We start from the raw sequence: 144,179 nt of genomic DNA, 5'->3' as shown, positions 1-144,179 counted from the left end.
TTTTTTTCTTTTTTTTCTTAATTTATATCTAAAAATTCCTCTATGGAGTAGAAGGAGTTGTCATTCAGAAATTCTTTTAATTTCTTCTTAAATACTTGCTGGTTATCTGTCAGACTTTTGATACTATTTGGTAAGTGACCAAATACTTTAGTGCCAGTATAATTCACCCCTTTCTGTGCCAAAGTTAGATTTAATCTTGAATAGTGAAGGTCGTCCTTTCTCCTAGTATTGTAGTTATGCACACTGCTATTACTTTTGAATTGGGTTTGGTTGTTAATAACAAATTTCATAAGAGAGTATATATACTGAGAAGCTACTGTGAATATCCCTAGATCCTTAAATAAATGTCTGCAGGATGATCTTGGGTGGACTCCAGCTATTATTCTGATTACACGCTTTTGTGCAATAAATACTTTATTCCTCAGTGATGAATTACCCCAAAATATGATGCCATATGAAAGCAATGAGTGAAAATAGGCGTAGTAAGCTAATTTACTAAGATGTTTATCACCAAAATTTGCAATGACCCTTATAGCATAAGTAGCTGAACTCAAACGTTTCAGCAGATCATCAATGTGTTTCTTCCAATTTAATCTCTCATCAATGGACATACCTAAAAATTTGGAATATTCTACCTTAGCTATATGCTTCTGATTAAGGTCTATATTTATTAATGGCGTCATACCATTCACTGTATGGAACTGTATGTACTGTGTCTTATCAAAATTCAGTGAGAGTCCGTTTACAAGGAACCACTTAGTAATTTTCTGAAAGACAGTATTGACAATTTCATCAGTTAATTCTTGTTTCTCAGGTGTGATTACTATACTTGTATCATCAGCGAAGAGAACTAACTTTGCCTCTTCATGAATATAGAATGGCAAGTCATTAATATATAATAAGAACAACAAAGGACCCAAGACTGACCCTTGTGGAACCCCATTCTTGATAGTTCCCCAGTTTGAGGAATGTGCTGATCTTTGCATGTTACGAGAACTACTTATTTCAACTTTCTGCACTCTTCCAGTTAGGTACGAATTAAACCATTTGTGCACTGTCCCACTCATGCCACAATACTTGAGCTTGTCTAGCAGAATTTCATGATTTATACAATCAAAAGCCTTTGAGAGATCACAAAAAATCCCAATGGGTGGTGTTCGGTTATTCAGATCATTCAAAATTTGACTGGTGAAAGCATATATGGCATTTTCTGTTGAAAAACCCTTCTGGAAACCAAACTGACATTTTGTTAGTACTTCATTTTTACAGATATGTGAAGCTACTCTTGAATACATTACTTTCTCAAAAATTTTGGATAAAGCTGTTAGAAGGGAGATTGGACGGTAATTGTTGACATCAGATCTATCCCCCTTTTTATGCAAAGGTATAACAATAGCATATTTCAGTCTATCAGGGAAAATGCCCTGTTCCAGAGAGCAATTACACAGGTGGCTGAGAATCTTACTTATCTGTTGAGAACAAGCTTTTAGTATTTTGCTGGAAATGCCATCAATTCCATGTGAGTTTTTGCTTTTAAGCAAGTTTATTATTTTCCTAATTTCAGAGGGAGAAGTGGGTGAGATTTCAATTGTATCAAATTGCATAGGTATGGCCTCTTCCATTAACAGCCTAGCATCTTCTAATGAACACCTGGATCCTACTATATCCACAATATTTAGAAAATGATTATTAAAAATATTTCCAACTTCTGACTTTTTGTTCGTAAAGTTTTCATTCAATTTGATGGTAATACTGTCTTCCTCTGCTCTTGGTTGACCTGTTTCTCGTTTAATAATATTCCAAATTGTTTTAATTTTATTATCAGAGTTGCTGATTTCAGACATGATACACATACTCCTGGATTTTTAATAACTTTTCTTAATATAACACAGTAGTTTTTATAATGTTTGATAGTTTCTGGGTCACTACTCTTTCTTGCTGTCAGATACATTTCCCTTTTCCGGTTACAAGATATTTTTATACCCTTAGTAAGCCATGGTTTGTTACAAGGTTTCTTACGAGTATATTTAACTATTTTCTTGGGGAAGCAGTTTTCAAATGCATTTACAAAAATGTCATGAAATAAATTACATTTTAAATTGGCATCAGGTTCACGGTACACCTCATCCCAGTCTAACTGCTGTAGGCTTTCCCTGAAATTTGCAATTGTTAAATTGTTGACTGAACGTACTACTTTGAAGGACTGTTTAGTATTGCTGAATGGAGCTATGTCATATATTGTAACTAGCTGTGCACCATGATCAGAAAGACCATTCTCAACAGGCTGAGCATTTATCTGGTTAAACTTATCTTGGTCTATAAAGAAGTTATCTATCAGTGAGCTGCTATCCTTTACCACCCGAGTAGGAAAATCAATAACGGGTGTCAAATTGAAAGAACCGAGTAATACTTCAAGGTCATTTTTCCTATTACCCTCTTTCAGAGAATCTACATTGAAGTCCCCACAAATAATAATTTGCTTCACCCTGTCTAACAGATAGCACAACAAGGAGTCCAAATTTTTCAGAAATAGATGAAAATTTCCTGATGGGGACCTATATACAGTTACAATTATAAATGTGCCTTTATTTAATTTAAGCTCACAGGCACATGCTTCTATATGTTTCTCTACACAAAACTTTTTTGTTTCTATACTTTTTGCACAATGATAACTTTTGACATATATGGCAACTCCTCCTTTCTCCATATTTTCTCTCATTACATATGCAGAGAGCTTATAACCACTTACATTTGCCTTATCCATATCAGTAACAATGTGATGCTCAGACAGGCATAGTATATCTATTTCATTCTCAGCTTCTAAATCTTCCAAACAAACCAGAAGCTCATCTACTTTATTCTTTAAACTCCCAATATTTTGATGAAATATACTTACATTATTTTTAATTATACTTTTATGAGAACCTTTCCTTATTCTAACATTTGCAGTACTCTCCTGTCTGAGTTTCTCATTGTGCTTAGGCCTAGTTCCTATACCAGTGGTCACATGGTGTTCAGAGAGGCAGATTATGTCAATTGGGTTGGGTGACTTTAGTTCATCAATGCAATTACCTAGGACTGAGATACAACTTGGTGGAGATAAAATTTCTGGTGATTGGTGAAAATTTATAATTGATAGCTGTGATTGGTGATACAATGTGCTAGAATTGTGCTGTTGAATTTCTTTCCTAAACTGAAGATTTGTTTCAATCCTGACCTCTTGTAGAACTTGACATCTTTCTATCTTACCTATCCTAAAAAAGGTGCTGCTCCAACACCTGTAACCACTGGTATTTTACCATTCATGGCAGTGTCTCCCCCCCTTAAATTTCCTGCTATTACCCCAGCCAGTTTCCCCTTCCCTTTCCTGTTGAGATGTAGGCCGTGCCTGGTATAGTCCCACCTACTGAGATAATCAACAGGAACCACACCAATATGAGCCCCCGCACCCGACACAAGCAGCCGTTCCAACTCCAAATTAACTCTCCCAACAGAAGAGTTCAGATGAGGCCGGTCATGGCGTCTCAGGACAGATACAAATTCAACATTGGTGTGCCTCGATGCCGACGCAATCTTTACCAGGTCACACTCTATACTGTACCCAGGATCTCTGTCGATGCTGTTCCCTGGCCCTCCCACAATAACCACGGTGTCTTCCCTGGTAAATCCTTTACAGAGTGAACCTAAATCCTCTGTCACCTGATCCAGACTAGCACTTGGTTTGAAAAAATTTGTGACCTGGTATTCTGGTCCTAATTCCTCCTGCAGAAGTTGGCCTACACCTCTGGCATGAGAACTGCCTAACAACAAAACTTTCTTCCTTTTCGATGACTTTCCTACATTCTTTTTCAATTTCCTATTGAAAGTTTGTTGTGTCCTGTCTACACCTACCTCTGCTTGAGGCTCATCAGTTTCTAACTGAAGCAACAGGTCAAACTTATTTTTGACATTCACCACAAAACTGTCAGACTTAGTTCTAGGCCTGTTCCTTCTGCTACCTGTTGCCACTTCCCACCTCTCTTTGCCCTTCTCCCTCCTTAACCTGTCCAGATCTTCCCTAGCCTGATCTAGCTCAGCCTGAAGGGCAGCAATTTTCCCCTCCTGTTCCACTATCTTCCTATCTCTGCTGCAAATCCTACATAACCACTGATGAGCCTGATCCACTTTCCCAACACCCACGCCACTGCAGTCCCCCCAGTGAAAAAAACTACTGCATCCATCACACCAAACCCCGGAACTAACAATTCTACGGCAAGTCAGGCACTTCTCACTCATGGCAAAAATAATACTTTAGCTAGAATAAATCAATTAAATTACCGAAAATCAAAAAAGACGTTACAAGAATTAAGCCTATTCACAAATGTATATAAGCAAGTTTCTGATTTAAAATTCCGCTGGTTTCTGAGATTTGTATTAAAACAACGAAGGTATACGCTATTTATTATATATTTCACTCGATGGAATGAAAAAATGGCAATTAAACGAGATACTTTAACTTTGATTCTCCAAAAACGTTACGAGAATAGGCCTATAAACAAACGTATATAGGCAAGTTTCTGATATAAAGTTACGCTGTTTTTCTGAAATCTGTATTAAAACAATGAAGTTATACGCTATTTACGGTAGTTTACTTATTTGTTACCGAGAAACTAGTTAAATTACCTTGAAACAAGAAACAAACACGTTTACAAAATTTAAGCCTAAGCACGACTTCGCGAAGTTACGATCTTTTCGTGTTTTCTGAAAAAATACGCAAATAAAAGTCAAACCTTTAACGGCAAGACTAAACGATACACTAATGCACGTATTTAATTTGTTGTCAGCGTTAAACTAAATTATATTCCTGTCTAAATCACTTAACTTTCTGGAAATGGTTTCTGGCGTCACTTACTCGGCAGCCATCTTGGCTGTTGCTAGACAGGAAGACGTTCGAAGCAATTGATGGGCGTCTTAGGGAGCACGGAACATTCCAGCCTGACTCGCGACTGGGGAAGACCTAGAACGACGAGGACACCTGCAATGGACGAGGCAATTCTTCGTGCAGTTGACGATAACCCTAATGTCAACGTCAGAGAAATTGCTGCTGTACAAGGTAACGTTGACCACGTCACTGTATGGAGAGTGCTACGGGAGAACCAATTGTTTCCGTACCATGTACAGCGTGTGCAGGCACTATCAGCAGCTGATTGGCCTCCACAGGTACACTTCTGCGAATGGTTCATCCAACAATGTGTCAATCCTTATTTCAGTGCAAATGTTCTCTTTACGGATGAGGCTTCATTCCAACGTGATCAAATTGTAAATTTTCACAATCAACATGTGTGGGCTGACGAGAATCCGCACGCAATTGTGCAATCACGTCATCAACACAGATTTTCTGTGAACGTTTGGGCAGGCATTGTTGGTGATGTCTTGATTGGGCCCCATGTTCTTCCACCTACGCTCAATGGAGCACGTTATCATGATTTCATACGGGATACTCTACCTGTGCTGCTAGAACATGTGCCTTTATAAGTACAACACAACATGTGGTTCATGCACGATGGAGCTCCTGCACATTTCAGTCGAAGTGTTCGTATGCTTCTCAACAACAGATTCATTGACCGATGGATTGGTAGAGGCGGACCAATTCCATGACCTCCACGCTCTCCTGAACTCAACCCTCTTGACTTTCATTTATGGGAGCATTTGAAAGCTCTTGTCTATGCAACCCCGGTACCAAATGTAGAGACTCTTCATGCTCGTATTGTGGACGGCTGTGATACAATACCCCATTCTCCAGGGCTGCATCAGCGCATCAGGGATTCCATGCGAAGGAGGGTGGATGCATGTATCCTTGCTAACGGAGGACATTTTGAACATTTCCTGTAACAAAGTGTTTGAAGTCACGCTGGTACGTTCTGTTGCTGTGTGTTTCCATTCCATGATTAATGTGATTTGAAGAGAAGTAATAAAATGAGCTCTAAGATGGAAAGTAAGCATTTCCGGACACATGTCCACATAACATATTTTCTTTCTTTGTGTGTGAGGAATGTTTCCTGAAAGTTTGGCCGTGCCTTTTGTAACACCCTGTATAAGGAAATTTCCACTGCGCACGGACGAGATACTGATGTGCGGATAATCAATATATCACTAGTGATTAATATTGTATTCCCAATGTAAGTAGCATAGTGCACTTCAGTAATTATAGTTATGATTAACGCTATTGTGATTTCATTATTTGTTTAATCCATGATCCTAAAATTTCAACATTATATGTAAACTGTATTTTCAGTATTTATCTCATTTTAGCTCAGAAATAACGTGGCCCACAAACCTCCTTCTTACGGCGACGAAATTCTCAAAGCATATGTCCGATGCCACCTTATCATGGTTTAAATATATTCACTGATTTTTAAATATTTCCATCCATCTCAGTTCATTTCAACAAAAATTATAAAAAACCAAAATAATATAAATAATCATATTTACATATATACATATATTTTATTTAATTATTTACAGTGTCAAACAAGTCAGAAAGTATAACATCAAAAACGTAAAACATCTGAATATAATTCTCAATATCCTGATCATTCGTCAGGAGAGTGTCAGAATAGGTGTATACAACATAGTAAACTGGAACTGCCTATATTTACAGAATTAATACTCTGTCAGAAAAAAATATAGTTATGCACTTTTAATAAATTTATCACAAACAAAATACCTAATCTTGTGACCAAATGCTGTCAAAACTGAAATCTAACAGACTTTTTACTTAAGCTGGTCTAACGTTCCCTGTTAAGATTTCAGTTATAGAGTATAAGGAGCCACCTATCAAAAAATCTTCAAACTCTGTTCAAAGTGTGCTGCATCTGAAATGAGGTTTTTTATGGTTGTTGGCAATTTACTCAAAATGTGTGTTCCTGAATATTGGACCCCTTTCTGCACTAAAGTAAGGGATTTTAGGTCTCTATGTAGATTGTTCTTATTCCTAGAATTGATACTATATATTGAGCTATTGGTTGCAAATAGAGATATATTACTTGCAAGAAACTTCATTAAGGAATAAGTATACTGAGAAGTAGTAGTTGGAATTAAAAGTTCCTCGAACAGTTTTCTACACGATGTTCTTGAATTTACACCACGAATGAGTCTTATTACACGTTTTTGTGTGCTAAAAAGTTTTGTTCAGCTTCACGAGCTACCCCAGAATATGATTCTGTATAACATAATAGAATGAAAGTAAGCAAAGTATGCAAGTTTTTTATGTTTATATCTCCTACATATGACATCACTTTCACTGCAAATACAGACTTCTTTAGGTGCTTTAGCAATTCTGTGGTATATCCTAGACCCCTGAATTTTAGAGTTGTAATCCCAGAAATTTAACACTGTCAACCTCTTTCATCTGAGTGTCTTCATATGTCATACACATGCTGGAAGGAAATCGTCTTTTCAAAGTTTAACGACAGTTAATTGGCTTTAAACTATTTATTAATATCAGTGAAAATTTGATCTGTACGTGAGTTGCTACTTATTTTAATGTTTCTATCATCTGCAAACAAAACAATCTTAGAATCTGGCAATGTAATGCACGAGAGGTCATTAATGTACAAAATAAAAAGAAATGGTCTCAAGATGGAGCCTTGAGGAACACCACATGTAATTAATACCCAATCAGATAAATATTGACTGCCTACTGCACAGTTATTTTGCAATAAGACCCTTTGTTTCCTGTTAGTTGGATAAGACTCAAACCATTTCGCAGCACTCACTTTGGTACCATAATATTCTAATTTACTTAAGAGAATTTTGTGATTCACACAGTCAAAGGCTTTTGACAGGTCACAGAAAATTCTAGTAGCCTCTAATTTGTTATCTAATTAAATAAGTACATTCTCATTGTATGTATAAATAGCATTCTCTATATCAGAACCCATAAGAAACCCAAACTGTGAGTTGTACAATATATTGTTTGCTGTCACATGTATAAGGGATGCTTGAACACAACCTTTTCAAATACTTTTAAAAAAGCTGACAAAATTGACATTGGTCAGTAGTTTGATGGTGTCTCTTTTCCCCCTTGTTGTAAAGAGGCTTAAATTCAGCATATTTTAGCCGGTCTGGAAATGTTCTATTGATAAGAGATTGATTACACAAATAGCTTAAAACAGTACTTAACCTGCATGGCACTCTTTGATTTACTTTGTTCATATGTTATCAAACCACTAGAACACTTTGATTTTAAGGATTTATTGATGGATGCTACTTCTTTGGGAGATACGTGCAACATTTCTGTTTCACTGAAGCTGTTTGTAAACACTGGTCTCAGGTACTCTGCTGCACTGTTTACTGAACCTAATAACCCCAATCTGCCAGTAACAGAAACAAAGTCTGTCTCCGTCTTCAATATATCCCATATAGTTTTTATTTTGTTGCCTGATGTAATTATCTTTTCCTCATAATAAAGCTGCTTAGATTTCTCGATTACTTGCTTCAATATTTTTTCAGTATTCTTTGCAATGCATTACGATACTAACATTACAGCAGTCTTGTTTCTGTCCCACATGATCTCTTCATTCCTTGTGTAATCCTTGGTTTATTTTGAGATTTCTGTTTCATTTGAGTTATCTTTAGGGGAAAAAAATTTCAAAAGAAGAAGTAACTTTACTAATGAATGCTTTGTATTTTCCATTTGAGTCAGAACTACTGTAAACATCTATCCAGTTCATGTCTTTGAACAATCTCCAAAACTTCTCAATTTTTGATTGATTTATTAGACTCCTGTACTCAGATTTAATAGATTTTTTATCCTGACATGTTTCAACATTTAACATAAGATGCTGCATGTCATGATCAGATAGTTCATTTACTATTCGTTTCGTAATATGACTTGTTTTCCTAGATTTGTGTACAAAGATTTTATCAATAGCAGTCTCAGAGCATTTATGTACCATAGCTACAAATTTCACAGTAGGAATTAAATTGAATGATAGTGTGTGACATCACGAGTTAATGCATGATAACAATTAATGCAGTAAGCTACACTGCAGTACAGCCCACAGTATTGGAGCTGGAGGCTGTGAAGGAGACCACAAGTTGTGTCCGGCCTATGAGTCATATACACCTGCTGGTACTGCAGCATCAGAACGGCTCCATTGTCACTTCGAGCTACAGTACATTCATGCCACCTAAGAACCTAAATAAATGATATTAAATATTATTCAATTATTTTCAAAATCGGTACACTACCTTTTGTTATTCAGAAGAAGATTGTATAAAAATTTCAACATTGTAACTATCATAGTTTCAGAGATAAAAAATTGCTAAAAAAGTAAAAAACCGACACTTAGGGAACTAAATTCATTTAGGAAATATAATAGTTTATCTTTTGGTATAATTGAAAAACATAAACAGAACTCTCAGTGTTCAGAGTTAATTAATTGAGATTTTCATATTAAAACTTCAATTATTTTTCATTTTCGCAATATAAAAATCAGACAAAATTATTATTTGTGTGTAATATTGTTGTGGGAATAAATGTGAATAAATGAGAGTGTGTAAGTGGGACATTCTTCAGATTTAGATGTTACATTATATACCATATAAGTAACCTGCAAGAGTTACACAGGCCTGTTGTGGGAAAATGATCCTGTGGAATTTACCCACTTTGCTGATGACGTATATCTAGGTGTGATTGCTATTCTAATAGAGCAGCCAGAAAGGCAGCTGGAGAAAAATCTGTATCTAACGAATATTTTCAGAATTATCGCCTTTTCGTTTTCGTTATTAAACATTACTTTAATATTTGCATGTCAGATTGGCGCAAAAGCGTCTGTGTCTAAGGATTGGAGTAGGCAAATTTTGTCGTGAGTATGATCATGAGCGAGCATTCTGATTGGTAGCGAGTACGATCAGCTAATCAGAATTGAAACTATGTCTTGGACGCTGATATGGAGTACCTGGCAGTAGGTGGCAGCACAATGCGCCTAATATGAAAAACATATTTTTTGGAGATGTCCGGATACTTTTGATCACATAGTGCATACAGGCTTCCTTGTAAACATTAGAAGGAACATGATGCACACATGCCTACCTGCATAATTAGGTATTAGAGTCATGGTAGCGATGAAAATTGTACAACATACGTTCTCTGTCGTTGAAGTATAGTTGTAAATTTTATAGTTGCGACTGGTCTCCAAATGAGTCTAAATAGTAGACGTTGCTTGTATTTTTCTTAATATACACCACCCAATGAGTTCCTGGCCCCCAGAAACTTCTAAAGTCATAATTCCACATTCTCCAGATTTCCACATAGTCTTCGGTAATGTATTCGGCATAAACACGCCATGGAATCATAGAATGCTGAATTTTTTCCTAACAAACTCGAGCAGATCTGTATTGGTAAGCGGTCTTGTCCGGTAGGATAGCTAATGGGCTTTTTTTTATTTATGAAGAGATCTAGTTCTTTCTTGTATGGTTTCAAGTATAGTCCTTTTCCGATGGCTGTTGCTTCTATCATGTAGTTATGTCTTCTCGCTTTCTCTAGTTGCTCCCAGGAGTTCCGTACATTCTTGACTGTTCTGGCAATAGCTGCAGCACCACCAGCCAGAGAGCCCATCGCTGAGAGATCTGCGAAGGCTGGAATTTGGGAAGGGGAAAAGTCCATTTGATATCTTGAATATCGGCGGAAGTCGGGGTACTTTAATCGGTCCTTTATGCTTCAGGCCACTTCTAGCAGCATACATCGCCGTCAGGATACAGTTTTTCAAACAATCCTGCCCTGGCTTCTTGTTTCATCGTCTTCTTCTTCTTCTTCTTCTTCTTCTTCTTCTTCAGTGCACGACTAGCTGCGTTCATAACTTGCTTGAAATTCACACCCAAGCGCATGTTAATTTTACCACATATGGTTTCATCAACTGCAAAGGCTGCAGTGAGCTGCCTTAAGCCTTTCTTTCACATATTGCCATGGATTTATCAGCTGAAATTCGATCTGCAGCGTGACGTCCTCGGAGATCTTTATATTTTGCGTAGGTAATGGCTTGTTCCAAACACTCCTCGTCAAGCTGTTCAATCTCCTTATCAGCATGACCAAACGTTTTTAAAGCTTGAGATCAGATCAGCAGTAATTATACGTTGGAATGTGGAGTTCGACTGGAAGTTTGTCGAGAATATCACCACCTCCTATAATGCTTCTCGCAATAAAACTGGTTATGGTGAGACAAATGGACTATCTGGTCATGAATCATATGAAATGACCGATTCCCAATTTAAAGACTCAAAACCCGGAAATCCACTACCAAATAGCTGTATAAAAATCTATAAATGTTAACAGATATAAACACTTTACATAATTACTGTAATTATTATGGAATTCTTAAAAAGATATACAATGATACGCAGTTATTTGTACTTTGTTTTTGTAATGTATGCTCCAAGATACTTTTGCATGAATAGATATATAAACGATAGTGTTTTCTTTGGTACATGTTGTTAAAGGTAAATCTTTATCCTTGTTCTGTTCAAGTTTGGAGTATGAGTTATGTATGTGTTGAGTTAGTATGGTGATTGATGTTAATTGTATTGTGAAGTGAAATGACTAAAAATACAGCTACAGAACAACAGAAACTCCATCAGTGTTCATATTACTTAAGAAAATAAGCCGAGCATCCTCTAGACTAGTATATGAAGTTGCATATCAGAATCTAAGATTGTCATGGATTAAGGGCCTGCAACTACAGCAACAACAAATGCGCTGTGCAGCAGATGCGTACTATGAAAACTGTTTATTTTAAACACTACCGTTTGTACCTCTCTCTGTTGTGAGTCACTATCTCAGCTTTCCAAATGCTGTTAAACTGTGACCAGCCATTCAAAAATAATGAATTGACATTGGGTTACAAGAAGGTGGCGACTCTTAGAGTCTGCTATCACTCATGTAATTCTACTTTGCTGGTTGTGTTCTGTGGATTCCATTATATAGCAAATCGTCAATGTCAATCAAATGTTGAAATGTGTGTGAATTACATGTTCAAATGTGTGTGAATTACTAAAGGACCAAACTGCTGAGGTCTTCGGTCCCTAGACTTACACACTACTTAAACTAACTTATGCTAAGAACAACACACGCACCCACGCCTGAGGGAGGACTCGAACTTCCGGCGGGAGGGGCTGTGCAATCCGTGACATGGCGCCTCAAACCACGCGACCACTCCGCGCTGCCAGCGTCAATGCAGCTGTTTTGTCTTGCAGGACAACCAACCTGTTTAACTAGTGCTCTATTCCTTCGACATCTTATGACAAGCTCTACGAGAAACACATGCGGTTCTGAGCTCTTCTGGATTTCCTTGGCGTAAAAGCATCCTGAAATTTCAGTGCCATGACTATACTTTAAGATGTAAGTTCTGGAATTTTTCTCTTCATTTTAGAAACTGAATATGTCACTTGACCAGTTTGGGAGTTATGACTTCTCAAATGCTGTCTCATACCAAATCACCCACATTAAATTTCTGTTTACATGGATTGAACATTTTAATACGCTAGTACACTTTATCCATTATGACAAACATCGATTGGTCTCATTTTTATTGTGCTATCTTTGGTGCAATTATACTGTGTAATTATTTCTGGGAGGATATCTGTCCATTTGCATGAACTGTGAAGATTAAAATGCACCCCTGTTCGACCTTTTATTGTTCTGTTCAGAAGTTCCATGATACTCATCTTGAAGGGGGTGAATGTTGAGTAGTGATGTATTCCATACTGCCGCAACATGGTCTTGAAATACCTATTGTAATACTCTCCACCATGATCAGTTTGCAAGTTGTCAGGGCATCGCATCGTCCCTGTCAGCAACAAATGCTCAAACAGCTCCATGATGCATCTCCCTGTTTTTGTTTTAACACGTAATGCCCAGCAAAATTTGGAGTGTGTATCAATTACTATTAAAATATATTTGAATCCATTATTCTCATGTGAATATTCCCTCATATCTACAAGATCAGTCTGCATTCAATTATCCAAACCTTTAATCATGACATGCCAATGAGGTCAGGTTTTGCGTGCTGGTCTGTTTAGTTCTCAAGCTATTCGATTATACCTCTCTCTCTAAGCCCTGAAATTACTGAGACAACCTCATTCGAATGAGCGGTATTGCCTGCAATAGCTGATTCCATGAGCCATTGAAGTCGATCTGTTACCTCATTAGGATGCCGAATGTCAATACCATCACAATTGCTATACCGACTGTGTAATAGAAACGGTTTTATAATGCCTCTGTATTTCGCACTGCATTGGTTTGCTGCTTTCCTGAGTACACTGGTCAATGGTATTATTTCACCATACGTCTCCAGACCTTCAGGTGAAAATGTTACTGTTGTTGAGGGTTTTAGGAAAATGGGGTTCAGCAGATCTGGTGTTCTTTGAAATTCCCTATCGACTGTCTATATTGGTTTTTCTTTTAAACTTACAGGCTGCATGCCCAACATGTATTTCTTTCATCACTGGCACCAAATGTTTTGTCTATCCTAGCGGCACTGTAATTGTTGATGAACCCGGAAATAGCACTACCGTCCTCGTTTGCGCAAGTTCGCTGAGAGTTCATCGAGAGATTCTGTAGCTAGTCTAACGATTTATTTCAGTGTCTTCCCTTGAGCCACATGTCCTCACCTCAGCAGTCATAACTTCTGTCAAACAGCCTTCCATGCAGTGATGACCTTATGCTTAGCCGACATCGTGTTATATACTATGCGGAGTCCTTCACGGGCTGCACTTTATACACATTTCACTCAACCTTTAAGGATAAGTCGTGTACTTTCTTTTCAATTCATCAACCTTTACAGCAAAGTTGTGTACTTTCTTTCTGAGAATGCTCCAGATGTACATCTCTAGTTCCTTAACCCTAGCATTTAATTCGCTGATCAGGCTCAAAAGGGTCTGGGCATCTGTCTCTAGCTCCTTAACTTTACTTCTGAGAGACTGAAATATTCTATCTATGAACACCTGTCTCTCGGGCTGAATGCCTGACATACATGCGACCTTGTCCACAGTGCAATGAATAATAACATACTCATCACTTTTTTCGTAAATATACGTAAAGAAACTCTTGGAAGTTTCATCTGTACCTCTCGTCATTCAGTTTTCTTGATTTATTAATAACGAGAACCCCATACTGTTTGTGATTACAGCAATCGGTGCATATCTTTACAAAATCATTTCATCACTTTTTTCGTAAATATACGTAAAGAAACTCTTGGAAGTTTCATCTGTACCTCTCGTCATTCAGTTTTCTTGATTTATTAATAACGAGAACCCCATACTGTTTGTGATTACAGCAATCGGTGCATATCTTTACAAAATCATTGAATAACATTCAGATCCTACATGCACCTGGCAAATGTGTTTAAAATTCAAATTGTCTTATTTGAAAGTTACAAAGAGATTTGCATTATCCCTCAACTGTTTTGAGATTCTGGAATACGTCTGACTCAAATAAAATACAAAACCCATATCTTGACCAAAACAGAAATATAGTAGAATTTGATTCTGGTTATCCACAGCAACATTGTAAAATATGAACACTATGTTTGGGTTTACTTTTTAATGAGGATTTGACTGTTTTGACTGACTGTAGCATATGTTACACCATCTACAGCTTGCAGTTTCTTTTGCATTAGCTGGTACTTGGGTTGAAAAAGCGTTTTTGAAAAAAACATGTACATGCTCAAAGCGGACTCCATCTAGGTGTGTTAGTAGTGACATGAGGACATTTGTCTTGCCACAGTTGGATGGACCTACAATGATCGCACATATATTGTGGGTAGGAGTATCCCATTCTTCTTCTTCTTCCGGTCATCTTCTGCATCATCACAGGACCAAACTCGTACAACAAAGTTCGGATACTTCACCCACCCTGCAATGAAACCGATTACATCAGGTTTTGGGGTGCAATGGACTTTAATAGAGAAATGAACACTTGTAATAAAAATAATAATATATGTAGCCACTATAGGGCAATAATCTTACTGACTGAGCTACCATGGCTATGTTATAATGAGAGGGTCATGAAGTCAAAAATAACACACAGAATTTACAATGATGTATGTATTTTACCTACATTTCGACAATGATACATAGGCTGTATTACACGAACTACAGAAATCACTGGTTCATTTTTTACAGTATTTCCCGAATAACTGTTTCTTGTACATACTGAACTATGTGTGTATCTCTCTCAAACTGCGGTTTTCCTTTAGTTTCTTCTTTTGACATCGTATTGATTCACTGTCCTAAATCGTCTGTATGCACACTATACGTAAAGAGATAGTTCACAATATCTTTACACGTAGTTTGAACACATGGCAGCCCAATGTTCAGTCTTTCCAAGACACTGGATTGCACCATCCATAGGCCGAACAAGTTTGTCATGGTGGACTGCTGCAGCTAAATGGATCGACTCAAACAATGAGTGTCACACCGTCATACAGTGATTTATAGTTAGTGTCTGGCCAAATGTCAGGAGATGGAGGATACTCGGTGGTCATCTGTTGCTTGATGTTGGATTCTGCATGACACAGTTCGTCCCATTCCATCTCTGTAAATTGAACTTTAATATTCCATTATGCATCTTCAATCTCTAACACAACACGCCAGTCAGTGTCCACTGATGCTTCTGTGCCAATATTTAAGTGCTTTGACCGCTAGCTGTTAAATTAAAAGCTGAAGTGAAAAGCAGCAGAGCACTGGGTGATATCATGAGCGCCTCATCCACCATATCAACACTCCACCCTTTCAGCAACACTGGAATGGTCTGGGATGGTGCATATTTCGGAGACGAGTACTGACCTGTACCATGTGGTATAGGGCCTCCAGCACAGTTCTTCCGAGAGTCAGGGATTCGCTATATGTCTTCATTACACAAATCAATGAGTGAGATGGATAACAGCAGCTCGTTGTCCTGCTCCAACATGCTGGTTAGGTGCACTACAGGATCCCATGGCGCTGGTGCCACTGCTGGCCCCCACACGCCAGAGGTTGCTGCGGGTCTTGACGAGCCGATGGTGGCTGCTGCTGGTCCAGACACACTGGAGGTTTCTACCAGTCCAGACACGCAGAAAGCCGCTGAACAAAGGATAAGAAACAAGAAGCATCCACAGACAAAGACATGGAGCTGAACAAAGAAATGGAACTTGTCAGAGAACGACATACATTAATGAGTACCTATTTTTATGATTCTGCAACACACAGGCAGATGAGGATCATGGCTGCTGTTATGCTTCATGGTTATTTCACTGACTGACTGCGACTGAGAGCACATGACTGGATGTAGTGTTCCTACATTCCTGTTGGCTCCCACCAATTTTCATGTGAGTATTGTGGTTCTATTTGTTCCTGAGGGAAGTGATGAGGGAGGAAAAACCTCGTTTCAAATGCCCTCTGGGGCAGATTTATGAATGAGCTCAGTCGAGGCCCATACATCGAGGTGCGCATCTGTGGTTATTCTATATGGGGTAGTGTAATAGGACGAAGCTGTCTCCTGCACTGTGGATCAGCTCTGTACACGGGCCTCTCTCCTGACCTGCACGTGTAAGAATACGTGAAGTAGCTGGCGCAGCTGTAGCTCCCAGGATCTGTGCCCTGTGGTCGGTGTGAAGACGTGACTGGGAAGTTTTTAACAGTGTAATTATGTGTGGTGAGTTATTTTGACGTCGATTTATGACAGTATTCCTTATTCGATTGGAAAAATGCGATCTATTTATGCATTTAATTACTTCTTTTCGTTGCATTATACAACGTCTGTATCTTCCAAACCAGCAACGAGTGGTGAGCTTTTCCCACCAAATAAAGAGATCCAAGCCCTGCAAAATGAATTTTAAAAATCAGCACTATATTCTTATGCCCTCCGTATTGTAGTTAAATTTCCCGTTATGGAATCCTTCCAGTCTACCAGCTCAACGATTTTTTCCGCCAATTTTTCTCTGGGAAGGGGGGTGGTGGCATTGTGTACTAGCTCTGTCGATCCCTGTATGTCAAGGAGAGCACACACACGAAAATTTTTCAACAAGACAACACCTCCAATCTGCACCAGTGTAATTATGTAATTAGCGTATGTAGTTGCTGGGCAATGTAGTACTTGCACCTTCCAATCCAATAGTCCAGCAAAGACTGAACATTTCCTGCAAATTTCCAGGTGAGGGACGGGAGGGGGTGGGGGAAGGGAGGGGCTGGGATTTTCCCTCTTCCAATGGCGTAGCACCCAAAATAAAGAAAGTAAACTACCCTATGTCCTTCTTTTCCAGCAGCTCAGCACAGACCGAGTCCTTTTGCCACCAGTTTCCAAATGTGGAGGGGAGGGGTGTGGTGGAAAGGAGGTGTGAGGGGGAGTGTAGAGGTGAGATTTCCCAGAGGGGAGGGAGTAATTAATTGAACAATTAAATTAATTAGTCAATTAATTTGGAATCAAAAGTGTGCTTATATTGGTGAGGGGGAGGGTTGGGGATTTCCTAGAGGGGTAGGGGGAGAAGGGGAAGGGGGAGGGGAGAATCATCACTCAGAAGGATGGATTACCCCCGAGGGGCTCATAAATCCACTCCCAGGGGTCATAAATCTATTAGCATAACAATCGGTTTGCCCCTGCATGTATACTTGCCCCTGAATGTATGCAACTTGTACTAACGAAACGCCTTAGAACGAAATTTTTACCATTAGTTTTGTCCAGCTTCATTTCTTTGTAATGGTTCTTCTTCTACTTTGTTTAACAGCTGAGGTGACCTCCAGCTTGTCAGAACCTGTAGCAATCTCCAGCTTGTTGGGAACTATAGCAGCAGCTGGCACATGGGATCCTGTAGCACACCTGGTCGGTATGCTGGAGCAGAACAATGAGGCGCTGTTGTCTGTGCTACTCATCGTTGAAGACACCCAGCCTGTCCTCAACTTGCTCCTGCAGCATGGCGCAGGTCAGTACTGGACTCTCTGACGTGTGCACCATCCACCGAATCATGGAACATTCCAGTTATACTCAAAGGACAGAGTGTGGATGTGGTGGATGAGAAATACCAGTTCCTCCCTGTGCACTACTGCTATTCACCTCCACATATAATTTTACTGATAAAGGATCAACGCATTTCAATATAGGCATAGAAGCAACAGACAGTAAATGGTGTGTGTGGTCATGGAGATCGAAAATGAAACGAACAGTGTTAAAGTGCAGTTCACTGAGATCGAATGAGAAGAACTATGTCATATAATACCCTATATCAATGCTCGGATGACTATGGGGTACTACTCATCTCTGTCTATCCCAGACATTTGCTGTGCTGGTCTAACGCTCTCTGTTACATCAATGCATGACGACGAAGCCCTCAGTGTGAAATCTGGAGTCTGATCAATTTATTTACAGTATTCCACTGTGGGAACTAAGGACTGTGATATCTCTTGTGTTAGAGAGTTTGGAGCCGTGGCTACCGTGTATTTGAGTGTATATAATGATATTGTGTACATGTAGATGATCTAGAACAGTGCCTTAGTTCATATATCAATAAAGAGCCAAAGTCAACTCCAATAGTTATGGAGTCCATCCATGCTAAATTTACAGACGTGATACCAAAGTTTTGTGATGTTCCTATCGTTTCAGGGGAAATACATGCAGAATTCAGTGCATACAAGAAACAGTAAACCGGGAAATACTTTGAAAAATGAATCAATGTATTTTTTCCTTGATGTAATGTGTCCTAAGTACCACTCCTGAAGTGCAAATTTTATATACATAAAAGAATTACAAATAATCTCAAGCTTTGAGCTCAGCTGATAAGGTGATCTCACTATAATGGCTACATATATTATTCTTATCACAAATGTTTTTTCTATAAAAACCCCACACATGCCAATTCCTGATATAATCGCTTTCATAGCAGGACAGGTGGTGCATCCTTATCATCACAGGGATTTTTTGCAGGTGACTGGTTTCGTGACAGTGTAAAAGAAGACGAAGAAGAATGGGATACTGCATGGGGGCTTAATTAATGTGCAATAATTTTAGTAGCTGTGTGTCTGGTTACCAAGTCTTGTAACCGGTTGGCCCTGACTAGTATTAGTACGCAATCTGACTGCATAAAATAACAAAAAAGAATGAAAGGAAATTTCCGTTAACACAATTGATTAATTAAGTCCCCTGCAACTATAAAAGCTACGAAACAACAAAGAACAGTTACACTTGTGTAACTGTTCTGTGTGTGGAAGTGTGATTCAACGTACATGTATCTGGCACGGTTCTTCCTCAATACTACAAGATATTTTAAACACCATTTACAATGAACTAATTGAAAAACCAGAAATACTATAATTGCACATAGAAACAAGAATTACAAGTCTAATACATGAACACGAGCCAGATGCTTTGTTGACTGAACCTGTGACCAAGAGGCATTGTCATTAACGAAATGTGAAATAATTTTTTTTTGTTACCTCCATATATATTGACGAAAAATACAATGTGATCATTGCAACATCTTCCATCTATACATTACACCAACCGAACAGCATCTATTCTCTCGCAGAACAGAACAACAACTGCACACGACATCCTCTGAACTAGTACAGCTCTCGACATCCTCTCAACAAGCAATGCCCATGGCAACCTCTGAACTAATACTGCACCAGTGGAGGCGGCGGTATAATAATCTTTGGCGCAATCTCTGGCTCTGTGACTCAGTGTAGCCACCTTTCAATACTTCGTCCCGATAATACACGAGCAGGTATGTGTGTTCTTAAAGACACCATTTCAACCCAAGTGCCAACTATTACAGGAGACATTGCTAGGTGTCGATGGTGTGATGTACATAACATTCACTGAAAGCAGTGATATCCCCCCACCAGAAAAGCCAAACATCATGTTCATATTTGATGACGTTGCTGTAAAAAATTACGATCAAATTCGAAAATACGTATTTCTGTTTCGGTCGTCATAGGGGGTGATGTATTTTATCTGAGTCAAATATATGCTAGAATCTCAAAACAGTTGGTGAGGGATAATAGAAACCTCATTACAGCCTTCAAATAAGACAATTTGAATTTACAACATATTTACCAAACATATGTAGAAACTGATATGTCATGCACTGAATTTGTAAAGATATGTGAAGATTGCTGGAATCACAGAAACAGCGCAGGATTCTTGCTAACGATAAAACAAGAAAACTGAGTGATGGTAGGTACAGACAAAAATTTCAAGAGGTTCTATATATTTCCCTATAAAAAGATGTGAATACATCAGTATACATCACACCATGGGCAAGTGCACAATCATTTCGACCACTCGACTTGAGAGGATGGGTATAGATGCACAGAACAATCACTTGTACATGGATGGAAAAATTCATGCTCTCGATAATTAAGGTGGGAATGTATGCAAGGAGCTACTGATGTATTGTCAGACCCCATATGAGATCGAACATACATTAAATGATAAGGATAATGTAATTGAAAAGAAAGTAAAAGACTAAACCATAAAGGTCGATGCAATAGAAAAGGATGTATATAAGGTGTAATCTGCACGGAACTCTGCATAGTATACAATAACATGTTGATTAAGCATAAAGTCATTGAGGCATGGAAGGCTGTTCAAGAGATGTTACAGCTGCTGATGTTAGGAAATTTGGAGTGGGATCAAACACTAAGAGAAACCTTTAAGTCAATTAACTGAATCTCTTGGGCATCTCTCTGCAAAATTACTTGATGATGACTTCTATGCTATTACCAATTTCATTAACCATCACAACGATGCTGAGATAGGCAGAATATTCGTCATTATCAGCGTAAAACCATACTTGGTGTTCACATAAGTTTAACTGATAACACAATATGGAACAATGTTAGGAAATTTCAAAGAAGAACAGTTCTGCTTGACATTATTATATCAAATATCTTAAATTATTCACTGAAAGATCTGGAAATGTATGCTGACATCTTGCATTGGACTGGTCTATATAAGAAAGGAAATTGAGTACTAAAAAGCCAAAACTGTGAGAAATACAAAACCATTATAAAACGTATATTAGATGGAGAAAACAGCTGCAGTGTTGGTATTGACATTCAGCATAAAAGAGTGAACAATCGATTCCCACAATTTATATATTATGACGAACCTAATGAGCTAATAGATCAGCTGTGGTTGTCCATGTCATTTGCTGCCACTGGTAATACAGCTCATTCGAATGAGGCTGTTTCAGTCATTTCAAAGCTTAAAGAGAGAGGTGTCATTGAATAAATATGGAGACAGTAGTTTGAGAGCTACACAAGCCAGAACACAAAACTAACTCTCATAGACAAGTTATGATTAAAGGTTTGGATGACCGATGGTAGGCTTATTTTGTAGATATGAGGCATAATTCACATGTGAATAATGGTTTCAAGTATATTTCAATGGTAATTAATACACACTCTAAATTGGCCTGGGCATTACCAACAACAACAAAAATGGGGAGAGATGTTGCAGATGGTTTTGGGACACCCTGAAAACAGATGGCAGTGGAGAGCTACACAGTAGGTATTTCAAGAGGATGGTGGGGCGGTAGGGAACACATCACTGCACAACATTCACCCACCTGATGGCGAATATTGTGGAATGTCTGAACTGAACAATAAAACGTCAAACGGGGATGCATTTTAATCTTTGTGGTTCATACAGATGGATAGATATCCTCCCATAAATAACTTCACAGTATAATTGAACCAAACATTGCCCAATAAAAATGAGGCCAATTGATGTCCATGGCAGTGGTATAGTACAGTATACAACTGCATTAAATTGGACAACTGAGATATTTACAGTTTTCAAGGGGCAAAGAACGAATCCTAGAACTTATATCTTAAATAACAGCAGCTGTATTGAAATTTCTGGATGCCTATACACAGAGGAAATTCAGAAAAGCTCACAACCGGATGTATTTCTTGCGGAATGTGTCATTAGATGTTGAGGGAATAGAGCCTTAGTTAAATGGCTTGATTTTCCTGCAGCGCAAAACAGTTGGATTGACGATGATGGTTTGTAATAGGGTGGCATATGACGGTATGTAACAGAGAGCACAGCCGGCCGGTGTGGCCGTGTGGTTCTAGGCGCTTCAGTCTGGAACCGCGTTACCGCTTCAGTCGCGGGTTCGAATCCTGCCTCGGGCATGGATGTGTGTGATGTCCTTAGGTTAGTTAGGTTTAAGTAGTTCTAAGTTCTAGGGAACTGATGACCACAGATGTTAAGTCCCATAGTGCTCAGAGCCATTTGAACAGAGAGCACAGACTACAACCACAAAATCAGTATAACATGCGTGATAGGAGATGCATTTGAGGAGGTGGTGATATTCTCAAAAACTGCTGGTCGAATTACACATTTTCTGATATAACTCCTGCAGAACTGGAACAAGGCATAAAAAACAGTTAGCATGCAGTCTAACGAGATTAATATGCTTAACTAGGCGTGTTTGGAACATGACATTGCGTAAGTAACAAAGAAAGATCTCCTAGAATGTCATGCTGCAGATCGAATTTTAGCTGATAAAACCAAAGCAAGAAAAGCAAGAAGGGATATTGGTATAGGTCAACGCATTGCGGTATTGCAGTTGAAAAAACCATGTGTGATGAAATTAAGTTGTGTTTGGGGTTGAATTCTAAGAAAGTTATGAATGCAGCATGTCGCGCACTAAGGAAGAACAACAAAATGACGAAGAAGAAGAAGATATCAGCACAGTGTTTAAAAAACTGTATCCTGACAGCGATGTAAGCAGCTAAAAGTGCTCTGTAGCATAAAGGAGGGGCTAAAGACCCATTCTGCCAATACCCAAGACGTCAGGTGGAATTATCCCCTTCCTCATTCTAGCCCTCGCAGGTCTCTCAGTAGTGGGTTCTCTGGCTGGTGATGCTGCAGCTATTGCCAGGACAGTCAAGAACGCACAGAACTCCCAGGGGCAACTAGAGGAAGCAAGAAGACGTAAGTGCATAATTGAAGCAGCAGCCCTCGGGAAAGGACAATACCTTAAACCCTACAAGAAAGGGATACGTCTCTTCATAAATAACAAAGCCCCTTAGCCATCCTACCGAATAAAGCGCTTGCAAATACAGTTCCGCTCAAGTTCGTTAGGAAAAAAATTCAATATTCCAAGATTTCGTGGTACGTGTATGTGGGGTACATTGCAAAGACTATGTGGAAATCCAGAGAATGTGGAACTGCGAATTTAGATGTTGCTGGAGGACCTGAAAAAAAATTACAAGTAACAGCTACTATTTCGAATCATTTAGCGACCTGAAACCTCTGGAAGAATCACTGCGATATTTCAACAGCAGAAGACAAGTGTTCAACAATTTTCAACGCAACCAAGACTTAATACTTACCTGTGTGGTTATCTATATATCACATTCCTCTTGACTGTTACGAAGAAGAATATATAAAGAGATTCATTGAGCATCCACACGTCATTTGAGGTACAAATGCAATGTTATATACTCCGACTTTAGAAGAATGGGCGTCAGTGTCATGTACGAATTAGTTCCCACCGATTGATTTAAGCATGGGAGAGTGGAGTATTGCCCCAATTGATCTGGAGACATACAACAACTTCCCGAATATCACAGAGGCTAACAATAAATTGCATCTGAAAATTAATGGTAGAAAAGAAATTGTGAAAATAAAATCCAGTGCATACAATATTGATGATTTAACCCAAGTTTTAAAACAGTCTCGAAAAGGGATCTAACTACATGCAAACTTAAATCTGGGATAAGGATGGTGACTGCAAAGATTGATTTTAACTAGAAAGGTTCAGTAGGACGACTACAAGGACAGGTTTTGTAGAAGAATTCTAATATATTTTACAGATCTGATCATACAGTGGATATACTCTTCGTCAGTACGTTCCATGTCGATTGTAACATTGCAACGAACTCCTAATCTCACTGACAGTCTGATTCATATCGTTTATGGATACTTCCAGTCAGCTGGATTGGAAGATAAGATTGTTGAGACTCCTACCAACGCTATATGAGTATACCTTCCGGCGACGGTTCAGACATTTGACTATATAGAGTTGCGCTTAGTGGACCAGAATAATCAACTTATCGACTTTCGTGATGAAGAAATCATTGTGTGACTACATCTAAGACAGGAAGGGCATAAAGGATAAAACTAGCACACTCAACACAAGGCACAGCACTTCACAGCAGAATCGAAAGGTGTGCGAACTATAGTTTCTTAACTCAGTGGGTCTGTAACCCTGCTACAACGCCGCTCAGTATAGCGATTCCAGTAGAATATGATGAGCAAATTATATGTCAGGAATACTTCTCGCGTAAACCTTATACTTCAACCACATTTAACAAAAACAACGAAATTAGGATTGTCATCCAGCACCAAGACGCTTTAACCCTCTCACACAAGAGTTTCATGTATTTGTATGTGGTATTTAGGAAAAAGGATGGTTCTCTCACAGTGGGGCCATAGCTTAAGCAGAGTGCTTTAACATTCCTATTTAAAGAAGTATGATATGAAATTAAGGGGGTTGAGACTGATTGCATGCATAATGAAGACATAGCATCAACCCTTAAAACATATGTCTCTAACATCCTTAGCTTTTGGGGGTACAGAAAATGCAGGATGGTTCTCAATGAGCCAGTGGGTAGAGTAGTGGAAGTATACAAGAGATTTACTGCCTGCATACCCCTAAAACTGCTTATGGGGTACATTGAGGACATGTGGCGAATTGTTAGGAACGCTAAACAGGAGCTTATTATGATGTAGAGTGCGACAAATAACAACTCATACATTCAAGAATCCCAAGAGGAGAACGAGATCATCATCGACAAGATAATACGGAAAATGACTCACATGACTGTACTGGACAAAAAGCGTTTGAAGCTTTTAGAAGTTCTCAATGCTGGTGCATATCCGCCATTAACCTTCTGTTCGTTAAAACTTTTTGAATACCCATGTTACTGATGGCAACCAGACAAACATGGGCTATTAAAACTTCTGTTTAATCGTAGACAACCAGACTCATCATACTTGCATTTCAGACTGACAGAAGGGAAAATATAGCAAATGATTCCACTGTATTTGGAAATTACAAGTTAACTAATGTCAGAGTCTACTTGAATTTGGAATTCTGTCTGTATGACAATTTACTGCTGTAGTCAGATGAAAATGTATATAGTCTAGAATTTGACATACATGCACAATTCTGTGCTTCTTACTATGAAGGTGTTGAAGAGGAAGGATATCCACTCACCCCACGGAAATCCGAGGAGCTGCCACCAATAGTTGGAATAGACTGCTCAAAATAGAACGAGATAATTAAAATAGGACTGATAGAGGTACGAATTTGAATCTTCATCAAATTTCTCAGAACACACTGCACCATATGCTCTAGTTCTACATGACTATGTACATTCTGAGTACTTTTTGTACTGATTCCACCCTGGTCACACTTTGATAGTTACATAATATGCAACTTTGTCTACATAATACATCTGTTGTTTCCCTCAAACACAGGTGATATAATTTTAGACCTGTCTGCTATATGTCTCTGGAAGTGGACACAGTCACGTGCCACCTGCTCCCATAACCCAACACATGCAGCACAAAAGGCGAAATCCCAGGCCACCAATACATATATTCCGTTATTCCCCATCTTAATCTTCATCTCCTTAATAGTACTCATGTTGAGACCTAATGTCACATGTGTGTCTTTCACGCCCTTTATGCAGTGGGGGATAAGTTTTCCAGAAATAACAACAACAAAGAGATGTGGTTCAAATGGCTCTGTGCACTATGCGAGTTAACTTCTGAGGTCATCAGTCGCCTAGAACTTAGAACTAATTAAACCTAACTAACCTAAGGACATCACACACATCCATGCCCAAGGCAGGATTCGAACCTACGACCGTAGCGGTCATGCAGTTCTAGACTGAAGTGCCTAGAACCACATGGCCACACTGACCGGCTAAAGAGATGTGGTGACGAGATTCATTTTTTCAATTCTCACAGATATACAGATACAATTGAGTTCTTGAGATACAGTTTAATTCTTTGTTTCACAACAGTGATACTGTTTGGTTCTTGAGATACAATTTGATTGTTCAGATACAATTTGGTTCTTTTTCATGACACTAATACTATTTGATTCTTTAGATACAATTTGGTTCTTTTTCACAGTTTTTTTCTTCAATGCAGAGATACTTTTTATGTACACGCTATTACTAGTGCTAATAACTATGATTCTAAAAAACCCTCCCAGTCCACACAAGAGTAGCGCTAGTTGACCATTTATAATTTTTGGGGCACACAAGCATTAGCCAATCAGACTTGGATCACTAGTGGCAGGTGAAACTTAAAAACTACTCCATTTACATGACATGCAGGTGCTGTTTACAAGTGTACACATTTTAAAGAGCTATTTTCAAGAATGCATTCTGTTGACACACATCATGTGCATATATTTTACATAATTTTTGATGTATTTACATTTTCACTGCACATATGGTGTGCAGTGCCCACATGTGGGTGGCAACTCCCAATGTGCAATACGCATACATTTTGGATCTAAGACCCACAAACTCCACAACTGGCAACCCATTTCCCTTGTCTTTCATAAGGCCGATAAACTTCTTGTTCTGTAGAACAATACTGTAAGGATTATTGGACACATAGGAAGATATGTAGAATCATTGGCATGGCACCTGATTACTACATATGATCACAGCCCTTCATCCAACAGATGAAACTGTCCGCATCTTTATGAAGTAGCTTTGGATCAGTGAAATAAATTTTCACAATGGAATCGGTGTCTGTGGAGTTTCGACGCCGCTTAGCATTTTGATCCAGACACAAAGTTCACTTTTAAGTAAACGTCTGCTGACCTAACTAAAAACTAGTTATTGGCGTTCAATAAGAAACGAACATTGGAGTGACAATAACAGTGATGACAGCTGATAAGAGTGCAGCCAACAATAGTGATTTAACAATGCCCAAACCTTTGAAAGTTCCTGCTGAAAACTCAATACTCAAGGGATCAGGTAACTCCAGTTATCGCTCCCAGTGGGCCATGAGCATTGCGAATATCGTTTCAGATTGTTTTCAGTGATGGCTACAGATAAGCTTAACTGTGAAACTGGTGTACCAATGTATGGGTGTGAATAGTACCCCTTCATGTCCATGAAATACTATACTTGCTACTTTTCTAAGGCTGTAAAATGTAAACAGGCTTGTTTGCTTGTTTGTATGTAACATAATTTTCTGCACAGCCCATTTACCTTACACATAACTAATTGGCTGAATAAGTGCATAAGAGCTAGATTCAAATGGTTTTTAATTAACCTACATCATCATTCCTTGAAGGGTGCCTGTTAGTTGGCTCATTCACTTCCTCAGAATATATTTTACTTTCTTCGTGTTTTGAAATATTTATTTTAGTTCTACCTTTGGGACCTTGCACTGATCAGTTGTCATTTATATCGATTCGGGTACTTCAGCAAACTCTTTGATAAACCACTGCGTTGGTGGTGTCTTTGATAAGACGGATGGTCATCACCCATGGTGCTGGAAGGTTTCTTGGGGAATGTCAGTCCATTCTTCACAGAGTCCTGCACTGAGGAGAGTATCGATGTCAGTTGGTGAGGCCTGGCACAAAGACATCATTCCAAAACATCCCAAAGGTATTCTATAGGATTCAGGTCAGGACTCTGTGCAGGCCATTCCATTACAGGGACGTTATTGTCGTGTAACTACTCCGCCACAGGCTGTGCATTATGATCAGGTGCTCGATCGTGTTGAAAGATGCAATCGCCATCCCGGAATTGCTCTTCAACAGTGGGACGCAAGAAGGTGCTTAAAACATCAATATAGACCTGTACTGTGATAGTGCCAAGCAAAATAACAAGGGATGCAAGCCACCTCCATGCAAAACACAACCACTACTGCCTCCGAATTTTACTGTTGGTACTACACACACTGGCAGATTATGTTCACCGGGCATTCGCCATGCCCACACCCTGCCATCGGATCGCCACATTGTGTACCATGATTCGTCACTCCACACAACGTTTTTCCACTGTTGAATCGTCAAATGTTTATGCTTTTTACACCAAGCGAGGCATCGTTTGGCATTTACCAGTGTGATGTGTGGCATATGAGCAACCGCTCAACTGTGAAATCCAAGTACTCTCACCTCCCACCTAACGGCCATAGTACTTGCAGTGAATCCTGATTCAGTTTGGAATTCCTGTATGATGGTCTGGATAGATGTCTGCCTATTACACATTATGACCCTCTTCAACTGTCAGCAGTCTCTGTCAGTCAACAGACGAGGTCGGCCTGTACGTTTTGTGCTGTACGTATCCCTTCACGTTTTCACTTCACGTACGACCCAAGTGACACCCAATCACCTGACCACATTCGAAGTCCATGAGTTCCACAGAGCGCCCCATACTGTTCTCTCATGATGTCTAATGACTACTGAGGTCACTGATATGGATTACCTGGCTGTAGGTGGCAACACAATGCACCTAATATGAAAAACGTATGTTTTTGATCACATAGTGTATCTAACCCCGATAAAACGTTCTGGCGTCACCCCAACCTACTACAAAAGAAAAAAAATTAAATATAGACGAAATAACTTGTTAATGATTCGTGAGGAGGCGCAACACATCTCTATGTAACGTCTCAGAAGATAAAAGGTTCTTGAAAACACTGTATGAACAATTCAGAAAACAATCAGCACTCGCGTACCTGATCGAAATGGCAAGTAAACTTTCCAACAATATAATATTATAACAATCCCACAGATCTTTTTGAGTTAAGCTCATAAATAATTACAGAGATCAACAACATAGCACAAACATGAGTGCCATACAAATTACTACTAATGAAAATTATACAGGTCAGTCGTACTCTACCACGTAATATTGACACCACATAACTTGTTACCCAGATAATAACATCGTTGTAATTGATTTTAAATTATTTAGTTAATTAATCCTTCTTCACAATTACAGCAATTACGTATTCCAAAATGTGTAAAACGTTCTGCAGTTAATTAGTTTTGTAAAGCAGTTGTCGACTATGGCCAAAGATGTATTGATTACTAAGGAAACAAACAACAGTTATGTTCATCTTCTTACTAGTGATACCTCTACTAACAAAGTTTAAATATAGTATCTTGCACTAGATCAGAGTTCTTTCATAAGTAAATCTTTGGTTTGTAATTGTCAGTATTTTTTAACTCTAACTCCAGTGTTACCTTTCGACACATTACATAAATAGTAAACTTTGATGAAATACTTCTCTGCTTTCTGTTTAAAGACTTGTCATTCATTTATTTATATTATATCGCTGACTTGAGTGTGCTTGTACTTGTTATACATCAGATCATTAAAATTTCAACCTTTATTTATTTTTTTCTTTTCAAAGTTCGAAATTGGATTTCACTTTAGAGTAGTGGGTAAAATGATAATATGAGGACTTGGTCCTAATTTTAGCGAATCAGAGTTTATTTAAAATGAATCAGATCCTTATATCGGCAAATGTTGATGTGAATAAGTGACCACAAATCTAATTATTTAATCCCCACACTGAACAAGACAGATTTTTTTTAACAAAAGCACACTGTAAAACCTACATGCCACCATCACTTCTTAAGCTCATTTTAAAATCAGATTTTCAGAAGTCAACCACTTCAGTTGTTGGCTTCTCACATACCCACTACAAATCTAATTGAATGTCACTCGTTACTTATTACTAGCATATGGTAGCAGTTGGATTTTCTGTCTTCAAATGGGTTAGCCCATACAATGAGTATGGGCTAAATAGTCTGGTAATCACAATTCACTTTCGATCCATTTGTCCTTGTATGTGATCCTACAATCAAGAAAAACTCGAGAACAATGCTCCATTATTAAATAATTCCGCAGTATACAACTAGTTACTACCTTGTAGTAACACCGTCCTCCACAAATCTGCACAAATAGATGACACTCAACTTAGAACATGCTTATCCCAAAATCTTCAAACTATATGCAACATCCAAATCCTTTGGCATGTGCAACCAACTCTTACAGGCAACAAAACTGGACCTCATAATACACAATGGCGGACATTAAAACTTTCATTTACAGTCGTATTTACGGCACACAAGTAGCAGTCTTCAACCTAACACAGCATCAGCGTACCAGCGACGCTACACTAAGCCCCTCACTCAAAGATCACTTGACCACAGGTCAAGTACAAAACAAAAATACGAGGAGTTACATTCCAATAAAATTCATCAAACAGTTCCGCTGACTGTGTCCTAGTATCATTACTGCATCACCTAACCTTGTATTTAAAAATCTAAATCCACTCATTACAAGCTTACGAAATCTTTCCAACATAATTAAGGGAAAATCTCCAACTGTCTTGATGGTCTATTCGGAATTCTCATAGCAAAGTATCAATAGCGATATACCGGATGATGGAAAAGTCAATATAAATTTGAAAACTGAATAAATCACAGAATAATGTAGATAGAGAGGTACAAATTGACACACATGCTTGGAATGCCATGGGGTTTTATTAGAACCAAAAAATACAAACGTTCAAAAAATGCTCGACAGATGGCGCTTCATCTGATCAGAATAGCAATAATTAGCATAACAAAGTAAGACAAAGCAAACATGATGTTCTTTACAGGAAATGCTGAACATGTCCATCATCGTTTTTCAACAATAGCTGTAGTCGAGGAATAACGGTGTGAACAGCACTGTAAAGCATGTCGAGAGTTATGGTGAGGCATTGGCGTCGGATGTTGTCTTTCAGCATCCCTAGAGATGTCGGTCGATCATTATACACTTGCGACTTCAGGTAACCTCAAAGCCAATAATCGCAAAGACTGAGGTCTGGGGACCTTGGAGGCCAAGCATGACGAAAGTGGCGGCTGAGTACATGATCATCACCAAATGACGCGCTCAAGAGATCTTTCACGCGTCTAATAAAACCCCATGTCATTCCAAGCATGTGTGTCAATTTTTACCTCTCTATCTACATTATTCCGTGGTTTATTGAGTTTTCAAATTTATACTGACTTTTTGATCACCTGACACATAATTGTCTCTTGACCCACATGCAGTAACAGAACAGTAGTCTATTTATTTTTTTATTTATTTATTATCAGTCCTATAGATCATACAATTTGTACAGCAAAGCACATCATGATACAGGAAAAGTCATTTTGAAAATACTGTTAAGATGGTGTATGATGAGACATGACAGTAGTGGTGCATAGCTCACATAGCAGGATATATATAGGATATATCGATAAAATATAAAAAATGTGGTGACAGATGACAGTGGCGGTACATACTGCACATAGCAGAATACATACAAAAGATACAGACAGAATATGAATAACATACAATAATTAAATTATTTTACTAAGTAGAAATACCTACAAGTGAATAGACAGCTTCTTACAAGTAATTAAAATTTTATGGTACATACTTCACATAGCAGAATACATATATGTGATACAGACAGAATATAAATAAGTCACAATAATTAAACTATCTTACTAAGTAGAAATATCTACAAATGAATAAACAGCTAATTATAAGTAATTAAAATTTTGTTTCAAGAAATTCCTTTAACTTAATTCTCATTATTTTTGGGTTTTTGCTTGTTTTTATGTCTGTTGGGAGGTGGTTGTATATTTTAACACCCATGCACTTAACCCCATTCACAAATAATTTTGTGTTGTGAGCAATAATTTGTAATTGGGTTTTGTTTCTGGTGTCATGTGTGTGGCAGTCTGCATTTCTGTGTAGGGATTCCAAGTGCTGTACTGTAAAACAAGCTAGTTCCATTACATAAAGGCATAGCAGTGACAGGATTTTTAACTGTTTAAACAGTGGTTTACAGTGTGCAGTTTTCTTTTCACATTTCATTATTCTTACCACTTGCTTTTGTAACTTGAAAATTATGAGAGAATCAGAGCTATTTCCCCATAAGATTAGGCAGCAGCTCAAGACAGACTCAAACAGGGCATGGTACGCTAACTTCAAGGTATCTACACTGGCTGTGTCTTCTAATGATCTTAATAGATAACAGGTTTTATTAAGCTTTTGTGGCAGTGCCTCAATATGTGGTTTCCAATTTAGAGTGTTACTGATGGCAAGTCCAAGAAATATGGTGTCCTGCCTATTTGTAATGTCATCTTTGCCAATAACTACGACTAAATTGAAGGGGGTAAGATTTTGTCTAGTGTGGAAGTTTATACTTACAGTTTTTGAGTATTTATGAGTAGTTTATTTGCTTCAAACCAAGATTGTAATTCACAAGTAGTTTCAATTGACTGCATCGTGCAACCTCTACTGGTTATCGAGATATCTGAGTCGCTGGTATACAGAAAGGAGTTAGCATTTGGTATGTGTTCTGGGAGATCATTTATGAAAAATATGAAAATAACAGGGTCTAGAACAGATCCCCGAGGGACGCCATTTGTTGTATGTATTGTATCTGACCTGCAGTGCTTGGATGTCTTTGATTTTCTTATTTCTACACATTGCTTTCTTTCACTAAGGTAGCTACAGAACCAATTGTGGGCTACACTTCTAATCCTATACTTCTGGGGTTTCATAAGCAGCAGCTTGTGGTAAAACATGTCAGATGTCTTGGAGTAATCAAGAAATATACCAACAGCTAGTTTTTATGGTCAACGAAACTTGAGCTTTTTTCTAGAAATGCATACAAAGCGTGTGTGGTGGACCTATTTTTCCGAAATGTATATTGGGAAGATGTGATTATGTTGTTATAATTTAAAAATATTTCTAACCTAATTGACATAAAGTATTCAAATATTTTTGAGAAGGCAGATAGTATAGCAATCGAACTATAGTTTGCTATGTCCATTTTCTTTCCCTTCTTGTAGATTTTCTCTGCCTCGTGATAACTGGGTGTTGTGTGATATCCTTAGGTTAGTTCGGTTTAAGTAGTTCTAAGTTCTAGGGGACTAATGACCATAGATGTTAAGTCCCATAGTGCTCAGAGCCATTTGAACCTTCTTGTAAAGGTATAATTTCAGCAAGTTTTAGCTGGTTTAGATATGTTCCCTCTAGAAATGAGGTATTTGTGATATTTGACAGGGGTCCACTGATGTAATTTGAACACTTATAAAGTAAGAAGCAGGGTATCATATCATGCCCTGCAGAATATTTTAACTCTTTCTTAACAATATCTTCAATTTCATACGGTGTTGTAGGAGACAGGAAAAAGGAGTTCTGATGAGTATTGTTTTTGAGACGAGTGTGTACAGTGTTTGGAGAATTAGTCATGAGATTTGTGGGAAGAGTGTACAGTATTTGAAGAGTTGGTTAGGAGATTTGTGGAAATTTCTGAAAAATAGCTATAGAATTTATTGGAAATTTTATGTGCATTTTCAGTATATTATCCTTCTATATTTAGTGCGATTTTATCCTCTATCCTTAACTTTCTCCCAGTCTGTTCATTTACATTTGTTGGAAGAGCACCTAATTGTTTTATCATTATGGCCTTTTTTAGCCCATTTGATAAGTCTCCTGTATGTGGTTTTGTAATATTTAGTGTATGCCTTGAACTCTTTGGATTTGCCACTGTCCAATTCGCTAAGTCTGTGCAGCAGCCTCATCTTTTCTGATAAAGTTTTAATACCTTTTGTGTCCCAAGCATTCGGTTTTTGGTTAGTGATAGGCTTTGTTTTCTCTGGGAAATGGCTATTAAAGTAATATTCAAATATCTACAGAAAATTCTCATATTTTTTATTTGTAGTTGAACAAGTAAATATACTTTGCCAGTCTTCTTTCTTTAAGCTAAGTACAAAGTTATTTATATTACTGTCACTATAACTTCTACGCTTAATAGCTGTTTTTCCTGTTGTGAGTACATTGAGTGGTGGATTAAAATGTATTGTTAATGCACTGTGATCTGAAAAACAAACATCTATAATTTTTACAGTGCAATCAGTGTTAGTAGCAACTTGATCAAGACAGCTGGTTTATCTCTTTGGACATATAACTTTCACATTTAAGTTAAATGAAACCATTAAATTTACTAATTGCGACTTTCGAGCTGATTCTTCAAGGAAATCAATGTTGAGATCACCATATATTATTATATATTTTGAGTTATAGTGCAAAGTTTCTGAGGAAGACAGAAACGTTACCACTAGATGATCTATATACACACATTAAATACATATTTAGGTTGTGAAGTACTACCCCAGATATTTCAATGTCTTTGTCTAAGCAATACACTTCACAGGGATGGAAAGGTTCACAGCTAATGCTATTTGTTATGTAGCTACAAGTTCCACCACCTTTGTAATTTTTCCTAGAATAGTGGTGAACTAATCTGAAGTTTTGAATATATTGGTAAGGTAATTCTGACTCTTTCAGCCAGTGTTCACTAATACACAGTAAGTGCATGTCTGACAAAACATTAGTATCACTCGTAAGAACTTCAAGTTCAATTACCTTTATTCCTCAATCCTTGTACATTGTGACAGTATATGTTAAGGTTGTCACATTCTTCTATGTGAGGAAAATTTATGTCTGCTGTGTCCTCTTGCGAAAGAGGTGACTTTACCATAAAAAATCTTCGTTATTAGCTGACACTTTTTTTATTTTTCTTGACGATCTTTTCAGAGATATTGAGATCTCGCTGCTTGAAACTGTACTCCCAACTGTACTCTACAAAGATGAATTTGATGCAGTAGAAATATGTTATGATCACGTACACTTTTCTTGTTGAGCTGTTGTTTGAATAGCGGTATCCAAATATTGCATGTGTAATAATTCCCCGCAATTTTCTTGTGTTTTTGTAGGAGAAGTTTTCCTATCTGCTTCTTCACTAATTGCAAGTGCTTTTTTTTACGCAGCTTTTTCTTTTTCTTCTAATACCGGTAGTACAGTTTCATTAGGCACAGGTGCTTATAGTGCGATTGATGACATGGTGTTTATGAATAGTTTGTACATTTCTGTTAATAATGCGTTAGCAAGTATATGTTTTCTTCGGCGGTTTCTGTGCATTTCATGGCGAGTAAAGTAGCTTCTTTCTTCGGAGCTAACGTCTAAGAACTCGATATGTTTGAATGCTTTACAGATTTTTTCCAAACCTCCCTGTGTGTGCAACTTATTCCGGTATTTACACATGAACTTTTTATTAAGTCTTGTCTGTATGGAATGCTAATCACGATCGTTTTTTGTTGCGAAATTCTTTCCAACGTTTGTTGCAATGACCTGACTGAATTTTTGACTCATTTTTATATACATCATTAGCTGCAGAAATAACTACACAGATATCATTTGGGTGTGGGTTGCAGTCTTCAACGATTTCATGGAGGGGAGTCCCGGGTCTTACAGTTCCTGTAACCAAAAATTCCGATTGCTTATTCATATAAGAATAGTGGCCAAATCTCGACCATGGCTATCGGAGAAAATGCAAATTTTTGGTTTAGTTGCCGCTTCTCTCAGTAACTTGTTTTATCTTTCTCGCCGTAAATCGAGTTTTAAGCCATTTATTTCTAACTCCTTTAGAGTTGCTCTGTATACTACACTCCTGGAAATGGAAAAAAGAACACATTGACACCGGTGTGTCAGACCCACCATACTTGCTCCGGACACTGCGAGAGGGCTGTACAAGCAATGATCACACGCACGGCACAGCGGACACACCAGGAACCGCGGTGTTGGTCGTCGAATGGCGCTAGCTGCGCAGCATTTGTGCACTGCCGCCGTCAGTGTCAGCCAGTTTGCCGTGGCATACGGAGCTCCATCGCAGTCTTTAACACTGGTAGCATGCCGCGACAGCGTGGACGTGAACCGTATGTGCAGTTGACGGACTTTGAGCGAGGGCGTATAGTGGGCATGCGGGAGGCCGGGTGGACGTACCGCCGAATTGCTCAACACGTGGGGCGTGAGGTCTCCACAGTACATCGATGTTTTCGCCAGTGGTCGGCGGAAGGTGCACGTGCCCGTCGACCTGGGACCGGACCGCAGCGACGCACGGATGCACGCCAAGACCGTAGGATCCTACGCAGTGCCGTAGGGGACCGCACCGCCACTTCCCAGAAAATTAGGGACGCTGTTGCTCCTGGGGTATCGGCGAGGACCATTCGCAACCGTCTCCATGAAGCTGGGCTACAGTCCCACACACCGTTGGGCCGTCTTCCGCTCACGCCCCAACATCGTGCAGCCCGCCTCCAGTGGTGTCGCGACAGGCGTGAATGGAGGGACGAATGGAGACGTGTCGTCTTCAGCGATGAGAGTCGCTTCTGCCTTGGTGCCAATGATGGTCGCATGCGTGTTTGGTGCCGTGCAGGTGAGCGCCACAATCAGGACTGCATACGACCGAGGCACACAGGGCCAACACCCGGCATCATGGTGTGGGGAGCGATCTCCTACACTGGCCGTACACCACTGGTGATCGTCGAGGGGACACTGAATAGTGCACGGTACATCCAAACCGTCATCGAACCCATCGTTCTACCATTCCTAGACCGGCAAGGGAACTTGCTGTTCCAACAGGACAATGCACGTCCGCATGTATCCCGTGCCACCCAACGTGCTCTAGAAGGTGTAAGTCAACTACCCTGGCCAGCAAGATCTCCGGATCTGTCCCCCATTGAGCATGTTTGGAACTGGATGAAGCGTCGTCTCACGCGGTCTGCACGTCCAGCACGAACGCTGGTCCAACTGAGGCGCCAGGTGGAAATGGCATGGCAAGCCGTTCCACAGGACTACATCCAGCATCTCTACGATCGTCTCCATGGGAGAATAGCAGCCTGCATTGCTGCGAAAGGTGGATACACACTGTACTAGTGCCGACATTGTGCATGCTCTGTTGCCTGTGTCTATGTGCCTGTGGTTCTGTCAGTGTGATCATGTGATGTATCTGACCCCAGGAATGTGTCAATAAAGTTTCCCCTTCCTGGGACAATGAATTCAAGGTGTTCTTATTTCAATTCCCAGGAGTGTATTTGTTTGCTTATGTTTTGAATCTTTCGGTGGACGCCAACATCACTAAAAATACTTGACTTGTTTGCGATTTGTCTTCTTTTGTGCATGTTTCTCGTGCGCAAGGAGTTGAAATGTGTTTCTCGTATTTGTAGCATATATTGATGAAGCACTTTGTCTAGCTGAAACCGTTTCCGTACAGGTTGTAAATAGCACTTCGTTCGTTTCTCATACACAAGGAACTTATGTCGACACTCAGTGTATTCATTAGTGATTCAATACCTTTAATATAGCTTTTACCCATTAAGAGTTCTTCTTGCAGTGCATCTGAGACGAATTGTTCAGTACTGGCGCTATACTGCTTGATTGCACTATCTCGTCCATTGCACTGAACAAAGTCACATTCAAAATGCAGGTTTATCACTTGTATATTCTTCATGCATAATTTATGGATTCATAGATGTGTGAAAGAGCACAAACGAATACCACTGTAAACACGATTTTGACAGTTTATGCACGTTAAATTGTATACAACTGGCTTTTCTACAGAACACTTTAGTGTTATTTGCGTACCCGACACCATCTTGTCCCATGTCCTACGACTCAAGCTCATGTATTGCTTCTTTTCACAGACATAAATCTAGACAAACATAGGGCGCTACCATTATTCTTTAACAATCAATCTATAATTTCTTGTGGTTATCGTTTTGTTGTATAGCTGATAGCTCGCCCAGGATCTTCGCTGCTTCTGAGTGAATTCTTGTATAGATAGTTACACTACTTGCTTTTCTAGAACATTTAGAAATACACACTGACTTTAGTCACATGAAATAAAACATTTTTGCTTTACGACATTTTGCTGCCGTCAAAATAGACTGAAACGACCACGTTATTTCCGTAACGACACGAAACTGTTCAAAATTAAATTTTGAGACGTTACAGGGGAAGTGCCAATTAGTTCAGAACCACATTCTTCCTCGACACTGTCATTATGAGCTCTGGTCCGTGGACGAGTCACTTGAATTACCCAAGGATATAATTGTACTTTCAATATTACTCACTACGTTCACCTACCTTTTCCATGCTTGTTTAACTTCGTGATGTACAACATTACTGCACTTCCGTGGCGTTATTTGTGCCACTGCTTACTCTAACCGATTTTGAATTTCTGGCACAGTGCAGCTTTTGTTATTTGTTGCCGCTTAATGTTTAATATGCACCCAAATCATTTCGATGGCTCTTAAAGTTTTAGAGGTATGGTGGAAGCCTAAGGATCCTATGCCCACATTCTTTAGTTACCTCGTCCACACATGCTCTTGAAACTGCGATTTATTGTTTTCACTATTTCTATGAGTTCCGCCTTAAATAATGCGTCCAGAATTTTCACATTATAGCGTTTCAACCATTCAACAATGTCGGGTGTTTTCGTTGCCACCGTTGGAGCTTTAACATTAATAACTGAAGCGTACAGAGCATTATCCATTACAGTGACATACGGCCGATATAAGTTTTCCAATAGTAGCCCCTTGAACCACTTTAGAAAACTATCGCGGTCCATCTCCTTGTGGTAGTCACTTGTTTCCCTCGATTTGTAAACGAGAAGACAATTATGTACGAAACCAGATGCAATTCCAGCATACAAGGCAATTATTCTTGCGCCCTTTCTCACGGGAACAGCAGAACTTCCACGTATGGTATCATCTGTTCAGTCTTTTCTGACGGAATGACCGATATTTATACAGGTTTCGACGAGCCGCATAATGTCTTCAAACGGGGCTTTAACGATATTTCTTAGGAATCGGCTACGCTACCCTGCTATATCACCTCTCTTACAATATAATTTTCTGTCCCTTAATTTTTTTGTACCAAAAACCGAGGACTCTGACATCAATTGGCTGCCACTGAATAACTCTGCTTCGAGAAGAGTAACACACAGCTTTTTTATCGCTGGATGTCCTTTTCTCTCGTAACATCCATGTATGTGGCGATAAATAGCATCTTGTTGAAAAAGAGTCCAAGTTTGTTACGCCTGGTGCTGTCCCTCTTTTTCTACAGGGTGTCCGCAATTTGGATTAACCTGGCTCTTCCCCTTCAGCACAGTATTTCTTATTACAGATTTTGACGACAATACTTTCTTGTATCTTCGAAGCTGCAGTTTTTTCGACTATCTTCGTTAGAGGCGACAGAGCTGTACCATTCTCAAAATATTCCCGCACTTAGCACAAAAACTCACGTGTCTAACCAGGCGAAACATGGACAGATCGCCGAATTTTCTGTTTAGCAGCCACGCTTTTATGCACACTTTCAGTACAGCTTCAGACATTCTGTAGCGCAAAATAAAATCGCCACACAAAGAAACAAAACACAACAACGAAACGGACCACAACGAGAACTGCTTACGTTATCGGCCATGAGCGTCGTCTGCAACTGGCTACAGTAGCCGCCACCTGCAGTGGCAAAAAGATGTGACAACTGTAAACGGAAGAGGAAGCTCGGCCAAGCACGTTCTCTGATTGGCTGTTGCTATGGTAGCAGCCTTAAACAGCTAGACAATCACTTTGTTATTTAGATGTGGGTATGGGATTTGCTGGTAGTCAGCAAGCCATGTGGGTTCTTTGTTTGAAGATGGTCAGCCATTACATTTCTTGATCAGTTACATTCCTGTGCAGTATTTTGGAGTATTAAGAAGTGTTTGATTTGGGGGCTATATTTGAGGATGCATGCTGTTTTAAGGAAATCATTTTTGTCTGATGTAGAGCCATCTTGCTGAACAGTCTGGAAAATGTCTCGTAAGAATATTCTACTTCATACTCTGTCTTGAAGTAGAATTTACCATGTGGGGTTAGCAGATTTTTTATTAGTACTGCTCTGCACACTGGTATCCTTCCACATGCTTAAGTGCAGTGGAAGAGGTTTGGAGAAATTGGGGTTTATCAAGTCCTTAGACGCTGGTTACTGCATTATTTATAACTTTATTTCACTCCAGGGTGAAAGATTTCTTTAGCTTGGATATTTCTGGATTGTCTTGGTGATGTTAGTATCTTGATTGTGTTAGGAGAAGAGTGTGCTGGATTATCACCATAAAGTTGTGAACTGTGTGATTTGTTCTTAATGGATAACGCATTAGTATTGAAATAAAGCGTTGCAAATTGATTTGCCAGAAACACATTTTTGTGCACATACTGTATTTAAATGTGCTACAGTGGCAAGCCATTTCCTTTGTTACAGTGATATTCAATTATGTCATTCTTATTCAGCTTCAACAACCAATATTCAAGTGCACAGTGGGTGCTGATTGCATTGGTCCTGAGGTTTGCCAATTAAGTGATGTTCTTTATTAATTTATCACCCCTGAACATGAAAATACCAATTTTCCCATCACCCTCGGTTTTTTCTACAGTTACCACTCCTCCCAATCTATGGCAGTCTATTTACTACTGGCTGCAAAATCTATGATATGTAGTGTAATTTACAAAAATGTGCAAAACTTCTTGTTTGCAGGATGTTGAAGTACAGGGGAATAATGATGATGATGATGATGATGATGATGACGATGACGATGATTGGTTTGTGGGGCGTTCAATTACGAGGTTATCAGCGCCCGTACTAAGACCCAATTTTTACACAGTCCAATTTTGTCCACAGTCCAATCTAGACACTGTCACGAATGATGATGATGATGATGATGATGACGATGACGATGATTGGTTTGTGGGGCGTTCAATTACGAGGTTATCAGCGCCCGTACTAAGACCCAATTTTTACACAGTCCAATTTTGTCCACAGTCCAATCTAGACACTGTCACGAATGATGATGATGATGATGATGATGATGATGTTGAAATGATAGGGACAACACAAACATCCAGTCCCTGGGCAAAGGAAATCCCCAACCCGACCGGGAATCAAACACGGACTTGATAATCCAGAGGCAGCAACACTAGCCTGTAAGACCACGAGCTGTGGACAAGTACAGGGGGAGAATGAACTTCAAAGTTGATGTTCCATTATCGCCACAGAAATTAACAGTTCAGTGAGTGCAAGAGCTAGAAGGAGGTACTTAAATATGCCGTTGTGAGTGGTGTTACTTCATTGAAGCTGTGTTCAAAATGCCACAAAGGCTGTGTGTGAATAGTGCAGAGACACTTTGTGACGTATGCGGAATGTATGTGATAATTAAGAGAGATCAATATATAACAAAATTTGTGCAGAAAACATATTTTGCTTATTTTGGCATGAAGCTTGGAGGTCATAGCAAGTCATTTGCTCCATACACTGCATATTATACATGCGTGGACCAATTAAGAAAGTGGTGTGAAAATAAAATGAAATTTTTGAACTTGGCTGTTCCCACGGATGGCGGAAACAGTAAGATCATGTCAATGATTGTTACTTCTGTATGATTAAAGTAGCAGGATACAACAAAAGAAACATGAAAAAAGGTCTATCTGTTCTTAGATTTGGTGATTAGACCTGTCCGTCATGGTCTAGGGCTGCTGATCCCCTTTCCACCAATATCAATGAATGCATTTGACTTTTCTGAACTGGATGTAAGTCATGAAGGTAGTGATATCATTAGTCCAAGTGTAGTGCTGACAGTAACCCAAATCCTCTTACTCAAACACAACTTCCCAACTTGATGAAAGATTTGGGGCTCTCAAAAGATACGGCACAACTTCGGGAATTATGTCTCAGTGAAAACAGTTTACTTGCATATGGTACAACATATTCAATGTAAAGAAATCGTCTTATGGCTTTAGGAATTCTTTGTTGAACACTGGTTAATGATATTCTGCAAAAAAAATCATCAGATTAGTGATTGAAGTTGAAAAGTATGACAGAGAGCAATTGGAGCTATTTATCGATTCCTCAAAGCAAAGTTTAAAAGCAGTATTGCTACATACTGGAAATGAACAAGCACCAATTCCAGTGTACTTAAAAGAGACATATAGAACCATGAAAGTACGTCTTTAAAAATGTGAAATATGAAGAACACCAATGGCTCGTATATGGTGACTTCAAAGTGATTGACATTCTTTTCGGCCAGCAAGGAGGATACACCAAGATGCCTTGCTATGTGTGTGAATGAGACAGCAGAACATAGCCCTTCATGAGCACTGTGGCATATAAGGAAAAACCTGTGATTGAAGAACTTCATGGATGAGCATTTGGTTAATCCAAGGCACATTTTGTCTCCACTGTACATCATATTGGTGTTGAGGTTGAGAGAGAATTAAGATAGGCTGTTTTGGCCATGAGTCCAGATCATGAAAATATCGTCAATGAACCTTAACCAGACTATAAGGGTTTGGCATTTTGGGAGGCTAGGAAGGTCTCCTCTAAATGGCTCATAAACAGGTTGATGTAGGAGGGGTGCCATGTGGGTGCCCATAGCTGTGCTGCAGATTTGTTTGTATACCTTCCCTTCAAAGGAGAAGTAGTTGTGGCTTAGGATAACATTAGTAATGCCTCTGAGGAATGTATTAGTGGGTTAGGAGGGTGAAGAATGTTGGGAAGGTTAGTGTTCAGTAGCGGTAAGACCATGGTCATTAGGGGTGTTCGTGCATAGGTAGATGGTGTCAACAGTGATAAGTAATCCAGGAGGTGAAGGAGTCCCTACTCATCACTGTTGATGCCAGCTACCTATACACCAATATCCATAATGCCCATGCTCTTACCACTATTGAACACTACCTTACCCATTCAGACTCCAAACCCATTACTTCATTCCTTATATGCCTTACTAACCTTATACTAACCTACAACTACTTCTCCTTTGAAGATAAGATATACAAACAAATCTGCGGCACAGCCATGGGCACCGACATGGCATGCTGCTATGCCAACCAGTTTATAGGACATCTACGGGAGACCTTCCTAGCCTCCCAAAATGCCAAACCCTTAGTCTGGTTAAGGTCCATTGATGATATCTTTATGATCTGGACTCAGGGCCAAAGCAGCATATCTTCATTCCTTAACAATCTCAACATTTTCTGTCCCATCCCCTTCATGCCTCCTTCCTAGAAGTTGACCTCCTCCTCTCTGATGGCTCCATCCACACCTCTGACCACTATAAACCCACCAAACACTTATCTACATTTCGAGAGCTGTCATCCCTTCACACCCAAAAAATCCCTCCCCAGACAGCCTGGCCACAAAGGGATGTGTATCTGCAGTGACAAGATCTCTCTTGCTCAGTGTGCTTAGGGTCTCACCACAGCCTTCACAGACAGGCACTATCCTCCATACCTAGCCTGCAAACAGATCTCCCATGCCATTTCCCCTCACACCCCGAATCCCCCCACCAGCCACATGGGAGTGTCCCCTTCGTCACCCAGAACCAGCGCTGACTAGAACAACTGAATCACATCCTTTGCCAGGTCTTTGATTATCTATCATCATGCCCTCAAATGAGGGCCATTATACCGAAGATACTTCCCACCCCTCTCAAAAGCGGTGTTCTGTCGCCCACCCAACCTCCACAACATCCTAGTCCATTCCTATGCCAATCCCAAACCCAACCCCTTGCCACAAGGATCATATCCCTTTGGAAGACCCAGGTGCAAGAACTACCCAATCCACTCATCCAGCACTTCCTGTTCCATTCCTGTCACAGGTTTATCCTACCTCATCAGGGGTCAGGCCAACTGTGAAAGCAACCATGTCATTTACCAACTCTGCTGCAATCATTGCACAGCTTTTCATATTGGTATGACTACCAACCAACTGTTCACCAAGATGAATGGCCACTGCCAAACTGTGGCCAAGAGCAAAGTAGACCACCCAGTGACACAACATGCAGCTGAGCACAATGTGCTTGATTTCAATGGCTGCTTTAGTACCCAAGTCATCTGGGCCTTTCCAGACGGGAGTTGCCCTTACAATACATTTTCTGCTCCCATAATTATTCTGGCCTCCATCTATTACACACTGTCACCACCCCCTTCGCCCAACAGTTTCCACACCCTCTGTCCTATCATCTCTTAATCATGTGTTCCAGACTATTCTTTCGCTGGCCTCTGCCAATGCAACAGCCCATTTTTCCCTGCTTCTCTCTTTTCTGCTCCTATTTTTCCCACCTCCCTGCCACATAACCTTCTGAGACTGTGCCTGTCGGCAATGTAGTCCCTGCACACTCCACCAGACAGCATTTCTCTGCCCCTCACCCATAAACTACTATCCTTTCCCCGTCCCCCAAACTCCCCTCTCCTCCCTCCCAGTTTGCTGCTACCATTGCATGTGATGGTTTAGTTGCATTCCAGCCTTTGCTTCTGGAGTTGTTGATCATGTGTGCGTGAGGTGTGCTTGCTTGCCTGCATGCACGCATGCCTGTGTGTGTGTGTGTGTGTGTTTCTCTTTTGCAGTGAGGGCTATGGCCGAAAGCTTTGTGTAACTGTCTTAATTGTGCCTGGCTGCAACTTAACGTGTCTTCTTTATGGTAAGTATCAGCCCATCTTTTCCTACATTGTTAAAAACTAAAACCTCTATCTCTAAATTTGAGCGAGTTATGACATGTTGAATATTTGAGATGGGAAAGAGGTGTTTTTCTCAAAACTTCTTTCATGATTCTTAAACCAATTGCTAGTGCCGATTGTCGTTATGCTACCCATAGCAGCTCACCCACTGTGCTTTTTTCTTATTTATTATTATACCTACTCCTGCTTTACCTCAATCTGATTTTGTATTTTTAACCCTTTACTCACCTGACCAGAAGCCTTGTTCCTCCATGCTCCTACCACTATGATATGTAGTGTAATATACAAACTACCAACTGCCAGCAATACCTCCACTTCGATAGCTGCTACCAATTCCATACCAAAAAGTCCTTTCCATACACACAGACCCGTGATCATCGCATCTGAAGTGATGAGCAGTTCCTCTCGAAATATACCGAGGATCTCACTGAGGCCTTCACAGAGTGTAATTACACTCCTAGTCTTGTACAAAAACAGATCTTTCATGCCTTATCTTTCCAGTCACCCACCATCTCCCAGAGTCCCACCATCCGGCCACAGAGGAGCACCCCTCATGACTCAGTGCCACTCAGAACTAGAACAACTGAATCACATTCTCCGCCAGAGTTTCAGCTATCTCTCGTCATGCCCTGAAACGAGGAATGTCTTACCCACTATCCTTCCTACCCCTCCCACAGTGGTATTCTGCTGCCCACCAAACCTACTTAATTTCTTTGCCCATTTCGACACAAACATTGCTCCCAACCCCTTTCCTCATGGCTCATACCCCTGTAATAGATGTATGTGCAAGACCTATTCCATACACCCTCCCATCAGCACCACCTACTCCAGTCCGGTCATAAGTATCACCTATCCTATCAAAGGCAGGGCTACATGTGAAACCAGTCATGTGACCTACAAGCTAAACTGCAACCACTGCACTGCTTTCAATGTGGGCATGACAATCAACAAACTGTCTGCCCACATGAATGGACAAGAAAACTATGATCACAAAACACCTGGACCACCCTGTTACTCACCATGCTGCCCAACACAACATTCTTCATTTCAATGACTGTGTCACAGCCTGTGCCACTAGGATCCTTCCCACCAATAGGCGTCCATTTTTGATGAAGGCCTTGTTGGACTAAAGCTCACTTTCTGAGTAACAACTATTCTTTTCAAAATATTGTTGCATTCTATCCTAGATTTACCATAGAGGGATGAAGATTAGTAATGCTTCATTTAAACCATTAACTTATGAGTACAAGTGTGTGGAACAATGAATTAATGGTTAGATGTCTTGTTGAAAGGACAGAGACTGAGTCACATACAGGAACAATGAAAAAGAACATTAGAAATATTCCAGCTTTCGGACAACTCCTTCACAAGTACAGAACACAGACATTCACCCAAGCACAGCTCACAAAAACATGGACACTGTCTCTGGGTGCTAAGGCCCTATGTAGTGGTAGCAATCTATCCCTGCCATATTACTGTTAGTCCATGCTGGGCTTACCCCCATTGAATGCGTTGCTATCTACCGAGTACCATCTAAATGTAAGGTAGAAATAACTTCTGATACAGACACATTACAGTTAATAAAGAATTTAAGAAAGAGACTGGAGATTAGTATGACGAATGATACAGAAAATCTGGTGTGGAATAATTTAGATGAAGTAGCCTAATTGTACAATTTTTTACTAATCAAATTTCTTTTAACAGACTGATGTTGGAGCACAGAAACATACAACAGGAAAACAACATTCACACTAGCTTTCAAGTCCTAGTTTTTTTTTTTTTTTGGGTTCCAAAAGTATACATTCACTTACAAAACCACACAGACACCACAATTTACACTCCTGTGGCCATGTCAATACGGGTTATTAGTTATTAGTTATTAAAAGCAGTTGCCTGAGCTCATGGAGTTGGGGAAGGGGGGGGGGGGGGGACACACAGATGGGGTAGAAGGAAAGAGGCAGGGCTTTAGACAGGCAACTCCACAACCACGCAAGCTTCTCCTGCCCTTCATTTACACTTTCTTCCATTTCCCTCTTCCTGCATCTCTTTCTGACCTACACTCTAATCCATCTTGTGAGGGGTATAGTCATCTGTTCAAAGACCTGTGTCCTTCCCTGCCCCCCTTCCCACCTCCATCAATTCAGGCAATTGTTTTCAATTATCAATCTTCCCATGGTGACAGGAGTGTTCGTTTGGATGTCCATGTATTTTTGCTAGAGAAAGCAAGAGCCTAAAAGCTAGTGTGAATGCTGCTTCCTGTTGTGCATTTCTGTGCTCTGTGCATCAGTCTAACAAAGGTGAGTGGTTGCCTTTCCCTTATTTTACACATTGCTCCATCCAGGAATATCCATTATTGTTATTCAACATTATTTTAACACATTCATGCTGACACTGAGAATTCTCTCTCAAATTGTGGGAAGGTACAGGAATTCATGATTCCCTTCATCTGGCAGTGATGTTTTTCCTGTTTCGCACAGTGGTCATATTCAAAGGCTCTAGGCTGCTATTTCAATACAATGATCTTTTGTTTTGAAAATGGTGTAAGTCCATTCTTTTAAAACAATAACGGATAACAAAAATAATTTTTCTACTAAATGAACTACAAATTGTGTGATTTTTTTCCTCAGAAAACTGTCTTGTTGAAAGGTCACACAATTGTATCCATAACTGTTCATTGCACCTGGTTGTTAGGTAATACCTCATACGTTAGTGTTATGCTGGTAGCATAATTGGTACATTCAAGTGAGAGGCACACTGCACCTGATGGAAGGGTCTAGCATCAGCCACTGGTGGTACACACTAGTGTGAATCAGTTAACACATGTATTTTGAGGCCTTGTTTCAGAGTTTGTTGCCTTTTGATTTCATCTTCTGAAGATTTTTTTGTTGGACACCCTCAAAAACTAGGACCAATCTGGGGAAATCCAGACATATTCCAGCCCTAGTTGTGGGTGCAAAGGTGAGCGCAAGGATATATGAATAAGAAAGGAACCTTGCCTCATTTTAGCGACAGTTTGTATCCCGTCATACAGGCAATGTGCGATGATGTTCACAAATGAAAAATCATTAGAATATTCAGCCATTTATTTGTGTGGAAAGTAAGTATTTTGTACAGAAAACTACATCACCAGTTACATTCATACATAGTGTCATAGCTACTAAAAATTCACAAGCACAAATTTCCAGGACTATCAGTATGGCATCAGAAATCTGTTTGTTGCAACAAGGTATTAATTTTTATCAGTTTGTTTTAAAACCGTGTAAATTTTTTCTGTTTAAATTGTTATTTTCTGTGTTAGTATTGTGTGTGTGAATTTTTTCAGTTGATTTCAAACATTTTTATGATGTTACAGCAGGATATGTAGTGAACTTCAGGCTTATTTCAATTTCTCTTCAGATGAGTCAACCAATATATTGCTTCCTCATAGGCATATCTTGCAAGAAGACCGTGAATGTAGAAATTAGAGAGAATATATCTGACAGGGGAGCTTAGCAGCAATTGTTCTTAAGTGCACAACATTCATGACTGCAACAAGGAAACAGGGTCACACACCAGACAAGAAAGCGAGTTGATATTGCATTGCCATCCAGTTCTGGGTTAAGTTTAAAGTTTCAAGTCTCCAGTTTATCAGGAAATTAGTTACAAATCAGTTTCAAAATTTGTACAAAAAACCAACCGAATAAAAATGCATTAAAAACTGATTGTTCATTTACATATACACACATTTACAGTGTGGCACAAGCTATTAAAATTTAAAACCAATCAAAAATTGATATTTACTGCCACAAGTATGAAAATTCATCGCAGTAAGTATATACATTTTGAATGTGCATTATTTTTAAAAATATACTTTATACATGTCTGTTTGAAATAAGATACCGTACTTTGTCTCCAAGAAAGTTGTCAACCCTAGCCATGTTTCATGTATAACCGAAAAGGCTGAGTATGTAAATAAAATCACGCAAACCCACTGAGAAAGTGAAAACATTCATAAATGGTGAGAGAGTGAAAACATTCATATAGTGACATGGCTGCTGATACTAGTTTCATTTGAACGAAGTAATAGTCAACTGACCCATCACTAGGCATGAGTACCCCCAGTGAACTGTGATAGGACCACTATTATTTTGTGTATACATCAGTGATCTAGTGGACTGGATGGGCAGTAAACCACAGTTGTTTCCTAAAGTTGAGTGACTGTGGGACGACACAAGGTGACTTGGACAACATTTCTCGGTCTGATGTATGGCAGCGACTCTAGATAATGAAAAATTTAAGTTAATGCAGATGAGAAGGGTAAATAAAAAAATCACATGATGTACGAACAGAGCATTAGTAATTTACTGACAGTCACATCAATTAAACATGTAGGCACAACACTGCAAAGTTATATGAAATGGAACAAGCATGTAAGGACAGTAGTACGGAAGGCGAATGCTCTACATCGATTTATTGGGAGAACTTTAGGAAAGTATGGTTCATCTGTAAAGGAGACCATTTACGGAATGCCAGTGCAATCCATTCTTGAGTATGGCTAGTGTTTGGGATCCTCACCACAATGGATTAAAGGAATACAACAAAATGGGCTGCTAGATATGTTACCAGTAGGTTCCATTGACAAGTGAGTATTACCGAGATGGTTCGTGAACTCAAGTAAGAATCCTGTTGGGTAGATGTTCTTTTCATGGAAAACTGCTGAGAAAACATAGAAACAGCATTTCAATCTGACTGCAGAATGACTGTCAATGCCAATGTACGTATCACTTAAGGACCACAAAGATCAGAGAAACTAGGCTCGTAAAGATGCATATACACAGTTTCTTTTCCCCCACTCTGTCTGCAGGTGGGACAGGAAAGAAAATGACAGTAGTACAATGTACCCTCCACCACACACACCATATGGTGCGTTGCAGAGAATATAGGTGGATATAAATGTCAATACCGAGGGTGCAACCACAATGTAGAGGTATTGTGGAGAGGACAGACAAGCAACAGTCTTGTCTGGACGATTGATCTGGCCTTGCAACATCTGCCAACAAGGACTTGCTGTGCTCGTACTGTGAACAGGTAAAAGCAAGGGGGGGAAACTACAACAGATAATTTTTTTCTCCGAGGGTATGCAGCCCAGCTCTGATTTAATGATGGGGCATCCTCGTGAGCAAAATATTCTGGAGATAAAATAGTCCCATTCATCTCTCTACACAGGGACTATTTAGTAGGTCATCAGGAAAAACAAAATGCGTTATGCATCTACACTCTGCAAACCATTGAAATGCATGGCAGACTGTATGTGCCACTGTACCAGTTATGTCTTTCCCTGTATCAGTTGTCTTTTTCCCCGTTTCATTGAAGTTTGGAGCATGGCACAAATGATTGCTTAAATGTGTGTGTGCACCGTAATTAATCTTGTCATTATCCCTGCGGAAATGATATCTAGGGGGTTGTAATAAAGGCCTAGATTCAACACGAAGATGGTAGTACCAGAGTTCACAGTAGGTTTGAGGGGTAGTTTGGGTTTATCTGCAAGTGTGCCAGTTCAGTTCTTTCAGCACCTTCACGAGACTCTCCCTTGGGTCAAACCTGTTGTCGATTTCTGCTGCCCTCTGTATCCATTCAATATCCCAGTAGTACTATTCAGTACAGGTTCTGCTCACTTGAGCAATATTATAGCATGGAAAACAGTTTTGTATGCAGTCTTTTAGACTGCTCGCATTTCCCTAGTGTTCTACTGATGAACCCCTGTCCAAAACCTGCTTTACCTATGCCAGCCTACAAACTTATGAGAAAAAAGGTTGCTACTCACCATGTAGTGGAGATGCTGGGTTGCAGATAGACACAACAAAAAGACTCACTCACGCGGACGCACACAGCAAGCGTATTACTGAAGGCCTTAATGGCCGAAACCTTTAACTGTGAGAGTCTTCTGTTGTGCCTATCTGCAACTCAGCATCTCCGCCATACGGTGAGTAGCAACTGTATCATAATACTGTTACATTCCATCCCGGATTTTCCATTGACTCCAGCCTACAAACTGTCACACAAAGGTACTGTATTTGTACAGATCAGTGTGGAATGTGTTATCCCTTAATAGGGTAAATAAGTGAGTTTCAGCAACAAAATAATATACTTTCCTTTTACTTTGGCCATCAGCAGAGTTTTAACATCCTATTGGCAATGCAGTCATTAGCACAAGCTCTTATTACAAAAGGATGGGGAAGGAAATCAGTTGTGCCCTTTTCAAAAGGAGCTTCCTGGCATTTGCCTGGAGTGAATCAGGGCAATCAAACCAAAATAGAATCTTAGTCATGCTGGACATGGGTCCAGTGTACCAGTGCCGAAGTAGAGGCGATATAAAATGCAAACCAGCAATAGCATGAACAGCATTTCTAAAAGAGGAATTTGTTAACATCTAATATCAATTTAAGTGTAAAGAGGTCTGCTGAAGAGTGTAGGCTTGTATTTACATGACTCTTCGACAATAAGCAGTTTGGACAGAAAACAGAGGCTACACTGATGAAACAGCCATAATAAGTCATACACAACATTCATAAAATACATGTATCACTCATCAGATGCAAGCCTCTTCAGAAATTTAGTCGCCAAAGGCCAAACTTTAAATATATCTGGCTGTGGATAGCACAACTGTCAGATGTATTTGAGGCGCCAGGAACAAATATTTCCCCTTTGTTTTGAGGAACAAAAAAGAAATTTTCAGACCCATGATTTCTTCATCATTGATAACAATACTAACAAGTATTATTTAATTGGACAGATAAAAATCTATTCACCAAGTAGTGGAAGAAAACACACATGAAAGACTGTTGTGACTGGCAAGCTTTTGGAGCGAGTGGCTCCTCCTTCAGGCAGAGGGGTTGAAGGGGAAGGAAGAAGGGTGAAGGAAAAGAACTGGAGAGGCCTAGGAAAAGGGGTAGATTTTGGGGAAAGTCACCCAACTGCGGGGTACACGATGAGAAGGAAAGATAGATTGTTGGGGACCCCTTCGGACAAGATCTGAAAACCTGAGAGCTTAAAGGTTGAAGACAAGGTAATATGCAAGACAGATTACTACGTAAACATCGTGCACAACTTAGTAAGAGTGAAGTTGAGTGTGTTGTACATAACAGAGGTGGGAGGGAGTGGTGAAAAATAGAAGCAAAAGGCCATGAAAGATGTAGAAAACTAAAATGGAGTGAAGCAAAGAGTAGTTACAGTGAAGAAAAGCTGAGACTGAAGATATTGATGTAAATTAAGGCCAGATGGATGGCGAGAACCTAGGGCATGTTTTTAGTGCTGGTTCCCACCTGTGGAGTTCTGAGGAACATGTCTGGGGGAAGAATCCAGATGGTGCGTGTGATGGAACAGGCACTGAAGTGACAAATGTCATGTTGTAGAGCATGTTCTGTAACAGGATATTGCGAGTTGCCAGTATATACCCTCTGCCTATGCCCATTCACCCTAATTGATAATTTGATGGTAGTCATGCCGATGTAGAAGGCTAAACAGTGTTTATATAAGTTCTGCAGAGGACAGGTTAGGGTCATGTTACAGGGACCTGAGGAAGGGTTGTGACAAAATGCTGGACGTGAGGAATTATGTGAAGGCTTGTAAGGCACGATTTTCAGGTAGTGGTGGTTTACCAAGTTCCAGTTGTGGTCTGAACTGTTCAAGGCGGGGTTCAATGTCAGGTTTGTTGTTGGAAAGGTTTTGGGGTTGGGTTACAAAGTGATACTTCTGACGGATATTACACGTGAAGGAAATGAGGTCCTTCATCAAAGCACCATGATCAAACACAGGTTTAGAGCTGAAAGCGAGGTCCTCAGATAATACAGGAGAACAGAGTGCTTTAGATGAGATGTTAAGGACACTACAGTTGTGACTGGTTCTTGCGATTATCAGTCATTCTTGGTCTGGGAGGCAGTGGTGAAGGCAGTGGAATGTTGAGGTTGTCCAAGCTCTGTTTGTAGGACAGGAGTGGTGGTTGATGGTGTCGCTGTTTTGGGAGCTGCAGGGGGACAGGAAGGGAAATACCAGGTAGTTTAGGGGAAGGTGGGATAGCTTTTTGAGGTGAAGTCTGGCACGTTGTTGCAGTTTGAAGTCACTTTGGCAGGGGGAGATAAGTCTGGTGGAGTGGAAATTTGCTGATGAGGCATATAAGTCACAGATTATCCAGGTAGAAGCAAGAGATTGCTGTATTTGCAACTGTAAAAGAGCCTCATGTAGGGTAGAATTGCATCCAGAAACAGGGACTTTCAATGTTAGGCCTTTTGGAGTAACTCCAAGACACAAGCAGGTTTCAAGAAACAAGAAATTGGACTTTAGTTTTGATAGTGCAAAGGCATGTTTTCAAAAGGAAAGGATGTAATATGAGATGGGATTCATCATGGCAACAGGGGCCAATTTGCAGAGTTAAAAACTGTGCGAGTGGGGGGGAGGGGGGGGGGGGGGGGGGAGCAGAGCATGGGGAAGAGAGAAATGGAAGAAAAGCAAGAAAAGAGTTGTAAAAATTAGATAAATTCATACCAAAATCTTTAATAATCTATATTGATATGAAAAATGGTGAAAGGAAAAATCAATCTGGAAAGTCGTCAAAAAAGACAATTTTAGAACTGGGTAAACAGAAAGTGAAAGTTATGGGAGAAAATGTAAACTACTTAGCTTGGCAATTAAAAGTGATGTAAGAGACAGCAATTGATCCGAATGATTTGCCAAAAAATAAACGCACAAAAACATGAAAGAATTATGTATAAACAAGAGAAGTGGATGGTGGGGAAAAAAACAGCTGTCCAATTTGTGAAAAAAATTGGCAATAGACAATCAGAAGAATGCAATGCAGTGTAATGAATTATTGATGCAAATTGGTAAACAATGGAATTATTATAATCTAATAAAAATGAAAGTGGAACTGTCTACGAGCAGAGAAATCAGTACACAAAGTGTTGATTGACATAAATAAACGAATGGATTAGCACGTAAGGTAAGAAACCTATGACAGTTTGAACAAGACAGATAACAAAGAATGACGAGAGGGTTAAATAAGAAGGAATGATGGCCACATGGGCTAATAAAACAACGAAACCATCAACAACTGATAAAATTATTTAGTTTGATCTATTCGCTAAGCGGCAGCAGAACACACACACACAACAGACTGTTATGATTGGCAAGCTTACAGAGCTAGTGGTTCCTCCTTTAGGCACAAGGGTTGAAGGGGAAGGAAGAAGGGTGAAGGAAAAAGACTTTCGAGGTCTAGGAAAAGGGGTAGATTTTGGAACAATCACACAGAACTGTGGGTCAGGGGAGACTTACCGTACAGATTGAGAAGGCAAGTTCTTGTTGGGGAAAGCATTGGATGAGACTTAAAAACTTGAGAGCTTAAAGGTGTTGTATAGCATAACCTCTAACATGGCATTTGTTACCTCGGCACCTGTTTCACCACACATGCCATCTGGATTCTTCCCCAGACACCAGTTTCTCAGAACTCCGCAGGTGGGAACTAGCACTGCAACACGTGCTTGGTTCTCGCCACCCACCTGGCCTTAATATACATTAATATCTCCTTTCTCAGCTTTTCTTCACTGTAACTACTCTTTGCTTCGTTTCAGTTTTCTGCATCTTTCATGCCCCTCCACCTCTGTTACATACAATGCACTTAATATGAGTGGGAAGCTAAGTCATGCACGATGTTTTAGTAGTAATCTCTGTCTTGCATATTACCCTGTCTTCCACCTTTAAGACCTTAGGTTTTCAAATCTCTTCCGATGCAGCCTCCAACAATCAGCCTTTCCTTCTCATCCCGTACGGTAAGCCTCCCCTGACCCGCAGTTCTGGGTGACTTTCCCAAAATCTAGGAAAAGGTGTTTTTCTAGACCTCTAGTCCTTTTCCTTCCGCTTCAACTCTTTTGCCTGAAGGAGCCACTGGCTCCAAAAGCTTGCCAATCACAACAGTCTTATGTGTGTGTTCTGCTGCTGCTGCTGCTTGGTGAGGAGACTATCTATACAGTTAAATAATTGTCAATAACTGATTGTTTTCATTGTCATAAATACAAGTATTGTATGTTTGTCATCCAACCCTACTTCTGGCTACAAATATCAAAGGGGGCAATCAAATGAAAATGAGACATGGGGGAAAAGAGTAAAGTGTCTTATTTCAAAATTGCATTAAATGCACTAATTTGAAAAAAAAAAATACATCTTACATCATTGATTTTGAAATTTGTTTTGGCCTTGAGAAATTTAACAGCATTGTTTATTAATTTACTGATTAGGAGAGTCAAGGAGATGTATCACATAGTGCCCACTTTGGTTACACTTGTTAGACCATGTCTTCATAACTGTTGCCCGAGGGTGTCTTAACAATATTGCACTACCTCAGAAATCATGGTACGTTTGTTTTAACATTTGCTGTCTCTTAAGGAACTATATTCATGGCAATAGAACATGCTGTTACAGACAAAGGATTTGTTTTTAGTATTTGGGGTGGTAACATCTTGCCAGAAACTGATTATAGATCTGGGGAAGATACGGTCATGGAAATCAAAATGCATCCTTGTGACCACTGTACCAAAGGTTAGAGATACTTTTATCACCAGGTAGGGTAACACACACACACACACACACACACACACACACACACACACACACACACAGAGAGAGAGAGTCAAAATATTAATTACCACCTCAGAAAGATTAATTAGTTTCTGTTTCTGTCTGCAGCTACTTATCTGCAGTCTTGGTACAGCCAAATTCCCATGCCACAGTAACAGCATGTCGCTTGAATAGCCAAAACAAAATGACAGCTCATCTGGCTCCTATCAGTGACATGGGGAATTCTATGTGTACCAGAACACACATTAATCTACAAACAAACTTTGAGGCAATAATTTTATAAATCTGTAATGACCTCTCATACGACTGCCGAGCATTCACTCCACAATTAAGCCACACATAATTAGTGTGATTATTTTATTCTAATTTGACAAGTCATTTTCAGTAGGGCTTCCTTTAGATCCAAATTTTACACACCCGACCTTTTATTCAGTGTTACAGTTTTGAGCTGTCAACAGGCTTATTAGATATATAGTATATATAGTTATTTATTGTATTCTTTGATTTATTTTTGGATTTTATATTTCTCAGGAAGTTTAATGAAGAAAATGAACATCGGCTACAAGAACTATTACAAGTAGTTTTAGATAACTGTTCAAATGCTAGTTCCTGTGACTCCAAGAGCGAAGAAGAGAAAGTTTCTCAAGGAAGTGAAGAAAGTGATTCGGTGCAAGAGTATTTTTTAGGATTCAGAAGAGCCAAAATCTGCTGTAGCAGCTCCTACACAGTCATCTGAGGTACGTGCAATTTTTTGTGTGTCCAAAGATGGTACAAAATGAGTGAAAGATTGTCCTAGGCAAAGTGTTCGTATTCGTTCAGAAATTATTATTACCAATTCTCCAGGTGTAAAAGGTATTACAAGATAATATCATTATGTTAATTAAAAGAAAGTGTAATTTTGTTCGAATTTTGTATGAAAAACTGCTAAACTTCTGAAACTTCTACTTTTTCTGAGAAAATATAAACACTGCATTATTTCATTCAATAGAAAGTTTTATATCTCAAACATAGTATTTTACTTACTCTACTTGTTTAATAGACACCACTGTTAAGATCCCAAGTAAAAAATTACTTCATACACGATTATAGTATCAAAATTCATTATCAGAGTTTCAGGTAGATCATACCCACCAACACAGCTGGTATAACAATTTCTCACCTCATTCACGACAGGTTAATGTTCATAATATTTTCAACAATACAACTTAACATTTCAGAAGAGAATCAACTCACTTATTCAGAACCTAAGAGCTTCTTTCAGTTCTGAAACAACACACCAAATATTTCTTGTTTTCCATTTAACTGCTCCCTAAAAAGACAACTTTCCGCTTCATCAAAAGTGTTAGTTCAACAAACAATCATCATTGCCCATTTGACATTTCTTCTATGCTCAACTAAATAAATACAATGATGCAATGGAGAAAGAATATTACGAAGGTAAAATAAAATGATTCACATCAAGATACAATATTTAAGGTGCACATAGTACCAGCTATACTGCTGTAAATTTAGCAAATTTCTGTGCAAGTAACTCATTCTCTCCTCTCTCCCCCCCCCCCCCCCCCAAGACACATTGTACTTCACCCAAAAGAAGCAACTCAATGTGTTGCCGGCATGGATAACAATCAATATGCCTTACCAACTTGCCTTAAGAAAGTATACCGTATTTATTCATGATAGTCACCACCAGAACGAAAGGTTACCCACATTACAGTCATTGCCGGTACACTTCTTGTTACTCGCCATGTCACTGTTAAATGAGACTTCAAGAGTAATCCTTTATGTAAGGGTCATGAGGCAGAACCGATGCAACTTCAAATGCAGATATAACCTTAGTTGTCATTTGCTGTCTTTCTGAGCAGAATTCAGTGTCCTCCCCAAATTTCACCACCACATACTGATTAGTTTGCCTCAGTGGAAGAGATATTAATGTAACAATTGGCCAACTATTTGCACAAAACAGTGATTAAATAAGAGATGTATTATTTTTCTAAGAATTGAACAAAATACAGAAGCTTCACCAACTATACTTACTACTTAGATGATAAACTGCCACTCACCACACACCTTTTTTCAATGAAGAACACTGCTATATGTGTAAGCTTTCAGCCAGAAGGCCTTCCAAAACAGAAAAAAACACATGCTCATGCACGAACGACCACAATCCCTTTGGCTTAAAGCCTTTTCTTTGTGCTGAACTGCCACTCAGCATCTCCCCTAAATGGTGAGTAGGAATCTTTTCTTTTCATAATACTGTTATTGCATCCATGACTTCCCATTTGATGAACAGTACTTACTATCACATCAGATATTATTTGATTTTTCACCAAGACTGGAATCCGTTTCTTCTTTTTTGTGGATAACAGTATGCGAAAATAAATCCAACAGATAATTATGCTGAACAATGTTTTTCTCAAACTGAAAAATTGCTATTTCAATCAAGCACAGGATCTCCAAACATTCAGGAAACAACTGGGTACTAAAGAAAGAACCAAATGTGCTTTACATTTTCTTTATTCGAGATTCCGTAGTTATCAGAAAATTGAGTTACGAATGAAATGGCAGGACTTTTATTAACACTGATAAAATAACTATTTCTGACAGCTAAAATGCTTAGAAAAAATATATAAGTACTTTAATTTCAAGAATTTTAATAATTTACATTCCCGCAATGCTTCTTTAAAATAAAGTGTTCAAAAAAAATAGTGCTCTATGTAAATATCAAATTACCTCTGGCTACTTCCCTTTCTTTACACATTACTGTAAATGCTCACAAAAAATATTCAATGTGCAACACCAAATTCTATGTTAGTACAAACCACATGTTAAATCAATAACTTATTCTTGAAATCTAAAATTTGAATGCATTATATAATAAGCAGATTACAGCTTGGACCTTCTGGTACATGCAAAATAACTAAAATATGCACAATGAGTAACAACCGATGTTTAAATTCATACATTTTAAAAAACTTCTCCATTTATTCTCTTTTCAACAGGAACAAGGCAAATAGTTTATAGATAATTTTGTTTCCAGCTATCAGGACAAGACACTCATCCTACAGGCTCTAGATACTTTTTAACTTCCAAGCCTGTTTCAGAGTAAATAGAAAGGAAGCATTGTATGGGTAACAGTGGAAATTATCTGGATGCACCAGTCAGGATACTTCCTATATTTACAAGATTATTTCAGTTTTAAGCACCAATAATCATCACTATTGGTTACAAAAGAGGTAACATGAGTTATGGATGAAGACAGAAATATCGCTACATTGCAGCTAAGTTTTCACTGCAATGAATGCAGTTATTTTGATAATGAAAAGGGGTATTCATTATGTAACTGGAGTCCACAAATGCACCCTATAAATACTCGAAGAAGATGGGACTTTTTAAATGGAATGCTCACTTAAGTCCTCTGAATATATTTACTGAGTATATATATTACAAAAACCCTCAACTATATACTACTGTTCAATTTTGATCTCTCCAGTTCCTTCTTACAAAGAATTAATATTCCGAACAATTCACATTTTTTATTGCTTGCTTTATTTTCCACTTTTGTACACAAATGTAGTCAAGGGTTATTTACTGGAATGATTCTTTATATAAAATATCTTGTAATATCAAGAACAGTAATTGCTGAACTGCTTTTAACCTCTCAAAATAGTCTTCATTTGCAGAGGAAGCAAATATTGCATTTTACTTCATATATAAATATAAAAAATTATGAAAAATATAGGGCAATTGTCTTATGTTCTGGTATTCACAATACGGCCACTTTAACAATACTGTACAATTATTTGAAGTGAAATTGAAACCTTGAAATGGAAAGTGAAATTAGAAAATATTTTACGACAACTTTTTCTTACTCTAGCAAATGAAGTGTTATTTTATGCCCTATACTCTTCTTAACAATTTTTATCACTAATATACCTTTCACACAGTCTTAACATCTTCACTAGAGAAAGAACTATAACATTTAAAACTTACAAAAGGCCACAATTTAATTGTTATCATATATGTATGTCCTGTTCCTCTGAAACAATAATGCACCGAACCATGCCGCATTTCTCAAGCCATATGAAAACGTACTGTTTGCTAGGGTGAAACAGTCTATAGCACAACAGACCAAGTCCAAATCCCAAAATATTTGCGCCTGTACGAATTACTGTACCAAGAAACAGCACATTAATATTTATCAGCCCTCAACAACCCTCTCAGAGCAATGCAGTTGTTACACAAGGCTTAATCAATGGACATACAAAACCTTACATTTACATATTTTCAAACTGATCAACACGGCGCTTTGTATTGCCCTTACGGAATTTCACGAAGAGTCTTGTATTTGTCACGCCTTTGGCGGACATTTTCTCTGTGTATCTTATCCAAAGCAGTTTCCTTAGTCTCATCACGTGACTGTGCAAGATCCTGTTTCAAAGCCTGTAACAAGAGCAAATGATACATTTACTTTTCATCAGAGACAACTTCTTTTATCATCTAATGCCCAGAGCTACTCACATATGCACACAATCCCTCATGTAAACATTAGACACACCCCATCACTATTCCAAGACCCAGTCATTTTATTGACTTCACAGAAGAAGCAACCTGTGTGAGGGAGTAATTCAAGCATACCTTCAACTGATCGTGGAGGCGTTCATTTCGTTCTGCCAATGTCCGTCGCTCCTCAACAGGGTCAACAATATTGTCATCCGTTGCAAGATCTCTGCTAACATCCCCATTTTCTGTTTCATCATCTTCATCATTTTCATTTTCTACAACATGATGGTGTTGAGGTGTAGTTGTAGCTGCCATCAAGGCCTGTTTAACATCCTCTTGTTTTCTGCGTGCCTCTTCTACCTCTTCCTGCGAAACAAAAATTTTACAGAACACATACTAGTGAAAGGCAATTAAAAAATAAATAAAAAGGTACTTTGCGTAACAGTTTAACCCAATGACTGCTCACACTTCCACATAACACAGAACTTTTAATATATTAAATTGTTTAGAAATTTTTTTAGAATTTCCATGACCTTCACATTAAACAAAAATGATCTACATAAACATAGAATTTATGGGCAAAAATAAAATTAGTGGTGAAAAATGTGAAAAACACTAGAACCTACAGGTACACTATTCATCACCTAGATGTTACACACTGCAAGTTTTAGAGCTCCTAAGTCAGTCATGTGCCAGTTAGGCATGCAAAAAAAACATATTTTGCAAAGTAGCACAGTTTGTGTAAGCACAAAAACATGCAATTCAGTTCCATACATGCTGCTTAAATTCACAACCAGAGCCCTTATCTCCAACTGCCTGGAGATATCCATTCTGTGAGTCTTCATGTAAGAACTATTACTCAAATTGTTTTACTGAATGAACCAAATAACTTAATGGCAAGAAACACTGGAAACTAGGATTCTCAAACAAACTGAAGTATTCCAGCACAATGATTCTCATTATCGAAGTACTCTGATGTTGTATAGCAAGGAACTGTAGCAGCACTTGTGCGAGTAATTGTGTGTTTTAGTGATTCTAATTATGCACAGCTGCTTTTGCCAGAAAGAAAGGTGTGTAATTGTTAAGACAGCACAATTAATAATGAACATCCGAATGCAGAGAACACTCTGGAGTTTAATTAAAGATGGAGCAAATGGAAATTAAACTGTATAAGCTCATGCTGGTTTTCTTTAATAAGCAAATTAATTAGTAAATAATTATCACTGATCATCCATCAGCATCCTGAAGCAACTATTCATTAAAAACCTGGTATTCCATGTTTGTGATTCTGTAATACAGAACACTGCGTAATATCTGCATGTCTGAAATTTTGCACTTTCCATAAATGTTGACATATCATATCATATCAAATCAAATGATTAATAGAAAAAGAGTGAACAACTGCTGGACTTACAACAAGATGTGAATGCTGCAGTCTATGGACAATGGGAATTACATGCAATGCAAGGTAATTTACTTTCACTGGAACCATCTTAAACCACTATATTATTTGATTATGATATCCATATACTGTACAACCCAGCACTCACATTCCTAGAATTAATGCTTATCCATCCTTCATTCCTATAACCCTTGAACTCAACCTCTCATAGTTCCTGTGTCTTACCTACCTATCCTTATCTGCTCCCACTCCAGCACTGCAAATACCTTCTGCCTGTCCAACCAACAGATCATCTAGTCTTTCCTACCCCCCCCCCCCCCCCCCTCCCCAAGGCAGAACTTGCTTACACTGCAAACAGCAACCCTATCAAGTTTCCAATTTCAGAAGGACTTTGTCCGAAAGCTTAATTTTAGCAGTCTCATCATGCCTGTCTGACAGAATGCCCCCTGTATGTGGTGAGTGGCAATCTATCCCTTCCATATTATTGTCAGTCCACACTAGACTCTCAACTGTGACACTTCCCAGCAATGCCTCTACAATGTGCTGAATCAACAAACTACAAATGCCTTTCTCTACATAAGGAAAGGCAAGAGGTACTTTATCAGCAGTTAATGAATGAAGTATAGCAAAACTCTTCGAAGTTTAATAGTATTATCAGTAATGTTACAAAAAATAAAACAATGGGAAAAGAGGGTACCCTACATAAATATGGATAGATAATACTGATTTTTTTTAACATCTCAATTTAAAAAATCACTGCCTGAAACATCTGCTAAGTACTTCAATGTCACACTGTTCCATTAACATTTCCTCTTTCAACAGGATTGTCATCCACTGCTAGATAAAGGCCTCTTCCATACTTCTACAGGCGCGACAGTCTTCAGCCACACATATCCATGCTGCTCTTCACATTTTCTGACCTTCACCTAACTTAGATTATCAGGATTTTTCTTAGCTCTTTAAATGCACACTATGCATTAGCCTACCACACTGTGTCATAATTATGTTAAATAGAGCACTAATTACAATTGCCACCGCAATCAATTCCCAAGTTCTATCTCAACTCTTATCGTGAATTACCAACATTTCCTTTGAAGCAATTTAGAACTACTCCAATGGTTTCGTCATTTGAAGGCCACATCTCACTGCCATTAGCAGAAACAGCTAATGCACAATGACTGAAGTTTACCTGACACGGTTTACAAAAACCACTCTAGGGCAATAACTGACCGAGATACCAATCCTGTTAACTGGTTTTAGGACTTAGTTTGGTCTTAATGTTTGGGCCTACTTTCAAACTTGCTCAATTCACTGCTAGTCTGCACTAGAGGCAAACAATAAATGCCATCAGTAAAATAAAGATGGCTCAGAGGTAATCTATAAACACACTTCTATTGTCACTCCCTCACATTAAATAAGGAAACTCTTAGGACTGCTGAGAACTGAATTTCTCAATTGGTAATTAGAATTGAGATCAGAATTTAAAAGAGCTTTGGAAGACTTAAGATCAGTAAGGCAGAGGGGTAGACATAATTTCACAGAACTTTCTGAAATCACTGGGGTAAGTGGCAACAGAGTGACTTCACGTAGATGCACAAAATTTATGACACTAGCGATATACCACCAGACTTTCGGTCAAGCATCACCCACACAATTCCAAATATTGCAAGAGTCAACAAGTGTAAGACCTATCAAACAATCTGCTTAACAGCTCATCCATAGAAGCTGCTAACAAGAATAATGTATTGAAGAAGGTAAAATAAAATTGAGGAACTGTTAAATTAAGTTTTAGGAAAGTTAAGGGCACCTGAGAGGCAGTTCTGATGTTGCAGACTATAACAGAAGCAAAACTGAAGTAAAATCTAAACACTTTCGTAAGATTTGTTGATCTGGAAAAAGCATTCGATATTGTCAAATGGTGCAACATGTTTGAAATTCTGCAGAAATAGGGGAAGAAAGGTCATATGTAATATATACATGAACAGAGAGGGAACAATGAGAATGGGAGACCAAGAACAACATGCTTGGATTATAAAGTGTGTAAGACAGGGAACAGGGATTTAGTCTTTCACTCTGTTATACATAAGGGGCATTCAAAAAGAAACGAGCCGGAGTTTGGAATGCACAAACCGGTGGCACGAGGGTAATATCGTGGCATGTGTAACGAGGCGTTGTTTTGACCAGAGTGTTGAAGTTCACAGCCTGTTGCTAGAGGCCACACATGCACGTTACGGAGCTAGCAGCAGTACGCATCAATCATCCAATGCTACCAGTTGCATTGCAAACAGTGACATGGAGTAGTTAACAGAAGAGCAAAGAGGCGTTGTTCGTTTCCTAAAAATGGAAGGAGCAGGAGGAACAGACATTCATTGACGAATGTCACAAATGTACGGCCAACACTGCCTGTCCCTTGCAAGGGTCAAGGCATGGCACAAGGGCTTAGCATCGTTAGCCAATAAGGCACAGTCTGGAGCACCACACTGCATTACCAATGACATCGTCTGGAGCACAGCACTATGTGGTAGTGAAACAAGGGCAGTAGGGAAAATTGGAACAGAAGAGAATCTAAGCATCTGAAATATGGTACTACAAAAGAATGTTGAGAATCAGGTAGACTTATGGTACGAAATGAGGATATTCTCCTCAGAATCAGAGGAAAGGACTATCTGGACAACACTGACAAGAAAAAAATAATAAAAAAATGCGACAGGATGATACGACATCTGTTGAGACATCAAGGAATAACTTCCTTCGTACTACAGGTAATGGTAGACTGCAAAAATTCTTTACTAGATTGATATGGGCTAAATCAGGGCCGATTTATGAACTGTTAGTAAGATTTCATTGAAATTTAATCAGAAGTGTCTCAGAATCTATGGAGCCCTGTGTAAATTCATTATGTGTGAATTATGCCCTAAATCCATTCATAGCTTTCAAATGGTTAAATGAACTACATTCAATTCTAAGCCAGGCTTTTTTTTTGCGAATTAAAATCCAACTCTGTCAATTTCATTAATTTTCAGTGAATAAATAGACAGCATCGTACCACAATTAGATTGATGAAATTTTACTGCTAAGATGTATGTGGTGTTTATGACAAAAGAATTTAGCAGTGCTATTACTGTCCAAGCATCTTTATCTTGGTTCATCCGTTTTGCAGTCAACACACTGATTTACCCAAGTAAAAAAGTTATAGTTATTAATTAAACCAGTTTTAAGGGAAACCAATTGCAGATTTGCTTTTTATAGGTATGGCACACATTTTAACACCAAAGACAAACTTTTCTGCTAGATTAAGTTCACAATTATTAAGTCAGTCATATAGTATTTTTAGAACTGATTTGCTTGATTCATCATAGGGGGCAGAGTACAACCATGCATTAACTTGTGATTGCAGCCAAAAACTGAGGAGAAGGCAAACTGTAAATGCTATCTGTCAGCATTAGATAAAGGATTGCTGAACACTAGTGAAGGAGATGCTCTAGGAACCTCATTACATACTGCATGGCATTATGGGCCCACTTCACTTCATAAACTGCAGATTACAGAGACTGCAATCGGAGAAAGAATTCTCAGCAGTTCGGCCATCCACTGTACTCACCACAGACTGTGTCTTATTTCCTTCTGTATCCTGAAAGTAAGAAACATTTCCAAAGCACTATGTAATAAGATTACGAGGAAGTGACCATGTTAAAAAGTGTGTGAACAATTTCCTTTATATAGATAACCATGAACAACAGTTGATAACTTCAAGATGCTTTTTGTCACACTGTGTTCTGGAAAGTTTTAGTTATCTAAGTTGATAACACCTAAATACTATGAGGTGCACTGAAGTTCTAAGGTTTCCCATTGTCTTCTTCAAAAATAGGAGCAAAGAAAAACTTATGCAGTATGTTCACATGGCACACCCAAAAATGTATTCTGTAAACCAATTTCTGAATACTACTTCTGGTTGGTCCTGTAAACACACTGACATCTGTTTTGGAAATAAGGTTCCAGCTGCCAGATTTCCACTTCCACCACCAATTTTTGCTCCCATATAAACAATGATTTTTAAAAATCATGTCTGGGTTGTCATGTTACGTCCACTTAAAATTTTTTGGCTAATTTGGATGAAATTACTTTATGCAGTGAAGAAGCACTAACAGTAGACTGAGCATGAACACACTACCTCTAACATTCAACTGAAAAAAAAAAACAGCCATTGTGCTGTCTCTGTCTAACTCAGGAACCGTAGCTGCCAATTTTCAGACTGCTGTATTTAAAATGGTCTAGCAAAACATTTTCAGAGCTTAACAAGTGAACACAACAGCAAACAACAGTTCACAAAATTCAGTTTTTGTCTTCTGGAAGTTCTGTCGCATGTAAACTTAGTCATGGTTTGACTCAAAATATGTGAGCAGACTGTGTACATGCAACAGATTAGAGCACTGTATGGCTTAGATGTGAGCAACTACAGCAAGATTGGAGAGTCATTTTGAAACTACAAATGGCAAACATTTTACTACATAAAAAACATCAAGTGAATATTAGGTTTTTGTATTTGTCTGAGGTGACACGAGTGCAATAGTTCAAAGGACAACAAGCATTGTGCTAACTGATCTGGCAACATTGTCCTACTAGAAGAGAGAGTTGTTTTGGGAGATCACTGATTGAATATGGAAGGTACTGCTACTTTGAGATTTGTGCACAGAATCATGCAGGACAACCTGAAAACTTAGAAAGTGTCCTCCATTTGGGTGCAACGGATGATTCTCTCTGCTATCACTATGGCAGTCTGCTAGGAAATGTTTACACAGGGTGATGGCATGAATGGGACTCTCTTTGACAACTATTAGAATGGGTGAGACTGAGGCACCTCTCAATCCCAAATCAATGCACCAGTCTGCTCAGTGGAATGGCATACTAAAATGTAAGAACAATAACAACATAATTATTAAGGATCAGTGTTGAGTTGTGTATGATGACCATGTTTTGGGACAGCAATGCTGTCATCTTTACTTATGTTCCAAGGGGCATTATGGTGACCAGAGTTAGCTATCAGAACATGTGAAGACCAGTTTCGCCGGCCAGGGTGGCAGAGCGGTTCTAGGCGCTTGTCTGGAACTGGGCGACCACTACGGTTGCATGTTCGAATCCTGCCTCACGCATGGATGTGTGCGATGTCCTTAGGATAGTTAGGTTTAAGTAGTTTTAAGTTCTAGGGGACTGATAACCACAGATGTTAAGTCCCATAGTGCTCAGAGCCATTTGAACCAAGACCAAGTTCCTCTATGCATCGTTAGAAAAACTCATGAAAACGCTGTTCAAGTCATGTTCCACCGATCTTTGTGGTTTCTCACGTGTGTTAATCAACCTTAATCCTGGTGATTTTTCGCTATTTCAAATGATGAAACACAGATTCAGAATTATTTGCATTGGCCATGAAATCGTGGTGTCTACAGTGTGAGAGCTGTGTAGAGCTGCATGGAGATTACGTTAAGAAATGACACATTCCAAATGTTTTGTGGGACTATTTCATGAAAAAGAAAATCTGAGACTTTAGAACTGTAACACCTCATACGTTTCATTTTCATTGTATGCTGAAAATAGGGTCTACAGATATGTGATCCGATTTCAACAGCATATGAGGAAGTTTCACTAACAACCACACTGGCACAATTTCACTAATGCACTCTCTCTCTCTCATCCAATGATTCTACTGATAACTTCTTAATTACAAACAGTCACTGCAAGAGGATGAATGTAGACTTACATTCTACTGCAGTTGAATTTGAGTAATACACAAAGAGAAAAAACTTGAAGTGACGAATCATCATTTTACGAACTAACATCTATTCCCTATTATTAGCCATGTTGTCAAACTCAACATGCTGTATGTATCTTCATGGTTTGATGTTACCAACTAGTATTTAACAATTAGTAAAAGTAACTAGGATGCCTCAGTACATACAGGGTGTTACAAAAAGGTACGGCCAAACTTTCAGGAAACATTCCTCACACACAAAGAAAAGATGTTATGTGGACATGTGTCCGGAAACAATTTCCATGTTAGAGCTCATTTTAGTTTCATCAGTATGTACTGTACTTCCTCGATTCACCGCCAGTTGGCCCAATTGAAGGAAGGTAATGTTGACTTCGGTGCTTGTGTTGACATGCGACTCATTGCTTTGGCATTGTTTGTGATGTCTTGATTGGGCCCCATGTTCGTCCACCTATGCTCAATGGAGCAGGTTTATGATTTCATACGGGATACTCTACCTGTGCTGCTAGAACATGTGCGTTTATAAGTACGACAACATGGTGGTTCATGCACGATGGAGCTCCTGCACATTTCAGTCTAAGAGTTCCTACGCTTCTCAACAACAGATTTGGTGACTGATGGCTTTGTAGAGGCGGACCAATTCCACGGCCTCCAAGCTCTCCTGACCTCAATCCTCTTGACTTTCATTTATGGGGGCATTTGAAAGCTGTTGTCTACGCAAACCCGGTACCAAATGTAGAGACTCTTCGTGCTCGTATTGTGGACGGCTGGGATACGATACACCACTCTCCAGGGCTGCATCAGCACATCAGGGATTCAGGGATTCCATGTGACAGAGGGTGGATGCATGTATCCTTGCTAACGGAGGACATTTTGAACATTTCCTGTAACAAAGTGTTTTAAGTCACGCTGGTATGTTCTGTTGCTGTGTGTTTCCATTTCATGATTAATGTGATTTGAAGAGAAGTAATAAAATGAGCCCTAACATGGAAAGTAAGCGTTTCCGGACACATGTCCACATAACATAGTTTCTTTGTGTGTGAGGAATGTTTCCTGAAAGTTTGGCCGTACCTTTTTGTAACACCCTGTATAAACCACAGTAACTTGCTTCCAAATGCACTGTCATCAAATATGTTAAGGTGGTTCAAAATTTTAACACAAAATTTCACTTCCAAGGCAAACCTCACCTTATTAGATGCAGATGATGTAGGTACTGTACATATACAGACATGACAATCACAGCTGCATGAATATCTGCCTCCTTTCGTATTATTCTCTGGACTGTGACATTACAAAGTTAGTACCAGCAATAACACAAGTAAAATTAGGGTGAACATTAAAGGAATAGCTTTAGCAAGGATCAGTAAAGGAATAAGGTGTGTGTGCACTTTCGTGCTGGACAACAAAGAATGGCCAAATCTGAGATATGCCGAGACAAAATTACATCCAGTATGAAACTAACAAGAGAAAACCTCCATCGCACCCCTCATATTTAGTGGTAAGATGCGCCCCCCCCCCCCCCCCCCCAAAAAAAACCTATCCTTTCGGTCTGTGACTTATATTCTCTGTATTCAATTTTTTGTCTGTGTCATGGTGTAATGTCTGTCTGCAACAGTGAAGTTTCAGGAAGGAATCTCCTGACATACTTACCTCCTATTTGTTTCACACAAGTACTGCATGTTATGATTCTTGCCTTCCATTTTGGAAGTTTTGACTCTTCAATCCCTTTTTGTAACAGTTGACATCCTTTTTCCTGCTTTCATTTCTGTGAAAGTTCTATATAGTATCTGACCTGCTCTCACTATTCACCAGATTTACTTCCAATGGTAATATATTTTTATCATAAGACTCCTATAGCCAATGTATAGTATGTGTGTGTGTGTGTGTGTGTGTGTGTGTGTGTGTGTGTGTGTGTGTGTGTGTGTGTGGGGGGGGGGGGGGGGGGGGGGAGGGAGGACAAAAGAGCAGAAAGGGGATTTTAACATAAATCTCTTACTTTGCAGCCCAACAACATGACTATACACCACGACACTGTAGTTCTTGCAATTCCCTCTATGTTGCAGAGCTTGAGCTTTGACCATTCACAGTGACTATTATCCTTCTTTTATCGCAGTTCAGTACACCTTCCCATTTTCATGCTTTGTGTGTGTTCAGTTTTTACAGGCTATCCACTGGGCCATCTTACCACTAAATCTGAGGGGGTACAATGGGGAGGTTCCCTCATAAGAATGGTTAGCTAAGGCAGTAGGAAGTTAAAAGAGTGAATATGTGAAGGCAGAGAAGAATATGGCCTTGTGTTTGAACTGTGTTATAATCAAATGTCTTTAATAGAGCTCCTTTTTAAAAAACGAAGCTCAACTTCTATTTCATAAATTTAATCACAACAGCATCCAAGTGCACTGCCAGAGATTTAATAAATCTTATGAAAGGCACTTCACAGTGTAAAAATGGAGGTCAAATACTAGTATATACACTGGAAAACAACAAATCATCAACTGCCATAGCAGCAGCTGAACATGAACTATTAAGTTGTTTATCATCCAAAATCTGTATTTTTTGTGTAAATTCTATTCCAAGCCCAATAATAGTTCAGATACTAATGGCTGATTTTGTGGAAAACCAAATTCAAGAATAGATCACTACGCAAAACGGTATACCTTTTCTTTATTCAGGGGCCCTGGCAACCTGACTTTTCTTTTTAACCTTCACCCTATCGATATGAGGAAAGAATTAAGTTTCAAAACTTAAGATAGTGTGTTGTACTACGTAACAGTATATCAGTAGTACTTAATATTTTGCCCCATGAAGCTACATTACAGGCCACCAATTCTGTCTCCTTTAACATACTTCCATTGTATTTCACATTTATCAAATACATTTACCCAATAACTATCTTCTGCATCTGGAACTAGCATCTGCAATTTTTGAATCTTTAGTTGAAATAAACCTACATCATTATTATGGGATTGAACATTAACAAAGTTTAAATTACTATCACTAGGGATACCAATGCTTTCGTTAACTTATGGAAGAAATCTTGCACTAGGAATGCAGTTACCTGGAGGCGCCTTGTTTCTTCATCCTTAGCCTCAACTTCATTTTGAATCCTCCTGACTTCTTCCTGTTTCGATGCAATTTCTTCTTCAAGTTTGGCTCTTTCTGCAGCTTCCATATTTTTGCTTTCTTCTAGTCTTTCCATCATTAACTGAAAATGACAATTTAATAGAGTGCCTGGAGAAGAGCTGACAATTATTGATCTCACAGTAAGTACCAATTACTGCCCACAATTGTCAAACATTTTTTAAGACCTGAGGCTTACTTAATGACAAATTAACTTCCATATTAAGACATTTTAATTAATACACATTAAAGTATTATTTCAATTAATCTTTACACACAGCAATCTTTTGACATTCTAATAGACAGCAGCAGCAGTATTCAGAATGCTGGATACCTGTGCTGCCTGGAAGGTTTTGATGAACCACCTATTACTACGATACTTCTTAATGGACATATCGAGGCATTAAGAAATCAAAATTTTCAATATCTTGCAGAAGTGTTTGGAAATTTAATATTTAATGGTTTGTAAACCTTTCAATAACTTTGAAATAGTGAGGAACGGAAATTACACAGTTCATGAAATAGTAAATTGGGAGTTCTGAAGTGCTGTGCGTTGTTGCAATGCAATGGCAAATGTTAGAGCAATGAGTAAATAGAATTTTATTTAGTTTATACAAATGTGTTCCATCAATATACTTCAAATTTGATGACTACTGCCAACGAAAGACATTTCCTACAAAAATATATTTCTATCTCACCAAGGAATAGATACTGACAAATCCCCTCTGAAGTACTTTGCAGGTAGTGTAAATAAAAATGTTTTTATTACCACCCACTTCAGCATAGTACAACATAATGTATATATGTGAATGAACGCAATATAATTTATCTTGGAAATGAAGAAAGCAAGTATAACTTAAAAATTGAACATACTTGTAATTCATTCTGTCTCATTTCTAGATCTTCCTTAGCTTTCTGTAGCTGCTTCAATTGCTCCTCCAGACGCCGAATCATATCTTGTGCGGCTTCCAAATCTTGCTGCCTTTTTGCCATTTCTTCTTGCATTGTACGCAAACGTTCCTCATACTCTTGCTGTTTTTTCTCAGCCCTCTCTCTTGCTGCTATTTCCATCTGGAGCTTTTCCCTGGAGGATAAACAATCAGATATATGAAAGGGAGAAAAATTCAATTATCATTAACTGAGTCTGGTAATGGTAATAACCTTTGTTGCTGTTTGGCCAATTTTTCTTCACGAGCCTGAGACTTCATCTGCTGAACATCTATGGTATCTGGTTTTCTCCTCCTCATATACAATTCATGATTACCCATGCATAATGCTAAGATACGTTTGTTAATACGCACACGTGGAGCAAAGAAGACAAAATCGGGTGCTTTTTTGTCTATTGGTTTTATTATAAATTTCCTGTCATTGAAAGAAATGTTGCGTATTTCTGACCATGGAAAACCTATTTTTGGAGTCAACCTGCAAAAATGAGGAAAGTACAGTAATGTTTTAATTTGTATTGTGATAGTGGCACTGTAAATTATATTTGTTTTATTGTTGATCACATTTATTTTTAAAAAAATTTCTAACATGTCACCTTAAAAGAAGGCAGATTGAGGCTACTATTTTTACAGCACTGGAGGAAATGGTAATTTACAACTAACAGCAACAGACAAAATGGTTGGCAAAATGAAGATCTCATTTCAACAACCATTTTTACTATTTTATCAAGAAGTATTCCCCAAAATTTGTAAGTGTTGTAAAACTTCAAACTTTATAATGTACATGCACACAGTTTGTAAGCTAAAAATACTGTATGCAACAAACACAACCTGATATGAAAGAATAAAAATTATACCAGATGTGTGTCATACTTGCAACACCAACAACACAAAACTTATTTTTCCTCTTTTCATCACAAATCAGCAAAAGCCAAAGGAACAAATTCACATAGTGAAAGCACCACAGAAACACATACTTATCATCCTGTTCATAAATATTCAGTCCAAGTGCGTCAACTCCCAGCCAAAGGTCAGTACCCTTTTTGTTTCGAATCTCAAAGTAATTGACACCATACATTTCTAGATCCTGAGCAATCTTCAGATACTCCATCATGGCATCTTCCCTATAGAAAAGAAATTTTTATCACACTTCGTTTTAACATCTGCATTATATTGCACTGAATTAAGATTTGTGTTACAACATGTACAGAAAGTTAATTCTTAAAGAATTGACATTTTGATATTTTCAGTATCAAAAAGGTGAAATAATTGTAATATCAATCTCAACAAAATTCAATGTATTGATTAATGAATTCAGTGAAGTGTTATGCTGAGTTTCAAATTAAACAGAAAATCTTTAACTATGGGATAAAAACAACAACACAAGTAATTATTTTTACAAAATTATTACAGTATTTCCTACTTCAGTGAAGTCCTGTACTCACGTAAGCATTCCTTTATGTTCATTCCACCAAGTTGTGACACTCTGCTCCCATTCCTCTTTAGTCATCTTGTGTTGATCCATCACACTAAATTAAAAATAATCACTCATGAACTCTTGCAGTGGAACTCAACACGTTCACTATTAAGTTTATGTATAACAAGCAAAGCACTTACCGTTGTGGCAACAGTCGGTCATTTGCCAGAAATCCTGGTGTATGAATTGCTTTATTGTAGTCACCATGCCTTGCCTGAACTGCATAAGAAGCCAGTAACACTGAAGTTTCTGGAGGACAATATATCTCATCTGATAATATAGCATTTTTCACCTGCCAAAGAAAAATTTACCCTTTTGAACATGTGGATTTTACAGGAGGCATAACAGTTTTACAGGATTGTTAACAAATATCTTTAACAGCTACGGTTTGAAGATTTCTGTAAATGTTGGAAATATGGACAAGAATAATATGCAGTATAAGCAATAAAACAGAAGACAAGCTATGTTAATCGTATGACATGTTATGTAAAACATGCTACACAAAACTAATTAACTGCATGGTTTATCAATAGCAGCAGATGCACTAGCAGGTCCAGAGAATGACCACACTGTCTCCGACAGCATTAACAACTTTTAGACGATGACATTATGAAGAGAGATGTTCTCAAATTTGGTAATACTGGCAGTATTGCCTTTAACCACATGAAGCACAGCGATAGTAACCCAATTTTGACTGTCATAAATAATGTTTGTCAATTCACAACCAAATGTTTGACAGACAGAAGGACCATGAAACAATTGCTGTGATGTAGCAGGAGGGGTACCAGTGTTATACTTCTACATCACTTTTACATAGTAGGGGACACAAGCGCACACGACTGTACACAATAGTGGTGAAGGAGTAGGTTGGAAGTTTAACTTGTCTCTGTAGTTCAACATATACTGGGTGTAACAGAAATGTTGCAACAAACTCTTTGGGGAGTTGGAGTACGTCATACGGATCGATAATTGAGAAGCAACCCATGGTCATAAACATCAGAGGTAAGTGGTAGCAGAGGTCAAATATGAGAAAGAAAACAAGCATGCTTCATCTGAAACATTTAGTGGACATAATGAGTACATATTGTGTACAAACTTAATACAATTTTTTTTCTTACAACAGATGCTTTACATTTGCAAGATCAGATGCCACATGTACGACTCCACAGGTTTGACTGCCGGCTTGAACATACCACAGTTTCTTTGATTGTTGCAGCCATGCAGGGATGTTTGGCATCTGACTGTGCAACTTCATGCATCTGCTGCCACATCAGAGCTGTCCTGATGCCCTACACCATGTGTACTAGTTATGTCCAATAAATGTTTCAATTATGTGCTCTATCTCAAGAAACCTAAACTTAGAAACCAGGAAGATTTATTAAAGAATTTTGTCTTAAGTGTGGCCTTGCACTGCTCAGAAACATGGATTACAGGTGCATGTGACACGAGATGTTTGAGGCACTTAAAATGTGGTGCTTGGGGAAGATAGGCAGCAAACCTGAAATAATGAAATTCGTAGAACATTAGAGGAAAGAATTTTTATGAACACTATGGAAAAGAAGAAAAATTTATTGGCTACATCCATCAACAATAGTTTTCTACTTAATTTATTAAGGCGTTATTCATAGGAGGAGGAGACCTAAGCTGAAATACTCCAGACTTATCAGATACGGTTTGTAATCATGTAAGGAAATTAAGGTACTAAGAGGTAAGAGAGGAGTGGAAAAATATCTTTACCAAATGCACAAAGCAGTTCCGAATTATGTTTCATAGACTGTCCAAGACAGATCTAACATTAAAACAGTAAAATAAAGGAAAGAAGGGAACATAAAGGGAGGATAATATAGTTCAAATTAATGCTTATGGACAGCAATCTTTGGCATAATTTGTCTAATTTTTTGCTGATAATGGGACATTCAACAGAATGTCATTAGAAACCACGCAATGATACATCAAATAGAACATGTTTATGAAAATTCCACAAACCACAATAATAATGCTTAGGAAGTCAAATTATAAAGAAGCAACATAACAAGCAACTTCAAGGAGCAACAGGAAAGTACATTTTACTACACTTTGAAATGATCATAAATGCGATTTCACTTGTGTAGAAGCTGACAAGGTGTACTTTCTGGGTGGCTAATGCAACAAACGGCACAAAACTAATTCGAAGGCCATGGGTTCCAGTGCCTGTGTGTCAATTATTTTTATTTTCAATTTTTACATTACACTGAAAATAAATTGAAACAATGCTCAGTATACTGCTTTTATTAATATTTTTATAAAAACCATGAAAAGAAAAGGCAAGACAAAATTTGGGACTGTTTTAAGGCATACTCTAACTCTGTATATAAAATTAGAGGCTTTTATTATTTTATGGTTTATTTAAATGGATAATACCGTAAGAAAGGGGAAGCAACAATTTTCTGAACATCTTGCACATGTTATAAATGTCGCATTATTACAACTACATGGTTGTTTTGAAGTTTCTATACAAAACAAACTTAATTTACATTTATAAATGATTATTATCCCACAGTTCAGCAGTAAACCATGCACGAACATTATTTCACCAAATATTGGTGAAGGGTAACTTGTTATTTACTATGGGTTTATTTTGATGTAGTCTTAAGTGCATATTTAAGCTTTTTTATCAAATTCTTTAGCTAACAATACAAAAAGGAAGCACAAGAGGATTCACATTAATACTGCACGAGAGCAATCTTCATCTTCGAAAATGTCATTGTGTAATTGTGGATTTGCTTTCCTCCTCCTCAAGAGTCAATAAACAGAAGACATTTCTTCTGCTGCACACAGGATTTCATCACATCAAATGCAATATATTGAGCATTGTCTCTATTTGTAATGTACGTAACTTAAAAATTGAAAAATAATATTTTCCAAACAGAGATTCAATCCCATCATCCACATATTACCATTCTGGACTATTCCCACCATGCCAACCACTGCCTGGAAATTGTGCTAACTAATGTCTCATGCCTCGCCTGACCCACATCAGAACTTATCTTTTCGAAACACTGACATCTGGAGCTCCCCTTCTGTCACTCACTCCTCACCATTCATTCATGCATACACCAAACATTTGGAGGAAACCTGTGATGACAAACAGGTGTGGTCCCCGTGTGACAAGAAAAACAGCAAGTTAAGTGTAATGAAATTCATATCCCAAGATCACAGCCAAATTATAGACTCCATTCTGATCAGAAATCAGTATTTTTTTCTTTAGAACGTAGCATACAGAAAGTCTTATGCCACAAATACTGCACACTGGCAGGTTCTATACAATGTCCAGGCAGTGGTTTCACTGATCTCCGATTCTAGTTCCTTGCATCCTGCCACCAATCCTCACAATGTGTAAACTTCACCCTCTTTATACACATAAATGAGATGTGATCAAAAAGTAGCTTGAATTTTTTTTTCTTGAAGTGTCTTTAGTCAACAACATCAAATTTGTCCCAGTCAAAGTAGACCCCATAGGCTGTAGTAACTTGTCACAGTGCTTTTTTCAATCTTGGAAGCACTTCTAGAACTCACTTTTCTTTAAGATGTTCAGCTCTTTCAGCAATTCTGTTTTGATGTCCTCAATTGTGGCAAAACAGAGTCCACACATGGTTCTCTTCAGTCTCGGGAACAAAAAGAAGTCTCAGGGTGCCATGGCCAGCACATACAGTGAGTGAAGCAACATAATGGTTTTGTCTTTCGCTGAAAAATAGCTAACTAGCATTGAGGCGTGAGTGGGACCATCATCATGACAATTTCCAAGAGTGGTTTTGCCACAATTCTGATTGTTTTCTTTTGAGTGCTTTATGCAAACAGTGCATAACTTAGTCCATTTTTCAAGCCAAATTTAATGCGAATTCTTTGATCCATCTTTTTAGTAAGTGAAAATTCACTGAGCACTCAAAAACACATCACCTTTTCGACTGTCAACAATAAACTATAATATTCGAAACAGCTGAAAATGCAAACATATCAGGAACAAGTGTAACATAAAAAGTTTTGAAAATCTGATGCACAACACCCAGGAAGGGCAACTTCGTTCTCGGTCACCGTTTGGGAGTGGCCATTCATTCTGGTGGCCAGCAAATTGTCACACTAACATCACAAATTGGGAAATGAGTGTCAGCTTTCACAGGTGGCCCTGCCTCTGATGGCGTTGGATAAACCTTTTACAGGACTGGAGTAGGAAGCGCTGGGTGGGTGGATTTGGCAAGTCTTGCAGATGTTCAAATATGTGTGAATTCCTATGGGACCAAACTGCTGAGGTCATCGGTCCCTAGACTTACACACTACTTAAACTAACTTACGCTAAGAACAACACACACACCCATGCCCAAGGGAGGACTAACCTCCAGCAGGAGGGGCCGCACAATCCGTGACATGGTGCCTCAAACCAAGCAGCCACTCCATGCAGCCGCAAGTCTTGCATCTGGGTCATCCACAGGGGTATGATCCCTTTGAATAAGATTGGTAGTAGCATTAGAATGGACCAGAATGTTGTGTAGATTAGGTGGGCAAAGGAATACCCCTTTAGAAGGGGTGGGAAGGATCTTGTGTTCCCAATTTCTGAGCATTGTGATAGATGCTAAGTTCTGGTGAAGGATGCAGTTCAATCAGTCCAGAGTGATACCGGTTGAAGATAAGGGGGGTGGAGTGCTCCTCTGTAGCTGGTTCTTGGTGATGGTGATGCTGAGAGGATTAGGAGCATGTAAGGATATGGCTTCAGAAATTAGTCTGGACTAGGTTTGGGGAGTTTTGCCTGTCTGAAGGACCTCCTGAGAGCTTCAGCATACTGGGCAAGGGCATTCTCACAACTTCAGGTACACTGCGTGTGGCCATGGTGTAATGGAGGTAACTTTTTTGTGTGTGGAATGGATGACGGCTGCCAGCATGCAGGTACTGTTGGTGTTTATGGGGTTTAATACAAACAGAGGTGTGGATGGAGGCATCACAGGTGGAAGTCAACATCTAGGAAGGGGCACATTGGGTTGATGAGGACCAGATGAAGTAGATAGGTGAGAAGGTGTTGGAGTTGTGAAGGAATGGGGATTGAGTACCTTTGCCGTAAGTACAGGTCATAAAGATATCATCAATGAACCTAAACCAGGCAAGGGATTTAGGGTTTTGGCAGGCCAGAAAGTTTTCCTCTAGATGGTCCATAAAATGATTGGCACAGGATGTCATGTGGGTATCCACAGCTGTACTGCAAATCTGTTTATATACTTTCCTTTCAAAGGAAAAGTTGTGTGTCAATATAGTTAGTAAGGTGCATGAAGTGCAAGACCTATTTCCACTCACCCAGCACTTCCTACTTCAGTCCAGTCCTATCAAAGGCAATGTCATCTATTAAAGCAGCCACGTCATGTACCAATTCTACTGCAATCACTGCACGCTTTCTATATCAGTATGAATTACTGACCAGCTGTTCATAAGGGAGTGGTAAAAGTTGGTACCCCAGTGGCACAACACAAGCTGAGCACAACATGCTCAATTTCAATGGCTACTTAATCTGGATCCTCTGCACCACCAGATTTCCTAAACTACACAGATGGAAATGATCTTGCAATACATCCTTCATTCCCATAATCCTCCTGGGCTCAATCTTTGTTAAACCACTGTCCACACACACACACACACACACCCAACAGTTACTCCTTTCTGTCATCACTCCCAACATCTCATCACCATCACACGCAGCATCCCACAGGCTCTGGTATCTGCTGCCTCCAAGCCACTAACTACCTGCCCCCAACATCTCAACCTGCCTCCTGACAAACAACTTCATCCCAGTCCACCTTCCACAATGCAATTGCAGCACTGAGTCCAGCCACCTCTGCGCCCACAGAAATGGGTGCACACACTCATTCCTCACTAAACTTCCTACATATGAATATTTGAAATATACATGTAAGACATACTTAAGAAAACCTTTTATTTTTGTTGTTATCACACCTAAAAAGTTTATTATCCATGTTACAATGCATCCATAATCCAGTGAGGAAGCAGTTATATATATATCAGTACTATGTCAAAAAAGCATTGGAATTCATGTTATGCTCTCTCTCATTGTCGTAAAAAAAACAATATCATTAAAAAAATTAAAGCAATGTGATTTTTGTAAGCTTCCTCTCAATGGCAGCAACACAACTGACAATTCTTCGCCGAGATGTGTAAACACATTTAGACATCTCAACGATAACCTATTTGATGAAGATTATTTCAATACATTTAATTAAGAATGTAAAATGCCAATGTTTCTCTTACCTGCAGGTAAAACAACCTCAATGTAATATCCTGTATCAACTCTTCAGCAACATCTTCTGGATAGAATTTGGCTCGGAATTTGAACTGCAGAGGATTTTCCTTCTTCACATCTTGGCTCATCACCTGAATGAAAACGAATATTTAGGGTCAGCTCTAAATAGGCAATTTTGAACTTCAGAAAAACCATTTTTTTAAATCATCACATAACTTACCCATGACTTCATCAGGTTTTGCTGTTCTCCAAAATAAATGCATGCATTTAAATAAGAAAGCAAAATTTGTTAAAGCAAAAATCTCAATATTGAAAGAGGCAGTAAATAAAGCTTTTATTCTAATATAGCACATGAACAATACAAAAATTATGTAACAGTTCAAGGCAAGACATAATACATGAAGCTCTGTGAATGAACAGTAGTAACAGTAATATAAAAATTACACAAAAAATTAGATAAACCAGATATCTCAGCAGTGAAGTCAGTAAATATGAATTTCCAGTACTCTGGGATGAAGAGCATTGCCACATACATGAAAACCGGTTTAGGGAAGAAGAGAAAGATGTTCATTTTAACAGTATTTTTCAAACAAGTAGTAAAAAGTAGTTTAATAGTTGCTCATATAGGACACGTATAGAACAAATGAAATAGAGCAAAAAAGTTGAGATTACGATAAACTTAAACGGAAGCAAACTGACCACCTACACAGGCACCTGAGAACAGCTCAACCAGTACTGTGAGCATTCTGTTTGCATCCAGGCAAAATCACATGCCCCAGCTTGAGAGCCTACTGGAAGGACACACCAAGTGCAAGCTATCTTTGTTGTCTACCCCTATCATTCTTTTTCTGTTCCAGCAATCAATTATTCACAGGGAAATGAATTGGTAAGTTCCATATTTTCCTACCATAGCCATTTCCCAACATTTGTGGGAGAAAATAATATGCTGCTTCACTCTTTCTAGAACATACATTATAGTAATTTTAACAGTAAACCTCTCCATGATGCACAACACTTCTAATCCTGTCATTACTAAATGAACGCACTACAAAATGTGCCACTCTTCTTTGTATCTTCTCCATCCCCCGCAGGTTTCTTATCTTTTTTAGATATGATCAATACTCAAGAATTGATTGAACAAGATTTTTTTAAGCAGCCCTTTCATGGGCAATTGACATTTTTTTAGGGTTTGTTCAGTGAGTCACAGTGTGGTGTCTGCTTTCTCTAAAACTACTTTCATGCTCTTGGCTAATGAGCTCCACATTCACATTTGCAGGTATTTTATGGTTGCTATAATTCACAATATGAGTGCCAATTTAATAGCAATGGTCTTGTCTGCCTATTTATGCTCAATGCGACTTCTCTCTATGGTGAATTTAGTGCTAGTTCATGCACCACGTCTTCCTGTACTTCAAGACAATTTTCTGGCATTTCAGCTTATCCACATACAACAGCGTTATCCACGACAGACTCATTGATATTAGCTCATCCATTAGGTCAGTTATATGTAGTACTCTTTCAGGGTAGACCCGAGTTACTTTGAATATTTTGCTCCATTTAAGAATGGCATGTTGGGTTCTATACTGAAGTCAGTCATGAATTCAATAGCAAAACTGATCTGACATCTGTACATACATTCTGTTCACTAGGCAAAAACTAAACTGTCAAATGCATTCTTGAGAGCCAGAACAGGGCGCCTAACTGGGAACCATTACCATGTAGTTATGGAACTCTCGAGCGAAGTGAGCTACGCAAGTTTAATAATATCACTACTTGCAAAACCCATATTCATTACAAGAGGATTTAGTTTTCATCTAAAGCCATAGTACACAAGCATAAAACATTTCATAATCCTACAGCAGACTCACGTCAGCAATACAAGTACAGGGTGAATCAGAAAGGACTTTACAACTTTGGAACGGTACAGAAATTTATTCAGGTAACTTAAAGAATCTGTAGATGAATTTTTAGCATATTGCAGCCCCATCAGCAACTGTGATAAGGCTAATATTTTGATGAATGAGCCTCAGTTGCACAAATTTTCTGGTCTTTACTAGATATCGGCTAAATTAATCTAGCCTGATTCTGAAGAAGGCTAGATTAATTTAACTGAAACCTAGTGAAGACCAGAAAATTTGTGCAACTGAGACTGATTCTTCAAAATACTAATCTGTAGATGTGTTATTTTGTATCAAATAACCTCAAGTTTGATTCAAGTAGTCCATCAGTACCCCATTCCTCCACCAGGAGCACCACCATACTGCACAGTTACAATGGCTACTCTCACTGGTGCACAGTGTGCTTTGGTTTCATAAAACAAACAAGCTGTTTGGTATACATTTCACATTGAATACACTAAAGAACCTCCAAGCAGGCCTACAATTTACTCCTGGCACAAGAACTTTGTTGAGACAGGTTGTTCACTACGACACGATAAATCATCAGGTCCCCATGAGCTTTGTCTAACAGTTTAGGGAGAGCTTTTGTCCACAGTCCACAAAAATCGAAGCAATTTGCATCTCTAATGATGGCTTCCACATGAGACTGTTTGGCAAGTACTGTGTAGATATTTACACTTTAAATATAGATTCACAATGGCACAGTACGTTACTGATGCACGTAAGGTTGCTTGCAGGGAATTCTGTGCAGAAATGTTACTTCAAATAGACAATGTTGGGACATTCCTAAACACAGTAATTTTCAATGATGAGTCAACACACAATATAAGTGGTGTGAACATCCACAAGTGCAGAATATGGGGTGACGAGAATCCACATGCAATCCTGGAGCACATTTGTGAAAGCCCCGAAGTTAATATGTTTTACACCCTTAGCAAATTTAAAGTGTATGGCCCTTTCTCCCTTTGTTCTTCATGTAGAAAAATGTCACTGGTATTGTGAAGCTGGATATGCTTGAAAACTAATTCCACAGATCGATGTAGATGACAGATGGGATGGTTTGCTTCAGTAAGACTGTGCCACCTTATTTCCTCCCAGAAGTTTGAGGTTTCCTCAATAATCTCTTGCCAGGTCAGTGGAGTGACTGCCACCTCACTCCCCAGACATGACAACATTGGATTTTTTCCTCTGGTGTTTCATTAAAGACCATGTTCATGTTCCTCTCCTACCAAACAATTCAGCCGATCTGAAAAACCTGCCATTGCTCAAGTTATGCCCAATTTTCTGCAACAAGTGCGGCAGGAAATTGATTATTGGTGTGATGTTTGCCACATCACAAACGGTGTAGGCACAGCGAACTAAAATGACACTTTTGTGTGTTTGCCACGAAGTGACATACCGATTCTGTAAATTACCTGAATAAATTTCTGTATCATTCCAAAGTTGTGAAGTCCTCTTTGACTCAACCTGTATAGTTATATGCATCTGTCCAAAAACCCTTCTTTAAAACCCTTTTCCAACTGGTTGAAATGCTTTATTATTGTTGCAACCAACAGACTTCTACGAGGGGAGTAAGCTCATACACATGATCTACATACAATCTTACAGGCATCTCATCAAATCAAGTTGCCTTTCCTCTGATGAGCAATGTTACTTTCTTTTGAATTTCACAGTCACTTCTCAATATTTGTCAGTCCGGTGTCTGTGCAATGACAAAGGACGGAATTCATTGCAAAATTCCCCAATGAAACAAATTCTGTAATTTACCTCATCTTGGTTTTGTGTTTATGTTCAAAATTCTCAGAAAAATTTATATAAGCAGTAGGGAAAGAGGGGTAACATACAATAGGTATAAGAACGAAGCAGGAACAGAACAATTTAGGACCAAGGATGAAACACTAAGATTAAAAAAGGATGTAAAACTGGCATGCAGTCTTTCTCCCCAGCCGTTCAATCTATACTTCAAAGCAGTAAAGACAGAAATAAAAGGTTAACAATTGGGCAAACTCGGGGTGAAACGATAGCAACAATAAGTATCACTTATGACATCACTGTCCTCAGTGAAAGTGCAGAACAATTACAGGACATACTGAATGGAATTAACAGTATAGTTAGCACAGAAAATGGACTGGGACTAAGCCAAAGAAAAACTGCAATAACAAGGAGTAGTAGAATGAAATTAGGAATAAACTTACCAAAAATGGTGACCAAGAAGTAGATCAGATGTAAAATAACCGATGAAGCAAGGACAACACAAAAACCAGATTAGTGACAGCAAAGAAGACATTCTCTGACAACAGAAGTTTACTATTATTATCTGTCATCAGCCTTCAATTTGAAGAAAAAAATTGAGGAGATATATTCCAAATACAGCATTGTACTGTTTGGCAATGATAAATTTTTTATTTGCGTAGTGGCTGTTGGGAATGCCAGGAAGTGTGCCATGCTCCCACCCCATTAGCACTGTCAAGGGGAGAGCAGTGAGGGGCGGCCAGCGTCAGCTGCGTGCCTCAGTCCTGGCACCATTATTCTTTATGTGTACAGTAACACTATAGCCAGAGGCAGCTCAACACTGGCAGCACTGAGACAAATGAATCAACTAGAGCTAATTTTCTCTTTGTTTGATGAACATATGGGAAAAACAGACAAGAAGTGCCAGGATGATAGGAAATGTGTTAAGATACCACAGAATAACCTTAAGGAGCAGTAGAGGATAAAACTGTACGGGAAGAATGAGTTTGGAATACGTCCAACAGTAACTGAGGATGTCTGACAAGCACCACCAAGATTAAGAGATTGGTAGAGGATAGGAATCTATGACAGGCCACATCAAACCTGCTAGAAAATGGAGCACTTTTGACCAGTACGACTACCAACATACCCTTCATCCTTTACTGTGTTTTCACAATCCTGTGCCTTCATATCATGTAATGCATTTAGTTTTTGGCCCTGATACGAGGTGGAATCCAAAATTTTCAGGACTGGTGCTGCCATCTGGAAAGTAGGAGTAGTAGATCTTTGCACCGCTAGCTGGCGAGAGCTATGTATCTGATGAGTCAGTGTGCAAAATGGCATTCAGTTAGGAGGACGTGTTGCATATCCACAGTGATTTCCGTAATACTCGGAGTTTGGAGTGTGGCGATATTATAATAGATCCGCGAACAGAAAAGCACATGCGTATCAAATTCTGTATGAATCTCTGAAAAAGTGTTATGAAGACCCTTTCAATCATTCAACAAGTGTGAGTGGCATGCTCAGTTCAAGGCCGCCGTACAGACATCTAAGATGATGTTCACACTGGAAGGCCCGTTAGCTGCACTACATCAGACATTGTTGCTAAACTTTAACAATTGGTTCGTGCGGATTGATATCTAACCATTCAAGACCTTGCAGATGAAGTGGGTATTGGTTATGGGACATGTCAACGAATGACTGATGAATTGGGCATGCATCGTGTCGCCGCAAAATTTGAGCCAGGAATCTTGACTGCCTATCAGAAGGCACAGCGTATTGAAGCGTGCACAGACCTTCGTCAGAACGCATCTGATGATGCGACCATCTTGCCATGGGTCATCACCAACGACGAGAGCTGGATTTACAGTTATGACCCAGAGATAAAGCAACAATTGTCCCAGTGGAAGAGCATGATCATTTTTTTTTCTTTGATACCAAGGGAATTGCGCACAAAGAATTCGTCCCACCCAACCAAACAGTGAATTCCACATACTACTGTGATGTTTTGCGACAGCTCTGTGAAAACATGCAGTGATGACAGCCCGAACTTTGGCGTCAAGGGAACTGGCTGCTGCATCACGACAATGCACCCTGTCACATGACCTTGCTCACCAGAACCCTTTGGCAAAAAATATGGCAGTTGTAGCCCAACCACCGTACTCGTCAGATTTGGCACCTTGCGACTTCGCACTATTCCCAAAACTGAAATAAGTTGAAAGGCCGTTGGTTCGACACTAGAGAGGAGTCAAGATTTCCAGAAAACATTTGACCAGTGGCAGATGCTCTGGGGCCGGTGTGTACTTTGAGGGTGATGGTGACCATTAGTCCAAAGGTAAGGTTTTTCAACAGATGGCAGCACCAGTTCTGAAAACTTGATAGCACCTCGTGTATGACAATGCCAAGGCATTAATAAACTGAGTACACGATCTGAAGTTTTGATAAAATTGGAACCCACATCCCTGTTTCACATATTTTGTGCCACCCACATTTTGATCGACTCCATTCTGCTCCACTAGCTTTTAGCCTGTGCCAAAATATAGGTCTAGTCTTACTCTACCTCATGATTGTGTCTCCAATAGTTTACAGCAACTCCTGGTTTTGCTGTTTCAGTTTAGTGTGTTGCTGATGTTCCTTGTCTCTCTTCTCCACTGTTTTTATCTGCCCATCCACATCTGCATTGCTAAATTTGTATAGAATGTCATACACCATGTTTCTCGAGGGCTCTGCCTGTAATACGACAAACCAACTATCTTACATTTGTTAGTGGGAATGAAGTATTTCCACGAGACTTTACCGATATTTGGCCAATGTTTCTCAGCATGAGAAATCTTACATTTTCATTGTTACTTTCTACATGTCCACTAGCACCAATTTTGGGCAATACTGTTAGCATCATCTGCGTATCCACTCCTTTGAAATACTATTCAGAAGTGTGTGATCTTTGGTGAGACCTTCCTTGTTTGACAGTGTAAGTTCCATGGACCAGAGAAAGACAGCTCTGTTAATGGATTTTCTGCATTCACTGGTCAAGAAATCTTTAAATTCCTGGCTCATTTTGAACTGAAGAAAGGCAGGTGTCCGACTATGACTTATACACTACAATGTAAGGATTAACATAGTAACTAGAAATCTACTTTTTCAGGTTCATTTAACCACATCTTACTGTCAGAGTATGAGCATGAATATGATGGGCTATGGCGAGTAGTCAATGGCCTCTTGTGGTGAACCTCTACATCGACGAACAGAGGAAAATACTCTGCAATCTGCTTATTTCCAACCAACTGAACTAGTAAGGTATCACCCTGTTAGGCACACGTTCGTTTGTAACAGTCATATAATGTGTGTAGGCTGAGAGTGGACGGGGATGAATATATATCCATCCTGGATATTACCCTCAAAAGTTTCAACAATTTTCCTCACAAGGTTCACAAAACAAATGAAAACAAACAAGAAACTTCAAGAGAAAACAGAACCGTAAGTTTCATTCAGTAGCATGGATGATATCAGTGCTACCTATGATTTACACTATGGAGCTGCTGTCTATGTGGATATGATTATCCTCAATGACCTTAATTTCAAATAATTTATTCTCCTTCTGTTGGGAAGCATGGTTCCCTTCCAGTGTACAGATTCACCTTACATACAAGCAGCATTGCCAGTAAGTGTAACTGTTTACACATTTTGCAGAATAATATCTTTAAGCTTTACTTTAAGTGTGTGTAAATTTTAGACTATCAGTAAATTGTGAAGTAGATGCAACTATTAATCTCGACATACTGGGGAGTCTCTGCTTACAAATACTGTAATTTATTGAAACTGCCCATTACTAATAAATACATCCACACACTTACAGTAAATAGAGGGGCACTCCAAGGCAGTGGACATTTAAGACCAGGTTGTTTGCATCATAAGATCTTATATATATATATATATATATATATATATATATATATATATATATATATATATATATATATATATATATATATATATATATATATATATATATATATAGAGAGAGAGAGAGAGAGAGAGTAATGAACTGAGAAACAACACATTACCAACTAAGAAAGGTAATGTTTACTGACCAACAGTGTCTAGGCTGTCTGAAAATTAATTTTAATCTGGAAAGGAACACAAAACCTCAAGTTTAGCTGTTGTTCAGTGAGATCTTTTTCTGGAGGTAGATGTAAACTTTCTCTATACCTCTGTCTCAAATATATGAAAACCAAGTACATAAAATTAATTGCAAATCAACAAAATTTTTATTACAGAGACTAGAAATGCATTCTGTAAGAATTCTCAATACTATCACCAGAAAACACACGAACACCTCATCACCAGAACTGAAAAAACTTTTACCAGTGCACTGTTGCGGGACAGAAACCCAGGCAGTGTACACAACAGCAAGATGTCAATAGGATGTTAACACTGTAGATGACAAAAGTAACATTGTAACAATTTTTCCTCATTGTTGTATTAATACATCAAGTATCTGAGTGTCATTTTTCAAGTTTATACCAGTTTACAATGCCAAATTAACTTTTTACAATTTCAGAGATCCCTATTTAGATGAGCCACCCAATATTAAATCTTAGGACTTTCAGAAATTCCCTTTAAGGGCTCTACAGTTCTGAGTGTGTCTGAACTTCTTTCAACCATTTGAATGGGCTCAACCACCAGATCTAAAAAAAAAAAGTGAGCCCTCAAACTTACAGACCAATGATAACCGATCAGATCAACACATCTCCATATATTTCGAAGAGCCTGACAAGAAAACTCAAGTTTGATATTTGTGCAGGCATGTCCATAACTTATTGTTTACAATATAGATTAGTAAACACTTATTTCTAAAAATATAATCAGATCTGGAAACAATTATTAAAACTGTGCATGATAGATCTTTGTTGCAATTTAATATCTTGACAGGTAAGTTAGGGCAGGGAAAACAAACGAAAAACTTTCAAGCATCAACTAGTTATCTCAGATAAAACCAGTAATTAGGTAACATTTAAACGAGAATAGTGAATTTTAAATTTGGTGTGCCAAATAACTAGCGCGACTACAGTTGCGCTTATTTACTCGTGCTGCTAAAATTAAATTGTAACTGCCAACAACTGCTAAACTCTCTCCATGTACACTTGTTCTCGCTACTTAAATTTTCAATTCGAAATAAATTTATTTCGAAATCAGTAAGTTAAGAAAGATTAAATGTACGATGATGTCCGATTTCAGCGAACTTCTTGATCTGCCATCAAAATTATCTGGTTGCCCTTACGTTTTAATGTCTTATTTTATTTAGACGATTACCGTACCGCGTTTACTTCTGATAAACCACCTAGCGATATTTTTAATGTACGAGAATCGAAACGAGGGGCTCGCTGTTCACATGATGTAAATACTAGAGGGGCGGTTATAAGGATTCCAGGAGGCGTCCCCTTCTCTCTACTAATTCCTAACATTTGGCTCAGTCTTTATTTCAGCGTTTCTAAAGGCAGTTATGCCGTTCCTAGTATTTAGTGTTTCCTTAATAAAAGCAAAGACGTGCTTAACTACTACGAATACTGTGCCGTGCTTCTCTAAACAGTACAGTAACTTTCACTTATCTCAAGTTTAATATCTATTACATGCTTCAAGGAAAAAGATTGTTGGCCTACGCGTAGTATTAGTTCTACCAACAATGAATATCTCTTCATTCGTAAGAGGCTAATGAGTTTTACACTCATATCACAAAAACATGACGATAAAATTATACGGTAAAGTGTAAAAGTCCCAAGTAGTGTAATGAATAGAAAAGCCATTATGATAAAAAGCGCGTTGACTGGAAATTAGAGCTACAATCAGCGTCCAACAATGGCCTGCCACAAATGCCGTAAAATGCTGATTAATTGATTAATGGAAAACATCACACCAGATTCATATATTTTTAAAAATCCGACTTTTATACTGACAATCCAAATCCAGTTTCATTCTGTCTAAACAACAATGCAACAGCATTTTGCATGTGCACTCAAAATTAAAGTTGCTTATATACAAATTAATTAGAAACAGTCAACTGCATCTAAGATTCATGGTGCAACCCAGTTTGGATTGCTCTGAACATAAGGTTTAGCCAATTAATGGTGAAAGACTATGTGCCAAAAATTTCACTAGAAGTTTTATATGAATTTGCCAATGTAAATTTTTTATCAAGAAACTGGTCTCACACTACATTGTCTGAACAAGGATACACAATACAGTAGTGAAACTAGCCGAAGTTTTCAAGTGCAAGCAAATGTTTCCTCAGCAACAGTTTACACGGGCGACGAAACAGTTTTCGGGTGACCACAGTTCCGTATCACTGCTGCAGCTTTTTTGTCCGATTTGGCAGATGTTTCGTTCAGAAATGGCGACAATGTGTGTGGACCCAATTGAGGCCCGTGGTAAATGCAAATCTCACGGCAGTACATTTTCCATCCGCAGAACTACTCACGAGGAAAGCACACATTACGTCTGCATGCAGTCCCCACATCCGGTTTTCGCAAACAATTCTCATTTCTGTTTCTGGTCGGTCAGGTAAGCACCTCAAAATATATTTTGGTAATGTGATTGCAACTGCCAGATTTTCCATGACAATCGAAATTCGTTCCCTTATTAGGATCATTATCATGTTCCTTCTTAATTTTAAGGAGTTCGGTTAATCCAGAATAGGTGTCAGCTGTGCAGCGCCTGAGAATAAAATTTTTTTAAACTGCGTAAGAAGTTATCCACCTACCAACTGAAGAGAAACAGCGGTCTTGCTGACTAACCCGGAAAACGAACATCCGATTTTCCGATGCCATTCGAGTAAAATAAAGATCGGTACACTAGTACTAAACCACGCTAGCAAAGTCCATTCATTCATGTAATTCCGCCAGCAAAAATCAGTTTCCGACATTAGATTTTCGTCTTCCGCAACGTAACTACCATAGTGACTTGATATACTAATCTTTCGCATAGGGATAGAAGAAACTTACCCGAAACTTAAAAGTAGTAATTCTTCAACTACTACTAGTTTAACGATTGCGTATCTCTTACACTATTTCCAACCGAATTCATGATACCTCATCTAGCCCAATTAACGCAGTTAGCGATCACAGCAGTAGCTTTACCTCCTTAAATAGAAATGTCAAGGTATGACAATTTTTTCCGTCAGTACCGTAATGTATCAGTACACCCAAAGGCATTGCATTTTCCGAAGTCGCTACAGTGCTGCGATGTGTTAACTATTTCCTATTACCGCTGGGTTCAGAAGAAGCGCGTTAACGGGATGTGTAAAAATTTGTATACACACACGAATTTGAAATTTTAGCAGGAGACATACTGTACTAGTTAAACAACTTTACATTTGCCGGAAATATATGGATAACAACTTTTCACAGTTAGTGGCTTGGATCGCGAACCTTGAGAAAGCCACTACCAGTCTGGCACTTGGTAAGCAAATTAAGATACTTTAATGGCACTACCTTGAAAACTTCAGTATGTATGGAAGAAAAAACTGATGAGAAAACAGACAGAAAATAAGACGCAGACATTTTTATGGAATAATACCGTGGGTTGTTCACCAATTCCAAGTTCACAGGAGGTCAAGGGCATAACTGCCTCCAACAGGGCCAGGACTAGTATCTCAATGCGAGGTTTATGTCAAGCACGAGATAAGTCACTATTGTGGGAGTAATTCTTTCGTCCACAACGCCAAGCAGTTCAGAATGGCATGGACGAGATGTTCTTCCTGTACGAAGCCATGAGAAATCAAGACCCAAGTACACGGTAGACATACTGTTGTGCTAGATGACTATATAAGCCCACAACTGCCTATAGTACAGGGTGTCCATAAAATCCGAGAACACTTATTTATTGCACAAGAACCAAACATTGCACAGATACATATGTCATTTTGAAGAGAAACCCTGGAAGGGTTTTTTCCCATGTATACCGATACAGCGTAGTTCGGTAATTTGCCGATAGTAAGCGCAAGTCGCAAATGTAGCGAGTTCAGGTATGGACTGATTTTATGTGTGTTGGAGTTCGACAAAAACGAGTGTGGTAAAGCTGTTCAACGGATGTTCAAAACTAAGTAAGGTAAGGAGCCACCAACAAGGAAGGCCATTTACCACTGGACAACAAATTCGTTACAACGGGTTGCTTGTGCCCAGCAAAGAGAAGCAGACGACGACAATGCCATGATGGGACGGGTATGGCAAGATTCGATTACCGTATTGACGTCTGCCAGGTCACTCTTGGTTTGCATATCGAATGTTTGTAAAAACTTTCAGGGTTTCTCTTCAAAATGCAATACGTATGACATCTGTACAATGTTTAGTTCTTGTGCAATAAATAATTGAAAGTATTCCCGGACTTTATGTACACCCTATATTATTGTACTATGTCAATAGAGCTAAGAACTTCTAAAGCTTTGAAGTCTTCTCCGTGGATCATTCTGAGCATTGTGAAAACGGGCATGCGCCAAATCATCAGTGGATAAAAGGAAACCCGGAGTACTCAGAGCCGTTATGTCGGCAGCAGTTCAAGGAATGTGTGCCGGGCACGCTGCAGTGTCGCCTACTGCTAGCTTTCACGTCTTCTCTCCCATTTGAGCCAGTGCTGCGCTACATATGCAACTCCAATCTCCAGTCTTAAAGTGAAATATTAATTACCGGTAGCAGTATCACATGAAGACGTGAAACACACAGACGAGATGAAACACCTAACCTTCACATGTTGTACAGGAAAGAACTACAGTAGGCTGCAATGAAGGTTTTCGCCTCTAGCGACGAAAGAATCACTAGAAGGAATCTCAGTTCACACAGAAACTTATTCTATCCGAACTTCCGAACCCAGGGAAGGCCTCTGTTATTTCAGTATCTAAGAATCTGTCCCGTTTTCCCAAAATTCTGCCTTACGATTACCGCGTTTTATCTCGAGTACCATTAAGTCAGGACAACTCACTTGCCTAATCGGGTGCATCTTTGGAATACCCCCGAGCGACATTAGCGGTCGCTCCTGCATCTAAGGAAGCAACCCTACTGCGGGTTAAAACTTGCTAACACCCACTCCCGAAGACTCGTGCTCACAAAGATGAGCAAGAAGGAAAATCAGCCGGAACACGTCACCAACGCCGACGACTGTGTGACTGAACCGCGCTCAAAGGATGGCATATTTACGAGACTTTCATTACGACACTGCCAGCACAACCACCGACTGCAAGAGGATTCTGTCCGCATGCGTGCAAACTCTAAAATAGAGGTGACGATACGCACAGCATTGCGTCACGGAGGTTCCTCACACGTTACCAACGGATTAACGTAGCATTAGCACACTTTTGCACGGTCAGTGGAAGGCGAAAAAATTCACAACTTCGACAAAATCTCTAACTTGTCACCAGCCAATATGATGGCATTTCCATGTTTCTAAATTTTCTGTTTCTTGAAATACTCTAGTTTCGCACGCATAATATACTGGAAAATATCTGTCACTGACAGACTTTAATGTTCGGGATATTTATTATACTACTATGGGTACAAAGTCATTGCTGAAATAAACCACACGTCTACAAACAGCACCGCTTACGTCTGGAAGGCTTTGCTTCTATATGCAGAATTACAGCTACAGCTACGGAAACAGGGTTTATTACGTGCACTGAAATACAGCAGCATCTGTATCTTTGGGTTAACACACATTAGGACAGCTATACCTAAACAGTTACAGCTCTAAGGAGCGGCAACCTAGCAACTTACGCATTATCACAGTCTAAAATGCGCTCGGAAAAACTATTACATGACTCCTGGAGATTAGTAACGTGTACGATCATTTTATATGTTCAACTACCCGCAGAAATTACTTTAGAAGTGCGTGTCCTGTGAGTTTACAGAAGTATTTGCTAAATATATTTCGTTCTCATCGCCGAGCACCAGCGCAACTGCAACCACAAGTTTCCCGGTATTACGACATTTCCTTCATTCGATGTTTCCCGCCAGAATGTCTATCCGTTTGTAACATTCCCTATCGCAATGCGGCCAAAAAATTTGTATGAAACTATTCGCATATATAGTGCGTTAACCAAGTAATTCAATTTGGAAAATATTTGTGTATTGCAATAAGACAGCCAAAAATACGTATGTAAGAGCTCCACATCGTGCCACCAAAGTCAGTAATAATGCAAAATAAAGTACAACTACGTCATTTATTTACCCTGACCCACAAATGTATGAATGTGTTTGGAACACTGCCAGTGGAACCGCTAGAGGAGTGGTTACTAGCTGACCTTGCTTCCAACAGATAAGTGGGTTTACAGTAAGTTCTCTCAACATAAGCAAAGATTTGAGGAAGAGGACACTACTGATCTAATAATCTTACTACAATTTGCAATTTCTTACCAAATCGGGATCATCGTCATAAGAATCTCTCCTCGTCAGCTTACGAAACATCCTGGAGAGCATGTTCTCAGGCTAGCATGCGTCAAATTTAAAGAGTGACCATTATTAACAGCTCCATTAAATTCTAAATTACATTAATTACTTCTAAGCTACATCTCTTAAAAGGCCACTCTCACATTTAACTCCTACACTAGAACGGTCGCAGACGACTAATCAGCAGATGCTCCGGTGCGAACGCGTGAGAGCAATTACTGTAATGCTTTAAGGGAGAACTAGCACTTTAGCTGTGTGCTGCCGGCGCCAGGAGCGAATAAGCGTGGATAACTTAGGCCCAAGGCAAACAAATAATACGGATCATAGTGTTTCCCCAATTGTGAATAGCAAATTTTCTCCGGGTTTGTAACCTAAAGATTACGCGCTATCGAGTAATACCTTGTAAATATTTCTCGCAAATTTCTTGGTACGGTTAGAGTAGGCACTTTGACGAATCAAAGTTATGGAATGCTAACGGTAATATAGCGCCACGATAAACCGAAATAAAGCGCCTTAAGAATGTTTCTCTACGTCAGTTATTCGCTTAGAGATGGAAGACTAGGACAGGCAAGTTTTCGTCTCAAACCAATCATCAGAATTTCGTCATCGCACATGCACACTGTGAACAGGGTTCGAAAGCCTACGTAACAAAGTGAACATCGCACTGTTCCAGCATCATGACCAATCCACACTAATACATACCATACTGACCACAATCGTGATTTAGTTCCAAATACACTCTGCAGTACTTTCCGCCCGGTACCGCCGAATAAGAAATGGAAAGTAAACGTCAGACGGTATGCTGGCTGATTTAAAAGTAGTCTTGAAACTTGTTCAACTTAGAACAGACTTGTCACTTGTGCGAGGCTTTAGCTGCAATGAAAAAGCCTTGCCTTATCAATTTATGCGGCAGGGCGTGTTTTTGTAGAGGTTACCTAACTTAGTTAATTCAAAATTTTGCTTTCAATCTGAGTATAGCGTTAATAGATTCAGGTATTTTGCGCCACTTAGTTTTGAAAGTTGCGCTGAAAGTCTACGCACACAATCGAAATGAAGTGCCGGCTTAATTCAAAGAGGTGCTAAACAAGGCGGCGGAGCGTCGTGGCGGCTGGCGCCAGCCTAGGCGGCGTTGCCGGCGGCAGGTGTTTGCTCGCCGAGGAGACACGCCAGCCCGTGCGCCACGGGGCCAAGGACTGCTCGCACGTTCGAGCCGCAGATAAGGAGACGTGGCGGTTTATCTTGGCGCCGCATCGGCCTCCCTAGCGTCCCCGGCAAGGCATTTGGAAGATACTTCACGTTTTACGCCAACTTAACAACGGCTCAAATGGTGCCTAATGCCCGATGTTCCTTTTGTGAAATTTGTTATCTGGAATTCCGGCAGATGGTCGACTGGCTGCGATTGAAATGAAAATTTCACTATCCGAGCGAAGAATGCGTTACTATCCATCAGATACCGCCTTATCCTCGAGGCAGATAGCCGGCGACTATTACAGATCGCCGTCAGTCAGCTTCACGAGCGTATGACGGTACTGGGTACAATCAGGAAGGTCATGTATCAACACGTTTGATGGCTCCTGTAAAAACGAGAATGCATCTGAACATGCACCTCTAAGACACAGAAACAATCGGAGTTAACTAAAAGTGCTTTTTCCAACCTAATCAGCCAGCCGTCGTTATAGCAAGTTAAGAAGGATGCGGAAAAATCTTAGTTCTGATTTAACACCTATCAACAGCAACAGAGCCGCAGCCCTACGTCTGATCAATTTCCAGAGACAGCTGACAAACACTTATTTCCTGAATACATTATCACTATGCAGAAGAGTGCGCGCTGATTTGCAACTTCCTGGCAGATTAAAGCTGTGTCAGACCAGGACTCTGACTTCTGCCTTCCTCCGGTAAATGCTCTACTGACTGAGCTATCCGAGTTTAACTCACGGCCTGCCTTCAAAACTATCCTACCTCCGTCAGTACCTCCCAAGCTGCAAAAAAGTTCCCCCATATAGTGTGTCATTTCTCTACAATATACTTACTTTATGGAGTACTAATCCCGCAAGTTGTGTGTGTGAACTCGTATGAAATTTTAAACGTAAGGCATATGTACAGGCCAAAGTAGAGCTGAGAGGGAGAGAGTGGAGCTGAGAGGGAGAGAGTGGAGCAGTTTCCCGTCAAAGGCAAAGGCAATGGACCCAGGTTGGAATCCCTGTCCGGCACAGTTTTAATCCGCCAGGAAGTTTCAGACTAGAGATACTCGTATTTCACGTGGCAATCCCAGAAGCATTTACAATGTCTTGGTATATTTAAGTTGTTGTTGTTGTGGTCTTCAGTCCTGAGACTGGTTTGATGCAGCTTTCCATGCTACTCTATCCTATGCAAGCTTCTTCATCTCCCAGTACCTACTGCAACCTACATCCTTCTGAATCTACTTAGTGTATTCATCTCTTGGTCTCCCCCTACGATTTTTACCCTCCACGCTGCCCTCCAATACTAAATTGGTGATCCCTTGATGCCTCAGAACATGTCCTACCAACCGATCCCTTCTTCTGGTCAAGTTGTGCCACAAACTCCTCTTCTCCCCAATCCTATTCAGTACCTCCTCATTAGTTACGTGATCTACCCATCTAATCTTCAGCATTCTTCTGTAGCACCACATTTCGAAAGCTTCTATTCTCTTCTCGTCCAAAATATTTATCGTCCATGTTTCACTTCCATACATGGCTACACTCCATACGAATACTTTCAGAAATGACTTCCTGACACTTAAATCAATACTGGATGTTAAGAAATTTCTCTTCTTCAGAAACGCTTTCCTTGCCATTGCCAGCCTACATTTTAAATTATTGCTACGTAATAAGTTGTGTGTCACCAATATGCCTATGAATGACTCCCTAACCCACCCATTTGCTATAAATGCTTGTTTAAAGAGCTTTTAAATTTCTTTAAAAGTTTCGGTAAATCACACCACATTCAAGATTGTAATTACAAAATCTTCAGAAGTAGATATTTTTTGGCGAATATAGACGTACTATTGCCTTCAATATTGTTGACAACGCAATTTAAACCGCCTGCAGCATGTGCTTCTGCGTATGATTCTTTGTATAGATAATTACTTCACATAATATACTGATGTATTTTTTATTTCTTCTTTGTATCTACTGACGGACGGTCTGAAGATGACCAGACTGGTCGAAACCGATTTAAAAAACGGTATATTGAAATGCTCAAGTGACTACCTCAAAAATATTAAAAACAATCGGTCCCACACTTTTTCTCCAAAAGTGTCAGCTTTTACCCAGAGACAGGAGCATATCAGCTGCCAGAGTGCGAGCACTACTTTAACGTCTAGGGGCGCCAAAGTTAGGCTGACTAGCTAATACAGCTCTAGTATTCGTAAATTTATAGAACTAATTTTGATTTAGGATTGCCGGAAACAAAAGTAGCGGCAGCATTGTTACCCGTCCTATGTTTCGGCTGTCTCGCCCCTAAACGGCGTTTCCTGCCCTCCCTGGACAAAACTGCATGTGGTGTCCAGTACAGATGGGTATTTCCAGCATTATTACTTAGAGAAGCCAGTTAATGTGAGTCGAGTCTTTAGAAGATTGTCACTTATGTTTATGCGTAAAATAAAGTTATGCAGTAGTTTTCAGCAGAAATTAAGTGGCTTACTCATCGATTGTGCACTCAGGCTTCGGCCAGTGCACTCCTTGCATTCCCGGACAGGGACATCTCTTGACACACACTGCAACCTTCCGCTGCTGGGTTACATCTTTTCTGTCTCCTATAAGGCTTTGACCTGATCTTCCGAGCGCCGACTTGGCACTCCCTGGGGTGAATTCTTGAGTTTTCACTCCCAGGCGATTTTGACCGCCTTTGTGCTTCCTGACAATATATGCACTATAGGTGCCAACAACGATCTTTCTTGACACACTGGCACGTGGTTATGCTTCCTATCTCTCTGCAATGATGCGTCGCTCCAGTTTACACTAGCCCGAAAATTCAGTGAAAGTTTTACTTAATTTTTGTCAAGCTTTCTAAGGAGCCAGTACACTTTGGTAGCAGCAAAATAAATTCGAAATTCTTCAGTTATTTTCCACACATCACAATGTGGTACAAAAGATTCGTTAAGTATGTTGCTTGTTCTGATAAACAACCGATACACAAAATTATTCGTACCCAACTGCACGGTTCCATGCTTACCAGCAGCGGCAGTGCACATAAAACAATCTTCCTTGGTTGTCTGTGGAAACACTGACAGGATACAGACTCAACTTTTATGACAAAACCATTTCGCTAATTTATTCTGTAAAGCCTGACATTCAAAACACTAAAATTTCACAGTAATAACTGACAAGACGCATATTTGATTCATACTGCACTCTTCAACCTATAGAGGACGTTCAGGGCATTTGTAACTGGAAATTTGGCGCACTGGTTTCTGATGAAGTAATTTCGACCGACATATAAATTGCCTCTTTTTGTTACTATCTGTTTGAAGCACAGACAAAGCAACATATGTTAAGTACTCAATCTTATGAAAAATACCACCCTTTCATACGACTTTAAAATAATATTGTTAATTTAAATTACTCCAAGTCAGTGTCAAGATTCGATCTCTTGAAAAATAGTGGGATAAAACAACTGTCCCAATTTACATATTGAGTGATTGGATCTATTTCCTGTTTTCTATATTTTCACGTAACTAGGCTATAATAGTTCCAAATTTGAACTATATAACTTATGCAAACCCACAAAATTCCGATTCATCCTTATTTATTTTAATGGTAAAAAGATTAAAAAGCGGTCTAACATTCATTTTCCAGGCAATCACAATATTCAGAATTCTGATTATGTGACTACTGTGTGAAATATACAGGACGAAACCGCGTCGTCCTATACTCTATTAGAATTAAACCACGGGCGTCTTGCATGGACAGCGAATGCCACTGCCAACAATGCATTTAATCTCAAAAATGTATCCAGTCAACGAAATTTACGTGTTTTAAGACTAACGACACAACATATTGGTTTGTTCTTTTTGTCTTTCTAACCGAATCGTTAGTTATCTATGTCTTTCTTTGCGCAGCCTTGAGCTCTTATCTATCCTCAATGTGATGAAGAACCTCTACTTCTGGCATGGCGCGTCATGGAGAAATGTTTGGACTTGAGCAAGTTCCGGCGTGAGACTGACGTCACAGCCACACGCCCAGTGTATTTCTGTAACATCCCGTTGCCCGATTTATAATTTTATATCCACGGCGGTGTTACGTCCTGACAGCTAAACACTGCCAGTTTACTGTAGAATTTCGCTGCACAAGCCAACGGACAAGCTAAGTCTCAACCAACGGAAGCACACATTGAATTTTCCGTCACAGTGGCTTTAATAGCGTTTATCATTTATTAACATTACTACTGTGTGCAAGATGTGTATTTTATTAAAGCGGCATTCATTTACTTTGCGCTCCAGATCTACTATATTTGACTTCCACCACTAAAACGCTCAAAACCTTTTCTCAATAAGCCTTCGCAGTTGGTGAAGGGAACCACACTAATGCAGTTTAGCAGAGTCAACAGCATAGTTCACAGCTTTTGGAAACGTATGCTCTATCACTGTAATATGGACTAAGCGCTTCAAAACCGGTATACTAAGCTACTACCGTATTAACAAATTTTACTGAAACATGCTAAGTTTAAACTGAAAAATGGGTCTGTATTTTAACGTGGCGGAAATATCTGAATTCATTACATGTATCAAGGTAATTAAGTGTACTAACTATACTACAACTTGAAACATCCACACCGATATCTTAAGCATAAATTCACCGTCCCCAAAGGCTAATTTGGCATGGAAACTTAGGCCGGTTGTTCACATGGTCGTGCACTGAAAGAAGTACTAAAAACATCTGATCTTTATATGGAAAATCTCAACCAGATAAATTTGAATAATTTTCAATCTCGAGAAGCAGTTGAAACATTCAAGATGAAAAGTGGTTGTGAATTTAATCTATAACACCTTTGGCCGAGGAGTTCCTTCTATCTCCAGCCTCAGTATGATAGCAACACCAATCCAGGTGGAGAAGTAAGTTTAAGATCCTACGACGAGTTCATTACCCAAACCGAAGGATTAAATTAGCATCTTAACACATTTTCGAAGGAAATTATTAAAACGGCGGTTTAGACAGAATTATCATTAGTATTAACTCAAATTTACCTACTGGACCTAGTTGGAACCTTACTCCATCACACGGAAGTTTGTAGAGTTCCTGATGTTGACTGGCGTAACCATGAGTGGAGGACATTATCTCAATAGCAAGTCAGACGGACATCATGTCGATTGACAGTGTGTAACATGAAGCTACAAAAATAAAAGTGTGGCTGAAATTTACGGCATGTACTCATTCTTCAACAGCTGAGCAAAGATGGAAAGGAACAAAATAAAGTACCGGAAAGTATTTTATAGTCACGAACGATGGCGGTCAATTTAGGCTTGTTATGTTCATCAACGTCACGCATTCTCAGACAGCCAATGGGCGATCAGTAGTTTCTTGGGCGCTCTGCTGCGAATGTCGTTGGCAATGTGAGCATTAAACGAGATCGTAGCGAGTAATTCAAGGAATTTTCATTCCATCTGTTGCGAGTTATCGTTAATGGTGGCGGTAAGCGACAAATTATATATGAGGCATGGGCAACCCTGGTGATCCGGGGGCCTGATTATATACTTCCTTCAGCTCGTGAGCCACATCGTCATGACGTGACAGCAACACTCCTGGTGCGTTAGTCAACACTTTAGCATCCGTAGCTTTAATGTTTATGTGGAAATGTAAGCTTTTGAATAGCACCCCTTTCCAGAGACCCCACCCCAACAAATGCGTCAGAAATCTTGTTTTTGAGAAAAATGTTCATTTTTAGTACGGACGGAGGCAAGGCACGAATCGTGGGCGGGGGCACCAGTGACGGTCTATGGACTCGAGAAATGCTAACCCAACCTGTCGACCTTGCAGGTGCGGAGTCACCCGGTGACCGCATATGAGTCACGAATGACTACACGCACAGTATTGAGAAATCTTGGAGTGGCGATCACTGAAGCTTTTACGTTCTCTCTACGCAAAGGTGACAAAGTTGATCACGAAAAGGTTATCGAACGGCTGTATTTATCTAAGTATATTGTGTGAAGACTAAACTTGCACTCTACTTCTGCAACACTCTTACGCTCCTAAGATAGGCACAGTAACATAGGTTCCGCACAAGCTGCAAATAAGTGTTGAATTTCCTTTGATCCAGCTTGAGGCCGAAAATGCCCTCATCGGGAAGTAATTTTGTACGTCCTACATCTTCACAATGAATATGACTAGGCGTGTCAATGAATGTGAGTACAAAACCCGAAGGCCGACTGATTCATTACAGTGCTTCATTTATACAAAAATACCGAGTTTACAGTATGACTTACTCCACGCTAATGTTAACTTTATTAATAAACAACTGTTAGTCGATGCTTAGATTCGAGGAAGATCGTACCGTCTACAGAAAGATCTAGCCTAGTAAAGCACTACTGTTCTCGAATCAGCCTTTACTTTTAATTCGTCTGACATTCAGACTAAAATTAGAGATTTTAGGATATGAGTTAAAAACTTCCAGGAATAACTTCCATGGTACTAGGGGAGCCGTGGACGGCAAAAGCTGTAGGGCACAACAGTGTTTGGAATATTATGTTTTTGCTAGTGGTGGTGGTCATTCCGAAGACAGGTTACATGCAGCTCACCATGCACGTATCTTGGGCAAGCCTCTTCACTTCCAAATAACTGCTGCAAACTACAGCCTTCTGAATCTGCTTCTGTATTCATCTTCTGATATCGCCCTACGAATTTTACCTCCTATACGTCCCTGCAATACAAAACTGGTGATCCCTTGATCTCAAATGTATCCTATCAACCGATACCTTCTTTTAGTCAAGTTGTGCCACAAACTTATTTTCTTATGAATTACATTCAGTACAACCTCCTTAATTACGCGATCTGTCAGTCTTCACTATTCGTCCGTAGCACATTTCAAGGCTTATATTCTCTTCTTGTCTGGACTACTTATCGTCCACTTTTCACTTTCATACAAGGCTACACTCTAGACAAATGCCTTCCGAAAAAGACTTCATAACAAATTTACATTCGTTGTTATCAAATCTTTTTAAGAAACGCTTTTCTTGCCATTGCTAATCTGTATTTTATATCCTCTACTGTGGCTACCAGTTATGCTACTAACCAAATAGCAAAACTCACCATTGCTTTTAGTGTCATTTCCTAGTGTAATTCTCTCAGCATCACGTGATTGAATTCAGCAAAATTATATTGTACTTTCTGCTTTTTTTATTGTTTGGGCTCTTAAGGATTACATGAAATAATTTGTCTTCTTTCTCTCTTTCCAGTAGTTTTGCATTCTCCCATTCTGTCCATACTGCACCTGTCATCCTTTGTTTTCTCCAGGAAGCCCTTTGAACCTTTCACCTGAACTTTTGCTTTGAACTTTCAAATATTTCTTCCTCTATTATTTCCATTTGTTCAGGTCTGCTTTAACTTCTATTCCACACCAGTAATGATTTTGGGTTACTGTCAAAAAGTTGACAATTTGTTATTCTTTTTCATCTGCTCTTTTTATTCGTCCATGGAGTACATTTCTCTTCTTCATTGAGTCTAATATTGGTCCTATTTTTTTATAAACTACTTTATTTCCATTTTCAGTTATTTTTGGTATCAAGATTTTTCCTTTTTTTACTATTTACTTAATTGTTTAGCTATAAGTCTTAATGAATGGAATTCTGAAGCTGTAGGGCATCCTGGTCTAACAGTGTGTCTACATATATCTCCACGTAAACAACCTTTCGTGATTCTTAAACCACAAGTTAGTGATTAAAATCGTGTTCTGTGCAAAATTCTACCAGGCAGTTTCCTCTTTCATTCCTTCCCCAGTCCATATTCATCTATTTTTCCTACTCTTCCTTTTCCACTCTCTCCCCCCCCCCCCCCCCCCCGCCCAAAAAAAAAATCTGATTTTCTTCTGTTAACTATCTGAACAATTTCTCTCATCTTAATTTCTTGAATCTGTTAATCTTCTGCAGAGCTAGTTGACATACAAACTTATTGTTGCGGATGTCAAAATAACTTACCTGCCTTCCAATGTTCTTATTGATTATTTGACATTCTTGCATTACTATTATTATTTTGCGTTTAGAATCCTTTACTCACCTGACGAAGTACTGTTGTTCCTGCTAACAATCTTCACCAATTCCCACAATATCTGGTCTCAGCCTAATCATTTCACTTTGAAAATTTAAAAACTACTTATTCAACTGAGGGATGTAACATCCCGTCTGTAATACACCAGTCTTTCTGATGAATATACCCAATTAATCACAATAGCCAACAAAATTTCTTTTTCTGTTACTGGTGTAGGAACAGCTGTTTTTCAGGTGTGCTGATAAAAGTACTAATAAAAAATGCAAGATTAGCTCATGAATTTTTGATAACCTGACATTATTGCCTATATAAGCTTATACATGTATGTAGCTTTGTGTCATCCTCAGAGGAAGATCACTGAAGGTGCAACCACTTCACCTGGGATTTGTAGTTTTCTGCTGGTGACTCCCTGACTAGTGTCCAGCATTAATCAGCTGGTATCTCATTTCAATGTCCGAAATTTTCTGGTGGAAGCATTCTCCAGTTGTCAGGAAACAAATCTAAGTGGGAATTTAGGAAATTTAAGGACATCTTGCATCTTAGTCTACTGTAGCACTGCAGAAGAGTTGCCACAAGATCCTTTGTTTTCTACCCTCATCTTTCCTAGAAAATGTGTTGACAATTTAACAAAGGCATCCCAAGCTAACTTTTCATCAACGTCAAGATGGTGTTGAAATGCTCATTTTTGTACAGCTTGCATATTTGGGGACCCAAAGAAGACTATTTCCACCTCACTACTTAATGGAAATTTCTTGTGCACATAGAGAAATGCTTCTCCACTTTTGTCAATGGAGTTTAAGTTTTTTATTAGGACAAACTTTATATTAAGAGCAGGGAGAATTATTTTCTTAGATTTGACAAGTGCTTTGAGCGTCCTGATTCCAGTGATTTGAAACTTTGGCCACTTTTTACAATGAAGTGCTTTGGGCAGCTATACCAGAGGCTCACAAAGCCACAGCATTTTGTGTAGCTGTGTAGTGGCTCAGGTAATGTGTCATACTATCAGATGCCTGGAAATTAACCATTTACACTTTGAACAGTTCAACTGCAACAGCAACTGTTTCATGTTATTACATTTCTTTCATGAAAGGACCCAATCAGACTCAAAGGTAACACACTGTCATTACACAGTAGCACACGTCTGAGACACACGTTGGACGTGTCTATGAATATCTTACACTATTCACTTTTACACTGTCAATGCCCACCACTGACAGACCCTAGACATCACCAGAAAATAGAGTTCTTTCTGCTTTTTAAAAAATGGAGTAATCTCATAAGGCAGTCACATTTACCATTTTACCAAGACAATTCCACTGTTGTACTCTTTTTGCCAACAAATCAGCTTTACCTTTTGGCAATTCCAGATCTCTCACTAGGTTATTAAGTTCACACATTTCTGAATCTCTGCACATTCATCATTACACAAAATCAGGATTTTTCAAAAATCTGGGTTTTGAAGGTGATGCTGCAGCACTAGTTTCACTACCACCCTCATCACTATCACAATCAGGTGGGACAGGAGCAGGCAGTCTGTACCCATTAAGCACTGGTATCATGGTACATTAGGATATGTAAAGGAAAACTACTTTTAAATGCCATGTGTTAATGGTGTTATACAAAAGTTACAATCATTCACACAGTTTGATTGTTCTTGCCAGATTATGAGTATAGCAAAAACTATGGAAAATCTTTCATGATTCAGCCACAAATAAGACCTCAAGATATGCAACATATGTGAGGAGCCCAGGGCTTGTCCTGGGCCCCAGTTTCACAGCCCAAGTCCTCCTGTCCTCTTCCCCTTGTTGCTACAAGCCAGGCTAAAAATGATAAAATACACACAGCTATTATTGACAAACCTCATTCTGTTTGTCAGTAGTATTTCGAAACCCATAAGAGAATGGGCTGACAATGCATGTTAATAAAATATAATTAAATGTAACCCCCTTTAAATTAGGAACGAGAGCCAATTCAAGAATTTCATTGCTTTCGTTATCAGCATGGCTGACAAACACTTATTTCAGCCCTGTTACATTTTCACTGTTGACTCGTAATCAAGGGCACAGATTAAGAGGTTAGTACAGGTGCGGAAATTGGCGGGTCGCATCAAAGACGCCAGCACACTATAAAAATGATTATAAAGAAGATATTCGAAACTCCGGTGTTCGAATCGGGTCATTCTAACAATGGGCTATGAACCCAAGGGTATTGTTCATGTGAGTAAAGTTGCTATGGAAGCCTACGTTGCATTACACGCAACTACAACCTGGATCCAGAGCAAACGTTATTACACTAGCTACCTATTGCCCTAAGTGATGATAGTGCGACGAGCGACCTCGCTCATGCCTCTCATCAGTCTAAGTCCAAGCATTGTTATTTCAACTTGGGCGCAACGCTCGCAATGTAGCAACAATCCAGTACAAGGCAAGGTGGTGAGACCCGCCCCAGCCACAAAAAAAGGAGAAACAGATGTGCGGCTGAGCGCCTAGCGCGTAACGGGCGCGCTTACTTTCCTCCGCAGCTTTACTGCGGTGACGTCATGCTAACTACTCCCACGCTCACGTGACTCAACGGCTCCGGCTGCCGATACAGGGCGCTGCCAAGTGCTTCTCTTCAGACGACGCTGACATCACCGACGGACCGGCGGAGCTCTTTCGCGCCGAAACGTCAGCCCCACAGGAAGCCAGGGTGTGCTCTGCTGCTACCGTCTGCCGGACGCCATTTGACAAGCGAGTCATTTGGCGTATTTCTACCAGGCGATATAACCAGCTGCAACTAAGCACTGTTATTCTTATGAATCAAGCACGGCAACTGCTTGTTCAAGCTAACACCTCCCGATGGAGACAGTATTTTAGTACTCTCATTCAAATTAATTTCCAGCAGTAGTAACATCGTTGTATCATCTCGGTAAAGATAACCAAATGGTATTTTACTGCAGACTAACACTATCGAAAGGTTATCTTGTTGGTCGGTACGAAGGCCTCTTTCGATGAAACAGTGATAAGTTACTATCAAACGAAGCATCGACTGGTTGCTGGCACTTCTAAAGACGATGACACGCACTTTAATTGTTAAAAGACAACTGTATTTTCCATAATTTTCTGTGATTACAATCAGATCCAATGTTGTGAGATTAATAAGAAGCGGGTTCCTACGTTCTGTACAACAATATGTGAGTCACTTGTTCGTGATGCCGTTGTAAGTATCACTGCACCAGTGGGAATATTGATTACGCACATGCTACATGACATTCAATGTGTTATTCTACTCTGAACACAGACTAGGTGACTTTAAGAGACACTTTTCGATTCGTTAATACCCACCTTAAATGAAGGCATCTATGGAAGAACGTGGTAACAGAAGGCAGACGAGTGACATTCATTGCAAGTTATATGTTGGTAGAATTCAAATACATGAACAGGAAGCATTTAAAACAAAATTTATACAGCAGACAGTTTTTTTAGAGGTACAAATGGAACCACTTGTAATCAGCATCTGCTGCACTCGAAAGGAGAACGTGATCATTAACTTTTCCGCAACTGAGGGTTAGCACATTTCCTTCCGACGACTCTTTCAAACAGATGCTGCCACTTTCATTCTCTCCAAAACTTAAACCACGCTGCCATTAGGTCAGCGATGAATACGGATCGGTCTCATTCATCAGTGTGGTGCGCCGAGCATAGTTGGATACAATGCAATTACCCCACGCGCTTGTCAATTTGGCAAGATTTCAGATTAACTCATTCAGCTTCAACCGTTCTGCGGACTATGTTTGCTCCAACGTGGGCGCTGTAAAACGAGCGTGAGTCACTGCTCACACAAGCAAGCGCAAACGAATGAAGTTACTTCACACTGCCATCGGCTTCTCCCTGCAGCTCAAAGGAAACGACGTTATTAGACAGCTAAGACGTTACTCTCAAACTTTCAGTGTACCACGTATGGTGAGTCGCTGCGTCAGGTCGAAAAGAACTACAGAACGATAGCCTTCTGAGGAACCACCGGGCTTCTGCTCTGACGACGCTGGGCAATGACACACGTGTATGTGGAAACAGTTTTCTTATGCAATCAGTTCGAAAGTACCAGTACACAATATCGATTTATGGATCAAAGTCCAACAGATGGCTACCATGACAGTAGACGGGGCTGAGTATTCCACGTTCACCGATATTTACAAAATCGATGTTTCAAGAGCGATAGTCTGGCCATTGAATCGTTAGTGGAAACAAAATATCGAGCTCCGATATCGGAAGAACTCAGGTTTGGCTACTTGTAAGAATATCAATAATTCTTTCGTCAATCTTTCACTGAATACTTTTCATAACGACACCAGCACGTCTTGTCAAACACTGACATGGCGAGATGGGGTGGGGGTAGGGATTGGGATGGAGGGGAGGGGGGAGAGTATTTTTGAACGAACTGGCTACTGTAGCAAAGCTTGGACTAACGCCTTTCATATATCATTTATTTCATGCTTTCTAAGTATGAAGTAACGAGCGTAATTCGTTGGTAGTCGAAAGAAAAACTAAATTTGATTCAAGAAGAAAATATGCGAACTAACAAAGATCTATTACTGCTCAGTTGTGTGAAAGATCGCCTTCTAAGTCCGTTAAAAGTATGGAACATCGGTAAAGAAAGAAGTCGGAGTTGCTACATCGTCAGATTCTGGAAGAAATAAACGGGATTTGGTGTTAGCAACAAAACAGACTAAAGAGAAAACCTCTCAAAAATATTTTACAGCCCGTAGAGAAAGCTGTGCGACATGTAATGTTTATTGCTGTTATAGGTTTAACAAATGTGATACTGATGCATTTTTATGTTCCTTTTCACGCTATTTTACAAATTCGTTATTTAACATGGAAGTTTTGTGGTAGACATCATCTAACATCAGTATAGGGCTTTGATTATGAAACCTACATCGGCATCCCTGGTTTGTCAAAATCTTTACAAGCAGCGACCTTGAAGACATGAGTCTTAAGAGACTTTCAGTCACTACTACTGATGGTCCATAGTTATCGCGCCCTCGAAGCAGTGAACTTTAAACAGCGCAATTAAATTATCGGATGAGATAAGACTTACAGAAGGAATCGATGGAATTCTTAGAGAACTCATTCCCAGCATCACTAAAACTGTAGAAGCGTACTTAGCAATGCAATCAAACTATTATCTCAGCGTAGCAATTCCCAAATTAAGTAGCATACTATAATTTGCGATAATATTAAAAAGAATATGCAACAAACGAAATTTCCATTTCTTACCTGAGTTTTACTGAAACTTTGAACAAATTGTTGAATAAGGTAAACAAGTCAGCTTATTAGATAGTAAAAGGTACTTCAACTTTATTGAGGGGTCACAGCTGTAGCAAATTTTCGCAGACACCATGTTTTACATGTACCACAATCTGGTAATTCTGCAGATTTTTCCAAATTTCTACAGCTGCTGTATCAAGTTCGCTCCTGATATGAGCGTCCTCTTATGAGTCAACTGAGTTACGGAGACGAAATATTTGGTTGCACTTTCAGAGAAAACTAGATATTTCCCAAACCAGAGTTTAACAAAATGGACAGATACCGCATGCCTGTCAGAATGAAGTGGTTACATGACTAAAAAATTCCCGAGTTAACAGTGACAAAGCAGTAATTACCCTCTAATAACGCTATATCGGGCGTACTGTATTTACAAGGTATACCCAGCTGCCTTAAAATATTTGTGGAAATTGTCTCCGAAGTATTACGCCGCTGTTGTCTATCTTTCAAATTATCCGTGACAAGTTTTGAAAAATCTTTAGATTAGTACGTTTATGACAGTTTTACATTAGTAACCTAGAGACGAATACGGAACGTTTCCAGTTAGATAAGATTCATCATGCAGTATATGAAACATGCATGGCAATTCCCATTTTATGACTACATACAACGCCAAAACTTATTTCACTGTTCCAATAGGAACAGGCTACGTACGAAGGACACATGCGAAATTTATTTTTGAGAACACCTTACCTTCTTGTACAATTTTATCCACGTCAGGTCCCCCTTGCTGTCAGTGTACTGTAGTCCGAAGAACCAGACTTCACGCAGACCAATCGTTTTAACAACTTGGTCAAACAGCTGTTTCCCAGTCGTCGTGTGCTGGATGGAGAACTCCAGCTCCGCGTCCATCGTCGTCACGCGGACGTTCATCTGAAATACAGCAACGGATCAGCTCAAAACATGTTTCAAGTACTTTTACCTCCAATAGTAGTTCCAAATTTACTTAGGCTATTATATGTAGTCCTCACTCTCACCTTACGACATTAGTCTGCTTCAGCACTTAGTCTACAACTGAAGTGAATGGCAGAGGGTAGTTCCCACTGTACCAGTTATTTGGGGCTCATTCCACTCCCTTCAGGAAGGGGGGGGGGGGCGATAAGAATAATTACACCACGCACAGTTTTCGAGTGCGCTTACCTTGTTCCCAATATTTCTTGGAATTATGAAAGCAGGTTTGTTGAGATCGTTTGCTCCTATCAACAAGCGACCGGTTGGTTTTTCAGGATCTCCGTAAAAGTTTCCCAGGGTCGAGCAAATCTATATGCAGCCTTCTCATTTCTAGATTGATTACATTTTCCTAGTATCCTATCAATTAACCGACGTCTGCCACCTGTTTTACCTACGACTGAGCCTATCTGATCGTTCCATTATACAGGGTGTACATGAAGTCAAGGAACACTTTCAATTATTTATTGCACAAGAACTAAACATTGTACAGATGTCGTACATGTTTAATTTTGAAGAGAAACTCAAAGTTTTTTTTTATAAACATTCGATATGCGAACCATGAGTGAACAGGCAGACGTCAATACGGTAATCGAATTCTTGCCATATCCGTCCCAGCATGGCATCGTCGACTGTAGCAGTCGCCTCCCATATTCTCTCCCGGAGATTTGCTACATTACGTGGAAGAGGCGGTACACACACCAGATCTTTAATGTGTCCCCACAGAAAAGAGTCACACGGAGGGAGATCTGGTGATCGGGGAGGCCATTTCATGAAACAGCTGTCCCCCTCTGTAGCACGACCAATCCATCAATGCAGCAAATCCGTGTTCAGGTACCCACGAACTTCACGATGAAAATGGGGTGGAGCCCCAACCTGCTGAAAGATGAACGGAGAGTCGGACTGCATTTGAGGCATCAGCCACTGCTGCAACATGTCCAAGTAGGAATATCCAGTGACAGTGTTCGCTCCATACCTGAACTCGCCATGTTTGCGACTAGCGCTGACTATCGGCAAATTACCAAACTACGCTGTGGCTATATATATATATATAAACTTTCAGGGCTTCTCTTCAAAGTGACATGTATGGTATCTGTACAATGTATGGTTCTTGTGCAGTATATAACTGAATGTGTCCCCGGACTTCACGTAAACCTTGTATGTCCCTACAAATTCCGACATTCAGGTAGAAACCAATTGATAAGAGTCTAATGCCCTTAAGCTGCAAAGTTTGTGTCGAAACCTATTTTAAACGATCTGGCAACTGCCTTTAATATTTCGTTGCAAGATACACTTCAGGATTTTTAGGGACGAGTTGCTAAGAGTTTCTGTAGCTTGGCATGTTCCAAACCAGCCGCCCTGATAAAAGTATCGACGCAACAAGACAGAACCGCCCTAAGTACACTGTTAAGCCTTTCTTGAAAAAGTGTGTGTGTGTGTGTGTGTGTGTGTGTGTGTGTGTGTGTGTGTCGGTGGCACACGCCCACTAGCACCTATCACCATCAGTGACCGAGATAATTACGCCCATGCTTGCTCTATCAATTGGGTCACCCGGGAACGCCTGACGAACGATTCAACGCGCTGCCTATGAATGGAATGTTACTCATTTGAGTTCGTGTCGTCGTCCAGTTTAATTTTTCCTAGTGTACCTAATCATCTACACCGCTAGGAAGTTCTCAAAAACACTCATCACTTAACCAACAGTTATTTCTGGCGCAATTTTGATTAACATTGAGAAATTCCTCCCCTCTTAACGTTTATTGGTTTCGAAGCACATATGTTTGTTGAAATTACTGTGCTCTTTAGAAATCTAACCCATGTAACGTAAAACAACAAAAAATATTAAGCTGCAGTCAGGATGGAACAGTCTTACTGAGCGTTTGTACTTTAAGTAGTGCGCATCTGCTTTCTTTACATCTTAGAACTATTTACTAATTGACGTCTAATTCATGTTCCTGTGTAACGACAATATGCATCTCTTATTCCCATCCACATTACGTTAATCATAATAAAATCTGAAAAACGAGTTTCGGATTGTAAAGGTTTCTGTTTATCTTAGCACTGGCTTTTTGGTCCCGTAACGATAGCTAGGAGATTTCAATAAAAATTAGTCTTTTGCACCAAGTTAATTTGAAAGAAAGGAAGATTTTATGACGTCCACAAGAGACACTCGAACCCACACTGAAAATATGCCTTAGGATGCTGTGCAAATGACGTTTTAGAGGCCAGTTAAAACCTGGGCCTTAGGTGTAGGATCCAACTACAAACTGCTGGTACCAGCATTAGGGCGCAATACATAGTCTGACATCAGTCGGCATACTAGCATCGCTATCAGACCACGAGGTAATGAATTCAGTTCAATGCGTTCTTTTGGAATTTGAATAATTTTACAACTGGAATTCACAACAGATATCAAACATATCTCCTGATTACCGCGGCCATATAAACAGTTGCATGCTGCATCACCCGAAGAAAGAAGGGGTCAACCATTGCTAAAACTACGCAACATACGAGCACCCTTAGCACGTGTCTTAACTAATTTACAAGCCAGGTGAACTGCCCAGCTGAGCTAAAGTCGATCGCTCACTTAACACGTGAAACAGCTGCTTACATGGAAGCAGCAACAAAGTAAATTTAGAGAAACCTTTCCAAATTTCTTCTACGGTAGGTATTTCTTTATTCGTCGTATCAGTTCATCGGCTTTAGTCTGCGGTTTACTACCAAGGTACTGTATATTTAGGATTACATGTTTACTTACAGCAGCATAAGCAATATTAGCTCCTCAGGGTAACTTCAATAGGTCTCAACTTTAGGTTTTTGCTAAACGCTGCCAGAGTGTATTGACCGTTCCCTGGAACGCACCACCGTCGCCTATGAACCCCGTTTTGTGTCATGGGGATAGAAATCAGTACCACGAAGGGCAACCCTTGTCAAGAAGAACCTAATGAGTTCTTCGACAGTTGGTGACACGGAATATTTTTTGGAAACTATGGTCCATCCATGGCCTTCACGATGCTAGGACAGGACCAACAAATTGTGAGCCTTCTGAGGTCACACAAATGACAGACCAGGGTACAAAGATTTCTTAAACAAGATCAGACTATATCAGCTTGTAGACCACAGTTCAGAAACACAAATTTGGCAGCATGTTCTTTCACATCCATTACACATCGAAGTATGGATACTTCTATCTCCTAGTTACACTTACAAATAAAACTATAGGGTATCTTCCTTAACAACAGTCACAGCGCAATTAAGAACCATTCATTCTATTTGGGATGAATAAATCCATCAATGGTTCATCTTGACGGTTAAAGAAAATCTAAAATTTTCTGGAGACCAGGTTGTCATTCCGACCAATGAGCCCCACTGCGAATGCTGTTCTCTAATACAGGATGAGTTGGCTGGCGTTCGTAAGCCACTGCAAGTCGCCCTGACTACTAACTATTGGTAGCTGCTGCGAATCGGCGTGTTGGAAGAACTCTAGTGCCGCGTACCCGTTTTACTGATAGAGGTACCTCCAGTACCACCTGCTCCTGTGGATCCTGTCTCCTCCGCAGACAGTACACGCTCTGTCATTACCTGTCCACTTGACTGCGAGTGTCATGTAAATGGTAGATCTAGGCGTCCTGTACAGGGTGGGCGTGGACCAGGGAGGGCTCAGGGTGTTTTACTGATCACCCTATCCAACAAATCTGAGGTGCTGCCTTTTACTGAAACAACCTGAGCCAGTGGGACTCACCTCACCTTTTCTGGGGAAACCTGTTTTGTCCGGTGTCGAGACGGCAGTTCGAAAGTATGGCGCATGATGGTACCCCTTAGAGCAATAGCAGCAAGGCACAGCAAAGGGCACCAGATGTCTTCAGTGTGTATGCCTGTGAGCCTCATTCAGCATGTTTAAAGAGGCTATTCCAGCACCCAGTGAGAGACCAGGGAATAACAGTATTGTGCCGCACGTTTGAACAAATGCTACCTGTCGTCTGGGCTCCGAGGTCCTAACTGGGCCATTCCAGTGACTGGCAGAAAATACTGAGAATTGGCATGGGGTTTCGAAGAAGCTCAGAAGTTGCATCTCTGTCCACAGAACTGACCGTAGCCCTTTGGTTCTGAGTCGAGTGGATGGACTGAACCAGAAACTTCAAAGGTTCTGTGACAAGCTAGGCTGCGACTTCCTGAACTTGCGCATTAGGGTTACGAATGTAGCGCTCGATACACAAGGTTTTTTATCGATTAGGTGATTCTCCATCCAATACAGATAATGACAGCTGTAGAAAACGCAGAACTATCAGTGTAAGAAAAAAAAGAAATGCCTCACAGAAGTGACTTAACATCCTCACTGCTGACTGCCGAAGCATTACCAACGAAGTGCCTGAGTTTGAAGCACTTTGGAAAAGCAGTGGAGCTCATAATACTAGGTACAGACAACTGGTTAAAACCTTAAGTTGATAGCAATGACAGAGTGTGTGTGTCAAATGGACAGGCCACAGGTATATAGAGGATGTATTTGTTGCAGTAGACAAGACACTCAAGTCTTGAGACAGAGAAATCGAACCCGCTCGCGAGATTTTTTGGGTAAGACTCATTTTAAGTAGTGAGCATAAAATGACAACTGGGTCCTTCTATCGCCCGCCATACTCTTCTCCAAGTGTAACCGGAAACTTGCCAGAAAACCTCAGTTCACCTGTACGTAAGTTCGCCAATCACACTGTAATCATCGATCGAGGCTTTAATCGTCCAATCAATTGCGGAAATTAATTTCCTTAATGCTGGGCGTAACAAGACATCCTGTGAAACATTATTAAATGTCTTCTTTGAACCATATTTAGGAAGTCCACTCATGATGGAAATATATCGGATCTAATGGCAACAAACAGACCTGACCACCTTGAGGATGTACAAACCGGAACTGGTGTCAGTGACCATGACGTGGATATGGCAACCATGGTTACCAAAGCACAAATGAGAACTACAAGAAGCAGAAAGACGTGTTACATGTTCAGTAAAGTAGATAAAAATTAGTGGCGTCATGTCTCAATGAGGAACTTTTAAACTCTGAGCACAGGGCAGGAGCATGTAGGGGACCTAAGACTCAAGATTACAAGAAAAATTGCCCGTACACTGGGTAGATTTGTATCCAGAAGAACGTTCATAATGGGAGGGAACCTCAATAGTAAACAGTCATTGTCAAGAAACGTCTAAGAAACAGATTACTGCATAAAAGTGTAAATGCGTGAAGCCTCCAATGACTACCGTAGCAGAATAGTGTCAAAAGATCTTTCACAAAACTCAAATAAATTCTGGTCGTATGTAAAGACTGGAAGTGCCATCAAAGTCAATGTCCAGTCCCTCACGAATGGGACAGGAACAAATTGAAGGTAGCAAAGCAAAAGCTGAAATGCTTAACCCTGTTTTCAAATGGTCCTTTACAAACGAAACCCCCAAGAGAATTGGCCATAGTTTAATCCTCGTACCTCCGAAAATAGGAAGTAAGTGTTAGTGTCAGTGGTGTTGAGAAACAGCTGAAATCGTGCAAACTGAACAAAGCTCCAAGGCAAGATTGAATACCGGTCAGTTTCCATACTGAATTTGCAGCTGAGTTAGTTCCTCTTCTACCAATAATCTTAGATCCTCTAAAAAAACAAAAAACGTGCCCAGTTCTTGGAAAACGCGTAGGTCACAACCGTCTACAAAAAATGGTAGTAAAAGTGATCCACGAAACTACCGGCCGGTAACCTTGACATCGATTTGTTGAATCTCTAACCATATCCTGCGCTCAAACATAATGAGGTATCGAACAGAAGACCACCTCAATGCCGACCAGCATGGACCACCTCAATGCCGACCAGCATGGATTCCAAAAACATCGACTCTGTGAAACAACTCACTTCTCACAGAACGTACTGAAAGCTTTGGATCAAGGTAGTCATGTAGATGCAGTATCTTTAAATGCAGAAAAGCATTTGACTCGGTACCACACCTACGCTTATTTTCGGAAGTCCTATCATATGAGCATCATGTGAAGTTTGTGACTGAGGATTGAGGACTTTTTGGTATGGAGGACGCACCATGTTATCTTGGATGGAGAGTAGTCGTCAGCTGTAGAAGTAACTACGGGTGTGCTCCAGGGAAGCGTGTCTAGACACTGTTCATGTTCTATAGTAATGACCATGCAGACAATAGTAACCTCAGACATTTTGCAAATGATATAGGTATGTAATGAAATACTATCCGAAAGAAGCTGCAAAAAATACTGTCAGATCTTGAAGTGGTGCAACGATTGGTAACTAGCTTTAGATGTTCAGAAATGTAAAATTGTGCACTTCACAAAACGAAAAAAAGGTGTCCTATGACTAATATCAATGAGTCACTGTTGGAATCGACAAAAGGGCAGCACGAATGGTCAGAGGATTGTTTAATCTATGGGAGTGTCAGATACTGAAGGAACTGAGCAGGAAGACTAAGATATATGTAAACTATACCGAGAAAGTCAAAGTTCCAAGAACCAGCTTTAAATGAGGACTGTAGGAATGTAACAACCCCTACTATCGCTAACATAGGGAACGTGAGGATAAGATCAGAATAATTACAGCACGCACAGAGGCATTCAAATAATTATTTCTTCCGCGCACCATACGTGAATGCAACGGGAAGAAATCCTAATAACTGGCACAACAGAACATACACTCTGCCATGAGTTTAACGATGTCTTGCAGAATGTAGATGTAGACTAAAGGCATTTGGAGACGCCAATATTTCTAATGCCTGAATTACAGCCACAAAAATCTTACTCCTGTTCTGTATGCAAAATTAGATACAGAAACTTATCATTCAGTTCTTACTCCGGTGTTAAAACAGCCTTACAAAAAGTTAGAAATACACTGAAGCGCCAAGAAACTGGTACAGCCATGCGTATTTAAATAAGAGATATGTAAGTAAACAGGCAGAATACAGCGCTGCGGTCGGAAACTGCCTATATACGACAAGTGTCTGGCGCAGCTGTTACATCGGTTACTGCTGCTACAATGGCAGTTTATCAACATTTAAGTGAATTGGGACGTGGTCTTATAGACAGCGCACGAGCTATGGGACACACGATCTCCGCGGTACCGACGATGTGGGGATTTGGGGATTTTTCCGTACGGCCATTTCACGAGTTTACCGTGAATATCAGGAATCTGGTAAAACATCAAATCTACGACATCGCTGCGGCCGGAAAAAGATCCTGCAAGAACGGGACGAACGACGACTGAAGAGAATCGTTCAACGTGACAGAAGTGCAACCCTTCTGCAAATTGCTGCAGATTTCAATGTTGCGTCATCAACAAATGTCAGCCTGCGAACCATCCGACGAAACATCATCGATAAGGGCTTTCGGAGCCGAAGGCCCACTCGTGTACCCTTGATGACTGCACGACACAAAGCTTTACGCCTCGACTGGGCCGTCAACACCGACATTGGGCTGTTTGTGACTGGAAACATGTCTGGTCGTATGAGTCTCGTTTCAAATTGTATGGAGCGGATGGACGTGTACGGGTATTGAGATAACCTCATGAATCCATTGACTCTGCATGTCAGCAGGGGACTGTTCAATCTGGTGGAGGCTCTAATGGTGTGGGGCGTGTGCAGTTGGAGTGATATGAGACCCCCGTTTCGTCCAGATACTACTATGACAAGTGACACGTACGTAAGCATCCTGTGATCACCTACATCCATTCAAGTCCATTGTGCATTCCGACGGACTTGGACAATTCCAGCAGAACAATGCGACAACCTACACGTCCAGAATTGCTACAGAGCGGCTCCAGGAACACTCTTCAGAGTTTAAACACTTCCGCTGGCCACCAAACTCCCCAGAATTGAACATTGAGCATATATGGGATGCCTTGCAACATGCTGTTCAGAAGAGATAGGAGATCTCCGCCCCCGCGTACTTTTATGGATTTTTGGACAGCCTTGCAGAATTCATTTGTCAGTTCCCTCTAGCACTACTTCAGACATTAGTCCAGTTCATGGCATGTTGTGTTGCGGCACTTTCTCGTGCTCGCGGGGGCCCTACACGGCATTAGGCAGCTGTAACAGTCTCTTTGGCTCTTCACTGTAATACCGGAACTAACGCCCTTAAAATAGTAACAATATCTACACTGTACTAGGGACAAAGCTGGTTGAAACCAGTAGTAAATAGTAACAAAATTTGAATTCATATTGGAACGTATATCGCAAATAGCTTGAGAACTGGTGGTAGAGGCAAGTTTATAGCCACCAAAAACATTAACTCTGCTAGTGAAATCGGTACAGATTATGAATTCGAAATAATTTTGGTTAAGACAGGTGTTAAAGGTGCACCAAACATTCATATCGGAAGCTTTTATAGACCCCTGCCTCAGAAGCAATAGTGGCGTAAATTTCCTTGTCTAGTCATACTTCTAGGTGGAGATTTCTACTACCAGCTATAGAAGTGGCAGACTCAAATGATTAGTAGTAGGGGGCACGGAACCTTGTGAAATTGTTTAAAGTATATTACCTGAAAATTACCTTCAGCAGATAATCAGAGAAGCGACTCGTGAAGATGACATCTTACACTTGCTAGTGATAAAAGACCCAAACTTTTCGCCTCAGTTGACATAGAATACAGAATAACTGATTACAAGGCCGTTACAGCAACAATAAATACGGCTGAAAATAAGGATACCAACGAAGCCAGAAACCTCTTTCTGCTTAGCATGAGCGGTAAGAAAGGTTTCAGATTGCATGAACGGTCGGCACGAAAATTTCATCGATCATTAACAATGCTGAATATCAATTTAAGTTCAAAATTATTGTACAATGTTCTTTCGACAGATTGGTGTCAAACTTGTAAGGGATAGGAAACACCCGCCATGGTTCGAGAGGCACCTAAGGAAACTGCTACAAAAGCAAATAAATAGCTTCACTGCTAATTTAAACGTAGTCAAAAGTCACACAGGCAGAGGTTATACGAAACCAAAATTAGCGTTGGGAGAGCCACGTGCTAAGTGTTCAGAGATTTCGAAAGCCAAATTCTGTCCACGTACTTCACAGAAAATCCTACGAAGTTGTGTTAAATCAGTGAACGGATCGAAGCCATCTATCCAGACCTGATTAAAATGGCAGTGAAATGGACGGTGACAAAGATGAGGCTGAAATTACTAAGCGTCCTTTTTTCACAGAGGAATATCGCCCTGTAGAGCCTCTTAAATCGTTGCACAAATGACAAAAGGGCTGACATCGGAAAGTGATCAAAAGGTGGAAAAGCAACTGAAATCGCTCCACGGAGGGGAGACCAATGGGACCTCACGGGATATCAATATGATTCTACATAGACTATGCTGAAGAACTTGTCCCTTTTCTAGCCGCAGTGTATCTTATGTCTTTGGAGGAGCGACGTGTACCTGACGATTCGAAAAAAAATAAAATAAAAAGCATAGGTATTTCTCGTTTTCAAGAAGGGTCGTCTAACAGACCACATAACTATAGGCCTATATCCCTGACGTAGGTCAGTTTTAAAATTCTGGGAGATGTTGACCGAAAATTTCTGTAGGAACCAACATAGGTTCCGAAAACAACGATCTTGTTAAACCTAACTCATTCTGTTCGCGCACGAGACCCAGAAAGCAGTAAATATAAGTGCCCAGGTAGACCCAGAGTTCCTTCACTTCCAGGACGTATTAGATGCAGTTCCGCACTGCCGCCTAATTAACAAAATACAGGCGTACGAAATGTCTGACAAATTGTCAGACTGGATTGAACAGTTTCTAGCAAACAGAACAAAGCGTGTCATTCTAAACAAAAAGAAGTCTTCAGGTGTAAAAGTAACTTCTGTGTTACAGGACCATCACTTTTCAAAAAATGTATAACCTAGTAGATAACCTCTGAAGTTCCATGAGGCTTTTGCGGGCGGTGGTGTTATACACACTGAAGTCCCCACGCTAGGCAATTGTAGCGAACTGCAATAAGTACTGCAGAAGATCGACGCTTAGTGCAAGGAGCGCCGGTTGACCCTCAACAAAAGTGTAACGTACTGCTAATACATAGAAAGACCCGTGGTTGTGCGAGTGTGTGTACACGGGTCAACTTCAAATGGAACGACCACATAAAATTAATCGCAAGTAAGGCATATGCCAGAGATTCATTCGAAGAATCCTCAGGAAATGTAATCCAACAACTAAGGGGACAGCCTACAGAATACTCGTTCGTCCAATGCTTTAATATTGCTTCTCAGTCTGGGATCCAAACCAGCCAAGACTGATAGAGAAAATGGAGAAGGTTCAACGACGGGCGGCGCGTTTCGTTGCAGGTTAATATTAAGCACCAAAGCGTCACAGATCCAGAAACACCAGTGGAAGGAGCTGGAAGAGAGGCCTTCTGCATCACGGTTGTGTTTATTGTTGAACTTCAGTGAGCGTACGTTCCTTGAAGAGTCAACAAATGTATTACTTCCTCCAAAGTATATCTCGCGAAAAGATCAAGATAAAATCAAGAGATTCTAACCAGACTAACGTTCCACCTATTGTGGAAGAATAAATGAAACTAGGAAGTAATGAAGACATTTCGAGAATATCTCAATTCCCAGTCTCTGTAACCGTCTTTATTACCATGTGCCAATAACTTGTTGGGGTGGGGGGGGTGGCGAGATAGTAACTTGCAGAACTAAATTTTACTACTGTGCGACGACATTTGGTGATCTGTCTCCATGATCCTGGGATACTTAGGTGCACCATGATTTGCACTGTTCGAATAGCAATTGGTTCAGCAATGGACATCGCATTAATATCAGCTCTTCACGTTTCGGAGTGGAAATCAAGAACATTATACAAACTGATCATGTTTGTAGTTAACATCCATGTTTTTAGTCTTCAGACTTTTACGTTGTTTACATTTACGGACTTACAATTCTCTATGACATCCTTTAAGAGTTCAGTGTCTTCAGTCCAAAAACTGGTTTGATGCAGCTCTCAATGCTACACCATCCTGTGCAAGCTTCATCGCCGAGTACAATCTACATCCTTCTGAATCTGCTTACTGTATTCATTTGTCTCATTCTCCAAATTTCACACTCCACGCTTCACTCCATTAGTACATTGGTGATCCCTTGATGTCTTAGAATGTGTCCTACCAACCGATCCCTCCTAGTTAAGTTGTGCCACAAATTCCTCTTCTCCCCAATTCTATTCAGTACCACCTTAGTTACGTGATCTACCCATCTAATCACCGAGTGATGTGGAGCAGTGGTTAGCGCACTGGACTCGCATTCGGGAGGACGACAGTTCAAACCGGCATCCGGTCATCCTGATTTAGATTTTCCGTGATTTCCTTAAGTCGCTTCAGGCAAGTGTCGCGATGGTTCCTTTGAAATGGCAGGGCCGATTTCCTTCACTCATCTGATGGGACCAATGACCTCGCTGTTTGGTCGATCTATACTCTATATTAAATTTCTCTTCTTCAGAAATGCTTTTCTTGCCATCGACAGTCTACATTTTATATTCTTTCCACTTCGACCATTATCAGTTATTTTGCTGCCCAAATAGCGAAACTCACCTACTACTTTTAGTGTCCTTTCCTAATCTAATTCCCTCGGCATCACCTGATTTAATTCGACCACATTCCAATATCCTCGTTTCGCTTTTCTTGATGTTATCTTATAGCCCCCTTTCAAGACACTGTCCAGTCCGTTCAAATTCTCTTGACGGAATTACAGTTGCATCGGAAAACCTTAAAGTTTTTATTTCTTCTCCCTGGACTAATTCCTACTCCAAATTTCTCTATTTTTTTTAATGCTTGCTCAATATACAGACTGAATAACTTCGAGGATAGGCTACAACCCTATCTCACTCCCTTCTCAACAACTGCTTCCCTTTCGTGCCCCTCAGTTCTTGTAACTGCCATCTGGTTTATCTACAAATTGTAAGTAGCCTTTCGCTCCCTGTATTTTACCCCTGCCGCAACTAGAATTTGAAAGTATTCCAGTCAACACTGTCAAAAGCTTTCTGTAAGTCTATAAATATAGGTTTACCTTTCCATAACCTACCTTGTATGAGAAGTCTTAGGATCAGTATTGCCTCGAGTGTTCCTACATTTCTCCAGAATCCAAACTGATCTTTTCCAGGATCGGCTTCTACCAGTTTTTCCATTCTTCTGTAAAGAATTCGTATTAGTATTTTGCAAGCGTGATATATTAAACTGATACTTCAGTAATTTTCACATCTGTCAGCACATGCTTTCTTTGAAACTGGCATTACTATCTTATTCTTGAAGCCTTAGGGTATTTCACTTCACATCTTGCTCAGCAGATAGAGGAGTTTTGTCACTGCTGGCTCTCCCAAGGCTGTCAGTTCTAACAGAATGTTGTATATTCTTGGAGCCTTGTTTCGACTTAGATCCTTCAGTGCTGTCAAATTCTTCACGCATTATCACATCTCCCACTTCATCTGCATCTACGTCCTCTTCCATGTTCATAATACTGCCCTCGAGTACATCTCCCTTGTATAGACCCTCTATGTACTCCTTACACCTTTCTGCCATCCCTTCTTTGCTTAGGACTGGTTTTCCATCTGCGCTCTTGACATTCATAAGGCTGGTTTCTTCAAAGATCTCTAATTTTCTTGTAGGTGGCATCTACCTTACCCCCTAGTGTTATATGCTTCTAAATCCTTACATTTGTCCTCTAGCCATTCCTGCTTAGCCATTTTGCACTTACTGTCTCATTTGAGACGTTTGTATTCCCTTTTGCATGATTCATTTACTGCATTTTTATATTCAATGTATCTTGTGTCTACAAAAGAGGTCTATTGGACCCAGTCTTTTTACCTACTTTACCATCTGCTGCCTTCACTATGACATCAAAGCTACTCATTCTTCTTCTACTGTGTTCGTTTCCCCTGTTGTCACTCATTCCCTAATGCTCCTTCTGAAACTCTACAACCTCTGGTTCTTTTGCTTTATCCAAATACCATCTCCTTAAATTCTTTGATTTTTGCAGTTTTGTCAGTTTCAATCTACAATTCATAAACCAATAAATTGTGGTCAGAGTCCACATTTGCCCCTGGTTATGTCTTACAATTAAAAACCCGGTTTTTAAATCTGTGTTACCATTATATAATCAACCTGAATCCTTCCGGTGACCAGGTCTCTTCCACGTACACAACCTTCCTTTCATAATTCTTGAATGAAGTGTTAGCTATAATTAAATTATGCTCTGTGCAAAATTCTAGCAGGCAGCTCCCTCCTTCATTCTTTTGCTTCACAGTCCATCCCCCATTTCCTACTATGGAGTTCCAATCCCCATGAAAAACTTTCGTCTCCCTTAACTATCTGAATAATTTCTTTTGTAGCATCATACATTTCTTCAATCTTTTCTTTTGCAGAGCTAGTTGGCATATAAACTTTTACCACTGTGGTAGGTGTGGCCTTTGCGTCTATCTTGGCTACAATAATTCTTTCACTATGCTGTTCGTAGTAGATTATCTGCGTTCCTATTTTTTATGCATGATTAATCCTACTCCTGCATTACCCCTATCTGATTTTGCATTTATAATCTTGTATTCACCTGACCAGAGGTCCTGTTCCTTCTGCCACCCAACTTCAGTAATTCCCACTGTAACTTTCCCTTCTTAAATTTTCTGGCCTACATGTCTGATTAAGGGATCTGATATTCCACGCTCGATCCGTAGAACGCCAGTTTTGTTTCTCCTGATTACAGCGTCGTTCTTAGCAACACCGCCCGGAGATCCGAATGGAGAACTTTTTTACCTCCGGAATATTTTACCCATCATTAAACCACACAGTAGAGCTGCATGCCCTCGGGAAAAATTACGGCTGTAGTTTCCCGTTGTTTTCATCCGTTCGCAATACCAGCACAGCTAGGCCGTTTTGGCTGATGTTACAAGGCCAGATCATCAATTACCCAGACTGTTGCCCCTGCAACTACTGAAAAGGCTGCTGCTCTTCTTCAGGAACCATGCGTATGTCTGGCCTCTCAACAGATACCCCTCCGTCGTGATTGCACCTACGGTACGGCTATCTGTATCGCTGACGCACGCAAGCCTTCCCACCAACAGCCAGGTCCATGGGGGGGGGGGGGGCATGTATTGTAATATTTTGCAGCATTTTGTTATAAATTAGCTGCGATGTTCCCATTTAATGTAGTGTTTCATGATTTTGCCAACAGATGGGATGATAATGTATTCTCGACTAACACTACAGCTGCGCTCCCCCGAAGTCGCAAGTACGCGCCGACGAAACGTGTTTCTAACTGTCGTGTGGCACATTTCACGGTGGATGTTTCCTTTATAGTTGTGAATCCATTTTAGGTGTGGAATAAGCAAGCAATGTACATTTTACTTGTACACAATAGGTACTGTGAGATATCTATACTCATACATAATTTTTTTGTGAAATGTGACGACAGGGATCTTAGGAAGTCAACGCATAGCGTCATGACACTGACTTACCTCATTTTACTCATTTGGACTACTGTCAACGTTGCTCTTACGTCAGTTCCACACCTTTCTGCAAGATATTTATAGCAAATATCATTGGAACACAGTACTTCACACAGAACTGATGAGAGGGGAAAAAAGCAGGTTCACTAAGGACAATGTTGTTCTTGCTTTATTCCTTACCACAACAGCTGCCAAAAACAACCTAAGGAAGCTGTTTACGTTGTTGACTTGTTAACGTTCTTAAGATGACTGATGCAGTGCGGTGAATGAACTGACCACTACTGCAAAATAGCCTTACCTGTTTCAAAATTACCTTCCGATTTATGCTTAAAAAATGGCTCTGAGCACTATGGGACTTAACAGCTGTGGTCATCAGTCCCCTAGAACTTAGAACTACTTAAACCTAACTAACCTAAGGACATCACACACATCCATGCCCGAGGCAGGATTCGAACCTACGATCGTAGCAGTCGCACGGTTCCGGACTGCGCGCCTAGAACCGCGAGACCACCGAGGCCGGCATTTATGCTTCAAGGTTATGTACAACTATGAACAGTAGCAATAAGAAGAGTTATATTTACACAATGTGACTCGTATGTAGTTAATAAAAATGGCTGCAACATTGTTATTTTGCTTTAATAAAACCATGTTTGCTTGAAAATGCTTCCAAATTATCTTAACATACCCTACCCTACATGATTCAGGACCAAAGGCCTTGCGATCTGTTCTTACCTCGCTCTAATTTAATAGCTTTCGCGTCTTATTTCCAGCATATCGGCTGTGTTCCCGGGCTATACTACAGCCATCCGTGATACTGCAAAGCTATGGTAGATAGTTAATCTGAACTTTCAGGGGATAATAGGTATACTGTTTAAACTGTGTACGTTCATAAACTTCGTCGCAGTAGCAAGGTTTCAAGGCACTGAAAGTGCGACATCTTTTGAAGATGCAACTAGGTAGAATGGAATTTTGAAATTCGATTCTGCAATACACTTTCAGCATTCCTATAACAGTGTTCACAGGTTCGTCGGCATTCCTCATCTCTTAGATATAGCGTGTTGAGGACTAATCTGTGACGTAACTGAACACTGCCAGGAGATAAAGGCTTCAAAGATTTATGACTAATAAATTCCTGAAGGCCTACGCTTCAGTACACCACTTGCGTGATACGAGTAACTCACACCACAGTCCAAACCTTAAGCTGCTAACGCTTGATACATCGTGGACAGACTCGTACGTTACATGTTGCCGCAACTGCCAGATGGTCGCTTCGCTCATCAACCTCAAGTTTGGTCTAATGTCGTTTTCTATTCATATCGCTCGATGTCTCATTTTCAACGTAACAGTTTTACTCCAAATCATCGAATATCTGCGTCATACATTTATCTAGCCCTGCTGCTGCAATTCTTTTCTTCCCCCAACCCTTCAACTACTTTTCAGCAACGACTCCAAACTATTTTCCCTATTTCATGAAGTTCTTTGTTAGTAATTGTTTCTCGAAGGAAGCCCCCATTTCTTACTTCATCAAAGACTTTTACCTAGTCTTTTAACATCACTTTTTAAAGATTTGAAATATCTCCTGTTCTGGACGTTAGCAAATGTATCTTTAAAAACCACCTGCTTCTCACAATTATTGCGATTACGTCATTATTACATTTTCCTTCCTCATTATACTTCCTAGGTAGGAACATTTATCCACTTTCTCAACAGTCTTGTTCACATTTAGCCTTCAGTCATCCATGATGTCAATCTGTTGCGCACATATCTTGCATGTATATCGTTAACTTTCAGCAGACAGTTACTCGTTCTCAAACACCCGACTCGATGTCGGCTCACTTCCGGGTGACTGCGTATTGCATGTCACCAGCGAATCGTGACAATCTATTCCCACTTGCCTCACTCAGTGCCTCTATTCCGTGCCAATGTGGCATGCCTAGCTTGAGGGATACTTACGACCAAGATAACTAGCTGTCGCCAAATATTGCCTTGACTATACTCATCGAATGAAATACCGGGATAGTTTCGAAGTTAAAACGCCAAAATTCTGCGGCAGTGAAGGGTACATCGAAATTATGACATCGCAAACCCAAATAAAGGTAGGACGTTTCAATCTGACCAAAGCTCGGGATCCGGCACTAAGTTTATTAAGATCTCGTCAGCCATCTCATTCACCAGAACTGGAAAACGCTGAGAGAACGCGTTTCACCGAATAACACCTGCTATGGCGGTGCGACACCAACAGTACTTCAGCCTTATATAGGCCTAGTATTAACTTCCGCATTTTGTTGGGGCGATCTGTATTTTGCGAAAGCCAAAACCGCTTGATTTTAAGACTTATTCCAATTACTAGTTTCGACAAAATCGTGCTGTTATCTTCAGCTTGGCGTAACGCTTTGCGTTAATGTTCACATACCTGTGTCGACATTGAGAATGAAGTATGGAGTGTAATGTACGAAGGTTGAAACTTTAATAGTGGCAACTATTTATTTACAGCTCGTGCAAAATAGATACACGTTTCAAAATTCTACTGACCTTCAACGTAGTCACCAGAATTGTGTATAGCCCGTTGCCAACGATGTAGAAGTCTTAGGATACTCTTAGCAGTGCCAGTTGCGTAGACAGTTCGAGCGGCGCGGTCTATTGCCCGACGAATTTATAGTGGTTCTGAAGCGAATACGGTGAAGTATTTACTTCAGTTTAGAAATCGAGTTGAAGTCACGAGGGTTTACGTCAGGGGAGTGCAGTAGGTGGTTCAGCACTTAGCAGCCCCATCAGTCCAACACATCAGTAACAGCTTGCACAATACGTGCTTTAGCATGACGGTCAGGTCCTGCAGAAAATACCTTCACTTCTGTCTCTAAGCTGGTCATAGGTTGTGTTCCAAAAATGAACAGCGTAGAAACAGAAGTGATGACACTTTGTGCAGGACCTGACCATTTTTCAGGACAATGATCAAGCACGTACAGTGCAAGCTGTTACTGGTTTGTTGGACTGACGGGGCTGCTAAGTGCTATACCACCTACTGCAATCCCCTGACGTAAGCCCTCATGTGTTCAACTATTTCTAAACGGAAGGAAACACTTCACGGCATTCGCTTCAGACCTGCTGCAAATTCGTCGGGCAATAGACCGCGCCGCTCGAACTGTCTACGCAACTGGCACTACTAAGAGTATCCTACGACTTCCACATCGCAGGCAACGGGATATACACAATTCTGTTGACTACTCGGAATATCAGTAAAATTTAGAAACACGTATCTATTTCGTGTGTTGTGGTCTTCAGTCCTGAGACTGGTTTGATGCAGCTCTCCATGCTAATCTATCCTGTGCAAGCTCCATCTCCCAGTACCTACTGCAACCTACATCCCTCTGAATCTGTTTAGTGTATTCATCTCTTGGTCTCCCTCTACGATTTTTACCCTCCACAATGCCCTCCAGTACTAAATTGGTGATTCCTTGATGCCTCAGAACATGTACTACCAACCGATCCCTTCTTCTGGTCAAGTTGTGCCACTAACTTCTCTTCTCCCCAATCCTATTCAATACCTCATTAGTTACGTGATCTACCCACCTTATCTTCAACATTCTTCTGTAGCGCCACATTCCGAAAGCTTCTGCTCTCTTCTTGTCCAAACTATTTATAGTCCACGTTACACTTACATACATGGCTACACTCCATACAAATACTTTCAGAAATGACTTCCTGACACGTAAATCTATACTCTATGTTAAATTTCTCTTCTTCACAAACGCTTTCCCTGCCATTGCCAGCCTACATTTTATATCCTCTCTACTTCGACCGTAATCAGTTATTTTGCTCCCCAAATAGCAAAACTCCTTTACTACTTTAAGTGCCATTTGCTAATCTAATTCCCTCAGCATCACCCGACTTAATTCGACTACATTACATTATCCTCGTTTTGCTTTTGTTGATGTTCATCTTATATCCTCCTTTCAAGACACTGTCCATTCCGTTCAACTTCTCTTCCAAGTCCTTTGCTGTTTCTGACAGAATTACAATATCATCGGCGAACCTCAAAGTTTTTATTTCTTCTCCATGGATTTTAATACCTACTCCAAATTTTTCTTTTGTTTCCTTTACTGCTTGCTCAATATACAGATTGAATAACATCGGGGAGACGCTACAACGCTGTTTCACTCCCTTCCCAACCACTGCTTCCCTTTCATGCCCCTCGACTCATAACTGCCATCTGGTTTCTGTACAAGTTGTAAATAGCCTTTCGCTCCCTGTATTTTACCCCTGCCACCTTTAGAATTTGAAAGAGTATTCCAGTCAACATTGTAAAAAGCATCATCTAAGTCTACAAATGCTAGAAACGTAGGTTTACCTTTCCTTAATCTTTCTTCTAAGATAAGTCGTAATGTCAGTATTGCCTCACGTGTTCCAATATTTCTACGGAATCCAAACTGATCTTCCCCATGGTCGGCTTCTACTAGTTTTTCCATTCGTCTGTAAATAATTCGCGTTAGTATTTTGCAGCTGTGACTTATTAAACTGATAGTTCGGCAATATTCACATCTGTCAACACCTGCTTTCTTTGGGATTGGAATTTTTATATTCTTCTTGAAGTCTGAGGGTATTTCGCCTGTCTCGTACATCTTGCTCACCAGATGGTAGAGTTTTATCAGTACTGGCTCTCCCAAGGCCGTCAATAGTTCTAATGGAATGTTGTCTACTCCCAGGGCCTTGTTTCGACTCAGGTTTTTCAGTGCTCTGTCAAACTCTTCACGCAGTATCGTATCTCCCATTTCATCTTCATCTACATCCTCTTCCATTGCCATAATATTGTCCTCAAGTACATCACCCTTGTGTAGACCCTCTATATACTCCCACCTTTCTGCTTTCCCCTCTTTGCTTACAACTGGGTTTCCATCTGAGCTCTTGATATTCATACAAGTGGCTCTCTTTTCTCCAAAAATCTTTTTAATTTTCCTGTAGGCTTTATCTATCTTACCCCTAGTGAGATAAGCCTCTACATCCTTACATTTGTCCTCCAGCCACGCCTGCTTAGCCATTTTGCACTTCCTGTCGATCATATTTTGAGACGTTTGTGTTCCTTTTTGCCTGCTTCATTTACTGCATTTTTATATTTTCTCCTTTCATCAATTAAATTCAATATTTCTTCTGTTACCCAATGGTTTCTACTAACCTTCGTCTTTTTACCTACTTGATCCTCTGCTGCCTTCACTACTTCATCCCTCAAAGCTACCCATTCTTCTTCGACTGTATTTATTTCCCCCATTCCTGTCAATTGCTCCCTTATGCTCTCCCTGAATCTCTGTACAACCTCTGGTTCTTTTAGTTTATCCAGGTCCCATCTCCTTAAACTCCCACCTTTTTGCAGTCTCTTCAGTTTTAATCTACAGGTCATAACCAATAGATTGTGGTCAGAGTCCACATCTGCCCCTGGAAATGTCTTACAATTTAAAACCTGGTTCCTAAATCTGTCTTACCATTATATAATCTATCTGATACCTTTTAGTATCTCCAGGGTTCTTCCATGTATACAACCTTCTTTCATGATTCTTAAACCAAGTGTTAGTTATGATTATGTTGTGCTCTGTGCAAAATTCTACAAGGCGGTTTCCTCTTTCATTTCTGTCCCCCAATCCATATTCACCTACTATGTTTCCTTCTCTCCCTTTTCCTACACTCGAATTCCAGTCACCCATGACTATTAAATTTTCGTCTCCCTTCACAATCTGAATAATTTCTTTTATTTCATCATACATTTCTTCAATTTCTTCGTCATCTGCAGAGCTAGTTGGCATATAAACTTGTACTACTGTAGTAGGCATGGGCTTCGTGTTTTGGCCACTATAATACGTTCACTATGCTGTTGGTAGTAGTTTACCCTCACTCCTATTTTTTTATTCATTATTAAACCTACTCCTGCATTACCCCTATTTGATTTTGTATTTATAAACCTGTATTCACCTGACCAGAAGTCTTGTTCCTCCTGCCACTGAACTTCACTAATTCCCACTATATCTAACTTTAAACTATCCATTTCCCTTTTTAAATTTTCTGATCTACCTGCCCGATTAAAGGATCTGACATTCCACGCTCCGATCCGTAGAATGCCAGTTTTATTTCTCCTGATAACGACGTCCTCTTGAGTAGTCCCCGCCCGGAGATCCGAATGGGGGACTATTTTACCTCCGGAATATTTTACCCAAGGGGATGCCATCATCATTTAACCATACAGTAAAGCTGCATGCCCTCGGGAAAAATTACGGCTGTAGTTTCCCCTTTGCTTTCAGCCGTTCGCAGTACCACAACAGCAAGGCTGTTTTGGTTAATGTTACAAGGCCAGATCAGTCAATCATCCAGACTGTTGCCCCTGCAACTACTGAAAAGGCTGCTGCCCCTCTTCAGGAACCACACGTTTGTCTGGCCTCTCAACAGATACCCCTCCGTTGTGGTTGCACCTACGGTACGGCTATCTGTATCGTTGAGGCACGCAAGCCTCCCCACCAACGGCAAGGTCCATGGTTCATGGGGGGAGGATCTATTTCGTACGAGATGTAAATAGTTGCCACTATTGACGTTCCAACCCTCGTATTTACACTGGTCTCAAATTGTCAACGTAACTAGTAATTGCAATAAAGGTCTTAAAATCAAGCGGTTTTGGCTTTCACAAAAAGTATAAATACCTTATTCTTGCTGGAGTCCTTGAACCCAGTACAGAACAGAATCATATGAAGACACCCGGAGGCGCACAATTAATCGCTGAAGTTTTTTCTAGCACTGCCTTTTCTCAGTGATCCCTGAGCACCATCTTCATACCTTTTTTATTAGAATTAGCTCAGTGGCATTATTATTAGTTAGGAAGACGGTGGTTAAAACGACCGCTTTCGAAAACTGCTTTCGCCGCACGGCAAAACTAGAGAGTTTACTCGGTTCAGAGTCAAAGCAGCCTGACTAAGGACGTTGAGGATCTCTTTCGACACTGGGGAATTATCCACACCGTCGAAGCTATGTTCTTACGCAAGCTGCTTAAGGACGTCAGGCGGAAGCAGTCATACGACGCACGGACAAACAGTAAGGCGGCTCCAGCTTTGGTCCATGAATTAACTCCAGCTCAAAGGCATTTTATGACGTGACTGGTAGCTTCGTTTGCCCTTTTGCTGACAACAACATCCGAATTTATGACAGACGGCTAGTCCGAACTGCTGCAGATAAGAGACATCTGTATATCGTACGGAACTGATTTGGCAGCTGTTTCAATGCACGACAATCGGCACTAACATTTTCACCTGTGACGAGAAGTACAAACGTTTTGTTAAGACTAGCATATTAAGTGGCTGTTTAACTCATCCGAATGCGGCACAGATGGATGCCTTCTAGCCGTCGGCCTTCACTTGACAACGTGGAGAAGAACATGCGAAATGCCCTTCCAAGAATTCTCATCTTCGCAGGATACCTTCATTTTTTCCTTTGTGTTTCGCTCAGCCAAGGCTGTGGGGGACAAACTAGCACCGCAGAAGACAGAATGTTAGTAACAATACAGTTCCTGAAGAAACAGTTAACGAAACGACTTTCTCCCTTTGCAGTCGTTTATGTTAATATTAACTGGTCGCAGCTTTTCGGCGCAGTCCAATACTTGGAAGCAATAAGGAAACTTGCTTTAAATACAGCTGGATATTACACATACTAAACCAACTGTACCCTTCTAGAGACTGCAAAGAGTTCTTAATCATGTAAATTTGATGGAATATTCCATACTATTACTACTACTACTCCCCCTACTACAGTCTTACTAAGGAGAGGTCTGCGGTGGTAGGGTCGACTTGAAACCGTCTATGATTATGTAGGTTAGGGTACCACGTATCGCACACTGCACCCGTTCACCCTGGTGGCCCTCGTTTCCGAGTAATTGACGAAAAAATTCGGAATTTTGCGTGATTCTCAACAACATTAAAAAGTTGGGCTATACAGTCTGGTTCCGTGGTGTAATGGATAGGATAATTGCTTCACATGTAGGTCATGCGTTCGAGTGATCAGGTGCAGTAAACTATTTTATTTTTAAGTCTGATCATTTTATTCAAAAAATTGATTGAAATGAAATAATTTATTTCCATTCCTATGTCACAACTTTAATAGTAATACCAACTTCATTCGCTTTCTTTTTTTGCTATGTTTCTACTTGAAATCTTTGTTCATACGTTTTTAATTAATTTTGCATATTAATTACGAAGTAATTTTGTTTTATCACTGTTCTTTCGTCCACGTTATTGCGTTCATTATACGTATTTCTCATTTTGCTCGAATTTCGTTTTACTTATAAACCATTCTTTAATTTGTATCTTCATCCGAGTTATTTTGCCCATTGTACAATAGGTTTTTCGGTTGTCTTAAATATTTGTACAACAATTACCATGTAAAAATTGAACATCTGGTAATGAAAGGTCTACAGATTATTTTGTCTTGCAATTGATAGATCGGAATTTTCAAATAATGTAATATTACAATAGATAAATATAGCTACATTCATAGTCACAAAAATTCTGACTGGAAAAAGAGCGGTAAAAAAATTTAAATGAAGTTCATAGGGCGATTAAAATAATGTGACAAAGGAATAGAAATTACATTTAAACCAATTAACTCAATAAAAATAATGGTGAAAGTAATTTTGATAAAGATTTAAAATGAAAAATCTTGCTGGCCCTGACGAGATTCGAAACGACAAGTCCTGCATGTGACGCTATTATCATATACACTATAGGAACCAGACTTGTTTAACGTCACCATGCAGCACGCAAAATTCCTAAACTGTTGTTCAATTACTCGTAAACGAGGGCCCACCAGTGTGACCGGCTGCGATACCTGAGATCTTAACCTACATGACCATATATTTTGTTTCAGAAAGTCTAGACCATCGCTGTGAATCTCTCCTTTACATTCTGGCTGCATGTGGAACCGTCTGAATCTACTTACTGCAGTCAAGCCTTTGCTCCTTTACAGTGTCTACAATTTTGTTGTCTTGGTTTTCAGTCCACAGTGTTTTACTGAACTCTCCAAGATGGTATATTCTGTGTAAAGCATCTTCATCTTTGAATAATTACGCTCTCTTCATCCATCTGAACTCGTTGAGTATTCATGTCTAGGTGCATCTTTATAATTTTTACGTTCCACACTTTCGTTACCAAACAGACTATTCCGTGTTGCCTCAGCATGTGATCTTTTAACCAATCCTTCATTTAGTGAAGTTGTTCCATAAATTTCGTGTCGTCTTGGTTTGATTCAGTCCTACCTCATCTGTTATCCAATCTACTCGTCTGATCTTTCAGCATACACTGTATTTCGAAAATCAGATTACTGTTATAATACTACGTACACTTCTGTTATACTCCGAAATCCCAGTCTTCTCGGAACAGTCACGTTGCAATTAAAGAGAAACTAGTGAATAAGTTGGCACACTTCTGATCCGTGAGGGTCTTGTTTTTATGACTGGCATTAAATTTGCCGTTTCCCTTCCAGTGTAGAGGATTGTACTTCATTCTGTCCACGTCAGTTAATGGGTCTCACGTCACTGGAAACACTGCGCACTGCAACCACCAGGTTCAAATTCCCACCAATATCCAGAACAGTGCTCCACTCCAAGGCTATTTGCCCCTATTTAAAAGAGTGCCACCAAGCCGAAAACGATAGCGCTGAAGTAGTGCACTTAAGTTAAGTAACGTGTAAGTTTAATTATGCAGTAACACCACAAAAATTAAGTCTCACAGAACCACTTGCAAAGTGAAGCCCACCAATCGAGATTGTGATCATGACCTACATCAGGATTAGGTTCAAACAAGAAACAACTGCGACAGTAATATTTTGACACGAATTGAATAACGTCCCTTAAAATTTTATTTTCTGGTAACGCAACAAGCGGCTCCAGCCATCACCTGGCAACAGCTGGAATTCTTCGGATCACGTCGAGTTTCTTTGTACTCCTCTCGTAGCTCGCCGTTCCTAATGACGTCATGTGTCGCGTCTGAACCTAGACCTCGTTACCTCATACGACGACCTCGACCACGTTTTACGTAAGATGAATAATGCTTTGAATCCTGAAGTATTACTCAACCACATGACTTTACCAATGAATGACGGTTAACGTTAGTTTTATGACTATAATGGCACACCCCACACGCGATCTGCCCCTATTTTTAACACATATCAACCTCGTTCGTCTGGGAAAGTATGTTTTCGAAAAAGTATACAGCAAGGAAACTAGCGGGAAGTTTCTGTTCTTTTCCTATGACGTTACGAGATTTAAAGTGCCATGCATTCCCTGAAATGAGCTCCCAAGAAACTTTGAAAATAACGCTGCAAAGGTTTATCGGAATAACTTACTTCTCAGCAAGCAGAACTGTATGTTTAAACAGAATTAATGCTCTAGGCAGTAAGACTTCCACAACCCCAGTAAACAGTAACCTTTCAAGAACTATGTCCTAATCAGAACACAGTAACTGATGTGTTTCCTACCGTTAATCAAAATTTTAAAGCTCTGTTTTCGATGTCTGGTATTGAAGAGCGACACATGACAAGTTCTGAAAAGAAAATTACAGCATTTGACACCAACGTATCCCCAAGTCTGACCAATTACATAATTGGTGCACGATGATGTGGGCAACATCTCCATTTCGTATTTAACAATGGAAGCTTATAACAAAACTTTAGTCTACATTCTTCGTCCAGGTAACGGACCTGGAAAATTAAAAGGCTGTCAGTAAATTTTTACTGCGGAAATAGGATGCGAGCCCAGAAAATTGATTACTGTGGAACTCCCACGTACTGTGTGCAACATGGTTACGCACAGCTAAAGAGCGTTCATAACGCATACAGTAGTCTGGAGAAGGCTTCGCGCTATCTGGTAGTAGATGCCTAATGACAATGAAAGTAGGAGACAAATTATTTTGTACTATTTAAGGTATTCTTCGCAACTCAAGTCTTAACTAGGAAAACCAACGACGTTGTTAATTGTTCGGCAAAAACTTGAGATGCCCCGCCCCCTTTTCCCCTACACACACACACACACACACACACACACACACACACACACACACAAACGAGAGAGAGAGAGAGAGAGAGAGAGAGAGAGAGAGAGAGAGAGAGAATGAACTTTCTGCAAACATGGCTTACCACTTTACCGCCGGCAACCATGTTTTTTCTAGAACTCAGACGTGCACACAGAAGACAAGCTCGGCCAGAACTGAGCAAGAGCTCCACCCGAACATCAACCGGGTGCACAGGCGCGGGAAGAGACTGACCTTGCTTCGTCCGCTCCACCAATAGAAAACTGCCCCAGCGACGTTGGCCAATAGCGACACAGCTGTGGCGTGACTTCATCGTTTTTGAAGCGCGACAACCACCTGTTACGCCTGCCTCGAAGCCCTCGCTCCAAAAAATGCGAGAGGGGGAGTTCTATGCTGTACACTTGGCAGCAACGAGACAATTTTTTACCCTATAACTGAAATGGATTCTTGATCCGATACCAGAAATAACTTAAAGGCACTTCAAATGTACGTACAATTGAAACTGCAAAATGTTCGTAGTTACAGGAAACGAGACCGCAACAGGAATGGTAAATGAAGGTAACATACCGAGATTCATACATAGTAAGAACGAGTGAAGTATTCTGCCTCTTTCACGTACTAAGTCCCGGACGTCTTTCCATAATTGTTTACTTATGTTTCAGGCACGTATATGTCACTGACAAGAGATCTGTTTTTCTTTAACTCTACAATTCACCGACTAAAAATCAAAAACCGTCTGCTTCACTTGGTATTCACAGATGTTCAACCACACTGAAGTGTTAATGAACGTTTCTTACAGAAAAATCTTTAGCAGCAGTGCCCTTGTTACGAAGTTTAAATTCAAAATTCGACAACTTTGAACACTGCATTCAACATTTTGCTGCTGCAGAATTTCAGTATTTACCTGCTGGAAAAACTTTCAGCACAAGCTCTCACAAACTAGTTTGATTTCCGTATTCTGTTTCCAACTTCTACTTGTCCTATAATCCGAAGATTTCCTTAGACAACTTTTGAAAATACATTTACATTGTACTATTAGAAATAATGAGGGTAACTCCAAAATAGGACAATATTACGTAGTGTTGTCATCTTGGTCTTTAGTTCAAGAACTTTTATTCAACTCTCCAAGTTGGTCTATCCTGATTAATTACTGCAACCTGCATCCATTTGAATCTGATTACACTGATGTCAAGGTCTATCTTTACCTCCCACTCTTCCATTATCATATGGACTATTCCTTGATGCCTCTGCATGTTTTCTAAGTGATCCTCTGTTTTATTCAAGTTGTACCATAAATCTGTTTTTCCCTGAGATTAAATGCAGCACCAAGTCAATTATTAGCTCTATCCATCTAATCTTTTGCATTCTTCTATAACATTTCAAAAAAGTATTCTATTCTTGTCTGAACTGTATATCTTCCACAATTCTCTTCCCCAGAAGACTACTCCAGACAAATATCTTCAGAGAAGACTTCCTAGCACTTAAATTTATATTAGGCAAGCTGTGTTGCCCAGGTATTTATTCCAATTTTATTATCTCATTTGCCCCTCACCTTCTCTCCATCTCCTCCTTCCTGTTCTCTACCCTAATTATCCCACCCCCTCAGAAAGACTGTTGGTTCTTAGCTCCATAGTATTTACTTCCAGACTTAAGTAATTACTACCGAGTTTGGCTGAGAGCTATCCAGGGGTTTAGGAGAAGTTTATCTGTGCAGTTTTCCCGCCTGTATCTCTAGCAAATTTTGCCCTGCAGTTTCATCTTTATGCAGCTCAATGTTTATAATGTTGCACTGCCATAACTGTGTTTCATAAAATGATACTTAGCAGGTACATCCAGTAATATATGTGAATACTGTCTGCAAAGTGTGGCATGAATACAGTAGTACGTAAGTAACCAAAACCTATTTATGCAGCAGTTTTACTGCATGAATAGCGAAAATGTAGGTGATGAACTTCAATTCTTCCATCAATTTGTGGGAGTTGTCAGCAAGACCAGTGTTGTGAATGTTTGAAATTGTGTGTAACATTACTTGCAAGTCCCTACGTACACTCATTCTCATACACTGGATAAATAAAGTTCGGGTATTTGCACACTGTGGACACTCCTTTTCACCACACCCCTTTTACAGGTAGATACTTCTACTCCCACTGCATTTCTTTACAGACAAAGTGGTATGTGTACCAGGTTTACTTGAAATTTGTCCGACACACACACACACACACACACACACACACACACACACACACACACACACACACACAGACAGACAGACAGACAGACAGACAGACAGAGAGGTGTAAAGATGTAAAATTTCTTTCACCAATGCCATAGCCAGTATGCATTCTACACTAAGGTGGCAAAAGTCATGGGATAGCAATATGCACATATACAGATGCAGCAGTATCTAGTCAACAAGGTATGGAAGGGCAGTGCATTGATGAAGCTGTCATTTGTACTCAAGTGATTCATGTGAAAACATTTCTGACTATCAAGGCTGCACAACGGGAAGTAACAGACTTTGAACACTGAATGGTAGTTGGAATTAGACACTGGGGACATTCCATTTCAGAATTTGTTACACAATTCAACATTCCGTGACCAGTGTCATGAGTGTGTCAAGAATTCCAAATTTCAGGCATTACCTCTCATTATGGACACTTCACTGAATGACCAAGAGTAGCAGCATTTGCTTAGATTAGTCAACGCTAACACTGCACTGCACAAAATAACCACATAAATCAATATGGGACATATGCCAAACATATCCATTAGGACAGTGTAGCGAAATTTGGCACTAATGGGCAATGGCAGCAGACAGCTGCTAACAGCTTGACATCACCTGCTGTGCCCTCTTAAGCTTGTGACCTTTATCAGTTGCACACTAAAAGACCAGAAAACTGTGGCCTGGTCAGGCAAGTCCTGTTTTCAGTCAGTGATAGCTGATGGTAGGGTTTGGGTTTGAGTGTGGTGCAGATCCCACAAAGCCATGGACCCATGTTGTCAATAAGGCACTATGCAAGGTGGTGGTTGCTCCATAATGGTGTGGGGCTTTGTTTACATGGAATGGACTGGGTCCTCTGCTTATGTTCAGCTACATTGAGACCATTTACAGCCATTCATGGACTTCATGTTCCCAAACAATGTAATTTTTATGGATGACAAACCACCATACAACAAGCTAAAATTGCTCGTGACTGGTTTGAAGAACATCCTGCACAATTCGAGCAAATGTTTTAGCCACTCACATTGCCAGACATGAATCCAATTAACTAATTATGGGACATAATCAAAAGGTCAGTTCATGGAAAAAAACCTGCACCGCCAACACTAGATGTAGCATGGCTTGACTTGAGCCCATACCATGTCGAGCCGGTTTCTTACAACTGGCAAAAGGAGATCCAACAGGATATCCTGTGATTTGTCACGTTAGTGTATATCCTCCATCAGTTACTGTGCTGCCCAAATAGCTGCACTCAGTGTCTTGTTTCCTAATTCAATTCCCTGAACATCACCTGATACACATGTCAAAAGCCTGAATAAGCACAGCCCTCTGCAAGATGGGCAGGAAGAGCGTTAATAGTGTTCTGGAAGGTATCAACAGAGTTTTGGAACCATGCTGAGCAATGGCCGACTGTACCATGTTTCTGAGTTGAGGATTTATGGCACAAATAACCCAACTGATATGGCATTCAGAATTCTGACTGGATTTAAACCCAGTCAGCCAGGGAGTACAGTAAACTACTCATAGTGCTTTTTAACTACAAGCAGACACTGAGCAGTGTGGCATACTGCACTATCCCACTGGTAGATGCCATCATACTACGGAAAAATAAACTGCATATAGGAGCGAACAAGGCCCATAAGGATAGATGCCTACTTGTGTTGATCTGTCACACCTTCCACAATGAATGTCACGCAGAGACGGCCATGAAAATGTTTCCCAGGTCATAATGCTCCGTCTTCCAGCCTGGACCATTCTGACGATCGTTGCAGGGTGTTTGCTTTCAAACTTTTCACACCATACATACCCATGGCCATCTGTCCATTGGAGCATAAAACACGATTCATCTGAAAAGGCCACCTGTTGCCACTCAGTGGATATCCAGTTGCAGTATTAGTGTGCGAATTCCAGCCTTCGTCACCAATGAACAATAGTAAGTATGTGTGCATGAACCAGGCAACTGCTGTTAAGGCCCATATGCAGCAATGTTTGCTGAGTAGTCATTGAGGAGAGCCATTACTAGTAGCCCCGTGGATTCACCTGCACCATCGGGTTACGTCTATTTGCTCATACACCTCTGAAACTGTCTTTCACACCTTTTGTCTATGGCCTGTGATGCATCACAGTTGCCTCAGCACTTGTTTTGCACAGCACCATTTTGTCATGCACAGTATACTTTAATCTTTTACGCATGTGAATAGTTTACTAAGCCATTATAGAAATGCTTCTGTCTCCATCTGAAAACCAATGTTTCAGACACGAGATAAATTTATGTTTCCACATTATGACAATGCCTTCACTGTGCCCCCCCCCCCCCTTACATGCTTTATATATTCTCCACTGATAGTGCTGTCACCTGTTGTCTGAGTGGACATTGCATGTTGATGTCCAACACTGGCAGGTACATTTATGTGACTGGACCATGTAATTCCACTACACTTCATTGCCTTTGGTTGCTTTTGTCTTTGAAGACTTTCCATTCCATTCAACTACACTTACAAATCCTTTGCAGCCTGACAATTTCAATGCCATTCGTAAACCACAAATTTTTATCTCTTTTTCCCTCAAGTTTAACTCCCAGTTCAAATTTCTAGATGGTTTCCTTTAGTGTTGGCTGAATGTACAGACTGAATAAAATTGGCGATAGGCAAAACCCTGCCCCATTCACTTCAACCACTGCTGCTGTTTCAAGTTCAACTGTTGAGCAGTAGTCAGATTTATGTACAGGTTATAAAAAACCTTTCAATCCCTATATTAAAACCCTGTCTTCAAAATTTCAATAAGTGTAGTCCCGTCAACAGTGTCAAAAGTTTTCTTTATCTACAAATTATGTTCATATCTGCCGTTTTCCACCGAGATTTCAAGGTAAGACATGTGGTCAAGTACTGCCTTAAGTGTTCCTACATTTCTCTAGGACCCAAAGCGGTCATCTCTCAGTAAATACTTTGAGTCAGTATTCTAAATTATCGGATGTATGTACTGAGAACGAACTGAATGACTTTTGCAGATGTGAAATTTCTAAGCTCTAACTTTTGTGTTGTGGGTAATATTGACATTTTCCTCTCCAAAATCTGAGAAGTTCCCATTCAGTAATGGATCTTGGTATCACAGTCTGAAAAAATGAGTGGTGCGCAGAAGGGTGTAATAAGTTTTGTGTGTGTGTGTGTGTGTGTGTGTGTGTGTGTGTGTGTGTGTGTGTGTGTGTGTGTGTGTGTGTAAGAGCCAAAGTACAACAGTCTTTTCAATCTGTAACTCAATGGGTCATCTTTAACAATGTGTAGCAATCTATCCTTCACCTATACTGTTGTCTACAGAGTTTGAAAATAGTAACATCCCTAAGTACAATACAAGAAGGGATAATTACTTACCACTGACAAGCTGTACTGTAAATGTAAAACTGTCTCTCTCCATCTCCTAACAAGGAAGCCACAATTACAATCCACAGAACATGCTAATAACCAACCTACTTCAGCAATTAAAGATCCACATATCTGGACTGGTTGGCAACAATGTAACAGCATTCACCACCATAAATGAATGTGTCATTTAAAATACAGGCAGACCCTAGGGAAGTACTTCCATATACTTCAAATTCATTTGCTGTCTCTAAGCCAACACACTTCATTGCAAAATATTTACATTTTTCAGACTGATCTATGTGCAACATGACAGGCCTGACAGAACCTGTATTTTGTATGACAATATTAGAGAAATGATGTTATAACAATACAGACCTCAGCGCCCTTATTCCCACAGAAAGACTAGTATTTTTCTGTAAGAAACTCAGCATCAATTGTGGCTTAGCAACTGCTAAAAGAATAAGTGACAGCTGTTAAGGACATTCAAAATGTTATTTCATCTTGTTTTACCACTGAACTTCACTACTCTGGCTGGCCTGTAACAGTTTTAATAAGCGATGCCACCATGCACATAAGGCTAAATGCTATAAAACTGCACTCTTACAAAAAGCCTCACTTTTTAAAAATCAAACTCACCCTCCTCTGTGCAGCTGGATCACACAATGAAAAACTGAAGTTTAAATATCATAAAGGAAAGTCTTTCAGTATACACAATTGGAAACTTTCCCTGTTCAAACTTTTGCATGATGCATTTAATGTCAATCATTCAGGTGTAACAAGAATCTCCAACCCATTACTTTAATCAAAGATCTCAAGGATAATCTTGTTTTATCCCACCCAGAAAAAAATCTTGGGAGGTACAACAAAGGATGGAGCACAGTGTACTGAAGTTATGCCAGAAACAGGTGACCGATCTTTTACAAACGAACTTATTAATTACAGCCTGAACTAGCCACAAAATGCTGGATCAAGCAATAAAAATAATATTTTGTCAAAAGCAATACCTCCACCAGCTACTCTGCTAGATTACAAATGTTTAGTTTCAAGGCTTAAAATGAATCTTACACTATTCAGTAATCTCCCACATTATCTCAAGGCACCTTTCTTACCATTGTAACTGTTTGAATTGCCATGCAGTGCTTTGCACAGTAATTATGTAGATACCACCGTCATTTTCATGGTATCATAGTGATTAGGGTCTACACTCAATTTTTTTCTCCCCACATCTTTGCCTAGGTCTAACATTATTAGAAATGTTAAGAGTTTTTCATAACTCCCATACTTACCAAGTAATGTCAAAGCTGACAATCTTTGTCCTAGCAACAGTACTTGCTTACCTTCGCCCACTGCTGCCTACTAAAGTAGTAACCTTACCAATTATAGTAAGGATATAAATGTACAAAAGCAAATTATGCTCACACCCATACTTTAATGTTGCCTTTACTGTTTTAGCATATTTTTATTTTCCTACATAATCAGAAATGTTGTGCATAGGCTTCACACCAGGAGTATGAACTTTTTACCACCAATGTTTCTGGGTGTTTTGTGTATCCATTCAGATATGATTCAACGTTCTGTGACCGATTTGGCCACACCTGAAAGGCCAACATAATCATGTCCACATTTGGAGAAGTCCCAAAAAGTTTGATCAACACTGACAATGGCTGTAAAAGGCCTCCAGTCTTAATTTAGATTTTTATTTGAACATACAAGTTCTGCCTTCACATGATGTGGCATCAAATGCTATGAACAGAGCAGAATTCCAAACCAGCAAACTATGTTCTACCAATGCGAATTTATAACCAAGCAAAAATTCAATAAGGGTTCACAGTTGCCATGTTATTCAATAGAGGCCCATGCTTTATTGTTTGAGCTTGAGTGTGTGGTGAAAAAATTTCTTAACAGCCACAACAGTTCACCCATGTACTACAGGAGCCCAGAGAATTTCTAAATATTCTGAGCTTGTTTTGAGCACAACTGTGCTACAAATAAGGTCTAAATTTTAGCAGGCATTCACACAAAAAGAACTGCACCACCTTCTGCAAGCAGCTATTTTCAGTCTTCTTTGAAAGTCTATCACTGTCATATAATGTTCATTGTAATTATCTTCTTGGTTACTTTTCCCTTCTAATTCATCAGGTTTTTAAACCTTCCCACACATTGTTTATTTCCTTGTCCCACCACATCTTTGCAGACCCAGGGGTTACTCCAATCCTGAAATAAATACCTGTAGTCACCAATCAGATAACTGAACTAAGGATTCAAGGCTGGCATCAATTTTTCATTCAAATTGCCTGCTATGCAAAACCATTCTTTCTCGCTTTCACAATGGCTTTACATTTTTCACTAATTTAAGACATTCTATTCATATAACTTCTGCAGAAACCACACCAATCCACACAGCCTACCAACTGCAAAAGCAATAATGGTGAAGTCCATAAAAGTATGGTAGTGAAATCTCTGAACTGTCTACCGAGAAGGAAAGAGCAATGAAACATTTTGCCCTGAATGGAATTAGGAAAACTTGGATGCCCAAATCATAAGCTAGAAGATGCAAATAATGAAATAAAGTACTGATTTAAATATCTCTGCACAATCCACTTTCACACCTTACTGACTAAATTTCTCCTTATAGATGAGCTGAGAGTTTCAAATATTGTGTATGTCTTATTCACTGTTTAGCCATCAGTATTTGCCTACTTTGGTTCAAAGGCTTGTGTAGGCACTTCCCATCCCATATATTACTAATTTATTGAGTACTCCAAGTCTGTAAGGCTGACTGCCACACATGGGGCCCGGGATCAATTCCTAGCTGAGTCATTTTATGCATTCGGACTAGGTGTGTCGTCACTGATGCACAAGTCACCGAAGTGGTGTCAAAATGACTTTCACATGACATTCAACCTGTGACATGGTCTCCTGGCCAATAATGCCCTACACTGTTTCATTTTAGTCTGTCTAAATGTGTGACTATTCTTTTCATAATTAGGGACACCAAAGCAAAAACTTTCCTTGTAACCACATTTCACTGATTACTGTATGTGTCATTTCACCAGTTAGACAACAGGCAAAAGTCAGGGGCAAACAAATCACTGAAGCGCCTTCTAACTGAAGGAATTTCACAAGGCCATTGAGCCTCATAAAATTATTACCACTTTCTCTTAAATTCCAACTTGCTTTAAATGTATAGTGTACCATCTAATGGAGATTATACCCATATTTCGGGAGCATGCTGAACCACATTAACAACAATGTTTATACTTTTCATTTTAAATATCACAGGAAAATGCCAAGCCTCACAACTACATTAACATTAATTGCATGAAGCATCCGTACTACTAAAAACTATAAAACTTCTTTGAGACTGGATGACTTTACAACTGGAAGTTATTACCTAGGTATTTATGTAACTGGATTTTTCTTGTTTCATACCCCGTTCACGAAATAAGCCCAGGATATCTCATCAGCATTTGCTGTTGCACAGTTTGCAGCACATTATAGCTTTCCATTTCAAATAATGCTGAATATTTAACAACTAAATAGGTACAAGAACTATAACTGAATTTAGAATTAATTTTCATTCTGCAGTGGCATGTGCACTGATCCACGTGGGACCATGTCTCAAACCTGGGATCTTTGCCTTTCACGGGCTATTCACACACAACCCACCTTCAGAGCTTCAAGTCTGCCAGTACCTCATCTCCTACCTTCCAAAATCCACAGAAGGGTCAACAGAAACCTCCGATCTTACTCGTCGGCTTTGACCTGTGACTTAAGCGTGTTGTGGTGTGTGACGTCATTACGGCGCGGAGTTTGGTTTGTGATTGTGGCGTGTTTGTAGATGTCGTGGGGGTGTTTGTCATGCCTCTGGTGGTGTGTTCATGGTTTACGTTTGTTTGGTTTGTTGGGGTCAGTTTGCTGTTGCTCAGTGGTGAGTGCTGTGTTCGTGGTTTTGAAGCGGAATTAGTATTAGCGAGTTAACGGTTTTGTGTGATGGTTAATGTAATGGTAACTGCTGTACGTCGGGTGAGTTTGTTATTGAGTGTATTCGGTTGTGGTTTTTTGTTCAGGAATGGATATGAAAGACCGCATGAATAGTGTTCGGTTGAGGGCGATGATGGGCGAGACACCGTTAGACCTGATCAAGTTTCTACAGCTATTCGGATTAATTGCCGAAGTTGTAAAGTGCTCTCTTTGCCGTGAGCTATATAGGTCAAGGGAAGTGTTCGATACCAATTTATGGGATCGTGAGCTGCTGTAGATGTATGTAGGCTTAAGGGAAATGTTTGTTTGCTATGGTTTGTGGTTTTTTTTTTATTTTTGTATTGGTGGATGGGATCGGGAGATTCTGTTGAGCTATATAGGTCAAGCGAAGTGTTCGATCCTAATTTATGGGATCGGGAGCTGTTGTAGATGTATGTAGGTTTAAGGGAAGTGTTTTTTGAGTTTTGTATCGGGGGATGTGATCGGGAGGTTCTGTTGAGCTATATAGGTCAAGGGAAGTGTTCGATCCTAATTTATGGGATCGGGAGTTACTGTAGATCTATGTAGGTCAAGGGAAGTGTCTGATTCTGGATAAGAATGTGTTTTTTGGTTTTTGGTCAGTTTCGTGATGTTGATTTTTTTTCGTCGTTTTGCGTGGTTTTGTATGGCGGTCGGTGGCTACATTTGTGTATATTTAGTTTCTCCCCACCCAAAAACCCCCAATTTCCCACGCTTGTCCCGTTAGAGTCATTAGGCTTTTTGTGAAACCTGTGTATTTCAGTGTTTATGATACGTATGCGATGTTTTTATATCCGCCATATTGGAATTGTCGTTTATGGTCGTTTCCGCCATATTTGTGACGTCATGGGTCAAAGCCGACGGGTAAGATCGGACGCTTCTTTATTTCCCCACAGAATTTATCTTACACAACATGCCACACTAGTACGCTTAGAAGAAAGGACCACACAGTTTTAAGCTGTCAGGAAGTTTCAATCTAACAGTTTTGTACGAGGCTGCACCATCACATGGAGCAACTTACTT

The 144,179-nt window shown here is 39.8% G+C and overlaps 1 protein-coding gene across 1 annotated transcript; it reads right to left on the bottom strand.

Annotated features, from left to right (window-relative positions):
• Nucleotides 1-57,554: 57,554 nt before the first annotated feature.
• On the bottom strand, nt 57,555-133,785 carry LOC124724159 (moesin/ezrin/radixin homolog 1). Its single transcript, XM_047248447.1, is given in 12 exon segments — nt 57,555-59,380; nt 59,382-59,498; nt 59,694-59,924; nt 69,783-69,929; nt 70,718-70,928; nt 71,006-71,266; nt 71,766-71,912; nt 72,234-72,317; nt 72,406-72,557; nt 78,551-78,673; nt 107,816-107,995; nt 133,681-133,785. Coding segments are annotated over 12 exon segments (1,722 nt in total). The 5' UTR covers nt 133,702-133,785; the 3' UTR covers nt 57,555-59,332.
• Nucleotides 133,786-144,179: the final 10,394 nt, after the last annotated feature.

Source organism: Schistocerca piceifrons, chromosome 1 (genome assembly GCF_021461385.2).
Source record: "Schistocerca piceifrons isolate TAMUIC-IGC-003096 chromosome 1, iqSchPice1.1, whole genome shotgun sequence".
Lineage (NCBI taxonomy): Eukaryota > Metazoa > Arthropoda > Insecta > Orthoptera > Acrididae > Schistocerca > Schistocerca piceifrons.
Note: the sequence above shows the minus strand (reverse complement) of the source record. Positions and strands in the feature narration are given on the sequence as shown.